Raw genomic sequence first — 112256 nt, forward strand, 5'->3', positions numbered from 1 at the left:
TTCTCCGTTCACATGAGATAGGTCGAACATCTCAAGCAAGCTTTCGGTGCTTACCCCGAGGGCAGCCGTGTCTACCTTTCGAACTGGCTCTGAAAGTTCTGCGTCAATCAAAGTGCCAATGACTTTGTTCTTGCCTAGAGGGATATCTTGCAGTGTTACGTTCGCCACCCTAACTGGGACACAGGCACCCTTGCGCACTGTTACCAATGTCGGTGCGCCTACGAGGCCGTTCGTTTCGAGGCGGTTCACTTCCACCACCTTAGTTTCCCCCGACGGCAGATCTCGCACTGGTTTACACCACAGAACGCACTCCGTCATTGCAGGCACTGTTGCTTCTCTGGCTAATGCGACCAACAATGGATTGTCGCTCTCCGGATCGGGTACGGCGCTCTCTTTGTGGGACCAATTGACTATAGGCACGCAATCATTCCCCATCCTCAGTACTCCCTGCGTTAGTATTAGGTCCACCCGCTCCCGCTCTAAGATATCCAGACCGATCAAGCAGTCAACCGGCAACATTAGATCGTCCTCGCACACAAAGAATTCCGCCACGAGTTCGCGTCTGCCAAGCACCAGTGGAATCTTAAATCGGCCTAGAGTGCGTAACGGGCTCCCAGTAATGCCCACCAGCGTCATACTACTCTCGTGCCTCTCGAACGTCCGCTCCCACTCACTGCTGATCCGCGATAAAGCATCCAACCTGAAAAGGCTCACCTTGGACCCTGTATCTATCATACACTGCACCTTCACGCCCGCCAATTCGCCCACCACAATAGGGCTTGTTTCTCCACGTAGACTTAGTACAGCCGTTGAAGGCCCCCTATCGCTGTGGTTCTCGACGGAGGCCACCTCTAGTTTCCCGAACTCTTAGGATACACCTTGTCCTCAGCCGGAGTGTGGTCGCGTGGGCTAATCTCCAGACGGGGGTTTCTGCTGGGCGCTTGCCGAAAGCTACATGCACGGGCGTAGTGACCCGACTTCCCGCACGAAAAACAGCGGCCAGTGTTATAGCGCCGCGGCCTGCCATCCGGCTGGTCTTGTGCACGCTGCTCGACAATCTTTAAATTCTCTTCTAGCAGCCTCTCGAGGCGGTCCAGTCGCGTCCTCAACTCGTTTGCTTCGTCTGTTTCCACTTGCCTGACAGCCATGCCCCGAGGCCGCGTGACCTTTTCGATCTCCTCCTCTTTAGCTGCTACGTCTATGGCCTCCTCGAACGTCTTGGGATCGCGTGAAAGGGTGAAACGCCTAACGGGATCGCGCAGGCCATTTAGAAAGCGCGAAAGGAGCTGCTCTTTGAGAATTTCACTTCTCGCTTCCTTCTTTGCGGCGTCCTCAGTGGCATTATTCCCCATCGTGTCCGTGCCCAACATCCGCAAGCGAGCCGCGAAAGCACGTGCATCCTCGCCTGTCTCTTGTCTGGCGTTCATGAACCGTTCTAGCTTTACACTGGCTGGCTCCGTGTCGAAGCGTTTCAGGGCCAGTTCTTTGAATGCCTCAAAGGTGGCGGCGTTGCTCACCTCCTCGTCCCTCCACGCAAATGCCTGAGCAGCGCCGACCATTTTACACCGTGCCATACCGATCAGTTGTTTAGCCTGCCATCCTCCCATTGCGCCGACCTGCTCTAAAATTTGGAGGAAGTCCTTGATATTCGGACCTGTACCGTCCCCGGTGAATGGCGGAATAATTCCTCCCAACATCATTGCATTAGCCCCTAATGCTCCAGTCTGAGAGTCAGGTAACTGCTGTGATGTCATGTTGACTCGTTCGTTCCCCGGCACGAGGGTATACGGGCTCGTACCAAAACCTCAGCAGTATCCCACCGCTGCCACCACTTGTGACGGCCCTAATGAGGGGTCACAATGCGCAACCCGGTGGGTTGCCGTCTGGGATTCGTGCAGAGGGTGGGAGTGAACGAGTCAACATCACAACTGACTGATAAGGAAAATATTTAATCGTCAGCTGTGGCTGCCTGAAGGGGGTCGGCGATCTGCTCACCCGGTGACGAGACGGGGCTTCTTGTGGAGTGGAGGGGCGGCATCAGCTCCACCACGGGACCATGGAAGGGCTCAGCAGCTCAGGGTCGATCTCGGCCACCCGGACGGAACTCTCTTGGCTCTCACTCTGCTCCTCTCCTCTTCGCTCCTCTTGCTTGCGGTTTTTGTACCGTTCGTCTTCCCTAGGCACCTAGCCAGGGAACCCCCGATCGCTGGTCGAGTCCAAAGTCTTGAGCCTCTTCATAGGCTCCGCCCTCAGCACGTGACCGCGCACACACCATCCGAAACACGTGCAGGCAAGGGGGGATCATGGCGCCTTTCAGTCGCGAATTCTTTGGCCTGCCGCGGGCCTCTCAGGTGCATACGGGCGGTGGGCTGGCGCTGTCATCCTTCCGCCGTGCCGCCACTCGGTGTTTCTTCTGTCATTCCACAGAAATGCACAGTTCGGGAGAATGCGCCGCACTCCCCCGGCAAAGTCGTCACGCCTGTCCCATTCTCGTGAGGCGCATTCAGGCTCCCTACGTGGGGTGCACTGACCTGTGCGCTGGGGGGAAGTCTGCAGGCGCGTCAGGGGCAGCGACGGTGCTTGCCAGCCGGGTCGGAACGCTGCTGCCGGAGGCAAGGCCACAAAGCGCATGCCATAGCGCGCACATCACACATGGGCCCACACTGGCACTTGTGTTTTTAAAATTTTGCAAGCTTTCATTTCTGCCAAAGGAGGCCACTGTGGGAAGCACATTGGTCGTACCATTTTCATGCACTCAACTTTCCTGTTCACACCTGCAGATTTAATTGAACTTCATAAACAAGGCTTTAATGTCAACTAATTATTGTGGGTGGAATGAAAAAAAAAATACTAGTCAGTACTTAAACGTGCACTGAAGAGGAATCTGAACTCATCTTTTTGCCGCGGGAACTCGATCTACACATTCCCAGCATTCTTGGAAACTTCGACTTATTTCCCTGTGTGGCCGATTTCCTTAATTAAATGGAATTAACATCCGGCTCCCGCCTTTATATTTTGAATTCTCCCCGTAGGATGGGCTGAGTCGACCAATGGGTGGAGTGCCTTTCAGTCAGCTCCGTGGAGGCTTTGCTTTTGCTTTATTTTGTTTTTTATGTTTCCGTGAATAAATAGTTTCATTCGCAGATGATATAGCCGCAAAATAAGCCCACAGAAATAAAAATATGCGCGGACTATTTGCTTCTACGGATTACTACGTAATACTCCGCCAGTGGCAGAGCGGCAAGCTGCTACGGCACTGGGTGAAAGGCACTCCACGCGTTGGTCAACTCCGTCCACCGTACGGGGTGAATTTAAAAAAAGGCGAGAGCCAGACGTTAATTCAATTTAATTGGAGAAATTGGTCACACAGGGCAATAAATCGAAGTTTCTAAGAATGCTCGGAACGTGTGGATTGAGTTCCCGCTGCAAAAAGACGAGTTCAGATTTCTCTTCACTGCACTTTTAATATAACTCCCAACATCACTTACTCGGTTTCTTTTCAGAAAGTTTTTTTTTTAAATCTTCATCCCCTTTATCTGTGGTCAACCTTTGTATATATGTATATATAATTGTTAGGAGACAGTGCCATGATATTGACTACGTTCAAGTAATGTGGCTCTCCTTTGTATTTCAGTGCTGCCAAGGAGTTCAAGACTGGAGCAGACCCATGATGTAAATAATTTAACAAGTGTAGTGGCACTTGTTTACTGCAATAAAGATGCCTCCTCATGCAGCAGCAGCACATCTTTTTGCACATGCAAATTACACTGCACCAGTCAGTGCCTATGCACTTTTTGTGTAATGTAGTGTACATGACTGGTTTGCATGCCCTTGCAACATCGCTGTAACTGTCATGCAATGTTGTCTGCATGTTGAAAAAATGTTACTCTAATATTGCAGCAATGTTTGCATGCCCTTGCAACATCGCTGTAACTGTCATGCAATGTTGTCTGCATGTTGAAAAAATGTTACTCTAATATTGCAGCAATGTGGCGGCCATGTTTCTACCAACGTTACCGGAATGTGGTTTAGGGAGGACATTAGCCATGTTTTAGCAACATTGCAGGGCCACATTCTAACAACGTTGCAGCAACATACTGTGCTACCAGGGCTGTCGTCTCCGCGCCCCCTCGACACGCTCAGAAAGAACCGGCTCTTGGCGACGCACAGCGACCAGCGCGAGAAGCTGTTCCTTGTTCTCGCCCCAGCAGGAAGCACGGCTAACCTTTCGCCCTGCGCGCTTCCCGGAATTCAGTGCCGAAAGTGAAGGACGCATCCTTCTTTTCAACTGCGCGCGGTGAACACGCCTGCATGCGTGGTCTCTGTTGAATCCCTGTGCTCGCATGCGCTGACGGTCGCGCAACCTAGCGCCTTCCGGTCTCTCGGGCCGCTTTGCCTTTTCCCTTGCCGCCTTCTCAGGTACGGGTTGTCTGGGTTTTCCCGCAGGCCGATGCCCTTTGAAAAAACCCCCTCCTGCTCTGCTTGGAAGATGCGGTCTTCCCTTTCTGTTACTGCGGTCAGGTTTAGAACAATCCACGCGTGTCGCCTGACCAGTAACTTTAGCCGTAAACTTACGAGCTCTAAGGCGGGAAGGCTTTTCTTTCCCTTCTGCCGCATTCTCATTTGTGCTAACACTAGCACCTGTTCGCACACGTGAATTTAGGGCCTCACATTTCAACCGTTTCCTTTTTGTCCTCGCCCTTTTCTTTTTTCGCTTTGAACTTTCCGCGGGCACCGCCTGAACCAAGAATGTTTCCTCCAGCCCTTGACATGCATCGCGTGATCATTCATTACGCACAAAATTGACCTCTTTGCCTTCGCAACAGATGGTCATCTCCACAGAGCTGACAGACGGACCTTCAGCTGCCCCGGAGCAGTTCGCTCCCCTGAAGGTAGTCCTCCGCAGCTGGCTTATCGCTCTCAGTGCTTTCTTCTGAAACGCACTGCTCATCTATAATCGGACTCTCGTCCTTTGTCTCAGCATGGCGTTCAATACTGCGTTCTAACTCAACAGCAGCTTCATACTCTTTATACGCCAGCTTCGCCGAGGTAGCCACAACACTGGCTTGTTCACTGGCACCGCAGTGACGCCTCAAATCGGAGTTGCCACGATTCACAATTCCTAAAGGGCTCCCCTTTGTTTCCATGTCGAAACCTCTGCCTTTGGGGAAATTATCCCTTTCACACCCGTGCCGGTTAGTCGCCTGTGCAGGCCCCTTTTTCTCGGCCCTTATTCGCAGGTTTGCGACTATCTGACTGGGCGACGGTCTGTTTAGCTAGCTTGGGAAATCTCTCTTGGCTCGGCTTTGTCCGACGCCATCCGTGCCCTCTCCACTCGTAATTCAAGTCAGCTGTCACCTGGGTCCTCTCCGTGCGTGCGGTCCAGGGCGGCAGGCCCGAAAGTAATCACGCTCAAGTTGCTCGCAGCCATACACAGTAGAAGCACGTGTGCCGGCTGCTTCGATCTCAACACCCTGCGATGTCAGCTGCTGCCACCGGGGGGCCTTGTGAGACACGGGTTGTTCTTCCCGCGCAGCCTGAAGGTCACAGAAAAACCTGCCCACCGTGGCAAGTGAGATCCCCGACATAGTAACCTCTCACGATCATTAATTTTGCTGACACCACGGCGGTCAGTCGTTTCACAATCTAATGGGCAGATTGTGATGACGCCACATGGTCACGTGACCTAGGTGGCCCACGTAGATTGCTTCCCCGAGGATTTTCCCTCACAACGTCGACGACGATGACAACAACAGATTTTCTGTGGAACGGGAGCCTTGACACTGCCGCGTTAATATCGAGGTATCCAAGGCCACCGAAGTACGCGTTCTTCATCTTAGAGAAACTCGCCGGCTATGACAAAACCACGATGCCTATATCGTCTAGGAGGGCGCTAGGGTTCACGATCAAGGCGTCACCGTGTTGACGCCATGTAAGGCGCTCGGTAGCGGGTGATTTTTAAAGCAGGCCCCACTACACATGAGTCATATACGCTGCACTGGTAACAGGTCGGGAGTAACGCTGAAATCGACGAAGTGTGGAAGGTTATCAGCTCGCTGAAGCTCATTGAAAAAAAAGCGACCCTAATATGTTGAAAATTTAGCTGAAAATGCATCTGAAAAGCACCGTGCCACTCTTACGTGACCTCCCCAAGGATCAAATGCAAGCAGAGGACGAAGTGGAATTGTATTCTCAGGTGAGCTCGCCACTCACCCTTTACTGCGTAATTAGGCAAGAAAAATAGAAGCGGCAGTGGCTCAAAATTGAAAAAGAAAAACCTTACTTTTTTTTTTCTTAGAGCCGTTCTAAATGCGAGGAATCGAAGGCTGCGTTTCACTTTTAGTTGTCGTCCATATAAAAATGCATTTGAGAGGCCCCGTGCAATACGCGAAATATCTGACGCAGCATATTTCAGGTCGCGTGTGTAGTCGTCGGAACTGACAAATATTATGTACTAAACATATGCCGGACCTTTTCGGCCTCCAAGCTTGGCCAGCCCCGGATGTAAGTGCGCAGATGAGTGTAAGGCATCTTGGCCTAAGTGGTGGCCCACTCATCTGCTTGGCGCCATTGAGGCACCCAAATCAACGCGAAGGAAATTCGCCACACTGCACGAATGCGAGCGGTGTCACATGTGTTCCGTCTGGTAGTGCTTGAAACTTTACGTTATGAGCTGTATGCAGGCACCGGTTAAATGCTGACGCAATGTGCAAGCGCGTGCGGAATGTTATACCCCTGTCACACTAGCAAATTTAATGTCATTCGAACCTAATGGCATTCGATGCATCGAATGTCATTCGAACCTAATGGCATTCGATGCATCGAATGTCATTCGGTCTCTTTCGGTGCTACACGGAAAAAAATAATGTCATTCGAAAATGATGGCATCGACGATAAGTGAAAAAAAATAGTCGAACTGAACGACATCAGCGCGCATAAAATATGTTTGAAATTGTTGTGCAGTGTTTCAAAAGTGGGTGAGAACATTTGTGTGCCGTATTATAAGCTTAAAATATTATTTGCGGCCATTCTGCACCACTTTAGCCATCAAAAGCCAAGCCAAGTACAAAGTCAACCGCAAATCCGATAAATGTAAACAAACAAAATGGCTGACATGGCGGCGCGCGGACACGCGCGGAGCTTGGACTTTAGCTTGGAAATGGCTTCCTAAAGGTGAACTGCTCAGTTACGTCTTTAAGTACCTTCGAGCTTAACGAACATGGCACGCCAACCAACAAGAATCACGCATCCCAAAATGACCGACGGTCGCGGGAAAGACGCTGCTTCACGCTCGGCCGCTGCGGTAGGCTGCTGAGACCGAGAGTAACAGCTATCCATGACAGCCTCTATTGTGAACAGATTCACACAAACATTAACTTTTTTTATCAGAACTAAATAAATGCACTTTCTAAGTTTGGAAGTGTGCACACTATATTTTTCCCGTCGCTTGTTCCTGCTGCGTATCTGGTGTCCAGAGTACGCATTCGGTTCGAGATCGAATGCGAATGAGTTCCCCTAACTCATTCGATGGCGAATGTCATTCGAACCTAATGACATTAGATGTTCCCGTGTAGCAGTCGTTTAATGACATTAGGTGCTAATGTCATTATTAAATTTGCTAGTGTGACAGGTGTATTACTCACGCCATCCCCCGGACAGGCCGCAGCAACAACCCGTCCTATGAGCAGAGCGATTGAATGCGACCTCCACAGCGGTGCGCCGCCAGCACCGTCGTGGTGGTCCGCCCTGCTAAAGCCATCACCAGCAGGGCCGCCACTGCCGACACACAGATGTGAGAAGCGCAGAACGGACTTTTTTTACGCTGGAATAGGCGACGGGCCACGCCTGAGTCGCTGGCTCACAGAAAGGTTAAAAGATGATTTAGGTATCCTTGCTCCAATACAGCATCCGTAGTTCTCCGACAGGAAACGTGTTAGCCGACGGTATTTTCTCAGTTATACGTCGAATGTAGTTGTAGGCACCTGGACTGTGCCGTGAAGGAAGGAATAAACACAGCAGCCCATAATGAAGGACAACGCTATGAACCAGTTGTGTTCATTCCTCGTCGCGCTTTCGAGGCGCTTCCTGCACTCCCGCCCTACTTACTCCAGGTCAGCCCCAGCAACGGCAGCCACGTTTCGATTCAAAATGACGCCCATGGGCTGTGCGATGTTGGTGCACGTTAAGGATGCCCAGAAGGTCGAAATACATCCGAAGTCTTCCACCACATCCTTCCTTCTCTCTTCCTTGTTTCAAACCCTTCTCCTTCCCTTCTCTCACGGCGAGTTTTAGGTGTCCACCGAAGGCTTGATGTTGACAGCCGCAACTACTCATAGGCCGGAGAGCTAGCACGCTAAAACGGCTAGGCAGCTTCCTGGCTATCTCCACAATTTGATGCGTTCTCTAGTGTGAACAGAGAACAACCTCAGCCACGGCGTTTCTTCGCAGCAACTCAGCAAAGCAACCATCGAAAACACCTCACCGTGGTGGTCGCTCGGAAGTCGGCTGACGGGTCTACCGGGATGGGTGCACTCCCATGCGGGTGTTTCTCGCGACATCCGCGGTCCTTGTTCTGGAGCCGGGTGTTGCCGCCCATCTCCAGCGCCGAGTGCCCCGTGTGTGCGGTGGCTGAACTGGGCAGAGGTAAGGCGCTGGGCGAGCAAGGAGGCCGGCGACCACCAGTATGAAGACGGCGCACTGGCCGTGGTGTGGCCTCCCCTGCCGTTGATGAAGCCGGCTCCTTGTTCAGCAACGACCAGGAATCCACATTGCGTTCAGGCACTTAGAGAAAAAGGCGGTTTAAGAAAGGCTGTTAAAAAAGGGCTGTAAAAAAGCGGCCGAGGCGCACTCCTCTCTGCTCTTTGTTCGCAGCGGGTTTTAACCCTTCGATAATTGGGCGGAGCTTTATTAAATCCGCTCTCGCCCAATTTCAACCAATCCCGCTGCAATGCCACTGTAGGTACAAGTAGGTGGAGCCCAGTGCTCGCCAGAGCCCACTCTAGAGGCGCCAGTAAGTCCACTGCTTCGGGGGTTTCAAAAGTCGCCGACCTTACTGTCCCCCACTTGACAGCTCATCTCTCTTCATGCGACACTGTCGCTGACCCTCTGCAGCCCTGACAAGGCTGTTCGCGGTCTGCCCCCCGTTTCCCGCAGCCTTGGACAGCGCCCGAAGCGCGCGACGCCCTGTCTCCATTCTCGACCCCTCCAGACGGACACGGTAGGGGGAAATTAGCTACTGGCGCCATAGGCGTTTAACAGCTTCTCTTCCCTGTTCTCAATGCCACGTGTGGAAGAAACAACACGACACATTTTGTACGAGCCATACCTACAGCAAAAAAAGAAACAGAACGAACAAAATAAGAAAGAAAATAGGTCATGATAAAAAGAACCCGAGGATCATCGCAACGAGTCACTAACTTCCTATTGACAAGTGGGCTTTCTCTGTGTAACGGACACGTGTCGTGCTTGTATCAGTGCCGCACATCAGTGATTGTATCGCGCCGATGCGCATCAGTAATGCGCAGTAGGTACATCGCTCTCGCTCGTGCCTATAAAAGCTGTGCCCTCAATAAACAATGGCTCATTCTTGCACTGACCATGCTGCTGTAAACGTCGTCCCTCCGGCCGGCTACACACCGTGCATGTGTATGAAGCACATGTCGAGCATTCACGAACAAAAATTTGAAATATAGGAATATTGTAAGCGACTGTTATGGAAATACTGAAGGTAATGGTCCATTCTTTCGAGGTGCAGCAAAATCCTTGTTTTAAAGTTTTGTTGTGGAAGCAACACTACGCTTGGTATGAGCGATTTCGCGGAGCCTCGGAGAGCCCCAACTGCGCATGCGCGAGAAGCGAGTGACGTCAGAGCAGGCGGAGACGCCACCGACTCCTCCGCTGCGCGGGTGACTCATAGGTGCCGTTGCCACTGCGATTGCCGTGCCGGTGCTACTGCAATTCTACTTGGGATCGCCATTGGTCAAACCACAGCCAATCATTTTTTTCATCGCTCGCATCGAGCAGTTGTGACTGCCGTAAAAAACTAATGGGGAACGTTTTCGACGACAGCAAAAACATGAATAGCAAACAAATATAAGCCTGCTCACGGGAGGTCAGCGGATATATTGGCAGTTACAGTGAAATCTTACCGTTACATAAAAAATTTGCGTTCATAAACTCTTTCCCGTTGAAAAATGCTTTTGACCATATTTGTTGGGTATGGCAGATATTTGGTACAGTTTTACCCTTTCAAGTGCGTTTCCGCCTGCTCATCTTGAGCAGTATTTCTTAGTGGATAGGCTCAACATCATCTTCTTTATCTTTGCGCTCACTGCATACACTGATCGTGAATTAATTATTGCCACATACGACTTCGTAGTGAGCGAGTAGCCACGCTGTGAAACTGCCCGACTGCGAAAAATACACAAGTTCAACCACCCTAGAAGCCGTTGAAAGCTTTCTCGCAGTCCACTCCACGACCCTGGGGGTAAAACGTGCACAGCCTTCATTTTCAACAGACATTCTAGATCCTGGGAAGAGCTGGCTACTGATAACCATAAATAAGCATTTAAACTGATTGCCCATAAATGAAAAATTATTATTAATAACCTTCAAAGAAAAGTTTTTAGAAGTATACTGCGAGTTCTCACCACTGGGGACGAAACTTTGGAGCTAGTGGAGAATAAATGCTTTCAAATACTCATTATTTCCTCACGCAGTAACTCAATGGAATGAACCCCCGCCTGAGGTTGTAAACACCAACGATGTCATTGACAAAATTGCTTATTGATAGTTGCTGAGTTGTTTTTCCTTGTTCTTTCCTACGTCCTATTATTCATATGTTAATTTTCTGCGATATAATTTGCCGCGTTTCTTTTTATGTATTTTCTTTCTTTTTTGCCCCTCCTGCTTGGACCCATGTTGGGGTATCCAGTATTCTATAAATAAATAAATAAGAGAGAAATAGAATAAGCTTCATTGAAAACATTAAGTAAAAGACTTGCCGGAAGATAGGGAAAACTGGAAAATAATTCCGAGATATCGCAACGTGCACCGAATAAATTACCTTTTTGCACCGTAACGGGACATCACTATACTGACATTCAAAACATTGTAATTAGAGACAATAAGTGAACTTATGGTTCCTTGCGACAAATAATCCCTGTTTTCAGAGTCTGGAGACAGTGCAATGACTCTGTGATGCTTATCAGCATCATCAGCCCGACTACACCCACTGCAGGGCAGAGGCCTCTCCGATAATACTCCACTTAGCCCTGTCCTTTGCAAGCTGCGGCCACTTATCCCTGAAAACTTAATGTCATGCGCCCACGTAGCTTTCTGCCGCCCCCCTGCTACGGTTGCCTTCTCTTGGTATCCAGTGCTTTACCCTTAACGACCATAGGTTATCTTGCCTTCGCATTACATGCCCTGCCCAAGCCCATTTCTTCCCCTTGATTTCTACTAGGATGCCTTTAACTCGTGTTTGTTCCCTGACCCACTCTGTCCACCTCCAGTTTTTAAGGTTGAACTTATTATCATTTCTCTTTCCATAGATATCTGCGTTCTCGTCAGTTTAAGTTTAACCCTTTTCGTTAGTCTCCACGTTTCCACTCCACAGGTGAGTAAGGGCAAGACAGCTGTTGTATACTTCCTCTTGAGGGATATTGGCAAACTGCCATGCACTCCACCCCATTCTTATTCGTGTAGTTGTTTCCCTCTCATGATCCGGATTAGCGGTCACTACCTGCACTAAGTAGATGTATACCCTTAGAGTACCCTTAAGTAGACGTATATCTACCGCGCTCGCAATAATAACAATCAACTTCTCTGTTTTTCCGCATCTTTCCTTTCTAATAGCAATAACACTAGATTATCTGAACAAAACAATATGGTTCTACTAAAAGTGAACACAAATTATGGAAAACAAACTGCTTTTTTCTCCGCCATCAAAACCTGGAATTCATTACCACTAGCAATCAAATCCGCACGTTCGCAGCCCGCTTTCTACACTTTACTAAAAAAACATCTCCTATCAACCCATTCAGCTTCATGCCATGCTTAAGGTTGCCTTCATCATATTTTCTGTTCCCCACTCTGACAGCAAACGGTCATATTGTTAATCATCTGGAGCCTCTTTTTTTTTCTTTCTTTCTTTCTTTCTCCGCCTGTGTTTTATATCTGCATTTATTCAATGCCCATTGTTATCTGATGTTTTTTTGTGTTCTTTCTATTGCTCTTATGTTTTGCTATTTTATGCCTTTTTTTGTTAAATTATGCCCGCTAACTATTGTATAACTTATTCATTGCCGCAAATTACACTAATAGGGTTTAACTTGATTGTATACTTTTATTCCAGCTCATCTGCCAAACTTATGCACTTTCCTTATGTATTCCTGATGGGAGGTCCCCCAGACAGTTTTCACTTTGGGACCTCCTACTGTACTAACTTTTTTATGAAACTTACAACTCATTTGTATTTCGTTTTAATAAACCTTCAAACCTTCAAACCTTCAAACCTTCAAACCATTTCCAGCACTTCGCTGCCAATTGTGAACTGCTGTTCCTTTGCGAGACTGTTGAACTTCACTTTGGTTTTCTGCATGTTGATTTTTACGCCCACCTTTCTGCTCTGCCTGTCTTACTCATTAATCGTGCTTTGGAATTCATCTCTTGAGCGACTTAGCAAGATAATGTCATGAGCGAATCGCATATTTCTGAGGTGTTCTTCATAATCTCTTATCCTCAACTGTTCCCAATCCAGGCATCTGAACACCTCCTGTAAATAGGCGAATAGCACTGGCGAGATCATGTCTCCTTGCATAACACAGTTCCAAATTGGAATTTTATTGCTGACTTTACGGAGAACAATGGTGGTTTTGCAGCCGTTATACCTTCCAGTATTTTTGCATAATGATCATCTACACTCTGATTCCGTAATGCCTGCATGACAGCTCAGATTTTGACTGAGCCAAATGCTTCTCCGTCATTTATGAAGGCTATAGACCTCCTTCACCCCGCGACGTCACGAAGATGCTGTGGCGCTGATGTCAGTAGCGACTTTCGCGCGGTAGGCGAAACACCGCTCGTCAGCGGACGGGGCTGCTCGCGAAGAGCCGAGAGGCGAGGAGGCAGCGTGCACTGCAGCGTTGCCTCCTCGGCGTGTCCCCGTCATGTCTTTCGACCCGCCGCGGTGGCTCAGTGGCTATGGCGCTCGGCTGCTGATCCGAAAGACGCGGGTTCGATCCCGGTCGGGGTGGTCGAATTTCGATGGAGGCTAAATTCTAGAAGCCCGTGTACTGTGCGATGTCAGTGCACGTTAAAGAACCCCAGGTGGTCGAAATTTCCGAACCCCTTTCACTACGGCGTCCCTCATAGCCTGAGTCGTTTTGCGACGTTAAAACCCCAATAAACCATAAACCCATGTTCTTCAGAGCGCGCGCGAGATTAAAAAGCGCACCTGTCGCGCTGCGCTGTCACACTGCATGCCTGCTTCTGTGCATTTCTTGCGGACTCCTTTCAGTCATACTTAGCTTTACTATTGACCAAAAGGCTTTCTTAAACAGTTATTTGAAGTTTTATTGCTATGTATAAAGAATATGTTTGTAGCAGGTGCGTGAGCCCGAACAAAAGAAAACTGTTTTTATTCCCCTTCAGTATTTCTGCTTATCGAGACTTGAGCATTTATATGTTGCAGTACAACTTTTTTCAGGCATCACAACTGATGTTTCGATGTGTTTGGTACATATTCATCTTCAGACATTTCATGTCTGTTGGGTAAAAAAAAATATACGAAATAATACTTGACTGCATCAATTGTGACTGAGGCAACTAGCATCCCGTATAGCATGCTCTTGAAATTCCTCTAGCTGTTGCACAGAAGTCTGTTATTGACTTCATTGTAGCTTCATACTTGCACCATTTAAACTCTGCACATAGCTTTTTTTTTTCACAAAAGGAAATGTGATTAGGTTTCTGAATAGAGCTATGCACGGGCCGCAATTTCGAACCCGCGCCCGGCCCGGGACCTAACTACCGACAGGAAGCCCGGCCCGACACTGAAGGACCCTGAGCACGCTCGTGCTCGGCCCGACCTGCAAAGCGGCGACGACACAAAAAGAGAATTTCAGGAAAATGAGTTTATTTCAATGACATTCAAATTTTGACCTCGCATTCCAGAACACAGTTTGGGATTATACACAAGACACAACGCATAAAGGTATAGATTTATCACTCTAATTATGCAAGTTGTTCATTGATGATGGCTTGATCGAAACAAGAGCGGCGCTCTTTCATTACGAATCCTGCGGCACTGAAATTTTTCTCGCTGCTTGAATTGGTGGCCGCAACGGCTAATACTTTCATAGCAAGAAGAGAAACGCTTGAAGTACGAAGGGGAATGACAGACGTGGTGTCGTAAGCCATGGATGGCGTGCCACGACAGGAAGACTTTTTGACTTGTCAGCGGATAAGCGAGCAAATAAGCGACAGGGCGGCGCTATCCTGCGAATGCCGATGTGGCCGCGACATCCCTGCTTCTACTATTCACGGGAAGGCACGGTGCTGTGTTCACTTCGCTGACAAGCAATTACGGCGAAACGCAGCAACCAGTACGAGCTGAGCCGTAGTGGAGGCGCCAGTGACATTCTTCTAATGCCATTCACGTGGTGGGGGCCCCCCCCTTTCGCTCTCGCCCGCGACTATTGTCCGTCTCCCCGGCCGGAACCGGAGAGTAGCTCCTGCCGGGTAGGCGGACAAGAGGGAAGGCTGCCGGTTCTGCGGTGCGCTGCGAGAGGCGAGTGGAAGAATTTAACCTTTTCCCGATGTGCGACTCCGTGACCCCGCGACCTCGCGTGCGCCATACGCAGCCCTGCCTTCGCTTCCCAGAATCGTCCTTTCTTCTTACAAGGCGCCCAAAACTGGTTGCTTTTCCCTAACGTTGGTACTTGCTAGAACCAAAAATGCGTTTCCAGCCCCAGCTAGTTTTTTTTTTTTTTAGCGTTTGTACTATCCTCCCGTCACAAATCACTTCCTGCTGTGCATGCAAGACGCCCAGCGCACCACAGCCATATTCGCACTTTCACATATATGATACATGCTTTGCCCAACTTAGAGCCCTGGGCGTTTGGTTGTGAGTAACACCGTATGACGCGTAATGCATTACCATCAGGCAGAATTAAAATATGAGAAAATTCATCGCAAGATATATTTCCTTGTATTCTCAAAGTAAATTACTTCTATACTAACTCCTCCCTTCTGAAGTGACCAAAAGATAAAACAACTCAGCGTGTAAAAAAGGTGAATGCAAAAATGCACTACTTTTGTGCAAAATTCACAGGAAGTGCACTGAAATTGCCACAAGTGCATGGACAATTAAAGAAAAAAAAACAAGGGCAAAGGACGGAGACGCACAACAGGAACACAGGACGACGCTGTGTTCTGTGTTCCTGTATTCTGTGTTCCCAGTTCTGTGTCCCCGTCTTTTGCGCTGGTTTTCTTTCTACAATCGTGAACCAATTAACTCGCCCAGCTCTCCACTCTACTGGAGCAATAAGGCATCAAGCTTCGCATTGCATTAGTGTTATATCTTACGCTACATATTTTCGAATTGTTTTTGCTGCAAAACAGGTATAAGAGGTCGGCATACACGTCTTTCATTTCTGCAGTGCAGTGTCTTGCTTAGGAAGAAAGCAGCGCAGTCAGGAAAGTTACTCCCTCCTGCCAGTGAAAATTTAAAAAATGCGGTTTTTTCAGCGCCAGTATAATATCTTTGCATGCTGACGGCATGTTGAAATTTTCGTTGATGCACCGTAATAATTATCTCATGAAGCCCCAGCTCTTGTGGCCCAGGACGAAGAGTACGATGATTTATGGCAATATTTGAAGTGCTTTTATGAACCAAGTTCTTATTGCTCTAACGTTCTCCTAAGCAAATAAAACTGAAAATTGTGATAATTTTGATGATGCTTTATGGAGCTAACACCATCAGGACGTGGTAAATCAACAAAAAGTAAATTCTTTGATAAAGGCCTGTACGCTGCACTTGTGCTGCTCATTTATTTCATGCTGTCCATTTTCTCAGTGCAGTGTCTTCTTTGATAGGCATATTTCTGGCTCATTACATACTTTGCTTCGGTTCACAATTCTTCTTTTAGCTATATTTCATCCACTTTCCTGCCATGATCTCTATTCAAACGTAATTTGTGTAATTTTGCTTTGTCCGGGCTCCTGCAATGTTCTAGTATATACGAATGATGTGAAGACCTGTTTCAAGCTGTTGCACTATAATTCAGTCTAACCTCCTCGATCACGATCACCTAAGTCTTTCCTTATCTGTTGCCATACTTTTTTATGGAAACACTTAAAAACAAAGCACCATGATCTATTTCAGTATTGTTTTATTTGCCGATCTAATTTTTTCGAAGATAACATGGAATACCAACTCCCCTTTAATGTCCCCGTTCTCGTCTCGAAGTCGCGAATTTTTAGATGTGCGCTCAGTATATTCTGGTTAGTGCATTTGTGCTCACAAGGGACTATAACAGCCAACGCGGCGAATACGCTAGATTTAATCCTGACAAATCGATCTGACATAGTCTCACCTATTACATACCTGCCAGGCATCAGCGACCACTTGCTAATGCACTCTGACATTAATCTAGCCACTCCGAACACTAACAAAAAGAAAAAAAATAATAATACGAGACTGCAACGGAGCAAATTTTCAGGCGATAAATAATGAACTATTTTTTTTATCGATGCTTTCCCATAGCTTTGGTGTCCGCAGCATTCAAACCAACTGGAGCATGTTCTCAGCTATAGTCACCCAACTCACAGAACAATACACTCCTGAACGCACTGCTACCACCCACTCAATAGCTCCCTGGTGTAATAATCACATTAAACGTTCATCTAACAAAAATAAAGCCTCTACCGCATCGTAAAGTTCTCGTCAACGAGTGAGTGATCGCACTTCGTATTCAGCGGCTTCCAACATGTATGTTCAGGCGCTCAAAAGCGCTAAAAGCACTTCCACTCACATGTAACCACCAATGTCAAAAATTCTGGCGGGTCATTAATCCTTCCACCGACGATAGTTTTGCGTTATCTGACCCGTTAGGCGACCCCATCCCTTCCGACGTTTGCGTCACGATTCTTAACCGCGCAATCACTGACAACTTTACACTCATATCTGATGTATACATATGCCTACAACTCACCACTTCAACTATGTTTTCATGCCACCTATATATAACTGTTGCTCCTACTGGTGTGAATAAGCTTATTGATGGACTCAGTGTTCATTCCGCTCCGGGTTATGACTGCGTTACTTAAAAAGCACTGCAGCTTATTCACCCATTATACTAACCAAACTTTTCCAGCATTGACCAGTCAACGCTGCTACTGAGTGGAAGATCGGAAAGGTGGTTACAGTCTACAAATCCGGCAGCAAAGCATCCCCTATTAATTATCGTCCCATATCCCTTACCAATACTTGACCCAAAATGTTCAAACATAATATTCACCAACCTTGTAACTTCCTTTCATTGAGCAACTTTTTTTATGTCAGCGCAACATGGTTTTCGAAAACCTTACTCTTGCGAAGCACAGTTAATATAGTTCACACATGCATTGCACTGTATTCTAGACCTATCATCACTAACTGACTGTATATTTCTGGATTTTTCAAAGGCTTTCGACGATGTATGTCACAACCTTTTGGCTCACAAACTAAAACATCTGAATATTGACTGTAACTTATTGAAATGGATTGAATGTCTACTTAATCGCTCACAATTAGTTTTTGCTAACGGTTATAACACCTGTTTTACAGCGGTGTCTTCCGGAGTTCCACAAGGTTCAGTTCTTGGAACAGTTCAGCTACTGTTCCTGATTTAGCATTAATGATCCCCGCTCTCTTATGGATTCTCATATTCACCTATTCACTGATGTTTGCGTCATTTTTAGAGAAATAACCAACACTAACAACCTTACATTACTTCAGTCAGTGGCGGTCACAGAGAGTGGTTTTAGGGGGAGCAGACAGACTACTGTATATATAAAAAAGAAAAAATAGAAACAACGATTTTTTATTTTATTTGCACAAAAATTTTTTTGCGCTTTGTTATTGAAGAATAAATGGCGAAAGGTATAGACGTTATACCATTACTAAATCTTTGAATGTTAAAGTTTACGCGAGCAATATTCATTTCGATGCCAGGGGAAACGAGTCGACGTCTGAGATATCCCGCCACGACATGTCCACTAAGGTCAAAGCACCTGCCCGGACATTTCACCAGTGGGGTTAGCGGCCTTCATTTCTCAGTTCTGGGAAGTGGCTTTGTTCGGCCCTCAGTCCCCTCCTTCAAGGCGGCTGGTCGGCGCTCCTTGTCAAGCCAGAAAGGGATGGTCCCCTCGCTGGTGTCGCTGTGTCCCATGGTGGGATAAAGACATGAATGGGTGGCTCCCTTCCCCCCCTCCCCCGTCGACGAGGTTGCTGGCCACCGCAACCGCAGGTGAATGGCACCGCCGTCGCCGCCGCGCCGGCGGCATGGCAAGACAACGGTGGCGGCAAGGCAGGAACACGATTCCTCGATAACTATCAACGCGTAGAACGTACAAAGCAGGGGACTGCTTGACGAGACCGCCACTGACTTCAGTGCGAAGAATGGTGAATGCAGCTATATATGAACAAATGCAAAGTCATGCGTGTATCTAGAAAAACTTCCGTCCCACCTCACTACTACATCGATAACATTTCGTTGAAATCAGCCTCATCATATAAGTGCATCGGCGTCCACATTACTTATTATCTTAACTGGTCTCTTCATACCGAGAACATAATTGAAAATGCTAATCGCATGCTTTGCTACTTACGTCGCAACTTCTTTAACGTTCCTTCCAATTTGAAACTATTGCTTTATCAAACACTAATACGATAAAAACTCGAGCATGCAACACGTGTATGGCACCCTGCTCATGACAACTTCATTAATGATCTTGAGCTGGTGCAAAATAACTCCGCGTTTAATCCTTGTTAACTACAACCGCACAGCGAGTATAACTACTATGAAGTTTAATATCTGCGTCCCATAACTGACATCGCGTAGAAAATTGTTTCGTATCACCCTGTTCCACAAGCTGTACCATCATCCCGCTCTTCGTGATCACCTCATCCCCCATGCAATTTCTGTATCCCGCCGCATTGATCATGATCACAAAGTCGGAAGTATGTCATGCAGCAGAAAATGCTGCTCGCAGTCATTCCTGCCGCGAACCTCATGCGACTGGAACCACCTTCCCGCAGAAGTTGCCGGCACTGAAAATTATGAGCAGTTCCGCGTAGCACTAGCTAACATTGTATATTCAGGCGCTCTTTAATATTCATGTAATCAACTGTATTTTTCTCTCAGTTTTCGTATATTTACCATTCCCCCTGTGTAATGCCACTGGCCTTGAGGGGTAACATAAATAAATAAACAAACAGAGTAATATGCAAGCCTCTTACACAACATAATATTTCTTTCTTTCTGTAATAACGATTTGTAGACAGCCTAAAGACTCATATTTCACTGACGTGAAGGTTCATTTTTCACAGTCACAGTTCCATACTGTAGAGCGCAGGATAGCGCTTGTGCTGCATCGTTCTTCTTCTGTGTGTGTCATTGTAGGCGCTATTGTTTATTTTCTCAAGTACTATGCACCATGTACCCCCAACTGAAGTTCTTCTAAATCTTCTTTGATATTAGCAGTTGCAAATTCAAGCCTCCTGCAGGATTTGAAGGAGGCCCAAGGAGCCGAGGACTAATTTTATGCATATATAAATGTAAACAGCTAATCTATCTGTACTATTGTAACTTGCATTCTCTTTTTTGCTTTATGCGCTGTTTTTATATTTCGTGCCATAGTGCTGAATGTCGTAATTTTTGTATGTATTATAGTGTAAATTGATACTGTATGTCTGCTGTCAGTGTTTTCTCTTTCTTTACTGTAATGCGCGATTGTAATGTTTATCTCTTATATTGTTTGGTGTACTTTCCATGTTCTTTTAAAGTACCAACTTGTTTTTCCTACGTTCAAAACTGTCATCTAATGGTCCCCTGGGCCTTGACAAGCTGTGTGCACAGCTTTTAGCCCAGGGTGACCAGCCAGATTTTTCTGGTAAATAAAGTGCATTGACTGATTTATTAATTCATTGATATGCAACTTACAAATGATTGGAAATGAGGGGAACATGTGCACAGGGCGGAAAGCGCGTGGTCTCCCAGGAAACACTGAGGTGGCCCCGAGAAGGGCCTTTAGTAAGATGACATCCGTTTTGTGCTGCTGATGATGATGATGATGATGTAGCCTTCCCTTTGTAACGGGTGGGCGCCTACCAAAGGTGCCCCGGCTGGATATACACACCCATAAAAACCCCACTGTCAAACGCGAAGCGGCAAACACACACGCAAATACCGACGAAACAGTACTGTTCTAGTGTCGCACCAGCGTCCACCACTCTGTCAATCGGCGCTTCGTCGCTGCAACCGCCGCCTGGTTTGCCGCATCCGCCGTGCAGCCCTCGTTCGCAGAACGGAAACCCAACGCCTGCGGAAGCGTAGCGCCCTCGTGCGGTGGCGTTGGCAGCTTCTCGCAGAGTAGGACGATGTGCTCCGTTGTTTCGTCGTGCTCTCCGCAGGCTCTGCACTGGGTGCATTCGACTGTATTGTCGAAGCGCTTGCGATACACAAGCGTTGGCATGGCGCCCGCGCGTGCCTCAAACAACAGGCGGCTGCCTACACTGTTGTCGTAGAAGCTCTCGACGCAGATGTCCTGCTTGGCTGCCCGGTACACTTCCAGCGTCGACTTCCCTTCCATGGCAGTCCTCCACGCATCTCGCTCCTGCGCACGCACTTGGGCATCAACTGCTTTGGCCCATTTCCTCGCGCTGTCGGCTTGTACTTCATTTCTGAAGAAGCCGAACTTGCGACGAAGGTGTTGGAGCCGTTTCACCCATGTGGTCCGCAGGCAGTTTTGACTTACATAGTCAAAGACTCTGCGCGCCCACCTGTTTTTGTGCATCAGGCGCAGCCTGCCGTCGTAGGCTATTTTGCTTCTTGCCTCGCGAGCCTCGAAGGTAGACCAACCGAGGTCTCCCTGCACAGCCTCATTAGCCACCCGCCCATGGCACCCCGGCGCCAGGCGTCCCACCGCTCGTTGACCACGCTCAAGCCATTCCCTTGTGGGCGATGTCACGCAGATAACTGCGTTCGCAAATGACAATGCGGGCACATGCACTGCTTTCCACAGCTCGCGGACCATAACAAACCGACTGCAGCCCCATAGGCACCGCCTTCGCAGTATGTTTCCCGCTCGCTGCGAAGCTTGCTTCAAGTGCTCCTCATGTCTTGCTGCATACTCTGGCTGCGTGCTGAACCTAATGCCGAGGTAACGGTATTCTGTTGCCATCTCGAGGACGTCCCCATTAGGTAAGTGGACCGGCTGCTCGGCGTCCAGCGGCGCTGAAAAACACAGCACCGCCGACTTCTTTGAGTTGAAGCTCAGGCCAAGTGGTGCCATGGTTTCAGCGCATATGTTGATGAGGGCCTGGAGCTCCGCATTTGTCTCTGCCATTAATACTACATCATCGGCGAAGACTAGGCCTGGCAATATCCATCGGTCCTTTACACCACCGCTGATGTAGCTTAGAGTGAACCCCAACTGCGCATCCAACAGCTTGCGCTCCACCCCTGCAGCGTACAACGTACAACATATGCTCTTCACTAAGCAGCGACGACACTGCGTGCGCAGTCCTCGTTTTGCCCGAGCTGTCGAAGCAATCCTTGTTGAAAAAACACGAGGGAACAAAGTCGTGCTGTGTATGCAGATGCGATCGCCTCGTGGTTCCATTCACGGCGAACAATCATCCGGCAAGCCCGGCTTTTTCGACGGATTCAGGAAACGACTGCAAGGAACAAAAGTAAGGAGCGAAGAAAGGTGCACTGCTAGGCGCTGCACTCGGTTAAACCATTCAACGAGGCGTGAGAAGTCGCTAAAGAGGCAAAGGCACACTGCACTGGGTGAATGATATAGCTAGACTAAGCGCAAGTCATAACTTCTCTAAAGCCACACTGCACTCGTTTAATTCTGCAACGAGGCCTAGCGCGGGTTCTGATGTCTGGCGCCGATTTCGACAAAGAGAGGGAACACGGCCGCGAGATTGGATGCCCGCAATCTTCCAGGAAGCAATGAAGCGGCCCTGAAAAGGGCCGTTTGGAGCAGCTCTTCAACGTCAACCTACAGCGGCGTGGCGGCGAGAAGTAGGCCCAGCGTCCGCGGCGAACAATGACATCGGCTTCCGAGAAGCATATCCAGGGAACGATGCTGCAAAAAAAAAGTTTCGTTACAAGCACCGAAATTTGGTGAGCCCTCAATGCACGAGAAAACTTGCGACAATGTAGTTCAGTCCTTACCTCGGGGTTGAGAATGCGCACGCCCGACAAGCGCGTCAGCATAGCTGTCAAACGGCGGTCCTCAAAGCGCGCCTGATGCGGATCCTTGTAGTGCCGCGGCAAAAACTTTAAATACGAGCACGACACTAGCCACGTGCTCCTGGCGAAACGGCGAAAGCCGCAAGCAAAAACTGCACAGAAATTTCAGCTGGCTGTCGCCGACGAGCGCACCACGCACGAACGCCATAGCTGCACACGCCTCGAAACGAGCGCGCGCGCCGAGGATCACGAAACGAATGCCCGCTCACCACGCACGCGCGGCGGGTGCACTAGCGATTCCCCAGGCCAGAGTTGCCAGATGCCGCCAAGCAAATAAGCAAATAACCACCCCAAAACAAGCCCAAAAAAAGCGGCGCGACTTTTGCTAAGAAGCCCAGAAGAAGCGGACGATAACAAACTTTCTCATTCTTGAAAATCGTTTAATTATAGTATCCAAAATTCACAGAAATACGAAGGGAAGGTGATCAAATTACTTTATTTTGAACAGCGACGATATCCACGAGATTGATCGAAAACACTTATGTACTTTTTAACATTGTCCCCACGGTAGCCTGCACCCTGTTCATTGCGCGTTTGCCAGTATACATGAATGAAGTTTCTTGTTGACTCCTTCCAACGTATGTTTAATTTCACGGCTCAACTACACACAGTCATCGTCGGTAGTGTTCGACCCATCAGGAAAATCCTACGCATCCACATCGGAACCATACATGTTTTTAGAGTTGAATAGCTGCAACATTTTTAATGTCGGTTGAAAGTCCCGGCAGCAAACACCTCAAAACTCGTTTGCCATATTTCGGGCACTTCAAAGCCAATTTGCACAAAGAACACCGGCAACACACTACGACATAGACAACCACGAGTGCTGGCAAGGCGTCAAATTATTGATCAATGGAGAAGGACTGTTTCGTACTTTGTGACTCCTGCTACTATCGCGTATATTTAACAACAAACGCGTGTGATGGGCATTAAAATAACAATATTTGCAGGAAAAGTGCAAGTAAGCCCCAAAAAACGCGACAAGCGGCTGTAAAAATCTACAAGCGGCTCGGTGAAAAAAGAAGCCCAAATTCGCTTATATTAAGTGGAACTGGCAACCCTGCCCCAGGCGCTCTAGGGAGAGGTCGAGAAAGGCGCGCTGACGCCACGTCCGGTTGAGAACGAGGGCGAAGTCAAAAAACGTCACGGAGAAGCGCATCTCATCGACCAATCAGCGTTTCCAGCCTACCTACCCGCAAACGCTTCTGAGGTGGACACCCGAGTGGCGCCATAAGGAAAGGGAGGAGTGAAAGAAGAAAAACGTGCCTTCACTTCAATACTACTATCGATATTGCGGTTATATATGATTTTATTCCGAGTAAACTGTACAAGGAAAAAAGACAGAGACGTGTGCATATTTTAATGCCACGGGTGCAGAGTTTGGAACACCTGACTCATTCAGCTCGGCCGCGATATATAGGAGCAGTATCAGCGTTAGCCCGAGTAGTGTGTTCCGTAAGGCTCTGCTCTGAGTACAAGTTAAAACGTCATATTACGCAGTTTTTTGTGGTTTTCTTCTGAAAATGTCTGCAGCATCATGCAACCGTACTCCATGCATTTTAACGAAGTGCATGCTTACCGCATATTTACACGATGAACAGGGATCTGGCGAATTGTAAATGATTGATGGAATATGAGCACCTATTTAAATTCGGCCGCCGCGGTGGCTCAGTGGTTATGGTGCTCGGCTGCTGACCCGAAAGACGCGGGTTCGATCCCGGCCGCGGCGGTTGAATTTCTTTGGAGGCGAAATTCTAGAGGCCCGTGTACTGTGCGATGTCAGTGCACGTTAAAGAACCCCAGGTGGTCGAAATTTCCGGAGCCCTCCACTACGGCGTCTCTCATAGCCTTAGTCGCTTTGGGACGTTAAACCCCATAAACCAAACCAAACCAAACCAAACCTATTTAAATTCGATAATCTAAGTGAAGCGAATAAGAAAGCGAACAAAGTATAAATCATGGACATGGGAGTGTTTATCAGCAATTGTAGGTAAATAACGAAGTACAGGCTGCCTTGTGTAGAGCGCTCGAGCGGTGCCCTCCCCTGCACAAAATTCGACATCGTCGTAGCGTCCAACTTTTAAAGGCTACGCTTGCGTGAAAGTGGAGCCACATGGACCTGCAAGCAAGGTGAGCGCAAGCAATTTGCGCGCGCACCAAGGACTGCTTTCTTATTTCACTTTTGACCACGTGGTGCTGACTGCTCGAGCGCTCTACACAAGCGTGACGCAGACTGCACGTGTCCATGCACTCAAACGCGCGTCGCAGCGCTACGTTTCCTCACGCTTTAATCATGCACCTTTTTTGCTTTTTTTTTTTCAATGACAGGGCAGGGGGTGGCTTCACCATGAATGAAAGGGAGGCTTGCAATAGATTGAAGCTTGCTGACACGATCTGATAGCTGGTCTTATATATGTTGCTCACATCCGATATTATACCGGGTGTTTTTTTTTCGAAGGTCCAAAATTTTTAAAGAAAGGTAAATTCCTTTAGATTTATTTTAACCCTGGGGCTATACTGAGGGCTACGGCGGACGCCAGGTAAGAGGAAAACTGGTTTGGTTGGTTGGTTTGGTTTATGGGGTTTAACGTCCCAAAGCGACTAAGGCTATGAGAGACGCCGTAGTGGAGGGCTCCGGAAATTTCGACCACCTGCGGTTCTTTAACGTGCACTGACATCGCACAGTACACGGGCCTCGAATTTCTCCTCCAAAGAAATTCAGCCGCCGCGGCCGGGATCGAACCCGCGTCTTTCGGGCCAGCAGCCGAGCACCATAGCCACTGAGCCACCGCGGCGGCGTAAGAGGAAAATAAAAATGATAAGAGTTAATTAACGTATTCAGTTAATCAGCGAACTAATTAAAATAGTAAGAGGAAAACTATTTTAATTCGCTGATTAACTGAATACGTTAATTAACTCTTATCATTTTTATTTTAGGGGCTATGTTGTATTAGTAGGATTGGAGATCGTCTTCCAAACAGTCCAGCCAAGAAAAAAAAATTTCATGAAAAATTTTTTGCGCGCGTTACGAAGCGATAAAAAGTCACCCTGCTAGGCAGCTTCACACTGTAACACAGCGTCTGTGAGCGCCTGTGACGTAGTTCGCTCCGCCCTGCGCTTCGTGCCAGTGCGTTTTTGTTCCAACGCGCGGCATTCCGTGAGGCCGCGGAGCGAAGCGAGATAAGCAGCGATAGCGCAGGCCGCCAGTCCGGGACGCCTGACGCAAAGCGCAGGGCGGAGTGAACTACGTCAGAGCCGCTCCCGCCGCTGAGTTACAGTGTGAAGATGCCTACCAGGGTGACTTTTTCGCGCCTCGTAACGTGCGTGAAAAATTTTTAATTAAAATTGTTTTTTCTCGGTTGGACTGTTTAGAGGACGATCTCCAATTCTGCGAATACAACATACCCCCTAAAAGAAAAATTAGAAAAGTTTATTAACATATTTCGTTAATCAGCCAACTAATTAAAGCAGTTTTCCTCTTTCCTGGCGCCCACCGTAGCCTCCAGTATAGCCCCAATGCTAAAATAAATCTAAAGCAATTTACCTTTTTTTTAATTTTGGACCTTCTAAAAAAAAAAACACCCGGTATTGCCTCTTTGAGGCGCAGGCAGTGATTTCCCTACATCCCCTCCCTTCTTGTCTTGCTGAATTAAGGTACCCCCTTTATTCGTAACGAAATTGTTTATTTCACGTGACGGAGAATTGGTCATCTTTCTCATGAGTGTTAGAGTCATAAACGTTGCTAGTGCTATGCGACACATCAATGACACAAATAAAATAAAGAACCATGGATATAGAGCACTATACCATGGAGGAAGGAAAACTCAGGAGAGGTCCTTCGTATTCCCAATGCAATGATGAAAGAGTGAGGGAAGCGAAGTCAAAATTTAGGCTTAAAAATTCGGGCCACTACCAACGGCGTAGGGCGTCGTAGTTGCTATATAGGGGCCCGAGTGTGTTTCTCTATAAAATTGGTAAATTGGTTTTTTTTAGGAAAGGAAATGGCGCAGTATCTGTTTCACATATCTCGGTGGACACCTGAACCACGCCGTAAGGGAAGGAGGAAGGTAGGAGTGAAAGATGAAAGAGGTGCCGTATAGTGGAGGTCTCCGGAATAATTTCGACCACCTGGGGATCTTTAACATGCACTGACATCACACATCACGCGTCTAGGATTGTTTTAAATGCTCCGAATAACTGCTGATTTGATATTTTGTTCTTCAAACTTGGAGTCGTGACGCGGAGCGATCGATGCATTGAAATGAATCTCGCGAAAACAAGGCACACCGGAATCGCGCTTCGACACGCGAAGAAGCGTTGCTTGTTTCAATCAGTGGGCTTTTGCACCTCGCGAAGCAGCACATAAACACGAAGCCGTTCTCGGCGATGCTGAGCTGCGTTTGGAAAGCCACGTGGCGTACCCACATGGAGCGAACTTGCGCTGCGGATTTTGAGCGGCGCGGCGGAACGCGGACGCACCGCCGCTGTGCCGCACCGCAAGAGGCGGAAAACGGGCGGCTGCCGCCAAACCGCTGCCGACAAAAACAAAAAAAAAAAGATTTGTAAGCTTACTCTGCGATTTGTAAGCTTACTCTGGGCGCATTCTCACTTTTTAGTTCAGCGTATGCTATCTCCCCTCTCCACTCCACCCCCACTCGGTTTCACCCTGCGCGCCGAGCCACCGGCAGCTGCTGCTAGCAGAGACGCAAAAATAGACTCAGCCTATAGTAGCGCCATCTGGTTCTCGGGACAGGAACCATTATTGTAAACAAACCGGCTCTCCTCTTAAGCCTAGAAGTGGGAGAATCGGCACTCTAAATAAAAAAAATAAGGCAAATTTATCACTTATAAGTTTTATTATAGGCAAGGCGAGACGAAGCGAAAGACTGGTGCTCCATTTACGGCCAGTGAACGCAGTGAAAAAGGCAGCAACAACGAGAATTCAGTCCAAAGCGAGGGGTCCGGCTTCGAAAGGCGCCGCCATGTTTGACGCCGCTCGCGGGCGGAAGCTAGATGCGGGAAGAGAGCGCCCTGCGGGAAGAGAGCGTCAGAGGGTGTGGTCCGCGCTGACAGCTCGCATTCGCCGCTTCCGGTGAGCGGCTGACCGCCGGGCGAACGTATCTAGCACTGCTTGGTCGGCGGCGAACGGCCGCCGGCGGCCAAGCGGCCGCCGCCGGGCGGCCGTACGCAGGTTTTCCGCGAGAAAACCGCTCCATGTGGGTCGGGCTTAAAGCGGCGCGCAATATCATCTTTCTCGGCCTGACGTCGGGAAAGGTTGACCGCACCTGCGCGCCGGCCCGTGTCTTGAAGTGTGTTTGCAGGGAGGGAGGTGCTGGAGCTGCGGCGAGCAGCACGGTTTCAAGGTATCTTCTTTCACGAAGCGCTTGAACAATATAGCGTCGGCGGGGTCCCCGTTTGTCGTGCGCTCTGGGTGCTGGCATCGGATCACAACGGCGCATTTCATCCTAGCTGATCTCTCGCGGCCGATTTGTGCGCTGATATAGTTACGAAAGCAACACTACGCTAGTCGCCGAGCCATTTCGCGGTCACGAGGAAAGGCCATACTGCGCACGCGCGAGGAGCAGGGACGTCACACGGCGCACAGCTGGCACGCCGCCGCCGTCGCTGGTTTATTGAAGACGGGACCAAAATACAAGTACTTAGAGAAAAAGGCGGTTTGAAAAAAAAAAGGCTATTTAAAAGAAGGGCTGTATAAAAGCGGCCGAGACTGAGACTCGGCGCGCTCCTTTTTTCGCTCTTTGTTTGCAGCGGGTTTTAATCCCTTCGATAATTGGGCGGAGCTTTAGAAAATCTGCTCTCGCCCAATTTCGACCAATACCAGTGCAATGGCACTGTACATACAGGTGGGCGGAGCCCAGTGCTCGCCAGAGCCCGACTCAGCGGACCGCGCACTTTTCCTGGAACATGCAACCTATCGAGGAGCCAGTAAAGCAGATCTCCGCCGCTTACCTCGACAGTTGGGTGGTTTCAGAAGTCGCCGACCTTATTGACCCTCACCCTCACTTGAGAGCTCATCTCTTTTCAATGGGAAACGGTCGTCGGCCCCTTGCGACCCCGACAAGGCTGTTCGCGGTCTTGCCGTTTCCCACGGCCTTGGACAGCGTCCGAAGCGCGCGACGCGCTGTCATCATCCCTTAACCCGTCCAGACTTGCACCGGACACGGCAGTTACCGGCGAAAGGGGGGAAAGGAGCTACTGGCGCCGTAGGCTACTTGCTTAACACTGTGCCTCATATTTTGTCACATAGCAATGATACTATGTGACACCCTTTAAAAAAAAGTGACCTCTAGACGTGCACATCTTTTCCCTTTACACATCACTGCCAATACAGTTGCCTATACATTAGTCAAGCAAGTTAAACTTTTCTTATGGCCAGAACACCTATACGATAATTATAAAACTTTTCTTCTTGATAAAGGGCACAGATTTTTTCTGCAAGCAAGAAGTTCATTTACACAAGCAGCCTATTCTACTCAGCACATTCACTGTGCCTGCTCTTGTCTTTGTGATATCAGTGGAGTGATAAAGGTGTGGTCTGGAAATGTTTTTAGTGGCATAGACCTCCAAACAAGAATACAGCATATTTTGTCATCTATTGTTACTTTAAATAACTATGCTTTTGAGGTATATACTGCATGTGTGTTGAACTGAGGCTGTTCAGAGTTATTTGTTGTGGCACATCTTTGGCTTAATTGAACCTGTCCAGCACTGGTTTGTGTGCAGCAACTGCAGAAACAAGGTGTCTACTTGCATAACATATACGTAGAGGTAAAATCAAAACGAAGAGAATGCAAGCCACACTGTTCATCGTTCATCTTCATCTTTGAAGTCACATAAGCACTTCTGCACCAGCTCCTCTTCCTTGATCTGCAAATTTCGCAGTGGATCTTCCCAACCCATTGCCTGAAACAGTGCGTTTGTGGGTGTAGAGGTTTGCATTGGCAGGAAGCAGGCAGAAACATTCGAACAATGTCGAGTTTGGAAACGGACTGCTTTATTTTCCCCCAAAATCCGCGGTGTCAGAGGGCAAAGAACTGCGTACAAAGATGCATGCGCGCTCGCGGCGCGAGAGAGCCTTTCCCGGTGAAAACCATATGTTTCCACATAAGGTTCCCACATGCTTGTCCTTGCCTTATCTGAGGTAAATATGCAGCCAAGGGCTCATTTAGTAGCAGGGCGAGAGCGCCTCGCTAGTATGGGTTGTTTGCGCCGGGAGCAGCGTCTTCACTACTCATCCGTTCCTCGCTTCGCGTTTCCGCGCGGGAGGGAGGAGAGGGGTGAGAGCCGCAGAGGCTCGCGGCAAACACGTCATCCAAAAGCGCAGTCACATGACCTAACACGTATTTTTTGTAATCGTCATCTAAACAGAAATACGTCACTAACACAAATTTTTGTGACGTCGTTAAATGTCACATGACCCTCAGACAATGATGGTTTCCACAAATTCTCTCCCTACTCCCACTCCTGCACAATAGTGCCTAGAACCCGGTGTAAGAATAAAAAGATGTCTCAAAGAGCGCTCCGCAGGTGGCACAGAACATAGCGTCATAGTCCTTCAAGCATTGAAGGGCTATGATAGAATTAGTAGCAGTTGTCGGCGCTCGGCCAGGTGGCGCCACACGACTGCGACCTCTTTTGAACTTGGAAACGGAGAATTAAATCAGGCAGCAGTAGACGTTAGCAAGAAAACGATGGAATATTAAACTGAAAGCCTTTAATGGCTCATGCTCGCGGTGTCCGTCCTTGCGCTGGAATCGTGCCAACTGTGGCCTATCCTCCGCGTAGCGGCGCAACCTCCTCCGTAATTTCCTTTCCTCAAATTCATTTTCTTCATTACGGCCCCTCTTTCTGTTTCTTAGTTCACTCCTACTTCCTACCTTCCTCTACAAAACGGATGACGGGCGTCCACCGAGATATGCGAGACAGTTACTGTGTAATTTCCTTTCCTCAAATACGCCCCGACGCGGTGGTTACGGCGCTCGGCTGCTGACCCGAAACACGCGGGTTCGATCCCGGCCGCGGCGGCTGAATTTCAATGAAGGCGAAATTCTAGAGGCCCGTGTGCTGCGCGATGTCAGTGCACGTTTAAGAACCCCAGGTGGTCGAAATTTCCGGAGCCCTTCACTACGGCGTCCCTCATAGCCTGAGTTGCTTTGGGACATTAAAACCCAATAAACTAATAAACTAAACCTTTCCTCAAATACAATTTCCATTTTCTTCACTACGGCCCCTCTTTGTCTTTCTTCTTTCACTCCCACTTCCTCCCTTCTTGTACGGTGCGGTTCGGGTGTCCACCGCGACGGTAACGGCTCATACTGCCGCATCAACAACACAACACAGCGCGATTCAGGCGTCCACTGACCCAGGGAGCCAGTTTGCGCGCTTCTGTTCTTTAAAATGATCGGAGTGTAAAACGTCAACGCCAACGCCAATGAACACAATGAACGCCGAACGGGCAACGGCGACGCCGCGGAACGGGCGCCAAAGACCTGCGCTCTAAAACAATCAAAAAAGCGACCGCGGTCGCCAAACACAATAAATACCGCACATGCGGGAAGCCCGTCACGCGCCAAGCGGTTCGGGGAAGTGGCAGTGGGTTGACCACAAGGCTTTTGCCAAGCACACTTCAGAATTTTCAAAGTGTCTTCGGTAATTTTTTGGGGAAGTACGAGAACGCCAAACTATTCGACACAGGCATGCATACCTTTAGCAAGCGAGGGGAGGATTTTTTCTCCGGAGGAGGTCGCAATTCAATATTTTTTTCCCTCTGTATTCACTGATGAGACTCCGATACCAATTAACCTTCATTTTCCGACGCTGGATTCCTGCATGAATGATACAATTATCACTCCCGAAGGTATATCATCCGCCATTGATCGTCTTCCGGCGAACGCGGCAGGGACACCCATAGATGAGCAAGGCTACCAGTCTTGGTCCGAACAATTGGTCTCTGGCCTTGGCTCCTCCGAAACACAAATGCTCTCAGAGGCGGTCTAGGATGTGTACAACCACCTGCTCCACCTCTGGGAGGCCCGGCATTTCCTCATCCGTCGGTGGCGCCGGCAAAAGCACAACCGGAAACTTAAAGCTCGCATCGCCGAGCTCACTTAACGAGCAGCAGAGTATAATGCCCAACTCGCTGGCTCCATCTGGGTGGCCCGATGCAATATGGCCGCGCGACAATTGTCAAGCCAGAACACGTGGCGACTCTTTCGCGCCCTAATTGACCCTACGCAAAAACACACTCGGAAACTCAAAAACACCTCCAAAGAGCAGTACACAGCTTTCAGGGCAACACAACTCAGTTGGCGCACAAGCTCAGGGACCAGTACTTGTGCACCACCCAGGACCCCCGCGGGCCGGCGTACTCTTATGCAGGCCCTGAGAACGTTGAGCTGGATCAACCGTTCCAGCTGCATGACCTGAGGGCGGCCCTGGCAAAAATTAAGCGTGGCACCGCTCCGGGTCGGGCCATTCATTATCTCTTGAGACAGGTCCAATCCCTGAAGATATCGAAGTCTGGGTATGGGGCTCCTTATACATAAAGACAGACGGTCAAAAACAACATTGGCCAAACTCCGCCAGGTGGGGGACCAGGTGGGCCGCTTGGTCCAACGGGTTTCTAACAAACGCGGGGGACAACAAACAAACGAATTGCGGCTGGCACATGCATTGTAACCAGTCGAATTCTATATTCTACCCCGTACCTACACCTGCGGAAGAAAGACGAGAATGCACTCGAAGTCATCCTCCGCGAAATTATTAAGCGGGCTCTGGACCTCCCCGCGAACACCTCCAACAAGCACCTCCTGGGGTTGGCATGGTGAACACACTTCGGGAGCTCCGGGAAGCCCACTTGACCAACAAATACACACGTCTCTCGAAGACATCGTCGGGTCGCCGCCTCCTTTCCCGACTACATATCCAACACATCACTCTCATGGAAGAGCGCGTACGTATTACATCCCAGTGGAGATGCGCCCTCCACCTGCACCCTTTCCAGCGAACATGAACCATGAGAACCATAATGGCCGGCGCCTGGCGCGGGCGGAAGCCCTGGGCCGCCACTATGAATCGAAACCCGGCGTATTCTACGTGGGTGCCTCCGGCCCCCACCATGGAGGATGGTGCACAGCCGCAGTCGTCCAGCAATCCAAAACAGTGAACGGCCTTACTTTCCGAGCCCGTGGCACAACACACGAGGAGGAGGTCGCCATTGCGTTGGCTGCATCTGATCCCACTTCGAAAACAATTACTTCCGACTCGCGAGAGGCCTGTCGGAACGTCGAGCAGGGCTGGGTACCGTATCTAGCCTACCGCATTCTCCAAAACAGCGTCTACACCGGGGACCTCGCTCACCGGCGTATCGTTTGGGCTCCTGCTCACATGGGCCTTGAGGGAAATGAGCCAGCTGACGCCGCCGCCCGCGCGCTCTCTCACCGCTTCTGTTTCGCCTGTATACCAATACTTTGCTGTGCCCGGCAGCTCTCAAACACTTCGACCCTTCTCTCTCGGGCAGCTGTCCGCACTGGGCGGACAGCTGACTCTCCGTTCACTCCTGCCGTTCATTCCTTGTCCCAAATAAACGCGATATTTATAGATTTCAGGAAGGCCTTTGATAAGGTTCCACATCAGCACTTCATTCGGAAGCTTACAAGTTTGAAAATAAATAAGAAAAATGTTACATCGATATATAATTATCTATCAAATCGCAAACAGTCAGTCAGCCCGGGCGGCAGCCGACGCCACTGGGGTCCCGAACTAGGGATCTCCACCTAGTACTTGTAAGGGCTGGCCCCCTCTGGGTCGACTCATGCATCACTTCCTTCAGTGTTTTCGCAAATAAATGTTTTCCACCCCGACCTGACCTCGAGCGAATATACCCTAAGTTGCTTAAAATAGCTATGCCTGTAATTTGTTGTACCCTTGCTACTGTCTTCCAACAGTCTATCGATACAGGATGCGTCCCAAATGATTGGAAAGTTGCTCGCGTCATCCCTATTTCTAAGTCCGGTGACTCATCTAATCCAACAAACTATAGACCTATATGATTGACTAACACATGTTGCAAATTACTGGAACACGTCAACCAGCATGGCTTTCTGCACGGGAAATCTTGCAGAACGCAACTTTTCGAGCTAATTACTGATCTTCATCATGCCGTTCACTCCTTGTCCCAAATAAACGCGATATTTATAGATTTCAGGAAGGCCTTTGATAAGTTTCCACATCAGCACCTCATTAGGAAGCTTACAAGTTTGAAAATAAATAAGAAAGTTGTTACATCGTTATATAATTATCTATCAAATCGCAAACAGTCAGTATTCATTAATAACCATTCTTCTCTGCTTGCCCTCGTGAAATCTGGAGTACCACAGGGCTCTGTCCTCGGGCTGATCTTTTTAATTTACATAAATGACATCAGTAACCTGGGCTCTACAGTGCGACTGTTTGCAGATGATTGCGTGGTATATAGACAAATTAATAACCCTACGGATGCATACTATTTACAGAGGGACCCGATAAATCTTGGTAATTGGTGCAGATTGGCAAATGGAAATCAACAGGTCTAAAACGAAAGCCTTCACGTTCACCAGGAGGTATTCACTGAGGCCGCGCTACCATACGGCGCGAGCGTCGCCGCGGCAAACGCGCCATGTTTGCGGTCGTTTCACGCTAGCTCGCGCAGCAAACACGGTACACCGTGAGGTACCCGGCCTGAACTGTTAGTGATCAGTAACATATTTGCACGTTGTTAAATGCATCAGCGACCGCGTACGCTTATTGTGCATGAAGTTTGCAGCAGAATTCCTCTGTGCCGTGATAAAACAGAGCTGCCTCAACTCGGCAGCAAAACTGGCTGGCTGCACTGCACGCAAAAATGTACACGACTTGCAGCTTTTAATATCAGTTGATAACTGTCGTGGATAAACATCGTTAATCGTGGATAAACAGCACGATTAACTAGCGAAATTCCAAAACTGGCACCGCAGAAACTGATAATTCCAGCGGCAGAACGGTCAAACAAATGCTCGCAGCAAGAACGTCAGACCCAGCGAGAATATTTTGCAGTTTTGATTGTAGCTACGTAGCGCTGCTTCAAGCCGTAGCAACATGTTACTTTCAGCAGATAGAGGTGACAAGTTAAGCTACAGCTAAGCGAACAGACCCTTCGAATTACTCACCTCTGCAAAAACGGCACTTCGTCCGTCGGCACCCTCAGCACGGCTCTTGGACTCACCCGCTTGTCAAGTAATTGCACCCTCTCATAGGTTTGTATGCTTTAATTCCTTGGCCTGTCAGCAAACTTAAGCCGTGCACAAGGTTGGCCTCGATACCGGTGAATTCAACAGGCGGCAGCAGTCCTGTACGTAGCACACCATGCCGGCGCCTCCGCATTCCTACGGGGCGTCGACCTTTTCACAAAGTAGAACCTTCTGAGCGTGCCCGCTCTTTTCTGCTTCGCACAGTTCACGGAATATTTACTCAGTCACGCGGCGGTACAGGTCGGACAGAAATTATCTGCGGCGAGACGCGAAATACACTCACATTTCACCCATCACCAGCTATTTAAACGCTGCGGCTGGCTGCGGCGGACGCGCGCGCGACCACCAACATGGCGAATGCCGCGCCGGCAGCTAGCGCCCCTTGCGGATGACGTCATGTGAATACCTCCTATACTTACGACGCACGCGTGGAATTTTTGTCCGACATGAAATATTTAGGCGTTCATTTATCCTTCAATCTTGCATGGAATCTTCACATCGATACGATGATGAGCAAGGCATCTAAAGCGCTTGGTTTTATTAGGCGTAACTTGCATTTGGCCAACTCATCTGCCAAACTTACGGCATACACTTAATAGACCGTTCAAAACTTGAATATGCGTCGCTTATATGGAATCCACATCAGGCTTATCTAAAAAATCAAATTGAATCTCTTCAAAATAAGGCTGCCCGGTTCATCTCAAGGAACTACTCACGCACAGCAAGCATATCTGAAATGAAAAGATACCACTTCATTCTTTACTTACCACTTCTCGGGAAACGCGGGTTATATGCCCTCTTGTTCTTCTTTCACAAGCTTTATTACAGTGATTCTGCCTTTTCTGCGGTAAACATAACCCCAGCCATTCGAGTATTTCCGCGTCTTTATCACCACCACAAAGTAGAGCCCATTTTTTTTCCGTACAAACCTTTTTTTTTCAGTAACCGCTTCTTCTCGCCATTCGTTCCTGGAATCGGCTCCCAGAAAGCGTGGCGTCTATAACTGACCATGGCACATTCCTTGATAATTTGAAGTGTTTCCTGAGGCTGTGAATGGTCTTGTAGCTGCATATTTTATGTGAAATGACGTGTTTACTTGATGTACGAACTATGTGAATGTTGGCCTGTTATTGTGCACGTTCTACGTGTTCAACTTTTATTGCAACCCCCCTATGTAATGCCCGCTCGGGTCTTTAGGGTAACTGAATAAAAAAATTAAGGTGAATTAACCTGAAGGCCACGAGAACGACTCGTAAATCCTGACAATTATATCGAAAAATATGCATATTAATTTTTCAGTTATTAATGCGAAAGCATTATTACTATGCTATGTCGGCGGGGGTCTTGTCCGCAAAATGTGTCGGCAGCAGTTTAGGGCAACTCAGTTGTAGAGTCAAACGAATGGTTGTAATTGAAAGAGGATGATGTGAGGATGCTGCGCAAGAAAAAAATCAAAATTGGATGAATAGTTAGAGCCAAAAATGCTCAAAGTGGGCGGGGCCAGACCAGAAATGGCGCAAAATTTGAAAATGCCGGAAGTGTGGGACAACGTGTCCGGAAGTGTGGGCGGAGCCAACGCGTGGCGCCAAATTTGAGTCCGAAATGAATACTGAGATGAAACGAGGGAAAATGCGCAGTTAATCGAAATCCAATCAATAATTAATTATAGAAAGTGTGAATTGTGAATAAAGGTGATTTAATCATGAATTAAGGTCAATTAATGTGATTTAAACGGGTATTAATGGGTCATTAAGGTAATTTAAGGGTGAGTATATTGCAAATTATTTAAGGTGAATTAAAATGAATTAATTGAGAATGAAGTGGATAATTAAAGAACCAATTAGAACAACTTGAAATGAGGAGTCATTGTTTTCGCACTACTCTAATGCAGGTTGCCGCAGTGATCTGGAATTTTTCACTCATTATGGCTAAGCTTTGTATTTAAACTAATTGTTCTCATTGCCTCTCTCGTACTTCCCCAAAAAATTCTAAAGTGTGCTTGGCGAAAGCCTTGTGGTCAACCCACTGCCACTTCCCTGAACTGCTTGGCGCCTGGCGGGCTTCCCGCATGTGCGGTTTTTATTGTTTGGCAACTGCGGTCGCTTTTTTATTGTAGTGTTTTAGAGTGCAGCTCTTTGGCGCCCGTTTCGCGGCATCGCCGTTGCCCGTTCGGCGTTGGGATGCGAGTCATTAAGTTTACACACTCAGAAATGAGCTTTCTTGACCAAGGGGCCAATAGTAAGTATTGCTGAAACACTACAGACTGCATCAGTACACCTCTTTTGATCAGAAAGAAATATCCTGTGGACGTCCGCCAGTAAGAATGTTTGGTCTGGGGGGTAGTGTTTGGACATCCCGCATGCGACGGCTGGGTTCTGACATCCTCTGAACGCCCCTCGCTGAAAAAAAATTTTTCCATGGACGTCCTGTGGCCGTTCAAAAACGGAACGTCAGTTTCCGGAAGTTTGACGGATGTCCAAATATACGATTTTGACGTCCGTGGGACTCTCACTGGACTGCCATTTTCTTTGCGCTGGACGTCCATCGCAAATTTACGGACCTCTATAGCTGTCCATCGGACGTTCAAACATCTGTAGTCAGGCATCTGTTGGATGTTCGAACGCTTTTCGTGGTCCATTGGGGAAAGACCACACACTGCCAAGTGCGGGTCAATGGGGTCATAATGCCAGCAGTCTCAAATGCATCGGTTGACTCATTCCTTTCGTTTGGAGGAGCAACGCTACAACATGCTGTATTCCTCAAGAGGTGCTGGTGAATCTTGAGCTGATGCAGTCTCATTGCAGATACGAATGCATCAGCGATATTGGCATGGACAGCATATGTCTCTAGGCAGTTGCAATGCATTGAAACAGCTAGTGTACTGACCATGACTTCTACATTAAGGGCACAGGGCTTACCCTGTTCCCTTCTATGCATTTTTTTTCCAAGCATACCCATTTTTTTTAACCAACTAGCTCATTCGGGATTTTTTATTCCCCATTCCCTCTTTTTAATGAACTAGAATGTTGATTTCGCAGTGAATATCACTATTTTTTTTATATAATTTTTTTTTTGTTTTCACAGAATTGGATTGGATTAAAAAATATTCACTGGCAGAAAGTGGTTTAAGGTGAGGTCTTGGTTGGCTCACTCCATGATCCGGAGTTGGGCCTCTGGGTCGAAGCTGAGCAGCACGGCCTCCCACTGTTCGGAAGTTAGGAGCTGAATTAGGTTCGGGGGAGGTGGATCCTCCGGACAATTCCACAGGATGTGGTCCAGTGTGGCTCTGTTGCCACACTTGCTACATTGGGGGGAGTATTGCCGGGGGTACATGAGCGAAAGTACAGCTGGGTTGGGGTGAGAATGGGTTTCAAGCGACGCCAGGTGGTCTCCTGGGTCTTTGTGAGCGAATTATGTGGTGGAGGGAAGGAGAGTCTTTCCGAGGCGGAAGTGGTAAAACTCTCCTAGATGAAGACCTACTGCACAGGAGACTACAATTCTAGTTCAGTAGCTTTGCATCTATACTGCACAGGCGGCTACAATTTTAGTCTATTTCAGTAGCTTTGCATCTAAATTGGTTGACTTTTCGAGCTCAAATTTCGCACAAGTGGCGTTTGGTAGGCAGAATTGTATTATGCTACATTTGTTTGGGGCACACGCCTGTATTGGTCAAAAGAAATCGGATATTTGCATCGTACGAGGCGAGGATGAAACGGAACAAGCCGCTTTTTCAGCGATTGCACTGGTGGTGCCATTTCTTCTGTACGACGTGGAAATTCGGCAAATAAGGGGGGGGGGGGGGGTGGCATTTTGAGAGAGGTTCGAGGGCGCTTATTTTACGAGATTAAATTTTGTGGAGTTTTGGCCACAAAACTTACTTTGTGATCACTGATAAAGCAGTTGAAACAGTGTGTTCAAACCTACCACAAAGCCCCCCCCCCCCCCCCCAACAACTGTTGCCAAATCTGCGCGGCCAACAAATGTGACGGTGCCACACGCCACTGGTGCACATGGCGAGGTAACGGCTTTTGTTTCATCGCAGTCGCAGATGATGCGAATATCCGATTTTTGATCAATTCAGGCAAGTACGCTAAACAAATGCAACCACAAACAGTTTTGCCGACTAAATGCCATTTCTGTGCGAAATTTGAGCTCGAACCAGCCTAGCTGAGAGAAGCATTCTCCGGGGTGTGCTTAACTGAGGAAAAGGTCCAGCTTTCTGCCTTTTCTAATAACGGATCACAAGTAACAAAAAATGACATTTTGAGATATTCAAGGTCACAGATGAAAAGCATATTTACTCAAATTCTTTGGAAAAACATGCACTGAAACTTCCATTTAGTAGCCAGTAGCTGTGTCGTTAGTGCCAGTGTCAGACACTGGTTTGCTTGCCAGTTCTGTAGCCTCCTTTGCGGTCTGTTCTCCCCTCTCTCAGTGAACAACTTTCAAAGACCGTCCACTTCACAAAGCCATATCACGATACAGCATCCCCATGATATCACAAATGGATTGGGTTGTCATTGGCAATACCACAGGATGTGAACACCAGCCATGCTGTAATCACTGAATGCAAGCACAGCGTCTAAGATGGTAATTCGAAGATGTACACTTGAAAGAAGGCATTCTTTGGTGCGCACTCCCAGATTATGTTGTTAAATGGCTTGTAAGCAGTTGGTGGAAGGGAGGCAGCAGTGAAAAGGGCGGGCGCACGGAGTAGATGAGATTTGGGCACACGTGTGCGCTTCTGCACTATTTTCAAAGTCAATCCACCTCAGTCCCACTCAATCCTAGTTTCTTGAAACCTAGAAATTGCATTTTTAAGCCATACACAACAGGAAAATCACAGATGACACAAACATGCCTCAGAGCCAACTTGCACAACTGCAGCTGATAAAGTAGCATGCGCTTTCGGTCGTTCACGCTTGTGCCGCAGCAGTGATGGAACAGCACTAGCAGCCACAACAAGATTCACGCCACCCGTAACTGAGCTCAGCATTGGCGTGGGCTTACGCCGAAAGCCGCTGGCGGCCAAGCGCCATTCTGCTTTGGTTCCGTCGCCATTCCGCACGTGCTAATTGTAGGCTGTCAAAATACAGGCACGGGATGAACTACTACTGCGAGGTGTCATTCGCAAAATTGTATTGCATGGTTTTCTTTGGTAGCTTGGACAGGACTTGCTCACAAAAAGCAGCTGGGAAAAAGCAATACTTGAAGAACTTAACAAGGTTCCACTGTACCATGCTTGGGAGTGGTATTTGCCTATGTTACCAATTAAATAAGTCTCAGCATGACACCATTTATGGTGATGCTGAGTTGAATAAGCAAAATTTTACAGCAGCAGCAACATAGTGGCATCTGTCACTATATGAAGGTAAACAGCAGAGACCCCTTGCCATGAGTGTTATACACTTATAGCAACAGATGGTACTACCATGCATTCCTCAAACTGCAAGTTCTACTATTTTAGTTGGTCACTAGCAAAAGCATAGGCACAGCTAGGCTAAAGGCATAAGATAGGCTTAGGCCAAACATGGTGGTGTTCCACTACTGAGCATGAGGTCATGTTTGCTGCAATTTGCTGGAGGTGAAACGGAAAAATGTTTGCGCACAGATTCTGGTTTGGTTTATGGGGGTTTAACGTCCCAAAGTGACTGAGGCTATGAGGGACGCCATAGTGAAGGGCTGCGGAAATTTCAACCACCTGGGGTTCTTTAATGCGCACTGACATCGCACAGTACACGGGCCTCTACAATTTCGACTCCATCGAAATTCGGCCGCCGCGGCCGGGATCGAACCAGTGCCTCTCTGGTCAGCAGCCGAGCTCCATAACCACTGAGCCACCGCGGCGGGGGACACTGAGATTCTAAAGCACACTAAATAGGTCCAGGAGGTAACCTAGAGCCTTCAAATATGGCATGCCTAACAGCCTTGGTATTGCAATTTCACACAAAAAAGCTTTACAATCCATGAAAAGTGAACATAAACTTAATGCAAAGCAGAACAAAAGTCTTTTATAACCAGAAAAACAAGGAGGCAGGGAGCACACATAGCAGCCACAAAGGCCTATAAACATACAGAATGTGTGTTGACGAAACAAGGTCGGATCAGCAGCACAGTCCACCGGGAACCCTTGTCCACACACATACAGGCACAATGCACTTCAAACGAGGCAAAACAATGTGAGAACATGAGTGAACAAAGGAAACAATGCACTCGCTCCCCCAAAGTACAAACATTTGCCAGGTGGCTCAGCAAAGACTTAGGGTAGCACAAATGAAACAATCCACTGATGCCTACTAACTGAAGGCCATGAGCTCTAAGCTGCATGTGACTGCATGCCCTTCACCTGCAATACTATGCATTGTAGCAGCAAGCACATCTTTCAAGTTGCCATTAGCCAAAGACTGCTCTAAGCCTTTCTCAATTGCTGAGAGGGCTGGGGCTGTGGGCTGCAGCATTCATCAAGGGCTTGTTGTCCTGCAGAGCAACAAAACTGTGGAAACTACACATACCAAACTCCTTTTGGCAGCCTAAGGGGGCCTGATTTGAAACACTGCGTAACAGTTCAGTGCAGTGAGAAAGATGCCTAGAGAGAGAGAAAAAAAGGAGCCCACAAGGACGGGCCGATGAACTCCTAGGAGGGCGGTCTGTACGAGCGGGTACCAAGGTTGACTACCACGGTGTGTGTCATCCACACAACCTGAGGCTCCCGATGGTCGGCCTGCAGTTGCACCACCATGTTGGTGAAATCGTGCTTGAGCCGGAAGGCCACCTATGGAAAAAATATGGCAAGGCAAAGAGTTAAGGAAAGAGAGAAGAGGCTGATCACAGCTCATACAGGACCTCCAAAACTTTCTCACACAACAATCTGCCCAAGAGAAACACACACGACATGTGGAATGCACCGAAAAGGCAGAAAAAAAAAAGTCAAATGATACACTGTCCTGTTATTTCATTTATTTGTTAACTGATATAGCTACTTCCAGGCATGGGCAGCATTGAAGATGCATGTATCTTCGATACTATCTTTCAATACTTTTTGCGTATCAGTATTAAGTATTGCTTGCCAAAAATGAAAGTATCGGGGTATCAGTATAGAAAATACATTTTTTGTGTATAGTCTATTTTAACGATACTCTATACTCAAAAAAAGAAGTCTGCCGCAAATTTCGAGGCAGCTGCAAGTCAAGACTTTTGGCTGTAAAAACACGCATATAATACACCTTTCAGCCCAAATATGGAGTTCCGGTCTCGTTCCACACCAGCGAGAGGAAGTGCTATCTAGCGGTGGTGTCAGTTGGCTGTTTCGATGGATTTAATTCGAACGCCATTTCACCATGCTGACCTCGCAACCCCTACTTATATTGGAAGCAGGACGATTGCACCTCGCACAATGCCGGGACCGGGAAAGCAGTACTTGGCTGCTTTTAAAAGGAAAGTAGAAATCATAGCTCCCGAAAGCATCGGCACTGTGTCCAGTGCAACTGCATGGGCTGTATGTGGTAGGGAGAGCCTGAGTTACTGTCGCCGGACAGCTGAATTGGGACTCTACGTCACGCTCTGCAGCTGGATCACGTATGCTTGGGCCAGCATTCCCGAGGAGCTCGACGGTCATGGTTTCATCAAGAAATGCTGGATATCCAATGCGCTCAACAGTACCGAAGATAAGGGACACTCGGAAGACTGCACACCTCAGGACATTGATCACTAAAGCCCAAACCCCAAGGACACTTCCTGGGCGCACATGCGTATGCTGAAGCTGGTCTGAGCATGGACGTGGTGCGAGACACCAGCAGGCGCGAGCGTGGCACCCAGATCTGTACATGCAACTTTAGTACATGCCAGATACCAGCACCTGCGCTGCAGTCCCGCACACGTGCCAGAAGCGGTACAACAATTGGAGGACTGCGAGCTTCCCGTGAGTATGAGTTGCTCTTTTCCGTAGGACGTGAAATTATCTGACCAAGCGTGTCAGCACGCGATAGGGGGAGCGAGCCAGTACCAGGCACATGGAGATGCATGCCCTTTTTTGATGCAAGGCACGGGGCGGCAATGGACCTGCAAGAGTGCAGCACGTACGCTTCACGAGTGTCTATCGAGTCAAGCGTGAAATGCAGTGCAAATAGTGAAACCTCGTAGTAGCAAACGGGTAAAAAATCGTAAAATAGTTCGATATAGCTCAAATTTTTAATATAAAATTTCACCAAAAATGGCAATTGGGAGAGACCTTTTCTAAAGTTTTATCCCTGTTTCGAAGCCGTTCGCAGTGATTGCGGAGGCTGCAAAAAGCCGAGTGGAAAACGCTAGTCAAGTTGGCTTCGCTGCACAGCACCACAGCACGCTTGACGGCAGCAGATCAAATGTCAGCTAGGATGGCTCCCTCACATTACAGAGGTGTCACATAAAAAAATAGACGCCAGGATGAAAGCTATCACAGTTTTCACCACCTCTGATCCGTGATAGTTGACGTGAACAGAGAATGGCTGCTGGAAAGCTACAACCGATCGTGTCGCTGGTTCCAGGGCCCTATCGACGAGTGCGAGAGGTGCAAACGGGCGCGAACTGCTTGGCTACCAGCTTTTCTCACCCCTATATCTTCTGTAGAGCGTTGGCAAAGCGAGATAAAGCTTGAACCATGGCGCGAACGCTTGCCGCTCTACCACCAGTCACTCGTGCAGTGAGGCAAAGCATGTCGCCTGCCATCCGATTGGGCACAACTTGGCGCTCGGCAGTTGAATATATCTGTTTTATGGCAAATCGCGTTCGATGTACAGAGTAAAAAATGCATGCGTTTGTTAAAAATATTTAGTAACAGTTTGATATAACCAATAATTCGCAATATACGTGTTTGTTGTGGCGACGAGGCTTGACTGTAAATTCTTCCAGTGAGCTTTCCTCACTCGCATTATACGTAAATAAAAACTTTTTTCTTATTTTGCTATCCCCAAATTTTACCTCATATTGTATGCAGGTCCATTTTATACATGGGTTTTTATGGTAACTTCGACCACCTGCGGTTCTTGACATCACACAGCACATAGGTATTGTTATTCGCCACCATCGAAAAGCAGCCGCTGCAGTCAGGATTTGGGCAGAACTATAAGACAACCTTGTTGGTCACAATTACAAATTAACCCTTCGGATTTAGGGCACAATTTCAGAAATTAAAAAGTCCACCCATATTTGAATATGGTAGAGACGAGGAGGCTAAAAATTGGCAAGTAAAAATTTACTCAAGACCAAAGTCCAATAAACTGCAGAAAAAATTCCATCACTGTGACCTTTCACACTGAGCTTTGAAACAAAAAGGTAATCTTCAAACAAGCGAAGCACTAAGCAACTCACAATTACAGCCTCCTCCTCGGATGGAATGACTCGAATGTAGAAGCCTAAACTGTTGGCTTTGCGGAATGTCACCACACTGAAACAAGAAAAAAACAAAAAGAAAATGTAAACATAAAGCAGACTACTTATGGCGCATTCCATTGGCAGAGCAGAAGAAGAGGAAATGAGAAGTGAGGAGCAGAGCAGTAGCACACTGCGAGAGCAACTGAGTGCTCTGCCATCAAAACATTCCGTACTCTCCGAGAGCAGGCGCCAGGGCGAAGGTGCATCATGTGACCAGATCGTTTACCTTCCCAGCATCCTGTGCGGCAAACGCACTTGCAAATGTGTGGCTGGTACAGCAGCCAGAGTAGATGCGTTTGACGTTTCCTGCCACAACCAGACAAAAGCATGCACATTTGTGCAAAAATATCTTCTCTTTAGACATTAAGCATTGTAACCTTTGCATTATTAAAGGAAACCTTTCTCTCCAATCCCCTTTTTCTTAACTTCACTGACTGGCTGCTGCCGTCTTGTCCAATATGTGCCAAAGTATAAACGCGACGCTAGTGCAACGCTACACGCGTTCCACACACGTTCACAACACCGTTGGAACGCTGTCACTGCAATCGTCAGCAACTCAGCGTCTCAAGTACTTCCGCAATTCAACGAGGCTTCTCCGCTGCCATTTCGCGCTCACTCAACAGCAGAGGCTGAACATCCGATGCTGAGTCACTGATGTCTTTGCTAGCCAAAATGATGAAAACACGACGAAAATAAAGAGGATAAGACGCGTTTGCATCCAGTGACTTCCTTCGCATGGGAGCAGCTCGAACTGTTCTCGACTGCTCTCGGTGTGGCCAAACTGGTCCTGTTCTGCCATTGGACCACACTGCTCCTGTTCCTGCTTGCCCATTGGAATGTAGCTACTACTGAGAGAGCACTTTTGGGATGCTTTTGAGTACTCCTGTTGAGTTCGCCATTAGTTGCTGCATTAAGTCCGGGACACATCTGCCTCCACTAGATGCTGCCTTGACCCACGGCCACACTGGAGAGGAGCAATGAGCGCACGCACCACTGCCTCCAGTCCAGCTGTACCTGGACGAAGCGCTGACAGTGTGTTACTCTGAAACTGATATACACGCCTGCGTTGCAGTGAAGGACATCACCTCCTCTGCAGGCGCATGTTTCGGTGGTCCGCAAGCCGTACCAGATTGGTTTTTGTGCCGAGAGTACTGGGACTGGGGCACTTCGCACATTGCAGCAGCCGCACTGCCATTCGGCAACTCCCTGCAGCGCTGCCTCGCAGCTCTGGGAGGCCATCACTTCATCGGTCCGTGCCAAAATTGGGACATCCTCGCATAGCACTTCTTCAAATTAGCCAGGCTGGTGCATGCGCCGCTTCAAATTATCAGGTTAAATTTACAATAGAAATTATGGGACCGCAGGAATTCCTTGGCTTATTCAAGATTTCGAATTATCGAGCTTTTACTGTACTTTGTACTCAGTGAATCTGCACTAACTGGCCCTAGGATGACACCATATACGAAAGTAAGTACTAGATCATGCAAAATAGTATTCCCAGTGAAATGCACAGTCATGAACAAGTTGACCTGAAACGAGATAGCAACAACCAAGCACTACCAGTGGCTCTGTGCAACCACAAGAACAAGAACCAAACAGGTAAACGTTGGCACTAGAGTGCAGCCTGTGTACCTCCTTTGAGTGCTATGACAATGCAGTAACAATGCTTCTGTAAAGGTATGTGACTGAAGCAAAATTTAATAATCAATATATGTAAGAAAGCGCTCAAGGACAGATCACAGAAGCGATATTAGGTGCAACAAAGACATGTTCCTTGGCAAGCATAGTGCAAATATGCTAAAACAAGTACAATCTTTTACACTTGTTCTCAGTGCCAGCTGCAAAGCACCACCAGGACTTTTTTGGTCTGCACTCCAATTAAGGTCAGCCTGTCCCTAACTGCTGGTTGGTTTATTGGTTTATTGGGTTTTAACGTCCCAAAGCAACTAGGGCTATGAGAGACGCCATAGTGAAGGGCTCCGAAAATTTCGACCACCTGGGGTTCTTTACCGTGCACTGACATCGCGCAGCACACGGGCCTCTAGAATTTCACTTCATCGAAATTTGGCCGCCGCGGCCGGGATCGATCCCGAATCTTTCGGGTCAGCAGCCGAGCGCCATAACCACTGAGCCACCACGGCGGGGCTGTTCCTAACTGTATACTGAATGTATGAGTAAGTGAAATGCTGTGCTTTCTTTTCTCAAACTCTTGCTTTATACCTAAAGTAATCAATTATGCCACCAGTGAGTTTGGGTCCACACTAACTAAAGTGACTGGGCTAATGAATGTGCTACTGAGAAGAAAATATGAGTGGGCACATTACACAGCAAAATAACTATTTCCTTACATTTATTTATTGCGAAGCAATTTATGGGAAATATTCAGTTTTTAAATATAATTCAAGTCTGATCCGAGCCAAAACTTCACTGTTCGTCATGGATACAAGTCCAGCGGCTTGAACGAACCTCAAAGCAATCACTTGGCAGGGCTCAACAAAATGCGGTTGATCCCTTATCAGCCCGGGATGAGTAGTAGCACTTCTGCTCAGTCAACTGCGACTGCATCCTTCCGTAAACGGGGCCACAAAAGCCAACTCAGTTTTCATGAGAAAGAAAGCAAAAAGCATCCGATACCCCGTGCTCATCAAAGGTATAACGACCTTGCTATACTTAAAAACGCTGAGGCCAAGGCTGAATTTCCCTGACCAAGCAAAAGTGCACTCAAAATTTCTTCTAGTCCCCACATTTCTTTCTCTCTGTTTTTTAGCCCCTGAATTTCCTGACATTTTCCCATCTTTCAGGTTTTAGCAGTTGGTAGGCACCATGACAGTTCAGAACGCCCTCGACTGGCGCAGTTGAGACAGACGACAACACCTGCCTTGGGTCATCCACAAAGGTGCCCTCACTGGACTCATCAAACTCGGCCGTGTCATCCCTTGCTGGCAGTGTAAACTCGCACACAGGCAGCAGCACCTGCAGACAAAAGTTGCAGCAGTAAAACTTCAACTCAGGGGTATATGCAAGTGCGCACACGCACAATACAGCATACAAATAAAATGAACAAAAAAGTAAAAAGAGGTGGAACCACGGTGATGTCCATAATCTGTTCAATGCCTCTAGATATTTTATAAAAAAAAGTGATCAACCAACACATGATAGACGCTACCAGGTTTGTATGTCTCAGTGAGAAGCTGCTAAATAGAAAAAAAAAGCAACATTTTGATTTGCAAGTTTAACGGTTAAAGGGCACAATAGGACATTCTACTTACAGCCAACCTTGGCAAAGTGTAATTTGCAGCTTAACACATTCGTTTCCCCGCAGAGAAAGGTAGTACTGACTTCTGCACTTTTTATTCGGCAGTTCGAATTAGCAAACACAGCCTGCTGACTCTGGAAACAACCATCACAGCAAGCCACACACTGCGCCATCCTTCCGCAAACACTGCCTTTTGAGAAACCTTAAGTTGCTGCATCCCATTAAAGTCATCAGCCACAACAAGGGGTCTGTGCACAATAATTAAACACTAGAGAGCATTTTCAGGTTTCTGCCCTGGCTTGCATTTTTCACCAATGGGTTTCATGTAAAGGTACAAAGAGGAGCACTCCAGGCAGCATCACACCTCGACCAATTTGCCTCAATCTCCGATCTAATGTCACCAAGCAAAAAAGTAAGCAAAAACTTCAGGGGACACTTAAGTTCTGCCTTAAGGATATACTAACATGGGTCCCTTCAGCAGCCCAAGGTTGTCTTTGCGTATCACTTTGCAGACATGGACACTGTCCTTTCTTTCACCATCACAAAACGCTTAACCTACCATTACGAGTATAACACGGAAGCCTTAGAGATCTCTTCTGCGCAAGCACTCCTTCTCTGCCACCTAGGTTCTGCCTACATGCCAATATATTCAGAACTGGTCATTTTATACTTTGCATTCATAGATCACAGGAAATCCTCATACCACTCCTGGAACAATGGGGCAGTGGTGGTGTTTATTGGTTTATTGGGGTTTAACATCCCAAAGCGATTCAGGCTATGAGGGACGCCGTAGTGAAGGGCTCCGGAAATTTCGACCACCTGGGGTTCTTTAATTAACCTGCACTGACATCGCATGGTGCACGGGCCTCAAGAATTTCACCTTCATCAAAATTCAGCTGCTGCGGCCGGGATCGAACCCACGTTTCGGGTCGGCAGCCGAGCGCCATAACCACTGAGCCAACGCAGCAGCTGGTTAAGCGATGCACCACTGTCCTGTCGAGTGGCTGTTTCAAACAAAGCCACTACTGGAGCTTGTGAGACCGAGGTTGCTCTTCCTGAGCAATCTACTGCAACCAATCATTACTTTAACTGCCATCTGCCATGGTGGACAGTTTGCCACACACCACGGTGGGCGGGTTGTCCAATCCGAATTTTCCGCAAACAGCGCCAACAATGACGACACCCACGATGCCGGATTTTCAGCTTATTGCATTAACAACTGGACAATTACACTGCCTTGCAGACAGAAGCACATGGTTTGATTAACTAGGGGGTCTCATCAACTTATTACTGTACCTGCAACTGCTATACTTCCTCCCACTAAGCAGCCAAAAATTCAGGACATCACTGTATGCAACCGTGTGGCTGGAAATATCCCATCAGTTTAGTTTACTAATACTACTACTAAACATAGTAAACTTGAATTTTTTTCCCTCTAGCGAATATTTTAACATGGTGCCTCAAACGTGCCTGTAATACAGTATTCTTTTTCACAGTTGTTTTCCAGATTTCAAGTTGCACCGCATATTTACGCTGTCCCTTTCGGGAAGAAAAATGACTTCTTTTAACTCGTCTCTGTAAAACTGTCATCTGCAACTCTACTGTATTTCCCTTTGCAAAAAATGTTGACTACAGTCTGACACCAATATGCACTGAAGCAAGTTAAAATTTTTTTCACTGTGGTAGCAGTGACAGTGGCACTTGGCGAAAACACTGGCGTTATCCGTGTGAAGCCTCAGTGAGTGAAGCCTCCACCCTACAGCCACTTCACCACCGCATACCCTTAGCTAAGGGGATTCCTATCCATCCACCAACACCTTCAATCCACCTTCCCCCCAACCTCCACAAGGCCTCCGCCCACTAGAAGCCTACGCAGCAGGGGAACAAAAAAAAATAGTGAAATCTAATTCAAAGGTGCACCAACCACCGGCCACCTCCCCACCCTAGATAAGGGGGCTGCCTACCCACCCATCACAACCCTCCACCCTTCTCCACCCATCTTCACCAGCCAAAAAAATCCTGTCACGTGTATAAAGTAAAAAACAATGGAGTAAACAATGAGAAGCTTTCTCACGTCAGGTTTCATGACTGCCCTGTCAATATTTTTTTTTTTTTTTGGCTACACCAGAAAGCGTGATCTTTGCCTCTGACAACTGCAGGCGACAACAACATGTCACAAGTGATACTGATGGATAAGTTTTTGTGCAGCAAGGGCTGTCAGGCCACAGAGTGCATGTATGTAAGTAAGTGCAACAGAGTACTGCAATATGATTAAACATGCAAGGGCCGTCTTTGCTGCATACACATAGCTGTGTCCATCCTCCCTCCAACAACCCCCCCCCCCCTCATGTTCAAGGGGAGGTGCAAGTCTTGAAATAAAAACTATTATTATTCAAGATATCGCAATAAAATTAGGTGTGCATATGTGTTTCTTCCTCCTGTTTTAAAAAAAAAATAATTAGTTCCAGTATATCTCAATTAGTTCCCATAATATAAGAAAATAATTGAAGCCCAATTAGCAAAATTTTTACGGGTCATTAAGGCACTTTCTTTTAATATTTTTTGGTTTCGATTGAGATCGAGCCGTAGCCAAAGACCTGCCATCTTTAGCTATGGTAATTACACTGTTTTTTAGGTCCATCTTCATACAAAAATGTTCAGTTATGTCCGAGCACCATAACTATGAAATATAGTTAGGTAACATTATGGTTCACAAAATTTGTAATGTTTGACTCAGCCCCCCCCCCCCCCAAAAAAAACAGCATGGCTCCACAGTTTAGTTCTTTCCGAATTAAACGGTATAACATTAATTGAAATTTCACCACAAAAACTTAATAAAAACTACCATAATGCCAGACACGTTGGCAAAAAACACAAAGCTGAGAAAATTGCATTTGAAGTGCGCGATTGGAGGTCGTCGCAGAACCCCGAAAAAAAAAAAAAAAACAGCGGAATGTGGAAATTCGAAAAATATTTCACAGCAGTAAGCAATATTAGGATCAGGGGGAAGGGGCCCAGTTTTCAAAGAAAGCCAAGATGACAGCCATCAGGGACGCGATGGGTGCAAAGGTCTGCCGCATTTCGCTCCAAAATCGCCGTTTCCGTTGTTTGTAGGCACGAAATGTATTTTTTTAGTAATTGGAGGTTGAATTACGCCATGAAACCTTTTAGGCAGGTACATTATAGAGTGTATAGATTCCAAATATGCCATATTTGCAAAATCGAAATTTTCGAATTTTTTTTATCATTTCAAGACCCGCGTCTCTCCAGTATCAAGGCAGGCAGAAGAAATTTCAGTCTCTTTTGGAATTCCCGGTTAACACCCATGACACACAAGTATTTCAAAGGCTCTTGAATAGATAGCCTCCTGACACAAAATTGAGCCATACACTGCTACAAAGTAAGCTCTCTAATGGTCAACAAGTCAACTAGTGTCGGTTTGAGAGAGCAGTACAAACTCTACTGATATTTCGACGGCCTTGAGCAGTGACAGCATGCACTCGTGACCATGCTTCGATTACAGGCACACATTGCAGAGCAGTACCAAGAAGCAACCAGAGGAGTGTAGTTGTTAACAAATTAGCTAACTTGGAAAACTAATCTGTTTTAGTCTAACTCCAACAGTGTCAGCAGTTCAGCCAAAATAATCTCTTGTGACAACAGTCGCACAGAATAGCTGACACCAGTGACAAACGCCAAAGGGAGGCAAGAGGTGGCAGCCGCCCCCCTCAAAATTTGCCGACCGCTTCTTTCAGGCCCTGACGAGATGAACATTTCAGATGGTGCAACCGACAATGGGCCCCCTCACTGGTATGTGAGGCTCTCACCACTGCATTTTGTTTTATTTTTAATGAGGGCAGTCCTGCAGAGGCATTGTGACGTCCCCTTCCTCTTCTGCTTCTCCATAGCCCCCCCCCCCCTCATCACCATGAATGTCATGGTGCCGTCCATGCCTGCTCATTACCGCACTAATGAAACTACAGTGTGTTTGAACAGTGATCGCTAATTTCGAGAATAATCAAAATCACTTCAGAAAAATAAACACTTCGCTTTTCAATGCTTTCAATAAAAGTTGTAGCCCAGACGTTTTCGTATGCACAAAATCATCAGTGCTGGTGGCAGCGCCACAGGTGCTTGGTGTGAGATTGCTGAACCTCTCGACATCAATCAACCGTGTCCTTGCCTGCCAAATGAGTGTGCTCCTGTGACATGGACATAGCTGATCCTTATTTGAATGCACAAGCCATGAGAAAGGTAGGTGTAGCATGCAAAGCAAACTACCAGGAATGAGAAAGTGGAGTGCACCATATTTACCGCGTAGTTTTCATACTTTTTTCTTTAAAAGACTTCAAAAAGGGGTGTGTGCACACTACGCGAAGATAAGGGAGCGTAAATGTGCGAGCAGAAGTTTCTTTTCTTAAAGAAAAACAAACGTGCGTAGCAAATTGTGTTGGGTTTAATGGCACATAGGCAGCTAAAGCCGTCATGCACCAAGCACACAAATTAAGGGTGCAGAAATTACACGAGTAAACACGGTATTCCAAAATAACCTGCAAACTACAAGAGATACCAAACTGAGGTGAGAGCCTCAGTTATCTAGGCAACAAAGCAGACGCTCACGTGAAAGCTCAGCATGAGGCACATCTCTTATGGCACCTCCACACATCAAGCCCAAGAAGTGGCTGCAATCACCACCACAGAGCCTTGGCTGCTAGCACACGCCATGACATCTATGACAACAACAAGTAACAAAGAGCAGTGATGCTGTCACATACCTTGGCAGTGATCCCTTCTATTGCCTGCTCCAGAGGCAGCAGTGTCACATGAGTCACGTGCGGCGTTGGATTGTACATCGAGAGCTGCACGTAGCACTCCTGCAAGTACAAGAGAAACAAAAGTGTTAGTTCCTCACACCTGCCCTTCTTGCAAGGTGTAATTCACCAACAGCAGACTTCAGAAGAACACGGCCTGAAATATACCCAGCAGGACTGATTCCCCACCATTACCAAGGTTACCTCATCTTCACTTTCTGCAGCTGTTGCCTTTTCAATACTGACATAAGGTGGCCAAAATTTTGATCCAAGAATACTTCTAAAAATAGCTATTTCCACACTCTGATCTTGATGAATTCATTCACAAGGTTTGAACACTCCACTTCATCAAGAGATGACACTAAACGCCTGTTCAGGTCCAATTACAAGCTTTGGCGTTTGGTTTAATGGCACATAGGCAGCTAAGACCATCATGCGCCAAGCACAAGGTATAGGAAAAGTTTTCTGCGGGATTTAATAAAAAATGTGGAAAGTGATCGGTGGTGTAGAGAGCCTAAAAAGTTTGACTACCTAGTAATCACGGAGGAAAGACATTTAGGAATGGCTAATGGTAAAAGCTTTAAAAGGTCAGGTAGCCTCAGCGGCCATCCTTGGCTGGGCAAGGATGTTGAGGATCCCAACTAGTCAAATAAAAAACTCAGCCTTTTTCTCACGAATCAGAAAGTGGCTGAGGGGCATGATGCGAAGCACTGGGTCATGATTTACATCTTTTTCAGAAAACCTGCTTCTGTTAAACACCTAAACACAGAAGACATGTCCACAGTAGCAGTATCATCTAAGAGCAGCGCTGGGTGAAAAGGGATGCATAGATCATAAAAAAGAGAAATGCACTTTTTCCTTAGCTTTTCGAGTTTCAAGCATTGAAATAAAATGTGATTTACTGCAAGCTCATCACAACATGTACAAACTGGTTTGTCTAGTTTCATCAGCAGAAATTTGTGTTTAATGTGTGTGTTCCTTATATGGAGATGGCAAATAATGACTTCCCTGAAACGTAACGTTCCTGGTGCACACGACTTCCATTCACCTAAATCTCGTTTTACCAAGTGTAGCTTGTTATTTATTTTGTTGTTCCAAGCTGATTGCCATTTTTTCCTTGCTTTACAAAGCACTAAGATCATGCAATCTTTATAGGGCATATTTACATTTATAATTTGCTTGCCACCAGCTTGAGCTGCGCACAAATCAGCTCTTCCGTCGCCTTTTATGCCGACATGACTTAGCACCCAACAGAGTTTTATGTCTAGTCATTGAGCGATGGCTGTTGCCAAGCAGCGGAGTGTTTGCATTTCTAGAGTTAAGGGCTGTAAGCACACTTAGCGAGCCAGTGTAAATAATACTGCTTGCGAGGTTCTTGTTTACTATTTTTCCAACGGCCACACAGATGGCGTAACATTCGACAGTGAGGATGGATTCACACTGTGGAAGCCTTACTATTTTATTCCAATTTCCTTGTACAGCCGCGGCCATAAGTAAACGGAGCACGCTATTGCATTCAAAGTGCAATCACGCTTTCTAGTTAGTTTTAGTTTATGGGGTTTAACGTCCCAAAGCGACTAAGGCTATGAGAGACGCCGTAGTGGAGGGCTCCGGAAATTTCGACCACCTGGGGTTCTTTAACGTGCACTGACATCGCACAGTACACGGGCCTCTAGAAAAGAAATTCTAGCCGCCGCGGCCGGGATTGAACCCGTGTCTTTTGGTTCAGCAGCCGAGCACCATGACCACTGAGCCACGGCGGCGGCGTAATCACGCTTTCTCCATTGGTAATGAAGAAGCGTTGTTTGTTGACAAGAAAGCCCACCAACCTCCTCTACCAGCATGCGCGTACCACTGCTGTAAATTTCAATTAGGTGACAAGTGAAAAACATTTGAAGACAGTTGCGTGCTCCGTTTACTTTTGTCCGCACCTGTACCACTGCGCTTCCAACGTAAACATCAGTTTTTGAGCCATCTGTATAAAAAGCTGTGAAAGTACTGTACTTTTCCTCAAGTGTAAGAAATTCTTGCATTATATGTTTTTGTGGAATTTGTTTTTTACGGAACTGTTTAAGAGTGAAATCAGAGATTGCAGAGAAATTGTACCATGGTGGCAGTGGATCTCGTCTTCTAGCAATGCTTGGCAGTCTGTCTAGTACACCGAAGCTTTGGCACATCTCTTCAAATCGCAAGAGGAGTGGCCAGGCAGCTTGCGGTGGGTTGTTAAAGAATGTTTGAGATGGGCATTTTGTAGCAATTGGGTAACATAGATGCTTATGCAGTGAACGGATTTTTGGAATGTATGAGCATGTGGGCATGGCTCTTCTGTCTGTAAGTGATGGTTCGTTAGTTTTTACAAGCACGCTGTTTACGGGCGATGTCCTGTACGCACCAGTGGAAAGACGCAAACCTAAATTAAGTACTGGATCCAGTTGTTTAAGGTACGATGGTCTCGCTGACCCATAAACTACAAACCTGTAATCTGAGGTAAAGCGTACTACAGAGCAATATATTTGTAAGAGAGATGTCCTATTGGAGCCCCAGTGTTTCCGTGAGAGTATTTTTAGTATATTCAGGAATCGATAAGTTTTCTTTTTGAGGCTGTTTAAGTGTTGCAGGAATGGGAGTTTTTTTGTCAAAAGTTATTACTAAAAATTTGTGCAAGTCTTTTACTGGTAAAGCGACCTCATTCAGGATAAGGCTGGGATCAGTGTGCAGTCCTCTTCTAAGCGAGAAGAGAACAGCTCCTGACTATCGCGTGGAAAATTTCAAACCACTTTTATCTGCCCATGTCATTAGTTTGTTTACTGTCAGTTGTGTACTGCCAGTTGTCTTACTGCCAGTTGTCTTTCGCATGTTACTTGTTTGAGGATGTGGAGGCTATTTGGAGATCATCAACGTAGACTGAATACATGATGGACTTGGGGATTATTTTAGGTATGGAATTCATTTTTACAATAAAGTCGTGCTTAAAATGTACCCTTGAGGTACTCCATTCTCCTGAATGAAGTTCCTTGAGAGGGTTGAGCCTAGTCGTACATGAAAAGAACGATTGGAAAGGAAGTCATTCAGGTAGTTCAACATCCTACCGCGAATGCCTAGGTCCCCTAGGTCACAGAGGATCCCAAACCTCCAGGTTGTATCATACACTATCTCCATATTGAAGAAGACTGCAAGACAGTGCTGTTTGTGTATAAAAGCTTCTCCGATCGTGTTTTCGAGGTGAACTAGATGGTCAGTTGTTGAGCATGCCTTTTTTAAAACCACACTGATGGGTGTCAAGAAGTTCACGAGATTCAGTCACAAAAGTTATTGAGGACACTTTCAAAAGATTTGGCGAGACAGCTTGTAAGAGCTATTGGCCTATAGCTACCAGGGGAAGTTGGTGGTTTTCCTGGTTTCAGGAATGGCACTATGACAGCTCTTTTCCATTCCTCAGGTATTTTTCGTTCTATGAATATTCTGTTAAAGAAATTCAAGGGTGCCTCTATGGCAGGCTGGGAAAGATGGGCAAGCATTTCAAAGTGTATCTGGTCGGGTCCTGAAGCATTTTTTTTGCTGTACTGTACTGATTACTGTACTGAGTACAGTACTGTACTGATTTATTGGAGGGCAATTAAATTTTTGTTCTGTTGGTTTGCAACTCCACTTGGAAGTCTGTTTTTTGGCAATGTTTTGTATTTCAGAAATGACTGCGTACAGCGAGATGAAGTGGAAACTGCAGCAATGTGGTCCCCAAAATATCTGCCTGTTCCTTTATGCTTGTTTGCGTGCCAGGTGCTGCAAAAAGAGGAATTGTGAATGCTGAGAAGCAGCTCCCACATTTTTTTTTCAATGTTATTTGACTATTTATAGACGAAACATAACTCTTCCATGAGGCATTCTCGGCACTGCGATGAACATACCGAGCTTTTGCTCTTGCCTTTTTAAAATATACGAGGTCCTTGTGTGTGGGGTAACTGCGAAATTTACCCCACGCTTTATTTTGTTCTTTTTTTGCTTCCCTGCAGTCTTGTCACTTTGTGGTTTTGTCGCACCACTCCTGAAGACTGAGGAATAGCTAACTGTGCGGCAGTTATGATACAATTCATGGACTTTTCGTTTATCTGATCTATGCTGAGATTTTCTAACTATATTGTCTAAAGTGGCTTTTGCTCTGAAAAGTTGCCAGTCTGCTAAATGCAGCTTCCCAACGTCGCAGCTTTGTTGGAATGACTTCTGGTAGAAATGTTAAACTGATTAGTACCAGAAGGTGATAGCTTCCATACGGGTTGTCGATGACATTCCATTTAAAATTGCTACAAACAGATGGTGAACTAAAAGACAAATCTAAACAGCCCATTTTCCCCCAAGGTTGCGGAGCGGTATGTGGCCTTTTTCTGTATTCAAAAGACATACATTATTTGTGAGGATAAAATCTTCTATTATCTGGTCCCTGGAGTCAGAGCGTTTGCTTCCCTAAAAAGGGGGAGTGAGCATTAAAATTCCCAACTACTAGACATGGCTCCGGAAGTTCATCAATCAATTCTTGCAGATCATGGACTGTTAGTGTTAAATGCTGAGGAAGGTTTACAGAACCGATTGTTATTGTTTTGTAGCTGAAAATGCTGACCACAACTGCTTCAAGTTTTACTTTCAGATTGATTTCTAGAGCAGAGACGCCACTTTTAAACAATCGTGACGCCTCCTGAGAGTCTATGTGCCTGCTCGCGATCGCGTCTGGAAGTTTGGTGATGTTTAACATTGTGATGATGATTCACATTTTGTGGACTGGACTAAGATTGGTTCCTGAAGACATAAAGCTACAGGTAACATTGACACTAAAACTATCTGTTATGTCACTGTAATTCCTCAGCAGACCTCTACAGTTCCACTGAACTAAAAAAGTCATGTTGATGTTTTTGGGTGGGAACGAAAAGCGGGTTTATGTCCTGGGCCCGTTATGACGGCCCTTTTTTTTTTGCTCAAGAGAGCTGTTCTGCCGCTGTAAAGCAGGCAGGCTGGGAGTTACGTCCATCACCTTGCCAGAGGTGTTGGAAGACCGCGGGGAAGCCGCGGGTGTGTGAGTTTCAGGCCTCCCCCGACGGGGGGTAAGTCCTGCGGGATGCCGACCCATGGACCGACACTCCCTGCTTTGGAGATGGCAGAGCATCCTTCGCTGTCCCTGCCATGGGCTCAGTGAAAATGGCCTTGGCAGATGCCTGAGTGCTGTGTGGTTCACTGCCCCTGTGCACATTACCGAAGCTGGATTTTGCTGTGAAGGGGAATGTGTTGAATGCAAAACGCCTTTTCGCGTCCTTAAATGAAATGTTTTCTTTGGTTTCTATGGTGATTATCTCTTTTTCTTCCTTCCAGGATGCACACGCCCTGGAGTACGCAGCATGGTCTCCTTCATAGTTTGGGCAGCGCGGGGCAGCGTCACATTCATCAGAATGATGATCCTTTGAAGCGCATTTCGCACAAGTTTTGCAGCCGCGGCAACTGTGTGAGCCGTGGCCAAACCTTTGGCAATTGCAGCATCTGCGAGGGTTGGGTATGTATGGTCTTACATTTACTTTTAAATATCCCACTTCAATTGTGTTGGGCAATGTGTTGAACATAAGGATCAAGTGTTTTGCATCTATTTTCTTACTGTCCTTCTGGATGAACATTTATGATGTCTTGGTCATTCAGCCCTTCGAGCATTTCTTTTCGGTAATGTGGACAAAATCAATTTCAGATATTACGCCTCGGAGAAGTATTCCGAAATCGTTGGGAGGTCACGGAGACAGGAATGTTTCCTACAGCACAATTTTCGCGAGTTTTGAGCACTGGACATTGTCATGCAGTTCGAGCAACAAGTCACAGCTAGCCATTTTTGATACCTTGTAGCCAATGCCCAAGGCTTCTGTCAAGCACTTTGATACGAAGGGGGATAGGATTCTTGCTTTCTTGTCTTCTACCTCACTATGGATGATGTGGTATTTGGGAAAGCTTACTTTTTTTTCTTCTTTGAAAAAAGTAATCTGCACTGTTCCGCCCTCTTTTGAGATAGCAATCATGTTTGGAAAAGGGGGGGGGGGGGGGGGGGGGCATAAAAAATTTAGTTTTTTGGTCATGGTGCCAGCCACCCACCATGGAGCCCAACGAAGGGACAAGACACGAACTTGCTTGCAAGTGCTGCCCACACCAGCTGTACACCCCAACTAAAACCAAATATGACACAACTCAGGGTGGTTGGCCACACAAAGTTAACCCTAGCCGCCTATGAAAAGTGAATAAAGCCAAGAAGGGAGGAGCATACAGGAAAGTTGTAAGAAAGGAGATAGGAAAGTGAAAGATAGAGAGGAGAACAGGAAAAGGCGACTGCCGATTTCCCCTGGTCAGGTCAGGCCGGAGGTGCCGTCTACAGGAAGCTGGGGCTAAAGTGGCGTGTTGCCTCCGCCGAGGGGCCTTAAAGGTCCAAACGCTCGGCATCGGCTCAACCACCAGGATCCCCTTTTCCCCGGACACGGCGATGCCACGCACGGCTAAGCGCGGATGCTCGGGTCCGTGGTGACGCATTGCTCACCATCATCCCCCTGCGGGGATGTCCCTGCGAATGCTCGGGATACCCCGTGGTGTCGCCACTCACCAACGTCTGCATGTAGCAGACGCCTCCCAGCGAGGCCATTTATAAGCATGCAAGGAGAAAATGCAAGTGGCACTTGCTTGCTTTCGCTTCTGAATGTTAGACTGATAGACCTCACTCCAAAGAGGCTTTTCCCGTGTTTTTTTTTTTTTCATGAATTTCGACATTTTATTTAAAAGGGAATTTTTACAGCCACTGCATGCAGCAACTTTTCAGCTTCCTTAATACTCATGTAGCAGACAGAAAGATGACCTGTGCTGTTTACTGTTGAAAAGAGCCAAAACACTGCCATCTCTTGGGTAAAGCTTTGCATTCAAAAAATGTAGTCTTGCCTCAAAACACTAAACGATTGGTAAAGTCTTCAAGAATAAATTCCCATACATTGAAACCTGCAGGCACACAATCCACATTGAAATGCAAGAGAAAGTACAAGAATTTTTGAATATAACTCCAATAAAGATATAAATATAAAATGCTTTCGAATATCGAATAAAATATTAAATAACTGTTCAATACAAAAAAAAAGTCAGAAAAAGATCAATGGGTAGACATCCTTATTTTATTATTATTATTATCTTTTTTTTTTTTTTCAGAACAGTGCTTGGGCTTTGAAACCGAAATTAAACAAAACTGCTTGATTAGACAGCATAACAGTATGCAACCTGTAATGTGGTCATGCAGAATGAGTGATAAGAAATCCATGAATTTACACGACTAGCAACTAAAATACCATGATTTGTAGTAAAACCTCACTAATACAGACTTCAAGGGACCAGACGAATAGTCAAATCCACCCTCCTCCAAGAAAAAGCAAAATCTCCTGTAAATGCAAACACATGGTGAAGCCCTGTGAGGAGGCTCCAACACGCAAACAGCGAACAAGCGTGCAGTTTTGGCATGGCGGAAGAACAATGTGGATGTAAGTGAGGGGAATGCACACTGGCGTCTGAACAACAAGACTGCTTCTAATAGAAAAAGAAATGAGCGATTGGTGAATGTGCAGCATTGTCACCAGCCGGCAATGGCTACTCAAAAAGCGAAACTACACTGTCAGGCTATTTTTTTTTTTTGGCCCAGTAGTGGGAGCCTTCTCAACGTCGTCATGCCTTTCAGTCTGCGTACGTATGATGTGCATGAGCTACAGTGCACCACGTAATAAGCTACATTTTTTACACGATCACTTTCCTTGCTGGTGACACCTTGACTAGGCCCCCCCCCCCCCCCCCCCTTCAGCACCTCCATGTGAAATTCTGCAAACGGGCTTTTCTGCATATCACAGTTGACCGAAACAAGATGGCAGCGCTTGTGCTAGAAGAGCTGTGAAAGCGACAGGATGAGTGCCATGGGTGTGAGCGTTAAGTACGAAACCCTTTACGAAAGGATCAAACAAAAAAGCATCGGCTCTCGCACTGCAATTGTTCAAAGCTGGTGGCGAGCCGTCCTCCTTTCACCAAATGTGGTATATGCAAAAGTCCACTCGTGGAAGTTCACACGAGGTCCAAGCCTAGCAGCATCCTAATGTGACTGCGAAGAGCAAAGAGAACATCTTTGCAGTGTTTTCCTGTCAATTTAAAACTCCATCTTCTGATAACTTCCCTACACATTCGGGTTTTGCAGTGGTCGGATTTATGCTAGTTGACAGTATTCGGTCGCTGCCAAACATTCAGACATTTTTAATATCCATTCCTCGAATTGAATAAAGCCAAATAACAAACATATTCAATTCATATTCTAAATTTCAAATATGCATGCATGCTTATTAAAAATGTTTCTAATTTTAACAGCAATGTCACACTTAAACTACGAAGTGCTCACACACCCTTTCATAACTCTAGCCAGGAGCCTCACACATCTTTACATTTTTCCAATACAGTCGACGACCGATTTTTCGGACTCTCTAGGGGCCGCGAAAACGACCGAAAAATCGGGCAGTCCGGAAAATCAAATTTCACCGAAAAAATCACGAACTTATTACCACTATGCCGGAGAAAGCGGCCAATTGTATTGCACACATTCTAAAGCTCCTCATGACTATATTTCGCCGCGCGAAATACCGCATAAACGCGTATAAGGGCCGCACTTTTTTTTTCCAGATTCGAGGGCCAATTTTCGGGGTGCGGCCCATACACGCGATATGCGAAAAAAAAAATTTTTAAGTAAAAACACACCAACCAGGAAGCGCCATTTAATCTACGTTCAATCGTCACTCGCGAAGTATTTAGACTCCTGAGCTGGTGCTGCGCTCTGGTGCACGCTCATGCCAAAAGAAGCCGCGCAGCATGTCCGCTGTCAACGCGTAGCCGTTGTTCCGAAATTCCATCACATAGAGGAGCAGCTCTTCTTCCAGTTCAGGAAACTCGCACGGCTTGACTCGGAAAGCGCGCTTTTTGCAGCTTGTGTTTCTCTTTTGGTTGCACCATCATCGGACGCACTTCTCGGCCACGTCGAATTTCCCGCCCGCCGCACGCTTACCGACCGCGTTCGAGAGCTAACTCCCAGCCGTGTAGCTTAAGGTGCTTGCCCATCGCGCTAAAACTGTGAAGCTCGGCGGCAGCACGCGAAAGCCACTATCACGGCGAACGCGCTAACAAGCATGCTGACACGCCACGAAAGGCTGGAGCTGGCGATAGATGCCGATGTGAACAGCGGAAAATCGCGACCGAGAAAAATGTTGATGACAATGATCACGGCGCCTTCCATAGACGGCACTTGGAAGCTCCGGTGCGCGCGTGTGGCCTCCGCGAACGGCGCAGCGCCGGAGCAGATCGCGGCCGCGATAAGATCCGGCGGCGCGCCCGAAGCGCGCTTCGATCGCGGAGGCCACGGCGTGCGCGTAGCCTCCGCGATCGTATTCGCGTTCCGTGTTCGGGACTAAAGACTCGGCACAGATGAGTTCCGTGAACTCAGACTACGGTTCAAGTTCGTGCGGGGGAAGACATTCAAGGACAGTACGAATTCGAAAACACGCGAGCGCAATGTGCCGATTCGCGCAGAATTTCAGCGTCGCAAGAGGCTCCCTTTAAGCTTGAGTTTCGTTTTGTTTGATCAAGTTTTCGATATCTCCTGCAGTCTGAATTAATGAGGTTCCACTGTACACATTATATGGCGGCTTGGGTACTGGCGGCGAGTGCGAACTAGGTCCGAAAAATCGAGTGGTCAGTTGCGGTGCGTCCGAAATTTCAAGCGCTCTTACACATTGGCTCTATGGGCCATGTCGCGGTGCCGCGAAAAAGTCTGAATAATCAAGCATGTCCGAAAAATCAGGCGTCCGAATTTTCGGTCGTCGACTGTATAATCTCTTGCGCTTTTCTGTAGCGCACAAAGAAACCAAAAGTGTTCTCACCTCCCCAATGTCAAAAGCTGTCACAGACCTGATCTTGATTTCTGGTATGTGGTGGCTGTGAACAAACACACAAGGTTACTTTGACATGACATATTGACAACTGTACCCGGGGCTTATTTCATGGGCCTTAGCCAGAAGCAGGCTCTGTGTACCCACAAGTAACAGCAGCCCTGAGGGAGGAGATCCTCAGCAATATTAAAAAAATATATGAAATAAATGTCTGGTCCCAATAATCGCATCCATATTACACATACAGGGTCAATCACACTTAGAGGGAACACAGCTCCGCATGGCTGTGCACACGCGGAGCACTATTGTGAACAAGCCAGTGGCAAACCCGTGCAAAGGGGCAAATGGCACTAAGAACCACATCGATGTCCCTCTTCTCGTACGCCACTCTGCACTGATTCCTGAACGGGTTAGATGCAATGGCACTCCGCAGGTACATGGCCACGTGGAGCCGTGTTCCCTCTAAGTGTGATTGACCCTGTACACTCAACTCAGCCTTACCTGAAATGACAATCTAATCGAAAACAGGACACCGATCAGGATGAAATCCAGACAGTGGCACCACTTAACCAAAGAGTGCATAACTGATCTTGGTCACAAAACTTCTTGTGACAACACACTGTGCTAGAGGTAGGCATGACTCTCACCTTTTTAACACTGAAAGGTTAGTGCATAAACATGAGGTGTCTCATTATCTTTGGTTCCAAGCTAACTCATAAAATGACGCTTAAACTAGAAGTTCCTTGCAAATAGCAACGACGCTCAACGGCACGACAATGCCATAAAGAATGGTGACCACGCTATTATAGAATTGGCCAGATACTAAAGTGAAGTTACACACTGGGTAAGATTAAAAACTGTGCACCATCCACATTACCACTAGGGACAAAAGAGTACAGAGAATACTGAAGTTGAGCCTCCCAGTACTCACAATGCTGCCATCTGGATCTTGAACTTGATGCTGGATGGGCTGAACTCAGGCTTGCTCAGGTTATGTTCGCACTCCTGACACATCCAGCAAAAGAAAAATAAAGGCAAGCGCTTAGCTGCAGAAAGGCAGGCCACTACTGCGGCTCAATATTCACAATCCTGGAGCACACTCGCGTTAAGCAGTGAAGAACCCGATTATATTGAACTCTGTTAAATCAAACTATCCTTTATATCGAATAGTTTCTAAGCACAGTAAAGCTGCAACATGAATTTAGAGGAAAATGCGTGGCTATATCGCACAAAAATTAGCCGTCACACCCGACAGATCGAACTTCAGGCAACTCCAGTTGACTCAAGAAGCTGGCTTTCCCTGAACACATCTCCAAAGGTAAGCTTTCCTGCATGGAGGTGTGGGTGCTATTGGTGCTACGTAGCACGCGCAGACCAACTATGATGCAGATTTTCCATGATGTAGGCGGCGGGCGCGTATCCAGCCAACCAGAATATGCGTTTTAGTGCACAGCGTCTGTTACCGCGTTGTCATGCAGCTCACACATTCGGTGCATCGTGCTGCCATCAGCAATTTCGCATGGTTTTTGCTGTCCGCGTGTGCGCACGATGGAAGCCGTGAAACAGCGCAACATCTAATTTTCCATGAAGCTATCAAGTGGCCATCAAAGAAATTAAATTTTTTTTCGATCTCAGTATATCTCTATGTCGTTAAATTTACTGCCACTTTTTATCCAGTTACACGTTATACCAAATTTGTAACTTTTTTTTTTTTGTGGATGCAATATATGAGAGTTCGACTGCAATATGAAAAAAAATGGGCCAAGAATGCAGAAAATAGCACTTCCTGAAGCACAAAGTTACAAGCACAGATAGAAAAAAAGAATAAAAAAGACCATACTGTTTTCTCAATTACAAACACACTGCCAAGACTAAAAAAAAATACAGAGCAACAGTCACGACACAAGTATGACATCATATGCATTCCTGGATACACAGACGCATGAACCAAGGAATAATTAGGCAGCATTTTTTACACACCTTGATAGAGAGAGAGAAGGAAGAAGCGTTTGCACAGGAACATGCAAGGAGTTTACCATTTATTTTCATCATTTATTTTTCTTGTTACTATTGCCTCCTTTAGCCTATCCACCACCATGTATTGATTAGAACTGCATCTAAACATTTCACACTTTAGTATTCCAGTTTTTGTTATTTTTTTTTTGCATTGCATTGCAAAGTGTCATATTTTACTGTGTTAACATTGTTATTCTCGTTACATTGTATTTCAACTGTTCTCCCCCTCCCCTATGTAATGCCCGAAAAGGGCCTTTAACGGTACAATGAATGAATGAATGAATCAATGAATGAATGAATGAATGAATGAATGAATGAATGAATGAATGAATGAATGAATGAGTAGCTAACAGAGTGGTTCAAAATCATAACTGATTCCATGGGGTACAGCTCTGAACGACAGGTAAACAAATGAACTGCTGACACCTCCTTGATACTGCCTTGTCGCTAGCTGCCAAACTCACTCAATGCGAACCTTCTTCACCGCCTATACAACTGCACACCAGGGATGAGGAACTGAAGACAAACATGGTTCACGGAAGAAACAGCAATGAACAACAGTGCAGCATCAAAATGGCAGTGGTATTCTGATAGGGCTACTCATTACCTTGAAGACAAGTGCATTTGAAATTCAGAACTGCAAAAAACTGCAATTAAGGGGGGAAGAGTGTCTTAGAAAACAATTTATGAATAAAGTCACAATCATGACATCTCCATGGAACATGTTTTGTTTTATAGGGGTTTAACGTCCCGAAGCGGCTCAGGCTATGAGGGACGCCGTAATGGAGGGCTCCGGAAATTTCGACCACCTGGGGTTCTTCAACATGCACTGACATCGCACACTACACCAGCCTCTAGAATTTCACCTCCATCGAAATCCGATCACCGCGGCCGGGATCGAAGCAGCGTCTTTCGGGCCAGCAGCCGAGCGCCATAACCACTGAGCCACCGCGGCAGCTCTTAGGGGACATATTTTTGTGTGCCGATTCCACATACCATATAAACGCGTGCAAGGGTCACACCCGTGTATAGGCCGCATCCTCTTTTCCCGAAGGAAATATATAAAAAAAAGATATCCATGTAAGGGCTGCACCCAATCTTTCCACAACCCATGCGGGAATAGCCTTAGAAATGCACACACCATGGCCTTTGCAATCAGCTCCAGCTGCGAGCAACAGTGCGCTTGATCGCACAAGCCACGCACGCGCACAGGAGCTTCCAGGTACCGCCAATGAATGGCGCCCAAGGCCGCAGCTCATCATCATCTTTTTCCTCTGCTGCGAGCTCCCACTATTCATATCGGCATCAGCAGCATCAGTATCACCAGCTCCAGCTGCCAAATGCACGGGGATTGTGGTAGCGTGTTAGTTCACCGTAGTTGTGGATTTCGCATGCTGCCACCGAGCGTTGCAGTTTTAGCACGATGGGCAAGCACCTTAATAGCTACACGGCTGGGAGTTAGCTCTCAAACGCGGCAAGCGCACGGCAGGCAGGAAATTCAACGTGGCCGAAAAGTGTGTCCGACTACAGTGCAACCAAAAGGATACATTGAGGAACACAAGCTGCAAAAAGTGCGCTTTTCGAGGCAAGCTGTGCAAGTTTCCCGAACTGGAAGAAGAGCTGTCGTGTTATGTGATGGAAGTACGGAACAACGGCTCCGCTTTGATAGCGGACATGTTGCGCGGTTTCTTTTGGGATGAGCGTGCACCAGAGCACAGCACCAGCTCAGAGTCTGAACACTCCGCGAGTGATGACTGAACGTAGAATAAATGCCACTCATTTCATGATTGGTGTGTTTTTACTTAAAATTTTTTTTTCACATACTGCAAGTATGGGCCGCACCCACAAAATTGGTCCTCAAATCTGGAAAAAGAAGTGCAGCCGTTACACACGTTTATACAGTAATTTAATTTTGTGTCACAAAAGTCCTTGTGCACTAATGTAATCTGTTAGATAACTTTTTGCACGGAGCTTTAAAAAAAATGTTGCTGCAAGAAACTTACTACAGTGCATGCCACTGATTTTTTAACACATTGAGGAATGCAATAAAGGTAAAACTATCATCCTACCTATCATAGAAGCTGAATTATAGGGCTTTGAAGATGTCATTTCAGAAACAGGCATACAAGTTTTTCTTCCCATTTATGAAGTGGCAACTTCAAAACCCTATAACTCAGCTTCTATGATAGGTAGGATAATTTTACCCTTATTGCATTGCTTGATGCCATGAGAAACCAATGGCGTGCAATTTAGAAAGTTCCCCGAAGCTGAATTTTTTTAGAGTTCTTGGCAAAAGTTACCCAACATATTACATCAGTGCACAAGAACTTGTCTTACACAAAATTAAATTACATATTTGGAATCAGCACACAAAAATACATGTTCCCTGAATATGTCATAATTGTGACTTCTTTAAAGGAAATTTTCTTTCTAAGACCCTTCGCCCCCCCCTCCCTTCTTAAAAGCTGGTCTTAGAAAAAAAATTTCTGTATTTCTGTTAATGAAGCCACAATAATGGGATCTTCAAGAAACATGTATTTTTGCGAGCTGATTCCAAATATGTAATTTAATTTTATGTATAACAAGTCCTTGTGCACTTATATAATATGTTATGTAACTTTTTGCCGAGAGCCTTCAATAAATTTTGCTGCAGGAAACTTGCTAGCACACATGCCATTGGCTTGTCTTGACATCAAACTATGCAATAAGGGCAGAATTATTATCGTGCCTATCACAGAAGTAGAGTTACAGGATTGTGAACTTTCCACTTCACGGACGGGAAGAAATTGATTTCAAAATCCTATAACTCCCCTTCTATAACAGGCAGGATGATAATTTTGCCCTTATTGCATACCTTGATGTCAAGAGAAACTAATGGCACGACATCTAACAAGTTCCCTGCAGTAGAATTTCTTTCAAACTCTCAGCAAAAGTTCCCTAACAATAAGTGTGCAAGGGCTTGTTGTACATAAAATTAAATTGCATATTTGTAATCAGCATGCAAAAATGCATGTTCCCTGAAGATTTCATGGCTGTGAGTTCACTAGTCAAAATTTATTTCTCAGACCCTCTTCCCCCCCTTAAACAATACAAGGTGCAGGACTACTTTCTCATGCAGAAACCACTGTGATGGATAACAATACATGAAAGCACTGCACAACAACATTGCTCGAGCTGAGAAAAAAACAGACACTAGGCAAACAGAATGTCACGTCAAAAGAACTACAGAGAGAGAGAAAAAAAAGAAAACAAGAGGCATGGAAAGGCCAGTGGGCACATACCCTACACCTCTGTGAGCGCTTGATGAGTAAGGGCTTGCGCTTGGGGTACAGGAAGGCCGTGTACTCTGACTGAAGCTCCGGCTGGGAGAGCCGCTGCCCAATGGAGCACACTGGAGGGGGAGAAAAAGAGGGTGCATTCACACCAGTGCATCACTTTCCCACACAGCAGCCACCATGGAAAGTGAAACCAGCAGCATCGCGGAACCAGCGTACTCTGTCCAATCCCGTCCCTTCCACTGAGAATTTTTGGTGAAAATGCTGCTGTTGTCTGTGTGAAGCCTCTACTCTCCAGAGGCATCACCAACTAGCCACCTGCCCACTGCACCCCCCTAGCTAGGTGGTTGACCACCCACTGACACCCTCAATCCACCCACCGCCGCCCACCTTCACACCCTGCAGAAGTGTCATCTACCACCCTGCCACCCACCTACCTCCACAAGATTTCCGCCCCTGTGAAGCCCACACAGCAGCGGAACGAAAAAGCCACGGGGAAATCGGAATCAAAGACACAGTGAGAAAGCCAGCTCCTATCCAGGAGCACCCCCCAACTAGCCACGTAACCATCAAGGGCAAACCCCCCAGCTATCGTAGCTTTCTCCCATCACGTTTCATGATCATCCTGACGATTTTTTCCTACCTTACTCTGTCTGCAAAGTCTCAGAAGTCATGCAGCACAATCCTGTTAACTGGTTGTCATAGATGCAAAAAAAAATTTCAAGCTAAACAGAGTTAAAAGAGAAGTACTGAAATTTTCAGTGGACTGATCAAGCAATGCAAAATTTGTTATGCTTACTAATGAGAAAAAAATCGCCAAGCAACACCAACCTACCTTGTGCAACATTCACTGGTTCTGTGAAGTACTCCTCAGGAAGCGCCACAAGCTCGTCAGTGGCAACAGCCGCCTTCATGTCCTCAATTTTCTTCACGTCTTCCTCTTTTTTGCTGCACAAGATGGGGGGGGGGGTCAATCAAACACAGCATGTGGTCCACTACATGCAAGCACAAAAAGAAACACGAACACTACCTTACAATAGTGACAGAGATACAAAGTTCCAGTGAGACCTCCTTACTATTTGACTACAGGTTCCCAATCGACCACTGCTCCAAACACAGCACAAGGGAAGAAGTTTGTGGACCACAACTGTGAAAAGACTCACTTTCCTGGCAGACTAGGCATACAGCCAGGAATTGAAGGATGCTCAGGTCCACACTTGCATCTGTAGCCACCATAATATGTACCACCGAATTCTAAACTGCTCAACGAGGCTGCCAGGCAGGGAATAGTTGTTCCCAAAGCCATTGATGATCAGCCCCAACAGCCCAAGTTTTGTAAGCTTGCAGTCTCTCTGGTCACCTGAATTTGCCAGTTTTTACTTATTAAGCTCAAATTCTTGTCACGCATGCCACAGAAACCAGGTGGACTCTTGGCAAGGTGCAATTTTGTGGTACCGTGAAACCCTGAAACAAGTATTTCCTAATCCCCACCAGTTAATTATACAAACAGGACTCAACAACAAACAATGCTTAGAATGGGGTTCCACTTCAACAAAATTTTTGCAAAGTGAAACTTTACCAGAGATTTATTTTTTACAATACAAGAAACATAACACCACCAATTTGATTTCGTGCACCCCAGATGCCAGCAAAGTTTATCATCACTACTGGGTTCCACCAAAAGAAGGTTTGAAGTCAGCAGTAGAATCCCTCTGTAATAAAGCCAATCCAACCAGCAAAAATTTTTACCACATCAGTTGCTACTGATGGCACGGTTCCAAGGGTGCAGTCTGGTAGCACGAGTACTTATCAATCATGTACTGTAATGGTTTAGAAGAGAAGCACACAGAAGCATCTTCCAGAGCGCCACACTGTGTACTGATGATTTATTTTTAATTACGGCGTCACTTTCAGTTTCACGCAAGTCTTGTGCAAGCACTGCGGAGTGATTTTCTGCCCTGCCTTCTGCTGGTACATTTTCACCAGGATTGTCTCCAACTCCCCGAAGTGCTTCTGTGGCTCTTTATGAGCAATGCTTTGGCCACTTACTAGCGCTACATGTCCACTACTCATCTTGCACCATACAGTGATCAGAAGCAAGTTTACTGCATCAAAGGTTATGATCCCATATACCACGAGACACCTCACCACTAGCTTCATCAGTGATATCCCTTATCATTGCCGATCCTCATTGAAGGCTACAGAAGCACTGCTTTCTCAGGTGTGCTGTCTCACGATTTTAGCGCCTATATGCGGCAGAAGTTGCCTTGAAGACTGTGTTCACTGTCGCGCAATGCACTAGCTGCACTTATTTAGAGATACGAAAAAGCTACCTGGAAATGCCATTGTAGTAGTACGGTGCTAAAGGCACGTCTACTAACCCCAAAGCAAAGCTAAAATACAAAAGATGTACTGCATTGCAAAGCACTACACAGTCACAAGTGTACAAGAATGCACCTGCAGGTTTTACAACACAGTGAAAACGATTGTGCCACCAGCTGCCAGAGCATATGTCCTTGGGAGAAAAAAAGAAACAAACTGCACAATGTTTGCGTCATGGCTTGTGCCACGCTATGTAAGTCTCAGAACTCGGTGGAAGCAGGCCCTTTGGGGAACGACATGAGCACCATCGGTTCGTCCCGCGGCATGAATGGTAGCCTCTGCTGTGCTTCACCCTCACCACCACTGAGTAGAACCAGTCCCATTGTCCACAGCTCTCCCCCACTTTCCCTAACCCGTGAGGAAATTTGGCCTCCACTGTCACATGTAGTGTAGCTTAGACTGAGCTTCACCTTCACTGCGGTACTCTCCACCTGCTCCCTCATTGCTGTGGCTGTGCTCCTTTTCATAATCTGTCAGATAATCGTGCGTCGGCAGTGACCAACTCCGCCACAAGTGCAGCAGTGCCATTCATCAGCACAGCAACAGTGCCGCCAGCATTACACGTGTATCAGCGGCAGAAGGCTTGCAGAAATAGCTCACTGCAAGAACCTCAAACCAGCAGCGCGGGCTGGGCACTTTTATTTTTCTTTCTTTTTCTTGCCCATTCTGTAAAAACCTCAACCAGCCCAACCAACCGAGGTTCCAACCTTCCAGGAGCTAGTGCATTAAACCCCTGTTGCCTTCATCTGATCCGGCATCACCAAGAACAGTACTGTCAGTACTGTCTAGTAGAAAGTGCACGAGCCCTCACTAGTTCAGAGTGCACTCTGCAGAATTCTTTCATTCCCCTTAGGCTGTGAGTTATGGGCTCCCAAAGCAAAGCAGCACACTGAAGAAGCACAGCAGCTAACAAGTGATTTTCACAGTGATCTGCCATGAGCTCCATTTCAATTACTTCAGTGCAAGGGAGATTTCTGCGAAGGAAAACCTCACAGAAAATTCAAATTTGCTGGGACCAATACAAAACAGCAACGTCTGAATGAAAATGCAGAACAGTACTGAGTGAGTACATAGTACTAACGGCTAGCTAAAAAGTTTTTTCTGTGTCCTGACAAAACTAGCACTAGTAAATCCAGTTGCACATTAACAAGTTTGGCCGGCCTGTGCCAGGGGGGGGGGGGGGGGGGGGGGGAAGAAAAAACCAAGAGGGCCACACTTCCACAAATATTGTCCTTGTAGACCCTAAAATGCACAAGCAACAAGTATATGTTAGCAGCATGTCAAAACAGATTGTTTACACGCAAGTTGGTAGTTTTATTCCCAGAGTTAACCGCACTGCTAATACTAGCTTCAGTCAGCTCAATTAAGGCACCCTGGTAACTCACCTTGAAGGGCTGATGAGACCTGCAAACTTCTTGGCAACTGCTGCAGACACTCCATAACGGTCCTTTAGGAAAGAAATAACGGGAGGATTCTCAACAAAACAACTAAAAAAGTTTACTGCTAATGAGCACATTAAAATAAGTTGAATATTTCCAAACCTTACCGAAATATCCTCATACAAAATTATCTCAAGATCCAATGAAAAACACGTTGGTCGCACACAAGACTGCATGAAATCTGCATCGTTCACGCGAACTGTTCATGTAAGATAAAGTTCAGGCCATGGATTTACTCCGCTTGAAATGGTTCACGGTTATACCAAGCGATGTGCTAATTATGGACTCATAGCAAGGCATAAAGTCAGTGATTGTGACTTCCTCTCACCCAGAACATGGCGCAAGCATAAGAGGTGTCCCAGTTCAGATAGAGCACTACTGATGCATGCTTACTGCTCTTCATGTTAGCTTTAAATAAACCTGCCAAATTCAAGAGCTTCAAGACTACATGCAGGGTCCCCAGCAGAAAGAAAACGCACAACAAAAAAGTACAATACGAAGGTGATCACATAAAATGTGCTAAGAGAGGAATGAAGCTCGTTCCCTTTTCATCTTTAAAAGTCAGCACATCCCCTCCCAGCCAGAGTGGCCTCAACTTCTGAGACTTGAGTAACAAAAAAAATTTTCTGCCGCAAACTTTCCTGCTTATAGATGAAGTTTTATTAAAGACCTTTTTTTTTTAAACAGCATTCCCAAGAGGGCATTGAACCAGTTTCAAGCATTCCTCAGGTTCAACAAAATGTGTAATGACATTGCTTCTGAGGGGGGGGACCCGGCTTTCAACATCAACTTTCTTCTTTTTTGATGAATGCCGATGAAACTTTTTCCGCACTTAGTAATGCTTTCAAACTTAAGTGCCCAAAATTTCAAAGACTGCAGTACTTTCTTTGATAGAAATTTCTCTTATACACCTTGTGAAATGCCGGCAGAACAGACTAACTGTGGTGTAAGAATGGTTCAAAATTCATTGCATTTCTGTGTGCAAGCTACTCGTGATGACATTCTTGTGAGCATTAGTCAGAAAACTGGAAAGGAAATCTTTCAAGCATTCCCTCCTATGCAGTACACAAAATGATTTTTCTAGAGTACTTCCCAGCGGCTTTAAGCTATTAAACTTCGGGACAGCATAGAAAACAAAGCATACGAGCAAATACAATGATTAAAAAAAAAGGAGGGGGGGGGGGGGGGGGGGGGGGGGCATTTATCATGATTTAAGCCATGGCCTCCCTTGAAAGCTGTAAGACTATAAGACCGCAAGATCTGCAAAGCCCGAGCAGCACAGTGAAGAGCAAAGAAAGTGAGATGCCATCGAAAGCATTAGAATTCAGGGGACACACTAATGCCTCAGTGGCTTACACATCCTCACTGTTATCTGAAACTAAGCAGCTAATGCCAGATTTAAGTTTACTCCACACAGCATCGCTTGAGCCCCCAACACACCCTCAAGACAAGGCTGGCCAAGGCCATACTATAGGAGGTACGAAAAAATGATACTGTGAAGAGAATCCATTGCTTTGCTCTCTTGCTATAGAATCAAACATTTCTGATGTATACTCACAGGGCATGCTTCAATTCCGTAAAGCCTCCAAGCCAACAGAGGTGGTGGCAAAAATGGAGATGCTTTGGGCAACGCACAGTAGCTTCTTATCCTTAGCCTTTAACAAAGCAAGTTCTATCGAGCTTTCTGCAATGCAACTGTTCTCCACACCCAGTGGCAGGAATGAACATGAACATTTTGGAGAAGGCTATGTAGCAGGGTAAAAGTCAATTTCGAGCCGCTTCTTCACAATTTGAATCATGAATCTGACACTGAGAAATAAGGTGAAAATAAACATTTACTTCTTTGTAAATATAGCTCCCTACAAAAGAAAAGCCTGATATACTGCAGCACACGGTACGCACAGCACAGTATGGAAAAAACTTGCTTAAAACTTAAAGGGTGCCACTGCTTTGTTCTCAACAAAGCCAGCAAGATGGGAACTGCAAGGGCACACACTGCGCAGCACATGTAATGAAATCACTATATATGTCGCATCTTCTCTATCTCTAGCTCAGTCAATATATTTGAGACCACAGCCTCCACTCCAAACATACTACAAGGCTGGCCGATGGTGCCACCTTATTTTTCATGGCACGAAGCATGGAGAGTGTTAAAACACAGGCAACAAGAGATAGGAATGACTTAGGCCTCTTTAATGCTTGCATCAATAACTGCATATGAAGCGACAATAGCACTGACTGTTTGTGTGACAAGCAGCTATGACAGCCACTGTTAATGGAAGTGTCTCCCTATTACAGTTATACTTATTATACTAGAGGTAACAATGCTCACTGGCCCACGATGGCTATCAACACTTGCTTACACTCACTGCAAACTGAAGGTATCCAGGGCGATTGCTAGACTTGCGTCGTTCTCGTTCCATCTTGTCCCTCTGGGCCACCAGCCGGTAGTGCTCAAAGAGAGCATTCACCTGCAGTTGTCGAATCATTTTCAGCAAACACAACCACAGCACACACCTCACACTTTCTGAGCCAATCAACTCCATTCATAAGAAGACACATTATTCAGGACAGCAATGCAAACTGTTAGCCGTTTGTTTTCGTCCACAGTCAGTGAACAATGAACACCTTTCCAACATGGTACACAAATAATGTGCATAATATATCGCTCCACTTCACACAGAAAAAAAATAAGTCGTGTTCGTCTAGGTGTGAAGGCACTGTGAACAAAGCTTTTATCCCTGCAAGCTGTCCCATTGCACCACATTTAAAAAAAAGGCTCTTTTGGTGCCACATGGGCAAAGCACACCTTCGTAAAGAAGATGGCAGATCGACCAGCGGCCATTCTGGCACGCTGCATGCATTCAAAGCGACCAAATTATAGGACAACATCCAGCTTCTAAGCAGGCAACGGATGCAATATACTAATTCAGTTACATGTGAGTCACAACGTTACATGTCCAAATAAATAAGTTACTTGTGCAAATCTGTCAACTTCTTTTCAGTTTTTCCGTGCTATGAATTGCCTAGATTATAGTAGTCTTTTCCACAGCCGCTTTTAGAAATGTAATCCGTTGCTATGATACAAGTAATGCCCACCTGCTGAGGTCTCAACCAGAGACTGGCAGTATTCCAAATAAATAAATGTCATCACCATCATCGTGAGCCAGATTAAATTACTTGCAGGACCAAGGCCCTCTCAATATTAAATTACCCATATGAGAATAGATACGAAATCTAAAAATTCTCAAAACAAAACGGGTGCTATTGAGCCAATCAGGTCTTTATTTACAGGCGAAAGGGAAGTCTTGTCTTGGAAAGGAATAGCTAGCACAGCCAAGGGACACAGGAAGTGCACAACAATGCTAACAACTAAGTTCACTGAAAGGAACACAGACCTAATATATACTCTGGGCAAAATAAAATAAAACGGTATCTAGTTTTCACTGATGTTGCACAGTCCATTCAATAAAAAATGACACACACCGTAATGTTGCCTTTATTGCACTTGGCAACCATGCTATGTAGAGATGTTACGTTGCAAAAACCAACCAGCAAGCCCTTCATCCAAACTGCACTATAAGCTGGCATGGAAAGCTTTTTTTTTTTTTTTAGTCAAAAACAGCTACCCTTCATTTTACTACCCATGCTACAATGGCTTTACCAATTAAGGGGGGAGCCTGGTCTTGAAAAGAAAATTTTATTAATCTAGTCATAGTTATGAAATTTTCAGGGCACGCGTATTTTTGTACGCTGATTCCAGATATATCATTTAATTTCGTGTAAAACAATTCCTTGAGCACTTAAGCAATTTTGATGCAAGTATTTTGCGAAGCATTTTGAAGAAAATTTCTTGTGGGAAACACATTGAAATATATGTCATTGGGTTCTCTTGATACCAAGGAATGCAATAAGGGTAAAATTATCGTCCAGTCTATCATAGAACCTGAGTAATAGGGTACCGAAGCTGCCACTTCAGAAACAGGAATACGCACTTTTCTTATTTATGAAGTGACAACTTCAAAACCCTATAACCTAAGTTCTATGATAGGCAGGAAGACAATTTTACCCTTATTGCATTCCTGGGTGTCAAGAGAACCCAATGGCATACATTTCAGCAAGTTTCCCACAAGAAATTTTTTTCAAAGCTCTTTGCAAAATACATGCATGAAAATTACATAAGTGCTCAAGGAATTGTTTTACATTAAATTAAATGACATATTTAGAGTCGGCACAAAAAATACATATTCCCTGATGATTTTTAGCTGAGTTGATTAATAATTTTTTTTTTTTTTCAAGACCAGGCTCCCCTCTCATGCAAAGAAACATTTCATGTCCCTGCTGCTAATCAAGATTTCCAGAAACTAGGCAGAGGTACACACAAAATACACGCAGAAGGCACACAAGCACAATGCACATAAAGGCACTTCCTGGCCAAACGAACTGAAAAGTTAAAGGAGTTAGAAGCAAGGGCTCACCCGTTTGCTCCATGGGCTTTCAAACTCTTGCCAACCACCAGTTGCTGCACAAAAGAACATTGCACACAGTCAAAGTGCTGCTGCTAACTGAGAAAGAACACATCAAATGGGCAGCTGGCTGTGTACCTCGGGGACCCCGAAACATCTTCCAGCATTTGCTTGCATTTTTTTCAATTACTTTTCATCTTTTATGCATTTGCTGCACTAGCACTGCTTCCGTTTCATCACCAAATATGAAGTGGCCCCGCTATAAAACAATACAGCCCGAACATTTGTTCATCAAAAAGAATATTAAAAAGGAACAATGCACTCATTCCTGACTGGCCCAGCATTGGCAACACAACGGACATCACAATAGGCCATGCATGCACCAGGAGCGCGGCTTCTGGCACATGCTGGCACTACAACTTCAAGCACGTCACTCAAAAGGAGACGGCACGTTCAGCAGACAAAAAAAAAGGCAGATGATTTCAGGACCCGTTTGAAGAAGTACATGGCAACATCTCCAAAATTAAACTTGGGAAAGCTGCAAGTAGCAGCTGCACGTGAAAACGCACCCAGACTTGTAATCCTCCTCAGAGGCAGTGAACTCAGATTGAAATCAACAGCCCCACAGATGTCCCCCATGAGAGGAGCACCTGCACTATGAAGGATACATGGCAAATAAATAAAATCTTTTTGTGGGATGAATACAGCCGCATAACATCTTAAGGCTAATATTTACAACACACTGCATGTAGAAGCAAGCTGTGTTACAGCACAACATTCACGCTAATTAGGTATAACCCTGGTTCACATCAACTTACCTTGAATACAACTGGGACACCAAAAGACAAAATATGAAAATCAGCGTCTTCGAGAAATGGTAACCAAAGACTCTCGTTCTCGCTCCCAGACTCAGCAATGCAGCCGCTCGCAAAAGGGGCACAAAAGCCGCTCGCCTACCCAGCAGTCGCAACCAGTCCCAGCGCCAGATTCCGCACACACACAGATATGATGAGGCTAATCCGACAGAAGTGCGCACAGGAGACACAAAAGCTAGAAGAAACTCTCCGCAAGGATGTTAACTCAACTCTTACAGCTGCCCTCACTCCCACGCAGAGTAATGTCCAGACAATGCTTGAAGAGTTCCAATGTACCATTCACGCAGAAGAGAGTAAGCGCCGCAAATCTATGCCATCTTCATGAGTCCTCCGGCTCATGGGATCCCATGGAATTGCAGAAACTTCAAACTGGTCCTACCCTTTGTCCATATGCTCCTTAACGCTGCCCCTTTTCATACTCCTGCAGGAGATGCGTGGACCTTGCTGCCTTCCTGGCTATCGCATCTATCACACCCCCACCATCCAACATAAAAACAGCCGCTCAGTTGGACAGGCGACTGTCTTAATCCGTACTGACTGACCCTCCACTCAGTTATTGCTGCTAACCCTTTGTTCTCCTACTATGGAGGTTGTTGCAGCTGAGCTCTGCCCACAGGGCCAAAAACCTTTCATCATGGCATCGGCCTATTTCCGGCCTGGCAACATCGTGGCTGAACCTTGCACCTGGTTCCCTGATCTTGAAGGGCTACACACCACCATCTGATTCTTATCAGCGGGGATTTTAATGCTCATCACATCACTTAGAGCTCATCTCAGCCTAATCAACGTGCCAAACACCTATACAGCGCTCTCGACCTACGCACCGAACTTAACATGCGGACCAGAATCGGTCTCCACCGCTCTCAAGCGAATACCACACCGGACCTCACATTCTCATCTCCGCGTTTTCTTCAGCACTGGGAAGTACTTTTCCCATTCGCGGGGCAGTGATCAGTTGCCCATCCTGCTCACTCTCAATCGTAAATGCCTTCGCGTTCGCACAACAGGCTCGTTTGTCAGCTGAGACAAATTTTGGGCCAATACCGGGGCCCCCTTCTTGGACCTTGACTCCTTCCTGTCCGTCCTCCAAAAGGCCCGTGCTGGAGCTGTTGAATCTATACCCTGTGACGACTCAACAGTTGGCATGGACGCTCATCTGGGTAACATCTGGCATATGTGCAGATCACCTCACGCAATGCTTTCAAAACTGAGGAAAAAGCGTAACGCATCAGCCATTATATTGAAGTTTTTTCGTGCCTCTCATGACCTGAACACTCCCAACACATCACAGCCATCGTCCTTGAGTTGATGAAATAAAAAAAATTAAGACAAAATTTAATTGTAGACTATTTAGCAGTTGTAGGCGAATACTACGGGGTGAACCAGACATTCTAATGACTAATACATCATTTGAAATAAGAAAACATGCAACTAAAATGAGCTGTCTATGGACCTTTAAATCTAAATAGGACCCTTCACTTTTGGGTAAAGACCAATTTTACCAGCTTCTTGCACCCCAAAATGAATTTTTAAAAACTGGGTTAAACCAGATTTCCACACACACACACACACACACACACACACACACACACACACACACACACAAAAAAAAAAACTTCCTAGAAAACAAGATCTTCCAGTGCGAAAAACAGAAGGCACTGCACAAAAATCTGCTGCTATTTCATGCTTATTTCACAGAGGTGCTTTCAGTTAGGTCATGATTTTAAACTATTAAAGATGCTCTAAAAGGGGCTCTAGTAAACTTTCGGTATGCCTGTGATGTAAGGGATGCAGCTTCATGGATATCCTCCAGAAAGAATTTTTTTAATGTGCGTTGAAGCTACGTTATCCGTAGTTAAAATTTTAATTTCAGCGTCTTCAAACCTTTCCCTCTCCCCTCGTCCCTTTTTGCATGCTGAAAGGTCGGCGCCACTCTGCCAGCACGACCTCTGGGGGCGGAGCTTCCTGATCCGCCGGAGCTACGCCGCTGATTGGCAGTGGCCATGATAGCTGCCTGCCGTCTCAAAGAATCTAACCAATAGCCACTTTGGAACGTGTTTCACAGCCCCTTCAACGCTTATCATTTATGACCCTGCTAAATATGAGGCTAAGTTTAAAAACTAAGTCTTAGAAGTGAGAGACCAAAACACGGGCAGTGACCAGACATCCTACTGCAACATTCGTGTGTGTGTTTAAAATCATCACTGTGATGTTGATGTTTTTGCGGTCCACAAACAAAAGCAGGCACACCTTGCATGGATGCAGAAGTGCTGTGCAGGATATGATTACATATGCGACAAAATAACCATAACAAATTTTTAAGAAAAGCAGGCAATATCCAACTGATAAATCTTTACAGTAAAATAATAAGCAAAGAATTTAACATTTCATATCCTGTGCAAAAGCCAGTGCTAACAGTAAACTGTCTTTGGCTGCAAGAAGTTATCCGAAAAATCCCAAATTTGAGCCCAAAACATTCACAAAATTTTTACCCCGAACAGCACAAAAATAAAAAATAAAACGAAAATGAAGAGCCCTAAGAGTAAGCTACGATGAGAAAGCAAGTCAGAATACCAACTTCTGGCTACAAAAGATCTGTAAGATTTTAAGTGCCTTCAAGGCTTCAATAGTTTAGATGCCTTCGAGGCTGCACTAGTAGCTGCCAGGTTGCCTAAGCAGAAGACATAAATAAATGATTTCTGCTGTCCTACGTGAATGAAAGGTTCCGCATGTGCCTTCCTTTGTGAAGCATCTAACGTATCATCCTTTGCCAGGTCAATGGACATATTTATGCTTAGAAGTACTGCCGCTTCGCGCATAGTTTTTCCGCAGTCCAATGAGGTACGCCTTAATAAGGTTTCAGTGTGCCAGTGGCAATAAGCCAGAAAGCCTGATTCACCCTTTACTTTGCATGTACTCACAAAGAAAGCCCACTCTAAGCCAGTTACACTTGCAACTCACAAGCCACTGACCGCCACGCTGAAAAGTTGGAGCTAGTCGGGGGCTAACATAGTAGAGATTTCTCTAGGGCGTTTAGCCAACTGCGGTGCCTTTAATTAAAGCAGTCACCTTTAATTCCTTTTTATTTTTGTTTTCTTAGTATCTCAACACATTCTTTCTTGTGTACTCCACTTCTTTCCGTTCAAGAAGATGAGTATTCAGCCCTCAAGACGGCAGTTGCGAGCTTGTCTCACTGCTTTCTTTCCTACTTCCTGTATTTATTTATGTACTATTAATAATAATAATGGTTTATGGGTTTTAACGTCCCAAAGTGACTGAGGCTATGAGGGACGCCGTAGTGAAGGGCTCCGGAAATTTCGACCACCTGGGGTTCTTTAGCGTGCACTGACATCGCACAGTACACGGGCCTCTAGAATACTAATAACAACACTTTCCAAATCAGAACCTGATAATGAGAAACCACACTACCCTAATGACAATTACATGACTATGGTTCAGGGCTCATTAGTCACTGGCCCACTTCAACAAAAAAATTCTATTTTTCACACATCAGCATATGCTCCACTATGGCTAGCACTTCTCTGCTGACTATGTTCACAGTATAAGTGGCACTACTGTACCATTCGGTAACAAAGCTTTTGACTTGCAACAGAGATTCACCCCAGCATATTGCTCCAAGGAATCTGCACTGTTCGCCCTCCTTCGATCACACTGTGAGCCAAGGAGTGGCCACATACTGTCAAGTGGTTGGTCAGACAGCCTGACTTCCTTATCAGCAAACCAGCTGAGGCGATTCCCATCTGTCTCCTGCTATGTCAAACATACAAACAAGCACCCACAGCATCAGTTCCACTTTCCATAATACCTTCATGGAACTGCTGCTCATAGTAATTCTTGTATTTGGATCAAGTTGCAGTCACCAGGCTGCAAGGCATCAGACAAACAACAGAGAGCTTTCACTATCATCCACTCCACAATATGAAACTACATGACTTGCAGAAAGGCACAGTGGCAAGTAAAAAGAGTTTAGCACCCGACCCCCAAGAGTAGAGACATAGCAACATGCGATGCTTCAGTTCATGAATACGGCATAGTAACAAGTGCTGCGCTGCTCCCACTGGGGTGGTTCACCCGACACTCATCATATGTCAGGCATATGCAGTATCGAAGATACATGTACACCTCGCCATATACCTCAGAAATACATCTTTAGTGCATCACGTTTTTTAACAATACTCGATACTCAAAAAAAGAAGTGTGATTTTGAGGGTGCTGTACAGTGTTCGCTCAGGCAATAGTGTACTGTAAAGAATGGAAGAATCAGAAAAATAAGATGTCGATTCCATAGCTCAGTTGGTAGAGCACTGGACACAAAATTCGGAGGTCATGGGCTCAGATCCCACCAGCCGCATGTGGTTGTTGCTCTGCATTTTAATTAATTATCTTTCAGCAATAAAGTAATTTCACTGTTACTCCCCCATTGACTAAGCCCACAAATTATAAAAAAAAAAAGAGAGCCATTCCCCTATGCTACTTGGTTTCAGTGACTAATGGCTTCCTTCATGCATATATGTCATAGCAAGTCCCTCAATTCCTTTCCCTTGTCTGCTCTGGTAGATCTAATGTCATTCAAATCAAATGACATTTGATGCATCGAGTGCCACTCAGTCTCTTTCAAAGGAAAATAATGCCATTCGTAAATGACAGCAATGACGATCAGTGAAAAAGTAATTCTTGTAAGTCAGGGGCATCAGTGTGCATAAAAGGTGTTTTAAATTGCTGCGTAGTATTTTTAAACCAAGTAAAAACATTTCCGCACAATATTACAGGCTTCAGATATTATTTCTAGCCATGCTGCGGCACTTATGGGTGACATGGCAAAGCTCAGAGAAGCGCAGAGCATCCACTGACATCCAAAAGGTGCAGCACCCAGTTACAGCTCTAAGTACTTCCGAGCCAAGCGTACGAGGAATGCCAACCAAGAACAGAACCCAGAATGACTGACAGCTGTGCTTCACGTTTGGCCACTGCCACTGGCTACAGCTGAGACAGAGTAATAGCTATCCAGGAGAGCCCCCCCAGTCCAAACAGTATCACACCAAAATAAACACTCTTAAACAAAACTCAATAAGAAAAGTTTTTAACTTTAGTGGTGCGAACATCATTTTTTCCTGTTGCTTGTATCTGCTGCGTACCTGGTGCCCAGAGTATACACAAGGTTCGAGTTCGAATAAGTTCCCCAAACTCATCTGATGACAAATGTCATTCGAACATAAGAACATTAACTGTTCCCGTGTAGCAGCCGGTGAATGAAACTGGATGCTAAGCCCTCAGTCAGAGTCGAATGCAGGCAGCCACGCCCACCTAACTTTTTACACACAAGACCCCTCTCACCCGACGTCAGAAGGTCTTTTTGAATAAGCTCCTTGCCCATGCGGCTCAAAGACCCCTTATTCTGGCTTGCTGGCATCGCTACACAGTGGAAATGATTCACTGCACAATGCTAATGCATACCTCACCTTCTGTGGGACTGCCCTCGCTTTGCCCCCGAACATTCCGAGATCGCACCCTACCGTTTGAACTACTGCTCCCTTCTAGCAACTGACTCTAATGTCCAAATGGCGCTTGCAAGACATGGCTCCCTTAACGGCCTGAACAGAGCAATATGAAGGGTGACAACCAAGCAAACATTGAAGACTGTCTAATCCTCATTACCACTTCCCATCTGAACAGTTTGCCACTGAGCAATGCCACTCTCCAGTGGGCAAGAAAGCTTAGAACTGAGTATGATACCAGCACTACACTGCACTAAGTGATGTCTCTAAAAGCACTCATTAGGTTTTGTTACATATCTGACTGCCATCTCAGCAGCAATGATCCAGCATGTGGCTTACACAATGGCAAAATAGAGTGCAAACATTGTAGGTATCTGAGCTCATTGTGTTGAATAAGGAAAAAAACAAGCTTTTCATTCTAGCAAATTAGTAACAGTCAACACTATGAAGCTCTTTCAGTCCACAAGGCATACTGCGATCACCAAGCCATTACCCAAACCTTGCTATTAGCCAGTGCCTTCCAACACAAATTACTATAAAAGACTAAATTCTCTTGGACTCTCCCCAGGGAACGGTCTAGAGGCAAAGGTTGGTTGGTTGGTTGGTTTATGGGGTTTAACGTCCCAAAGCGACTAAGGCTATGAGAGACGCCGTAGTGGAGGGCTCCGGAAATTTCGACCCCCTGGGGTTCTTTAACGTGCACTGACATCGCACAGTACACGGGCCTCTAGAATTTCTCCTCCACAGAAATTCAACCGCCGCGGCCGGGATCGAACCCGCATCTTTCGGGCCAGCAGCCGAGCACCATAACTACTGAGCCACCGCGGCGGCGTCGGTCTAGAGGCAAAGGGGCAGCAGGGGCGTACCAAGTGCTTGGTCGGGCAGTCCCACGTCCTTGGTGGACCAGCGGCAAAGTCCACAGGCCATGTAGTACACCTTCTTGGCCACGGTCTTGCTAGGGTCCTCGGGCGTCTGCACCTGGATGGTCGTGGCTCGCACCGACAGCGTGTGCCCACAGCTGGGGCACTCAAAGCAGTTTGAGCACCTGCACCAGAAGCGGCCATCCAGGAACTCCAAACACAACGCTGTGGAACAACACTTCAAAACACATGCGCCACAGTAAACGACGCAAGTTCAACGGGACTAAAAAAAACTCCACAAAGCAGCCAGTTGTGAAAAGAGAGATAAAGGCACACAAAACCAACTTGCTTCCAAAAACGCAGTGCTAGCATTCTCCAGGAAAGAGACCAGACACTACAACAGTGCACATATAGATGCATTGTTTTAGTGTAGGTATCAGTGCTACTAACAAACTAGAGAGAAATCAAATTCACATGATTAAAGGAGCCAAATCCCAACCAAGTCTAACCATGCTGGTGAAGCAACAACATGCAGTGTCAAATATTGCCACACTGATGGCAGCATCCAACTCTTTCAGTGCTAGAGATTACGTGCAAGGCTGTCACAAGCTCCACATCCCTGGTCCGCTACATCCGCTACACTGAAACAGCATTAGGAACATGCCATGCCCCATCACTATTTAACAATACATTAGTTCAAGATAAGACACACATAATTTACAGCACGCCCTTTTTACGTACCACATATTGTAATTACCACCACACTATACATTGTCACTGTCATGGTTGTACGCATGTAGCACAAATTAAAATGCAAAAAACGGCATTACCAGTTACAAAGGGCTCCAACTAGCCAATTGTTTTGAGACTGACGACTAGAGTACCATGTTCTGCAGTTTAGTGTGATGCACTCAGAAATACTACACTGCTGCTGTATTTATCTGATACAACAGTAGTGTAGCACAAAAATAAACTATGATTATTCAAGCATAAGCATGCATTTCCAGCTATATTCACATTATTTACAACCTTATTCAGAATCTTTAATTCGAAATGCTGGACACCATAACAAAAATGCCACTTCTGTAAACCCCTCCAAAAAAGCAACAGAATGTCAGAACACAGGGGAAAGCATCATCACTCACTTGTTTTTCTTCAACCGGGCTTCAGGTGATGGCATGTATTCAAGGCAGTTTGAGCAGTAGTTTGAGTCCACCTGCATGTTTAGAAGCCGAATCAAAAAAGGCATAATTGTAAATAGGGTTAGTCACCCCATAAAGTCAAGGTAGCAGAGCTGCAGTGATGCAGGCACTAAGTGAACCTAACCTGCAGTCAACACTCCTTGCTATAGCCACTATTTATTTATTTATTTAGTTCCTCAAAGGTCTCAGTTGAGACATTACATGAGGGAGTGGACGGTATCTGGCAAAGAATGGTAAAAAATGTTAAGATGAAAGGTTGGCGATGCTCCGCTTGAATTCTAGTGGGTTGATGATAATGGCAACTTCGGTGGGCAGGTCATTCCAGTCTCGTGCAGTACGCTGAAAAAATTACTGCTGAAATGTCACAGTATGGGCTTGTAGGGGATACACTGCATTACTGTGGCTGGACCGGGCGATGTGGTGGGCTCTTTTTATGTAGGGGTTATCAAAAGGCAAAGAATGGAAAAATTTATGAAAAAGGTTAAGATGTGCTATCTTACGGCGCGAGGCTAGGGGGGGGGGGGGGGGGGGCAAGTTGATTCGAGCTTTTATTCGAGCTATTATTAACACACAAGCCCTTTCAACAACTGAAAGAACTCTTATCGGGACTGGTTTGCACGGCCTGAGGAGAGAGCCCTTTAAAAACACAAAGACAAGGAATAAAACAGCTTTAAAATTTAGTCCATTGTATTTAGGGAGTGGTAGTGTTTGGGCTAGTTGGTTGTGCATTATATGATTGTAAAAGTGCTCAAAAGAAGAAGTGCATTGTATGTCTGTCTTTATGCACCTTCGTCTTTTGAGTGCTTTCATGATAGCATTTACAAAAGCCTTCAAAGTGAGGTAGATTTCAATTAAGGAGTAATTACACTCCTTAGCATCCATCTGAGTGCAGCCAGGTAGCTTTCCTTTGTAGCCGTATGGCTGCACTCAGGTTGATACTAATGAGTAATTACTAGGGTCCCCAAATGGAGTCTTACACATGACACAGAATGCATGAGATCAACAGTATGGCACTCATTTTGCGCCATAAAATCATTTTTTAACGCAGCTCAGAAAATGTGTAACCTTTGTTAAGCTCCTTTAAATGCTTAGCAACCGCATCACTTGAGGAAAAAAAAGATTGCCCATAATTTCATCTATCATTTCATTCATCCATCCATTCGGCGTTTTAGTCGTCGTGATGTGTCATTTTCCAGTAGTTGGATAGGTTGGTCCGGGCACAAAAGTCATGCGAAATCTTCTACCTTTTCACCGTGGCTTCATTTGTTCAGCAACGTTCTCTAAATTATAAAGGCCTCCATTTCAACGACGCGCCTACTATGACGGGTAGCAAAACACAAAGAAAACCACGAACGTCAAGCATCAAGTTCAACTAATCAAAGTTTTTGTTTCACGAACTGACAGAAGTAACTAAACGACCAAACATATAACACTTCGCGCAAAGTAATAGGCTGTATGAGATCACTGCGAAGCTCAAGCGAACAGCTGACAAAATGACGCTACTGTGCTAGCTGAGCAACCCACACAAACATCTGTTCAAACTCAAGCAGCTCCGGCATTCGATGGGCGGCTATGGTTAACTGCGGAGACAGTTTACCTAACTACTCGATTATATAGCGCAGGCCTTCTCAGTTACTCTAGGTCCCTGCCAATGGTTGTGTTGCAATTATTACAGGAAAACAAAAAACAAAAACCACCCCAGTTACCCGAAAGGGCAGATGGACGTTCCACGCCCAAAGCGGCGCCGGCCAACTATTGAGTCACGTCAAACAAGGTCTAATGAAAACCTAACGGCTATACATACCTCGTGAGATACACAGTCGCTGCATCTAAGCTTGGAACAGTGACGGCAAAAGTATATTCGAGTTATTGGGCGCCTAGAATCACAGCTACACAGGTAGAGCACTCGCTCGTTCGTGAATATCTCCGCCATTTTGCTCATGAACAATACTACACAATACGAAACTCACCTAAGCCGAAGTCATTTTGCATATATTCCTCAATTGTTAATATTTTAATTTTAAACGTTTAAAAAATAGTATCTTCCTATTTTACTTTTATTATAAATTAAAGTTTAGATGTGTTAAGAAAGTGACTGCAAAAGCTGTTTCGAAAGTGAAGTTTCCATCAAAAGTTCCACTGTCATCGCTACCACAACATGGCAGCCCCCATAGTCTTATTTTGGTTTTCATGACCGTTTGCTGCAAATACCGTTTAGAGTGCGTTAAATTGCGAATTCTTGTTGAAGTCACGTATTCAGTAGGTTCTGTAGATAGAATACTTGCGTATAAAAACTTAAATAAGCGCTGTCATTATTCAGTCTTGTTCTCAGAGCGCTGGTATTGTTGTCATTGCTGCATTGAACGGTCCGACTCGCTCTGCTTGATTTGCAAATTGCCCCTGCTGCACTTCCGTTATGCAGCGTTGCATTTCTTTCGTGGGAGGACGTCTGCTGACCCGCCGCGCAACGTACTGTGTGACAAGAGCTGCGTCCGTGAGTGACAGCTCCGGCTGAATTCGGGTCAATTTTGCGGTGGTAGCTTCCAGAAAAAGTGATGCCACAGGTTTTGAAGAAATATTTAATGTCCAGGGAATAAATGGCGACACGAGTAACAGTGCCTCGGAGAAGTGTAATCAGTAAACATGAGATCGAATCATACGTGTTTTGTGGCGCATTACCGCACTATTAGTCGGAGATACTTGTCTGGCTACCAGTTTGATAGCAGCTTAGCATGTGCTTCCTTGCTGTTGGCAAATTTTCATCCACTTTCATGTTGACTTGAATAAGACAATTCCGCTTTATTTAACTTCACGGAATGCATGCTAGACCCCCACCGATCTAAAAGTGGCCAGCACTTCATTTTTTCACAACAGCATAGTTGTGCACTTGCAGACTAACTGGCCTGTGTACCTGCACATTGCCCTTAATGTCTTGCTTGGTTTTGATGAAACAGAACAGGAACGAGAAAGATTATGGGGGGAGGGGGAATGAGAATCCCGGGCACACTGGCATGCTGGAGGGAAAGTAATCGAAACATTTTTTTTTCTTTCTCGTACTATGCTACGGATGGGGTGCTGTGTACGCTTTTGACATATGCTCATATCGCGAGTGGTCCTAAAATTTCGTCCAACAGCTTATGTTTTCTTATGATGCTGACGTCATGGAACTTGACGTTGCACGTGTACTGTAAACTATAGTACCGTTGCTGTCAACAGTGTGACGGAAGATGGCCATAAGAGTGGCCATAGGGGTGTTTTTCTTTGAAGCCCTGGAACAAAATTACGGATGGTTCGCTCGAAGCGTACCTGATATCGTGTGCTTGTGCGTGCGTGCGGCGCGCTTTCCGTCGTTCGGTTGACTCGACGGCACATAGATGAGGCTGTGATTGGGAGCCGAGCATGCAACATTGCCAACTGCTGATACACTACCAATGCGCTTTTTGGATGGACGCAAAAACCAGGGAATGCCTTCTTTTTCTTTTCAGAGTGGACAGACAGAAACCAGGATATTGAAGAAACTGAAAGAAGCCCTTACAGTGAGCACTGCGCTACGCATTACATGCCGCGCGCTCGACTTGAGCCAAGGCTCTCTGTATGAGCGTATGCTCATACCTGCACCACTGTACAGAATTTTAAATTGTGGGGTTTAACTTTCCGAAACGACATATGGGCTATGAGGGACATCGCGTGGACCTGGGGTTCTTCATCGGGCGCTGACATCGCCAACCACACGGGCATTTTAATGCGATAGTATTAAAAGCCTCATGGAGAAAGAAATTCTGGAGGGTCGTAAATGCTGGAGGGAGGCGACGTCACCAGACCGGGTAATTCCCATTGGCTGGAGAGAAGTGACGTCCTCGGACCGTAAGTGATGAGAAGGCATTGCCAGCTTCTAATGCTGTCGCACTGCCAACTCACCGGGTAATTAGGTGGTGTCCCTGTGAATTTCTTTTTTTTTTTGTAATACGCCTCCCGCCGCTAAACGAACCCGCGACCTCGGGATGAGCAGCTGAACACCAAAGCCACCGTGGCGATTCCATAAACCTTTGGATCGGTTCAATGAGAAGTTTTGGTTGCGTGTTCTTTGGAATAATATTTTAGACATCGATCACCGCGCAAAGTTCGCCTACGTGTAGTAAAAAAAAAAATCGCAACTCAGTTTGTTTTCTATGTTTCTGTTTCAACATCCGAATGGTAGTTGCAGCGTCAGTTTATTTAGGTCACGTGAAGCATTAAAAAACTAATATAATAGCTGCTTCGTTGTTTGTATTCACTGGAACTCATACACCGGTCTGCCCTAATAGCCGGGATAACAATAAAAGGGGGAGTGGTTAAAATATTGTTGTTCTTGTATTCCACGCGTGGCTTGAACCAAACTTTTACGTCATAGCCCACTTCACCCTGCTGAAACAAAGAGCGTGAGAGCAAAAATTCGATGATAATTTTTTTACCGGCCGTAGGCGAATGTCACGTGGCGATTTTAGTTTAGTGTTAACTTTTAAGCATCATTGGAAATAAAGAACACAAAAGTAAAACGTGGTGTGTGTGTGTGTGAGAGAGGGAAAGAGGGATCGCCACATGGTGTTCGCCTACGACCGCTGAGTAATCTATGGAACATAATATAGTAAGTTTCAAGTTTATTCAGTAACGCACACAATAATAGTGAATACAGTAAAATCAGTACAGATGAGGTCTCATATAGTACACGAATGTCGGGGGGACCTCCTAGAGCAAAGTGGTGTAAAATCGCAAACAATGGAAGGCAGTGTATCAATTAGCATAAAAATGCAACCTACAAAAAGCAACGGAAGCGATAATATGTGTGAAAGATACGGAACAAAATGTATATACAGTAAAAACTGTGGTACATTATATAGACAAAATAAAAATTTAAACAAGGGTTACTACTGATGAGCGGTTGAACTACACAGCAAATGTATTAAATGCTCTTTAATGCTATGGTGAAATGAGTGGTCAGTAAACGACACTTTACTTTCACGTGGTAAAGCATTCCAACAGTATATGCCGGCAAACATTGTAGTAAATTTTCCATAATTAGTCCTCACTGCAATAAATTGCTGACACATTGTTTGTTGTCGTTCTGGCTCTTGAAGCAGGCTGGCTTAAGCGTTAGTGAACTGAAACGACGTATCAGCGATTATATTGCATTTTTTTCATGCCTCCCGCGATAGGAGATAGACACCTAGTTTTGGTGGTATGTTTTCTTTGCAGTGATGCGTTAGACATTACTATACATGCATCACCACGTGGTATTCGCCTACGACCTCTTGATGATTTGTAATGTAATCTTTCTCTCATGATGTTTCGGTTTTAACCGCCCTGGGACGTCAAACTGGCGTTTAGGCCATGTAAGACATGCATAAATTGCTATATAATTGCTGCTTCTTCATTGCTGTCATTCCAGCTTTTGAGGCAGGCTGTATTTAGCGTCATAGTGAATTAAACCGACGAAGCAGCGATGTGTTTTTTCGTGCCTCGCGTGACCCGAACGCAACTTTGACGTCGCAGCCACCGTTCGACTGTTGAAACCGAAACCGGAACAGCATGAGAGAGAAATTGAGTTATAATTTTTTCGGCGGTCGTAGGCGAATACCACGTGGTAATCCATATATACTAATGCCTTGCACATCATTACAAAGCAGAAAACACCCGGAAATTCGGTGCTGTACTGTTTTAAACCTACCTTTGTCGTCACACCATCGTTCGGTTGTTGAAACCGAAACATCATGAGAGAAGAAATTCAAATATAAACTGTTTAATGGTCGTAGAGGAATGCCACTGGCTGATGCATGTGTACTAACGTCTAAGGCATCATTACCAAGAAGAAAACACGCAAGAAAAGTTTGTTGTCTGTACTCCTTTAAGCGGACATCGCGAATCTTGGCACGATTGAAGCGTGTTCATTACTCAGGCTTGCCGACTGCGTTAAGACACTACGTGAACGCAGGGCATTGGACGAGACTGTTGTGTTCTGCGTCAGTGTGTCGACGCGGCCACCAGAAGGTAGGCAGCCGGCGGCAGAGCCGAGTCCGCCGGCCTGTCAGCGTTCAAAGTATGACGAGGGAGGGGAAGGCGCGAAAACGCTGAAATTCAAATTTTGAGTACGGACAACTCAATTTATAACTGACGCATTCAAAACATTCTTGCTGGAGGATATTCGTGAAGCAGCGTTCTTTAATTCCCTGGCATGCCGCGACTTTATTGAGAGCCCCTGTAATGCACCCTTGCGAGTATGCTCTTCGAAGCTTGGTTCTGCTACGTCAGTGTCCGACTGCGTACGCTTCCATTCGCAAAAAAAAAAAAAAGACATGTTGATTACAAGTAACAGTTTGCTTTCGCTTTTGTCAACACAGACGTGTACCCTTTGTTATAATGCTCATCCATACCCATTCAGGGGCAGTCAGTAACACAAACAACTGCAGAGAATTTAGAATCTGCTCTCAAATCATATTGCAGTGGCTCAGTGGTTAATTAAGGCGCTCGGCTACCGAGCCGGGGTACCCGGGTTCGAATCCGACCGCGGCGGCCGCGTTTCGATGGAGGCGAAACGCAGAAGGCGCCCGTGTGCTGTGCGATGTCAGTGCACGTTAAAGATCCCCAGGCGGTCTAAATTAATCCGGAGACCTCCACTACGGCACCTCTTTCTCTCTTTCTTCTTTCACTCCCATCTTCCTCCCTTCCCTTACGGCGCGGTTCAGGTGTCCTCCGAGATATATGAGACAGATACTGCGCCATTTCCTTTCCTCAAAAACCAACTTACCAGACAGTAGCTCCTAATCTAAACATTGCGGTGCCTGATGAGTAATTCGCCCACACTTACTATAGTCTTGCTTGTAAAGGTAGTTATGGATGTCTTTAATGTGGCGCCTTTTCGCTTCCCTGCGCATCGTCTGTCCCAAGCAGGAATGTGGGTGAGAAGGTGGTAGTTTCCCTGATATACGCTTGTCTCTTCGTGTCCGTACCCTGTGCGCGGAGTATACGGGAGTCTCTAAACGCCTCTTTAGAAAACAGTGTCCTCTACGTTCCCTATACGCAGAGCAGGCGCTGGCCGATTACAGCGTGTTTACTCCCCCGTAATGAACAGAACACGCGATTCTCCGCGCTACCCACACTGCGACACAAGCGCATTCAGTCCGGTATCCGTTCACGTTCTACCATTCCTGCGCGGCGTGACGCAGTCCCGATACTCCGAAATAAAATATGAGCTGCGGGCGTGGTACGGAAGCAAAAAGCGCATGAGCTGCGTCGGGTGTATTCCGTATACGAAGGCACCTGTTGCGGCTGTTTTTTGTCGGTTGAATTGTTTTTGCATGCTGTCATTGAGTTTCGCCGCTTACGCTTGTTGCGTAAGCCTACGAGGTCATTTTTTTTTAATGCTTTTGTGCATTTTCGCGTTCTGACCTACAAGTTTTATTATCCAATGCAGTGATTAACTTCTGTAACCTCCCTCTTTCCGTCACAGCTTTTCTATATTTATGCCTTTGCGTGAAAGTGAAGCATGTAGTTAGCGCTTGTGTAGCATGTTTTCTCTCCTTTCGTCAGCACCTTTTTTTGTCCGCTGTAAACGTCCTCGAGGATTACCCACCAGCCCGAATCCATGCGCTGCTAACATAGCATGGGCAGCCCTTGCCACATGCCTTTCAGCGATTTGTCACCCACTTTGCCGTCTCGGGGCCTGTGTGCCCTGGATAATTAACATTCTAAGATCTATAGGACTAGCCCTGAAACTTTGTTTTATTCGACAAGTGTCTCGCTGTTCCTCTCTTCTCGCAGCCACAAGAGCTTCTGGTCGAGAATGAGAGCCACATGCACAACGTCCCCAAAGGTAGGCGCACTGCCCGCCTGTCTCATCGCGCGCTGTTCCTCTTCGCTCCGTTCTGTTTTTGTTCTTAGTAAGAATCGGCTTTACGGCTTTCCTGGGCATATTGGTGTTCGTCCGGCAGCAGAAGACGCAATTAATGATCCGTTAAATCGAATTGAACAATCTTCCCGCCACTTGATGCAAACTCGTGATGTCTACGCCGAAAGTGACTCCGCGAGCGCCATTTTGAAGTGAATGGCCGTGTAGCCTATGCGCGCCAAAAAAAAAAAAAAAAGAAGAAGCTGGGTCGACGCAGGCACATTACTTGCGAAAGCGGCCGCTGGTGGCAACATCCATATTTAATTTTTTGGCCTTATCTGCCTTATGAAAGCTCGGCCTCTTTTCCATTAGAACGCGGTAACCGGTATGGGTACAGGTCAAGTTCAATTTTTCCTCAGTGTCGCCTTAATAAGCGCAATTACAAAACGCGTTTCTGTTCGCAGCACGTATATGTGCCGCTCGTCTCAGGGTGCATACACCCGAAAATTCCACGAAAAGCGCGCATGCTATGAAAGGTGCGTGTGTATGCACCTCGTCGCACCTCGGTGAAATCAAACGAGTTTCTCGCGCGCCCAATTTGTCTCACTGAACTTTCCGATTTCTTTGAGGAATGCCTACGAGGAACTACAAACAAAGCGATGCCTGGCCCCTGGATCGTCCGTCCACGTAAAGAGACGAGGGATAAAATTAAGCCGCGCCTAAAATGCCGCAAACCACGGGTGTGTTCAGTTTGCAGTTCTTTAAGCGCGAATAATTAAGCGTAAGCACTAAACCGCCTCAAAGCATGTAAAAAATAGATCGCAGTGCAGGCAGTTCAGGGTGGTCTCAGCTCCAGTCTTGTGATATACGCGACACCATGCCTTATAGCCGATAGAAGAGTGCCCCTGGAGATGTGGTCATGTCGATATGGCTTAACATCATTCCAATTAAAGTCCGTGGCGGTTTCCGTGTAACGTAGCAGTAAGCCTGCGGCATCACTTGTGGAGAATGCAGTTTTTATTTAAGTATACAGTTATAGCATGAGGCGGTTTAGCTTCAGCGTGTTTATTTCGCGCTATTCCACTGTTGCTGGGAATCCACGGAATCCTTGCGTTGCCACCACGGTAGAATGCGTACAAGGGACGGCGGCTGGCTGTCATCTGTGGCACTTCGCGTTACAAGCTGCTCAAACCGGGCCCGTTCTCACGAGCGGGGTGCGCCGTGCCTGTATCAACTATGCGTATAGTACAAATGGAAGCAAGCTTGAGCTTATAGTGAACAACTGTATGCTCTCCAAATGTGAGTGGGGAGCGTACTTTTTGTTTGCTCTATAGTTTTCACGCAGACACGCACGGTGTCGTTCGTATTGCGCATACCTGTACACCACAGGTGGTGGAGCCAAGCCTCCAGGTACACTCGAGGAAAATCGAAGCATATTGGGTGTATGCGCGATATTGTGCCGCGGGTGCACGAGAACTTGTCGTACTCAAAGGGTGCCACTATTCAGATGCAACGCAGTAGAAAACGTCGTTGAAACAGAGCGGCGAGTGTGAGGTGATGCTGGTGAACGCTCATTTCACGCCTGTCAAAAGTGCGTCCTTTCTGCCCTCCCTTCCAGGGTCCGAGACGCACTTCCGGGTGACCGTCGTGTCGTCCGCGTTCGAGGGGAAGAACATGGTGCAGGTCAGTGGTTCAGTCGCTGCCCTCAGCGTCAGTCAAACAATTCTGCACTTTACCGGGGCAGGGCACGGGTTTTAGTACCGAGTCGAGTGCTCGGCAACGGCAATAAAAGGGCGTGCCTGGGGGATTCTGGCTCAGAATTTCATGTAGCCGGTTTTCTCACGCCTTAGAGTGCACTAGATGATGTATGTTGTTTTCTGTCTGCAGGTAAAAGGCAGCCGGCGCACGTTCGCCGGAGGCTCTTTAAGTGCACAGAATTATCAGTACACGAACGTTTGTACATTTCGCCTGAATCCATATGCGGCCACCGCGGCTGGGTCCCAACCCGTGGTAGGTTGTCTGTTTCGGAAAGAACGAGAGCTGTGCGATAATATATTTGAAGTAGCATTTTCAGGCGCAATGCACACAGTTGAGTGTATTGTACTGATTTGTACTGCATTTTTTTTACATGACTGCAAAAAAATTACAGTTGATGTTTTGCGTTGCCAAAACCGGACTAATTGGCTTTATTGACGCCCGCATGTGCTGTTTAAGCGATAAAAAAAGATGTATTCACTATTCGTTCAGCGGGTCTTTTTTTTTTCAGCATTTTTTGGCGGAAGGGGGACGGGGGGGGGGGGGGGGGGGGGGGCAGGTATCGCAGAGTTGCACCAGGCCATGCTATCGGCCCGCACAGCACGCGGTGCAGCCTGATCATGCGCAGAAAGCTTTAGGAATAAGCTGCGCCCATTTTTTTTTCTCACCGGCGATTGTGCATGGGCTGCCTTCCACCTGAGCAGGAAGTGGCATACCATATATTGCGCTCCCTGAAGACGTTTGAAGTGTCTTCGTCCGGGGCATCATGGTCTGGTCGCGTTCTGCTTTGGCGCGTCGAGCGGTTTTATTTACTGGCTCGGTCAGTCGCTTCACGCTGACTCGTCGTTTTCTGTCTTCCCCTCGGTGTACTCGTTTAGCAACACGCCATGGTGTACGCCGCGCTGAAGGAGGAGCTCGAAAACCCGGTCCACGCCCTCGCGATTCAGGTGAGTGTGCACTGTTCGTTTCTTTGCATTCGCACCGTGCGGCTTTCTTTCGGACACGTGCAGTGCGTCTTGTGCGATAACAGTGTCGACGCTCGCCGTGCAGACGTTTTCTGCGTCTGCTGACGCCGTTCAACCTCGTGGGTTCTGTGCGTAACCAGCCAGATTGGAGTCCGCACAGTAAAGGCTCGTGGACCGCTGGATAACTTTTTGGGCGTTTATTATTGCTATTTTTTAGTGTACAATATATAAAAGCTCGCTGGTTGAGGAAGTACATTTCGTCTGAGAGCGGGATCGAGCAAGCATCTGTTAGTGAATAGTAAGTATCCGAACCGTAATGATGTCATTGTGTGTGCGTGTGTGTGTTTGTGTCCATAAAGCCGTTTAACCGCAAGGCTGAGCTCATTACTGAGCACTTTTGTGATGTATTGTGTGTATAACTTGACTTAAAATGACCGAGCGACGACCATAAACAACAGGTTCCTCGGCGCAGCCACGAGAACACGAACCGAACACACGAGGTGAACGCTTGAGCACTGGCATTCTCGTACCAGCTGGCTCCCTCTCCTTCCTAATGGGACGACCCTGTGGTGGTAACGTCTGTGATGGCAAGCTCGCGAGAGCGACAGAACCAAAGCGTAAACATCACCGTCCATATTAATTGTTGACGCTAATTAGTGGCAATAATCAGCTAAGTGTCCCTGTAATAGGTGCCCGTACTACAAGACCTCCATTTTAACCCGCCGAACGAACGTTGCTCAGTGGTGCAGAGGCAGCGTGCCCGGCTCCTGACAAAAGGACATGTGGCTCCATTCCGTTTTTCTCGTTTAAGGAAAACGGCTTTTTTTACGTCACTGCGTACTCTCTCGACACGGGACGCATCTTGTATGGGAATAACATAATGCGCGACAAAGGCACGCCCCTCGGTACGCTTCACGCGACTGTCTGCGCTCTACGTGCCGGTGTTTTTCGCGTTGTTGGTTCATGTTCTCAGAGCTGCACAACGTCACCGGTAGCTTTTTCGGTCTTCGCTCCGTAATTTCAGGCCTAGGTTGTCCGTGACTGTACCACTTCTTCCAAAGCAGCCGTCCTTAGCAATGCACTCGCGAGAGTCGCGAGTGCATTGTTTCTAATTTTTTTTTTCCCCCATATGCTTCATTGCGATAAGCTCCTTCCGATGCGCAGATCAGGGCGTCATCGGTGCGTACGTGCGATGTAACCAATGGTTGTAGGAGGTAAAATTAATAATGAGCCGGACGTATAATGTTGTAGGCACTGCGTTCAATGATGCGTGTGCTAAGAAGTTCCGCAGGCTGCGGCGGCGATGCATTGCCCTGACGCTGTGACTGTCTCTCTCCCTCCGTTTTGCTGCCAGACCTCAACGCCGGACAAGTGGCAGTCCAAGACGGAAAAGTCGCCGCCGTGCCTGGGAGGAATGAAAAGAGAGAGGCGAAGCAAGGAATGATGCGACGTTGCGTATATAGAGGCTGTGTGCTTTCTAGATGCATCTGTAGCAGTGCTTGCGTTGAAAAGTAAACACGCGTAGGTGTGGCTGTAATTTCTGTTCTCACCTTCTTTGATGACTTTTAGCAGCGACAAACAGCGCTTACAGACCTCTAACCGTTCGCTGTAAACCTGCGAACCTCGGCCTAGTGGTTGAAGAAAAAAAAATACCAGGTGAAACTGCAGCTATACTTCAAAGCATATTGTTTAAACATTAAATGTCACCTCACTCGCGCGTGCGACTCCGTATACTGCAACTTCTGCGAAGGGATATGCATCACGTCTGTTTCACATCGCGGTGGGAGTTGTTTTAAATGCAGTCGCGAAGGATTTCGCTGGATGTAGAATGCAAGTGATAACAATACGTTAGTTGGCAGGAAAATAAAAATAAAACTACAGTTTGTAACAAAGCCAGTTCCCGAAAAAGCCGCCGTGGTGGCTCAGTGGCTATGGCGCTCGCGGCTGCTGACCCAAAAGACGCGGGTTCGATCCCGGCCGCAGCGGTCGAATTTTCGATGGAGGCGAAATTCTAGAGGCCCGTGTACTGTGCGATGTCAGTGCACGTTAAAGAGCCCCAGTTGGTCGAAATTTCCGGAGCCCTTCACTACGGCGTCCCTCATAGCTTGAGTCGTTATGGGACGTTGAACCCCATAAACCAAACCAAATTCCGGATAACTGAAACGCATTGGTCCTATAAAGATATTTTTTCTTCCGTGATCCCGGCGTCAGTGGTCCGTTCAAGCTGGGGACGCCTTTTGTGTTTACTGCGTCATCCGTTCGACGCCAGTGTCCTTGCCCCTGCCCTGCAGGCTCAACTTGGAAAGGGATGCAAACAATCTCCAGGGCGCCTGTTGCTGAGTGGATGCATACTGGCATCGTATTGGGATATCAGATGCTGCGGGTAAAAGTTATACGTCCACTGGCCGTCCTGAAGCAGAAACAGACTTCGAGTCCGTATTTAATTCAAACAAGTTACACGAAATTAGATATTTTTAGCACCATCGTACGGTGAGTGCTTCAACTACAATTGGGAGTTTTAGAATAGCGGGACCCTATAGGGCATAGGGGAGTAGCGGGGCGCTAGTGCGCATGCGCAGAACAGTAATACCCTTCGGGATATTGTCCTTCGCACGCGCACTGGCACCCCGCTATTCCCCTATCGCCCTAATCGACGAGTCCCCCTGTTCTAAAGCTCCCAAATAACTATGACCGTACGGCAAAGGCAACTATGCAAGCACGGTAACGGCGGCAGCGGCAACGTGTACCGCATTAGCCCCACTAGCTGTACGGTGGTGCTGAAACTGTCTTATTACTCGACCGAAACTCGCTGCCAAGCCGCCGCGGTGGCTGACTGGTTATGGCGCTCGGCTGCTCGGCTAAGAGGAATAGTAGTGTTTCTTTTTTTCTTTTACTATCCTAGCGAGATTGACATGAACAGGCACTTGCCGGCGCTCACCACCACGGCAGTGGCCGTCAGCGGTGCTTAATGTAAAAACCTTCAGTTCATTCAGCGGGCAGCAAGAAAGTTTGGATTCAGAACCGCCGCAGGACTCCAGGTGGAGCATTTTTCGTAGCTCGAGCTTACCTCCTATCCGCAGGCTTCATGTCCAGCGAACCGTCTAACGATAAGTTACTCAACGTAGCAAAAATAGTTTCGGGCAAGACTTTTATTATTCCGTAAAATGCGGATACATATATTGCGGATGTCTATCTTCATTTGCTTTTGTGTGTATAGTATACGTGCCTTAATGCATGTTCACGTATAGAGAACCCATTCTCAAATGCTGGCACAAGCAAAGGAACAAACTTCTTATAGTTCTATTCGTGTACAGCACACTAGAAAGAGATATTACATTATCAATGTAATATCATTATTATAACGAGCACCTCTCCATTTCCTTGTCTGCTGAATGATCAACAAAGGTTTGTATAGTTAAGGTAATGTATGGCTGTAAGAGCTAGGCAATAACGAAGGCCGAGCTATAAATTATTTTATATTGCAGTGCTGGACAATACTTCTCCTCACAGACTGAGGAGGTTCTGCCCTATTTCTTTAATTCCCTTTTCCCGTGCAGTGCAGTGAAGGTGTTCTCCCCAGAGACAGTTGTGTGACGTTCCCGCCTGTCGGGGGTCAGTCACAATGCAACACAGTTGTTTGTTGCTATCTACGGGTTCTGCTGAAGCGAGGAGAAATGAGCCAACACACAACGCCTCCGAATCAACCTAATTTATTCTCACTCTGCCTGAAGGTGAAACTGGGAGTTCCGCTCACCGCTGTCTTCCGCTCATCGCTGTCACCGCTGCCTCGCTCTCGGCTGCTCTGGCGGGGTGGCGCTCAGCCTGGTGGCGGTCCCACGTTTCGGTGACTGTGACGGGTTGTGGCGTCAGGCTTCTTGGGCGTCTCGGCTGGCGGTCAGTTTGCAGCGGATGCCCTCGGGTCCGGCCTCACCGACTCCAGACCAGCGCGATCTGCTTCCGTCCGTACACTTCGCCCGTCTCTGCCCGTTCTCTCGTTTTGTCCTTTTTCCCTTCTGTCCCCAACGCGTCTCTCTGAGGACTCTCTTTCTTTTTTCTTCGGTGTCCTCCTCGCCTCCTCTGCTGGGAGCCCTCTTGGTGCTAACTTGCCGGCCTCCCCCGCCACCTCGAGCCATTAGTAAGGCCGTCGCGCTGCAATACAATGCAGGCCAGTGGGCCCGCGAACTCCGGGAAGCTGTTTGTGCCGCGAGCGTTCCGGCCTACCCTCCGCGCCGCAGGGTGCCGGCCTCTTCGCGAACGCGGAGCTCATGTTCAGCCGAAGACGCACTCCTCTCGAAGTTGACATATTTATGAGGGTCACGGCTGTCCTCTCTCTTCTCGCATCGGAACCCGGGGTGGTCTCTTCCAAGAACCGCGGCTTGGACTCGCGACCACGGCATTCGAAAACTTGGCCGTCAACGGACAAAGAGATTCCTCCTCTAGCAGCAGAAGAGAGCAGCTGCTCGGGGAGCCAGTCTGTACTTTCCAAGGAACTGGGGCCCTCTTTTCTTTTTGGTTAACTTCCCTTAATAAAGACCCAACTCCTAGCCTTCTCCGAGTCCACAGACCGTCCCTCGCAACAAGGCCGTCTGCAGGCGTGCATGCGCGCACACACAAACGCACAAACGTGCCTGTCTCTGTGCCAAAGGAGGGGGGGGGGGGGGGGGGAGTTGGGGACGCGCTGCAAAACGGGCCGCAGGGATGCGTGTGGTCGCGCTGGGCTCCGCGAGCGGCCTCTCCTCTTTTGCCCTCTGGCTATTTCGCACGTCTCTGTGTTGCGCCCGCTGCATTCCACACAACCGCCTGCGCTGACGGGACAGGGCGATAATTTTGAGCCAGACACAGTGTCTCTGGTGTTAGTCGATGGAGGGTTCTTTTGGGCCATGCCTAGGCCTCCCGTACACAGACCTTCACAACCCCCTCTTCTTATAAAGAAATTTTCTATGAAAATTTCGTGGTCGCCGCACTTTCACCACCAACAGTACGTCGCAAAATTCGCAACTCAATCTTATGGCAGCAGTCACATTTCGAGTACGTCAAAGCCGCTAAACATCGTCCTCGCGCACAAGCACTGCTTTCACAACACGGCACAATGTGGGCGGACCCTCAGTCCCCCCAGGCAGAGGAGTAAATTTCACACGGCGGACAATTCCGCCCTCTATATATAAAACACGCAACCGCAGAAAACTCATGAGTACAGGTAAAAGTGGGCGATTTTCGCCATTCTCTCTTTTTTTTTCTCTCTAGGACCAGGCTATTAGCATACGAAACAAATGATCGCAGCAGCTCGTAGGATCATCGTAGATTCCGAAATGTATTACAAAGGTTATATGTGATTATGGAGGGCATATACGCGGCCCGCGGCTTCTTAGAGCGTAGTTATGTGTTGGCAGGGGTATCCCCGAAGCGCGAGTCTCATCTTGATTGGCGAGCTCAAACAATACCTCCGGTGGGACGCTCTGCAAGCCATTTTCGGGGACATCGGTCGGGGGAGACCCAGAACTCTCCGTCAGGCGTGGTCGCGCCGAACTTCCTAGCGTGCTGGAGAAGGCCTCGGCACCTCCGGCATGACGCAGCCTATTAACATGGACTATCTTTTCTTGTGCAGACTGCGTGTGGCGGATGCGAACGGTCACGTTAGACAGGCCCTCCACTATTCGATACGGGCCGACCCACTGTGGCGACAGCTTTCTCGCAAGTCCCTTTGATGGGACCTCAGCGTGCAGATACACTCTATCGTCTACCTTGAAATCTGCCTCCCTGCTAGCATTTTCTAGACGCCTTACTCGTGACTCTGCGGCCGACCGGAGGGCCTCTCTTGCCGTCTTGTGCGCGTCACTCAGCCTTTGCGCAAGCTCAGCCTGGTAGTTGTCTAGGGTGCCATAGTGGCCTTTCGGTTCTTCATATGCTGCCCCGGGGAGCACTGGTTGCCTCCCGTAAAGTAGAAAGAAGGGGCTTTCCTGAGTTCCTTCGTGGACGGCAGAATTGTACGCTGATGTGGCGAACGGCAGCCAAAGATCCCAATCGCGCTGATCTTTGTGTACATAGTGCGAAAGGATCTTAATCAGCGTTTGGTTCAACCTCTCCACGGCCCCGTTGCATTCAGGGTGGTAGGCTGTTGTCTGGAGCTTTTTGACACCCAGGAAGCGGTAAACACTCTGCATCAGCTTTCCGGTGAAATTAGCTTCTTGGTCGGTGAGTAGCTGTGAAGGAACTCCGTGACGCAATACAACCCCTTCGACGAATGCCCTCGCAACAGTCTCAGCCTTTTAGTTTTCCAGAGCGAACGTTTCGGCATACCGCGTCAGGTGATCCACAAACACGAGAATGTAGCGCTTGCCGGACGTCGTACTCGGCAAAGGCCCTACGATATCCATGGCAGTCATTTCGAACGGTCCGTTTACGTCCTGGAAAACCTGCAGTGGAGCGGGTTTCCTTCCTTTCGGGGTTTTTCGAAGCATGCAGGATTCGCAGTTCCTACAGTACTGAGCGATGTCTTTCCTCATGCCAGGCCAGAAGTACCCTTTGCTGACCCTCTGACGGGTTTTTCGGAAACCTAGGTGGCCTGCGCTCGGTACGTCGTGATGCAGCCGCAGGATTTCACCTCTCATAGACGATGGAACAACGCTCCGACCCGTGTCATGCTCCTTCTCCCTGAACTTTAGGATACCTTGCCGATCCAAAAAATATCGGCCAGCTTCCTTTCCCTCCGCGTTCTCACACTTGTTTACAATTTTCCTAATTGATGGGTCCCTCCTCTCCTCGTCGTGTAGATGGGACCACTCCACAGAGGGCAAAAACTGGGTTACTCGGGTTACGGCAGAGCGACTGAGCGCATCAGCGTTCTGATTTGTCTTCCCCGGGCGATGAAGGACGTCAAAACTATATTCCTGGAGAAGCAGGTTCCAGCGAGCCAGTCTAGAGTTCGGGTCCCTGACATTCATTAGCCACTTTAGCGGTTGACAGTCGGTAACAATTTTGAAAGGGCGTCCGAAGAGATAGCAACGAAAGTGGCGTACTCCCCACACCACTGCTAGGCATTCTTGTTCGGTTGCTCCGTAATTCTGCTCAGCCGCGTTAAGCTGTCTACTCGCGTAAGCCACCGGATGTTCCTCGCCATCGTGCATCTGTGACAGGACCGCGCCTAAGGCATGCTTAGATGCATCAGTTGCTAGTATGAATGGTTGGCTGAAATCTGGGAAGCGAAGTACAGGTGCCTCCACAAGTTTGTCCTTTAGTTCCTGAAAAGCTCCCTCAGCCTGATGAGACCACGAAAAAGGTTGTTTGCTCGTTAGTGCGGTCAATGGCTTGGCTACTGCAGCGAAACCAGGGATGTGACGCCTATAATAGGTGGCAAGACCAAGGAACTGGCGGACTTCGGTTTTGCTCTTCGGCCGCGGAAAGTTCTTCACACACTCTAACTTCTCTGGATCAGGCCGGACACCTGCGGCCGAAACAACATGTCCCAGGTATTTAACCTGTGGTTTCAGGAATTGACACTTGGCCGGCTTCAGCTTAAGTCCTGCCTCTCTAATGAGACCGAAAACCCGTTTCACATCCCGCATGTGGCTCTGAAAGGACTCACTATAAATAATGATGTCATCTAGGTACACGTGACAAAGCTTGCCCAATAGGCCTGCGAGTATGACGTCGGCCGTTCTCTGCCATACTGCCGCACTGTTCACGAGTCCCATCGGCATACGGTTCCATTCGTAGTGCCCGGAAGGAGTGTTGAAAGCTGTTTTTTCTTTGTCACGGGGATCCATCTCTATCTGCCAATACCCACTCGCCATGTCCACAACAGTGAAATACTTCGCTTTCCCAAGCTGCGACAGGGTCTCGTGAATGTTTGGCAACGGGTAGGGGTCCACCCTAGTAACCTTATTAAGGTCTCTGTAGTCAACAACGAAGCGGTAGCTTCCATCGGGCTTCGCTACCAGTAACGCCGGTGCGCCCCACGGCGACGTGGAATGTTCGATGACGCCGGCCCTGAGCAAGTCACTTATCTGTGTTTCCATCTCCTCCCTTTTGGCGAAAGGGATCCTATAGGCTCGACGGTAGACGGGAGGAGCGTCCCCAATGGGTATCCGCTGCTTAATGGCTTGGCAACACCCGAGGTCCGTTCTGCTGGTTGAGAATATCGAGCTATTCTCCGAAATCAGACCCTCGATTTCGACCCTCTGTGGTTCCTCAATGTGCGAGAGCTCAAACATCCTCAGCAAACTCTCCCGCGTATCGGCCGCTCCTTTAGAGTTAACGTTTAGAATCGGCTTGTCTACCTCCACGTCTACCAAATCCCCGAGTAGCTTGTTTTTCCAGAGGCGTATGTCCTGAAGGGTTAGGTTGGCCACCCTGACGGGGATAGCCTCGTCTTCGCGTGTTGTAATGAGGGCGGGCGCTCCTACAAGTCCATTTACTTCCAGTCGAGACACCTCTATCACTTTCATCTGTCCGCTTGATACGGGAGACAAAGGCCTACAGGCCAGAATGCACTCACTCATCGCCGGCAGCACCGTAGTCTCGATCAGCGCGACGGATATGCTCCCCTCGGGCCCACCGCACTCGTAATCCTGTATCGCCGGCCTATCGCGCGCCCAGTTATCAATCGGGATATAAGCTCCGCCTACCCGAATCATGCCCTGGCTGAACAACATGTCTATCCGTTGGTCTCTTAATATGTCTTGTCCGATGATGCCGGCTACAGGAAGCATGACACTGTCGTCGCACACGAAAAATTTACTAATGAACGTGTGGCTGCCAAGTGCCAAAGGTATACGATAGACTCCGAACGTGCCTATGCGGTCTCCAGTGATGCCGATAAGAGTTATCTGGCTCTCGCACCTTTCGAACACATTCTCCCAGTTCGAGTCTATACCTGTCAGTGCGCTGCGCTTTAATAGGCTGACCTTGGAACCTGTGTCCACGAGACACTTCACGGGTCTGCCTGCCACCTTGCACTCGATTATCGGGCTCGTCTCCCGGCATAGGTTCACTACTGCCTCGCACTGCCCCCGTTCATCCCGGTTGACGACGGAGGCCGTACTCAGTTTCCCTGCACCTTTGCTGTGGTCTGGTCCTCGTCGCGACGGTTATTAAAGTGGGTTCCTGACCCTGGCCTGGACCAGCGGGGCGTCTGACGCGCCCGACAGAAGCGAGCGAAATGTCCCGGCCTGCCGCATGAAAAGCAAACGCCCAAGTTACCGCGCTGGCGGGCCTCCCCATTCGGTTCAGTCTGGTTACGCATTCGGAGGCTTTCCTCTAGGAGTCTCTCTAGGCGTTCCAAGCGCATTCCGAGTCCGTCCTTCTCCTCCAAGTTTTCAAGCTGCCTGACAGTCGCAGCGCGTGTACGCAAAGTCTTCTCAATTTCCTCCTCCCTGGCTGCCACTTCCACAGCGTCGGAAAAGGTTTTGGGGTCCCGCGACAAAGCAAACCGCCGGACTGGGTCACGAAGGCCATTAAGAAATTGGGAAAGAAGCTGCTCATTTAGTATCTCATTCCTTACACTTTTCTTCGACGTGTCCTCGCCATCAATGTCCCTCAAGGTCTCCGCCCCGAGTCTCTTCAAACGGCTCGCGAAAGAGCGTGCATCCTCACTAACGTTTTGGCGCGCATTTAAGAATTTTTCAACTTTTGTGCTCGCCGGTTCGTTGTCGAAACGCTTTAATGCGAGCGCTTTGAAAGACTTGTATGTGGCAGCGCTAGCCACCTCTTCATCCCTCCAGGCGAAATCCTGAGCCGCCGCGACCATTTTGCACCGCGCCATCCCAATCGTTTGTTTTTCCTGCATCCTCCCATGTTGGCCACCTGTTCTAAAATTTGCAGGAAGTCCCTGATTTTGGGACCCGTGTCGTCCCCCGTGAACGTCGGAATCATACCGCCCAACATTAGCGCACTAGCTCCCAACGTTCCGTCGTGAGAATTCTGCGATTGCGGTAGCGACATGTTGGCCCCTTTCTCCTCCGGTACGAGGGTTAATGGTCTCGCACCAAAACTTCAGCAAGAACCCACCGCTGCCACCACTTGTGACGTTCCCGCCTGTCGGGGGTCAGTCACAATGCAACACAGTTGTTTGTTGCTATCTACGGGTTCTGCTGAAGCGAGGAGAAATGAGCCAACACACAACGCCTCCGAATCAACCTAATTTATTCTCACTCTGCCTGAAGGTGAAACTGGGAGTTCCGCTCACCGCTGTCTTCCGCTCATCGCTGTCACCGCTGCCTCGCTCTCGGCTGCTCTGGCGGGGTGGCGCTCAGCCTGGTGGCGGTCCCACGTTTCGGTGACTGTGACGGGTTGTGGCGTCAGGCTTCTTGGGCGTCTCGGCTGGCGGTCAGTTTGCAGCGGATGCCCTCGGGTCCGGCCTCACCGACTCCAGACCAGCGCGATCTGCTTCCGTCCGTACACTTCGCCCGTCTCTGCCCGTTCTCTCGTTCTGTCCTTTTTCCCTTCTGTCCCCAACGCGTCTCTCTGAGGACTCTCTTTCTTTTTTCTTCGGTGTCCTCCTCGCCTCCTCTGCTGGGAGCCCTCTTGGTGCTAACTTGCCGGCCTCCCCCGCCACCTCGAGCCATTAGTAAGGCCGTCGCGCTGCAATACAATGCAGGCCAGTGGGCCCGCGAACTCCGGGAAGCTGTTTGTGCCGCGAGCGTTCCGGCCTACCCTCCGCGCCGCAGGGTGCCGGCCTCTTCGCGAACGCGGAGCTCATGTTCAGCCGAAGACGCACTCCTCTCGAAGTTGACATATTTATGAGGGTCACGGCTGTCCTCTCTCTTCTCGCATCGGAACCCGGGGTGGTCTCTTCCAAGAACCGCGGCTTGGACTCGCGACCACGGCATTCGAAAACTTGGCCGTCAACGGACAAAGAGATTCCTCCTCTAGCAGCAGAAGAGAGCAGCTGCTCGGGGAGCCAGTCTGTACTTTCCAAGGAACTGGGGCCCTCTTTTCTTTTTGGTTAACTTCCCTTAATAAAGACCCAACTCCTAGCCTTCTCCGAGTCCACAGACCGTCCCTCGCAACAAGGCCGTCTGCAGGCGTGCATGCGCGCACACACAAACGCACAAACGTGCCTGTCTCTGTGCCAAAGGAGGGGGGGGGGGGGGAGTTGGGGACGCGCTGCAAAACGGGCCGCAGGGATGCGTGTGGTCGCGCTGGGCTCCGCGAGCGGCCTCTCCTCTTTTGCCCTCTGGCTATTTCGCACGTCTCTGTGTTGCGCCCGCTGCATTCCACACAACCGCCTGCGCTGACGGGACAGGGCGATAATTTTGAGCCAGACACAGTGTCTCTGGTGTTAGTCGATGGAGGGTTCTTTTGGGCCATGCCTAGGCCTCCCGTACACAGACCTTCACAGTTGCACTACCTGCGCACATTTTCTCAGCGAAAGAACCACTTAACGGACTGTGAGGGGGCCAAATCAGTCCATTCGAGAGGAAATTATCCAGCCTGACTGTGCCCTGGAAGGTCAAGTCCTGGAGCTGGAAGTTCAATACTTTGGCCACACGATTCATTATGAAAGGCCGCATGCTGGGAAAAATGGAAGGCAAGAGGAGGCAGGGGAGAGAGGATGAGATGGATTGACAGTGCCATAGAGCCTGTCAGCATGAACCTGGGTAAGCTTTCAGTGAGAGCGGCAGGCAGGGGAGCCGATGTGCACGATCCATGAGGCCATGAAAAGTCGGACATAACTAAGCGACTGAGCTACAAGAGCAGTAATCAAGCCGTATTCAGTTATCAAAAATTCGCTGTGGCTTAGCTTGGTTAAGCCCGGTAATTGCGAAAGCAATATCCGTACCTACGCCATGGTACAGCTGGTAGTGTAGCTGGTGGTGGTGCTTGTGGTTAGACTTGTGGTGATGCATCGGTTATACAATCCAATCCAATGTAATCTAATCTCATCTAATGTAATCTAATCTACTCTAATCTAATACAATCCACTCCAATCTAATGTAATCTAATCTAATCCCATCTAATCTAAGGCCGCCGGTGGTGGCACCGCCACTACTCGCAGACGGCGCGAGATGGTCGCCCAGCTCTTCGGCGTGACGTCACACAGAGGTCATGCGAAAGGTCAATGGTGGCACCGCCGCGTCACGGCAAAGGCTTGAAAGTGCAAGTAGTAAAGCTTTCGCTTTAAAAAAAATCAAAAGATTTAATAAAAACAACTAGAGAAAGAACTAACCGGAAAACGCGTTAACAGCCGAGAGCGCACACCACGCCGACTTTCGACACCACCTCCCCAGCGCTTCTTGTGTTGGCCGACAGAAAAGGTCGGCGCGTCCATTTTCTCCTTCGGGGTGAGGAAAGCCAGAGGCGGCGCACTCTTTGCGGGAGGCAGCGGCTAGGGCCCTCCGAGGAAGCACCCGGCTGCAAGGAGCGGGAGCCCAACCGTCTCGGGGAAGGGGGACCGGGAGGCAACCCCGCTCCCTCAAGTCGCTGGCGGGGAGGGCTCGGTTGCTGCGGGGCTCACGTAAACACGAGTCGCGGGTCGGACCCCTCCGAGGAGCGCTTTTGTGTACTCGCGAGGCGAGACCTGTTGTGGCTCCCGGTCGGGGCGCGTCAGGTGGGGCGCGACACCCGCTCTTGGTGTTTGCTCTCTTGCGCAGGCGAGACAACAAGCTTCGTCGCTCGCCCACCCCCCTTCCCACTGGGAGAGTGAACGGGGGCAGAGATCGCCCCCTTCCCACTGAAATCGGGGGCAGGGCTCGCCCCCTTCCTGCGGGCGGGGCGAAAGGCACCGCGGGCCGCGGGGCGCGACCTCGGCTCGGTCCGCGTCGACCCAGAAAGCGCCCGCCGCGCGGGGACGTCCTCGAACGGTCCGAAAGCCCCGTTTCGCGATCCCGCGACCCTGGCCTGGCGCCAGCTGACCCGCCGCGGCCCACATCGCCGTCACTGCGCCGTGCCATTAGGACCGCCCGGCTTTGTTGCGCCGATCGCGTGCCCCCGAAACGCGAGCGGGTTAGCGGGTTGTTCCGGCGTCGCCTCGGATCCGGAGCGCGCGAGCGTCTTGGGAGACCGAGGCCGTCTGAGGCACTCTGGAGAGAGCGCAGTAGAAGGCAGCGACTGACGCTATGGTTATCGTAGGTCGAGCTGAATGTGCTTAGGAGCGGATTTACGAGGGCCTCTTGGAGGGGGCGGTATGGAAGGGGGGTCCCGTTTGCGCAGTGCAGTTATTACACTTTCCACGTCGAAAAAAACATTGGTTGGTTGGTTGGTTTGGTTTGGTTTGGCTTGGCTTGGTTTGGCTTGGTTTTGTATGTTGGGTTTAACGTCCCGAAGCGGCACTCGGGCTGTAAGTGGAGGACTCCGGATTTATTTGGACCACCTCGGGTTCTCACTGAGGAGGGGGCGGCCGGCCTCCTCCTCTCCCTCTTAAATCTGCCACTGAAACTGAATGCACAGGTTGTCAAAAGCAGTCACCGGGAGAAATGTTCATAACCCGAGCGCGAGCTTTATCGAGACATACGGTTACACAATCCCACAACACCGCGTTCGAAACTTTGGTGTTGCGTGCTTTGTGATCGCATTTCTTTAGCGCGTGGCGCCAAGGCTGAACCCGTTCGCGTCACTCGTTCATTTCGCGTTCACTCTATGACTCTACGGGCGATTCCTTTGGTTCAAGTATGCAGGACGGGGACAACAGTACACATGTGCAAAATATTTAACCTTAAAACATTGGTAGGCTTGAGATACACTACGGCGCTTTGTGGCGGGGTAAGGGAGAGGGGGAATCCGCAGGCGATCATACGATGTGATGCGACAAATCTGCTTCAGCACTATTGGTTATACATTTCCTTTTCACATTGATTGCCTTCCCACTGGGTCTTTGAGTTAGATTTTCCTGTCGCTTTTTCGTCTCGCGGCTGGCAGGCTTCGGATGGGTGGAGGCGGGCGGCGGGGAAGTTCCTTTGTGAGAGATGTATTCTTACAGGTAGGGGCCCCATTGAAGGGTGCTCCGATCCGCCCCGGCTGTTGGAAGTTAAACACCGGGCACACAGGCCACGACTTTTTTGCCGAAAGAGAACTATACTGCTGACGCATTAAAAGCAGTCTGGTCCGCTCTATCTCCGGGTGTGATGGGCCCGAGGCGAGCCCGCTGTTCATTCGCAAAAAGTCGTTTGCGAGGAGGCAGCCACCCTCGCACATCCTGGACCAGCCATGGTTACGAATCACGCAGAAATTGATTAGAAAGCTCCACCGGCTCCACGTGACGGGGAAGACAGGCGGCGGGCCTGGCTTGATATACAGGTATGCTTAGCGTGGCGGGCTTCCCGAAAGCCCTTCGTGAACAAAATTAAGCTCGTTCACCTCCTCAGCGAGTGGTAAGTGTGGGAGACGAAGGCGTGCCGATAACCACCGGAAAAGTGAGATGCTCCTAGCGATTTAGTAAAAATGCACTTGGCCCTCAGCTCGACCCTCCCCGAACCAGGTGGTGTACGAATGCACCCGATTTCAGAAGCCCTGCACCAAAATCCCCGCTGCATTCGACCTGTTTTCAGAAGCTCCGAGTTCAGAAGCCCCCGACTTGGTGTTACTGCGTAATTTCTTTTCCTCGAAACCAATTTTCATTTTGTTCATTACGACCCCTATTTCTTCTTTAACTCCATTTCCTCCCTTCCTGTACGGTGCGGTTCGGGTGTCCACCGAGATGAGAGAGAATTACAGCGCCATTTCCTTTCCTCAAAAAGCGTTGCGTTCAAGGGGCAAGGCGTCGGGCCGAACGGGTGGTGGTGTTCCGTGGACTACCTGGCAGCGCTACAACACACTGTCGCGTTCCACTCCTAAAGGCGAAGCTTAAGCGTCATTAATTATCAGTTAATTAGTATTTAGTCATTAATCAGGAAGTCGTCATTAATTAGTAATTTGTAATTAATAATTAGTTGTTAATTATGCGTGATGTCATCCAGTGGTGATGTCACCAGTGCCACAGAGGCAGTCAAAGTGATGCGGGAAACGCTTTCGCCTCTACGAACTTTAGAGAGTCAAAGTGCCCCCTGAATTTTTTTCATTTGCGGTTGTCCGTTCATTGTTGTAATGTTTCAATTGCAGTACTAAGCAACACGCTTGTATCTCTTATGGCTACATTCCTGAAAAACGTTGCATTTTCTCAAAGAACTCGTTCAAGTTGAGGGCCCCGCTCTGTAACTTTTCTTCGAGGTCCTAGGCCATGTTATCATTTTTATCGCATTTTTTGCCGGCTTGAGCAGTGCCTGGCCACCGTGTGAAAGCTGCACATTCGACCAGCAGCTCCGCTTTTCTTGAGAGCATCCAGCAGAGCAAGATATTCGGGTGTGCCTGCCATTCGCGCTGTTTTCTCCCTCATATGGAAACAAACAAGGAATGTCTTTTTGAATGCGGACTTCGGAGGTGCATTAAAATGGCTTGCCGTAGTTTACCTGTGCCAAGACTTCTTCCGCTCTTCCGGTCCTGGTCGTATTCTCGATTATCGATGCTTCGCGTTATCCACAAGCCCTCGAAAAACGACTAGCTAGGGTGGCAATTTGAGCATTTTGAAACTGAGGCCAATTTGGGGTTCCTTCCTGATTACCGCGCAAAGGTGGGAGGGAATAAATAAATAAATAAATAAATAACCTGTAGTATCTTCACCTGCTGTGCTGACGTCACACTGGTCACAAGATACGGAGAAAGGACATAGCACGCGGGGTTTTTTGCTGGGGTGTTTTTCGACGGGTGTTTTGAACGCTGGGCAATCGTGCTACAATCCCGAATCGAGGGTGTTTTCACTTCGACGTAAACAGAGAACAGGCTTACAGAGATCCAGCTTTATGCGGACTCTGGCATATTTCGAAACGATGGGCAGACTTGCTGCGCAGCGCGATTTTTCGATTTCAACTGCTAGTGAGAGTGAATTCCCACGAACCAACAGCAAATACCGATCAAAAGTGCATGTACAGTCAACGTCAAATTAAACGTGGACAATACACCTTTTTTTTTTATAGATCAGCGAATACCAGAGCACCTGACTTTTATTTTAGTGGTGCGACCGCTGCGTAGAAGCGTTAACAGAGTCCGCCTCAATTTTAATGAGAATTAATTATATCTCCGTTTGCACACACGCCGCCGTCCGTCGGCGTCCATGGCACGAAATTCCCCAGTGACGTCACCATGCTCTGCATGACGTCAGCGGTAGGCCATAAGATAGTGATGTCTGCAGCAAAGAAGAAAAAACAAGAGTTATTCCTTAGGTGCTTGGCATTTAATTAATACCTTCAGATTACGAGGTGAGCACGCAAGCCATACGCAACAAAACCTAATTGATTCTTTGCGAATAAAAGAACCTAGTGCATGCGTTTCCTTATAACTGTATGATAATAAGTAAATGTGTCATTAGAAAGGAACAGATGTTTAATGAACCTCGCAAAGGAACTCACTATGAGACAGTGCTTTCGCCTTCAAAGCGTGTATGCAGTTTAAGTGGCGTCCGTAATATTTTCTCCAACAGGCAGTATTTTTTTTTGTGTGTGTGTTTGCACCCAGGTTGTTGCATTGCTTTATGGGGGTTTAACGTCTCATAGCGACTCAGGCTATGAGAGACGCCGTAGTGGAGGGCTCCGGAAATTTCGACCACCTGGGGTTCTTTAACGTGCACTAACATCGCACAGCACACGGGCCTCTAGAATTTCGCCTCCATCGAAATTCAACCACCGCGGCCGGGACCGAACCCGCGTCTTTAGGGTTAGCAGCCGAGCACCATAACCACTGAGCCACCGCGGCGGGGCTCAGTGTGTGTGTGTGTGTGTGTGTGTGTGTGTGTGTGTGTGTGTGTGTGTGTGTACACACACACACACTGAGCCCCGCCGCGGTGGCTCAGTGGTTATGGTGCTCGGCTGCTAATCCGAAAGACGCGGGTTAGCACGCACGCACGCACGCACGCACGCACGCACGCACGCACGCACGCACGCACGCACGCACACACACACACACACACACACACACACACACACACACACACACACACACACACACACACACACACACACACACAGGAAACATAAAGGAAACAGGAAACAGATAAAGGAAACATATTTATTTGACTCGACGTTTAGATCGGAAGACCGATCGGCCTTCCGATCGAAACGTCGAGTCGAATAAATGTTTCCTTTAAAGCGTATACTTCGCTATATACCCTTGTAAGCAGTCAGGTACTTCACGATTTCGCAACACACACACACACACACACACACACACACACACACACACACACACACACACACACACACACACACACACACACACACACACACACACACACACACACACACACACACACACACACGCACGCACGCACACACACACACACACACACAAACATACATATATATATATATATATATACGAGGTCTATACGAGGTCTATATATATATATATATATATATATATATATAT

At 47.4% G+C, this 112256-nt stretch overlaps 3 protein-coding genes across 7 annotated transcripts in view; 2 read left to right on the forward strand and 1 right to left on the reverse strand.

Annotated features, from left to right (window-relative positions):
• The window catches only part of LOC149354527 (uncharacterized), a 14692-nt gene extending 10969 nt beyond the window's left edge, over positions 1–3723 (forward strand). Inside the window, exon 7 of the mRNA XM_089577520.1 lies at positions 3635–3723. Coding sequence (XP_089433646.1) covers positions 3635–3671 — 37 coding nt within the window. The 3' untranslated portion in view covers positions 3672–3723. The remainder of the gene's footprint in view (positions 1–3634) is intronic.
• A 31024-nt stretch (positions 3724–34747) lies between these two features.
• On the forward strand, positions 34748–96402 carry LOC149354529 (bolA-like protein 1). 2 transcript variants are annotated; one of them, XM_089583358.1, is made up of 10 exons: positions 34748–34822; positions 42383–42734; positions 47026–47120; positions 57647–57824; positions 63509–63571; positions 87770–87820; positions 92079–92130; positions 93764–93828; positions 94779–94847; positions 96220–96402. In XM_089583358.1, the coding sequence occupies exons 4-10, from the start codon at positions 57648–57650 to the stop codon at positions 96307–96309; spliced, it is 567 nt and encodes a 188-aa protein (XP_089439484.1). In that variant the 5' UTR covers positions 34748–34822; positions 42383–42734; positions 47026–47120; position 57647; the 3' UTR covers positions 96310–96402. The 2 variants fall into 2 exon arrangements, with proteins under 2 accessions (XP_089439484.1, XP_089439485.1); XM_089583359.1 differs by lacking the exons at positions 34748–34822; positions 42383–42734; positions 47026–47120; positions 57647–57824; positions 63509–63571 and adding an exon at positions 86413–86778.
• DCTN4-p62 (dynactin subunit 4) lies at positions 40806–86242 on the reverse strand. 4 transcript variants are annotated; one of them, XM_089583355.1, is made up of 14 exons: positions 86089–86242; positions 84228–84298; positions 83089–83267; positions 75844–75887; positions 73735–73836; positions 71312–71373; positions 68380–68492; positions 67551–67660; positions 63185–63258; positions 62245–62299; positions 52256–52354; positions 47103–47197; positions 44162–44237; positions 40806–41588 (listed from the first exon to the last, which is right to left on the reverse strand). In XM_089583355.1, the coding sequence occupies exons 1-14, from the start codon at positions 86224–86226 to the stop codon at positions 41451–41453; spliced, it is 1356 nt and encodes a 451-aa protein (XP_089439481.1). In that variant the 5' UTR covers positions 86227–86242; the 3' UTR covers positions 40806–41450. The 4 variants fall into 4 exon arrangements, with proteins under 4 accessions (XP_089439481.1, XP_089439480.1, XP_089439483.1 ...); XM_089583354.1 differs by having other exon boundaries at positions 73729–73836; XM_089583357.1 differs by lacking the exon at positions 86089–86242 and adding an exon at positions 85991–86053 and having other exon boundaries at positions 73729–73836.
• Positions 96403–112256: the final 15854 nt, after the last annotated feature.

The sequence above is a fragment of the Amblyomma mixtum genome, chromosome 3, assembly GCF_055824585.1.
Source record: "Amblyomma mixtum isolate Tamu chromosome 3, ASM5582458v1, whole genome shotgun sequence".
Classification (NCBI taxonomy): Eukaryota; Metazoa; Arthropoda; class Arachnida; order Ixodida; family Ixodidae; genus Amblyomma; species Amblyomma mixtum.

Excerpts from the sequence above, each read along its gene's own strand:
- LOC149354529 (XM_089583358.1), top strand. The coding sequence starts at position 57,648 with ATGCACACGCCCTGGAGTACGCAGCATGGTCTCCTTCATAGTTTGGGC. Across the intron at positions 63,572-87,769 it reads CCCTGAACACATCTCCAAAG|AGTGGACAGACAGAAACCAG; the intron begins GTAAGCTTTCCT and ends TTTTCTTTTCAG. Across the intron at positions 94,848-96,219 it reads TCCACGCCCTCGCGATTCAG|ACCTCAACGCCGGACAAGTG; the intron begins GTGAGTGTGCAC and ends TTTTGCTGCCAG.
- DCTN4-p62 (XM_089583354.1), bottom strand. The coding sequence starts at position 86,226 with ATGAGCAAAATGGCGGAGATATTCACGAACGAGCGAGTGCTCTACCTG. Across the intron at positions 75,888-83,088 it reads ACTGCCCGACCAAGCACTTG|CAACTGGTGGTTGGCAAGAG; the intron begins GTACGCCCCTGC and ends TCTTTTGTGCAG. Across the intron at positions 68,493-71,311 it reads GGTCTCATCAGCCCTTCAAG|CAAAAAAGAGGAAGACGTGA; the intron begins GTGAGTTACCAG and ends CATCTTGTGCAG.